At 35.8% G+C, this 144,179-nt stretch overlaps 5 protein-coding genes across 9 annotated transcripts in view; 4 read left to right on the top strand and 1 right to left on the bottom strand.

Moving 5' to 3' along the window:
* Positions 1-768, top strand: part of LOC123540995 (uncharacterized) — a 4,107-nt gene extending 3,339 nt beyond the window's left edge. The window contains exon 4 of the mRNA XM_045326336.2: positions 260-768. Coding sequence (XP_045182271.2) covers positions 260-618 — 359 coding nt within the window. The 3' untranslated portion in view covers positions 619-768. The remainder of the gene's footprint in view (positions 1-259) is intronic.
* A 15,632-nt stretch (positions 769-16,400) lies between these two features.
* LOC123541151 (zinc finger protein 658B-like) lies at positions 16,401-28,282 on the top strand. Its single transcript, XM_045326552.2, has 3 exons — positions 16,401-16,452; positions 19,902-26,042; positions 26,859-28,282. Exon 2 carries the CDS (start codon positions 20,477-20,479, stop codon positions 21,971-21,973), a length of 1,497 nt encoding a protein of 498 aa, XP_045182487.1. The 5' UTR covers positions 16,401-16,452; positions 19,902-20,476; the 3' UTR covers positions 21,974-26,042; positions 26,859-28,282.
* Positions 28,283-74,318: 46,036 nt separating this feature from the next.
* On the bottom strand, positions 74,319-77,939 carry LOC123565315 (52 kDa repressor of the inhibitor of the protein kinase-like). The gene is made up of 3 exons (XM_053525973.1): positions 77,503-77,939; positions 75,615-77,220; positions 74,319-74,429 (listed from the first exon to the last, which is right to left on the bottom strand). The coding sequence occupies exons 1-3, from the start codon at positions 77,937-77,939 to the stop codon at positions 74,319-74,321; spliced, it is 2,154 nt and encodes a 717-aa protein (XP_053381948.1).
* Positions 77,940-84,501: 6,562 nt separating this feature from the next.
* LOC123539834 (kynureninase-like) lies at positions 84,502-121,506 on the top strand. Of its 5 annotated transcripts, none has more exons than XM_053527209.1 (13): positions 84,502-84,657; positions 89,621-89,850; positions 93,746-93,866; positions 95,154-95,236; positions 97,449-97,510; positions 101,128-101,199; positions 102,381-102,455; positions 105,336-105,482; positions 105,991-106,089; positions 111,827-111,953; positions 112,616-112,701; positions 117,175-117,468; positions 120,193-121,506. In XM_053527209.1, exons 2-13 carry the CDS (start codon positions 89,685-89,687, stop codon positions 120,316-120,318), a joined length of 1,458 nt encoding a protein of 485 aa, XP_053383184.1. In that variant the 5' UTR covers positions 84,502-84,657; positions 89,621-89,684; the 3' UTR covers positions 120,319-121,506. The 5 variants fall into 5 exon arrangements, with proteins under 5 accessions (XP_053383184.1, XP_053383183.1, XP_053383182.1 ...); XM_053527208.1 differs by lacking the exon at positions 84,502-84,657 and adding an exon at positions 86,313-86,432; XM_053527207.1 differs by lacking the exon at positions 84,502-84,657 and adding an exon at positions 86,343-86,392.
* A 15,437-nt stretch (positions 121,507-136,943) lies between these two features.
* On the top strand, positions 136,944-143,796 carry LOC128549748 (galectin-4-like). The gene is made up of 4 exons (XM_053527214.1): positions 136,944-137,531; positions 141,002-141,061; positions 142,104-142,189; positions 143,012-143,796. The coding sequence occupies exons 1-4, from the start codon at positions 137,529-137,531 to the stop codon at positions 143,223-143,225; spliced, it is 363 nt and encodes a 120-aa protein (XP_053383189.1). The 5' UTR covers positions 136,944-137,528; the 3' UTR covers positions 143,226-143,796.
* Positions 143,797-144,179: the final 383 nt, after the last annotated feature.

The following is a 144,179-nucleotide window of genomic DNA, read 5'->3' as shown; positions in this document are numbered from 1 at the left end:
ACTTTTTATAAATGTACAGAACTGATGTTTAGACTATTTATTCCGACTTTTAAATCAATTTTAGCACATGTGCAGCTTTCAGCTACACGCAAGCAAGTACATCTGCTTGCGGCGAACACCTAATCACGCGACCTCACGCGACCGGCGTAGTCATCGAAGCACGATGTTACCCTGCAGTTTTAACATGAAAACAGTTTCATGTTTATGAATACACGAAAAGACTTTAGCATATTAATGTAAATGTGCAATATAATTCCAGGTACGAGATGGGTATACTCAGTGTATCAGACAGTATGGGTTGATGGTTCTGTCCCTTGTACAGCTGATAATAAGCCGGCAGGATGTACTGATGGGAAATGCGATGAAATCTTTGTCAAAATTGCATGCGCTTTCATCTCCATAGACTGGATTTGTCTCGTGTTCTGCTGTGTGTACTTGCTATATGTTGTATGTAAAAGGTGTAATATAGTTTGCACCGTTTCAACTGAGGCAAATGAAGACGTGCAAGTGGTCGGCGTTTCTACAGGGGCAATACAACAAACGTGTGTGCAGGTTGGAGAGGAGATCGTGAAAGATGCTGGGGCGTTTGTAGGTGAAGTTCTTGAAGGAAAAAAATAGATGAAGATGATGAAATGTGAAATAACACGGTGTAAAATAAAGCTGATTTTTATATATACCCTGTCGGATCCACCTTTTATATTATAAAATTGAATTAGAATAATTAGATATATTCAAAACCTAAGGAAAATAAAACATCTTATTTCATAACATTATTGTCATTAATTTGAATATATTAAAATTTGATATATCTCTGAACCTTGTGGTGTGCGGTGCATATAATCCATTGACGTTTCTTCAATGTCAATGTCAGGTAAAGTTCATGAAGAATAAACTGAGCATAAGTTTGTTATTTTTAGTGCGATTTTATTTTTTTTCAAAATTTCAACACCATAGTGAGCAAGGTACTGATTGTGTGTTTCTTATTTCATGATCATAGTCATGGTGGGTCAGAAAGGGTCATAAATACTGCACGTTTTTTTGTTTTGCCGCTTATTTGTCCTAGCGGCATATGTCACTTTTCTGTTAGAAAGTTTTCATTTTTTATGTCTCTATCAATATTTATAGTTATAAATATTTCTCATATACAATTTGGCCCATATCTTATGAGTTTGAAAGCTTTTACATTGTTTTACCCTCACATGTTGTTTTGTCCAATGAATTTAGCAAGCAGCGATAAATGCGTTAATTTACTCTGGGTAAAAGGAAACTTCAGCAAATGTACCAAGGACTCTAATTTAATAAATTCTTTAAGAAGAACCGAACGCAACCAAACAAAATAAGTAGTAGACTCGATTTACTTTAAACACAAAATCAGTCTCAATACTCTAGTTCATGATGTACGTGCAGTTAATAGGTAAAACTTGACACCTACAATATAAAAAATAGATACATTATGTCTTTTGATCAAAATGTCCAATCGTGACAACCAGTCCGTAACAAGTAGGGTACAGTCCCCCTTATTTTTCATGACAATTTTTTTTCTTAAAATAAACTAACAGTACTTTATAAAAGTAATTGTCCTATTATTCTACGAAGGATATACTTATGTGTAAAAATATAATGTTACAAATGTCAAGTACCTCCTGTTATTGACCGATAGAAACAATATAGAAAAACTTTGACACTCGCTATATTGTTTTGAAAGGGACTGAAACTAAAAAATAAAACGTGATTTAGTTTGGTTTAATTAAAAAAAGAAAGATATTAGTTTCAAAGTAAAGAAAAACGTGACATGCTGTCAAAAATGTCCATTAACTACGAGCGATTTATTTGTATATTTGGCTCCATAAAAGCGCCATGAAATAGAGTTTTCCTGTTTTGTCTACTGCACATAGGAATCAAATAATATACAGCAGAACCATTTTTTGAGAGTTCTCAACAATACTAAGGTATTATACGCCGCGGAATAATTTCACTTTTTTATTAAGATATAAAACGATTAAGTGCAAACTATAAAATTTGTCTGAGAGTAGGCCCTAAAATCGCAACAATAAAATGTTTCAGATTGAAATTGAATACTTAGTTCGCGCATAAAACTCGGAAGACTCTGGTAGCAATACATATGAACGTAAGTCAATTCTATTGAATATCGAATAAATCACTTGCAATTTCATCACATAAAGTTTAAAAGTTTGATTTTTTAATAAAAATTTTAATGCAAAAACTGTAAAATCAAAACTGTTATAGAACTTATATGTGTAATACTCTGTCAAAAGTGTTATCAGTAAAACACGACAATATAGTATATTCATTAACTAGTCTATCTTTCATCTTACTATCAGAGAGGCCTAAGAATGAAGGCGGTGCAATAATATAAATGGCAGATTGATAAACAGAACAATATGTGATTTTCAAGTCTCTTGAAAATTGTAAAAGCAGATTTCCAGACAAGACTTTCATACGTTTTGTGTTATATAAAAAATTAAGGGCCAAAACTCCTTAACTGGATGGTACACGGTTTACATAGATGCCCTGACAACAGTTGCAGATTACTTCATATCAATACATTTCATCAAGTTTAAACCAAATGCCGTGAACACTGTATGAAGTATTAAACGGACTATGAGATTAGTACAAGAAATATGTGCATAAAAAGTACGAATTGTGCACCTTCTGTGAAAAGCATGAAACTTGGCATTTTAGTAGATAATTATAATGGGCTTCGTTTTAGCCTGGGAAGCGGTTTGTGGAAATCCGAGATGGCCGCTATAATTCACAGTTTTATATATAGATAAGAAATGGCAAAACAAGCGTACATGCCTTGCAAAAAGCTTTAACATTGGATTAATAGAGGAATGTCCCAAAAACATGATACATCTTTGAGCTTGTTTAACTTTATTGTTAAACAATATATAATACTAAGAAGAGAATTTATCACAGAATTTATCACAATACTTTGGATGTAGATCTATATATCTCCGAGTCACAATGTTTTTCACATAAGATGTTCTATATATGTCCCCCTTTTTGCGATTTTACCACAGGAATTCTGGTTCTGAAATTAGCGATTACCGCCTTGTAGGTGTCAACACTGATTTTACTGATCTCTCGTCTAATGACCCTCTTCAGACTACTCAGACGTGTCGGTTTGGGAGAGTATACCTTGCTTTTAAGATGTCCCCAAAGATAAAAATCTAGGGGGTTCAAGTCTGGAGAGTGAGGCGGCCAGATTGTGTACGTTTTCCATGAAATGACTCTACAGTATCTCCGTCATCCAGGTAGCGAATGTTAGCTTGGCAGTGACATCACCTGATTTCAAATGTTGCATCTTTTGAACATTGTAAGGATTCTTTTTTAAATCATATCGTAGAATTCTTTGAATACTGGACTTACTAAAGTTAAGATTGTTCTCACTTTTTAATCTGCGTGTTGATTTTGAAGGTGTTTCTTCAACCAATGCGTTCATCGAGTCAATATTTTCTGACAATCTGACTGATGATGGTCTCCCGGAAAGTCCCTTTCGTCTGTCACTAACAGATCCATGCTTCTCAAATTTCCTGACCAATCTGTTGATCTGTAGTCTGGGTAATGGCTTCATGCCAGGGTACTGTTAATTAATGTTTTGTTAACTAATGTAGGCGATTTCAACTCATAATATAATTTTATGACTTCTGCCTCGGCGGCCATCTTGGATTTTGATGGAGTTTGGTTACATCATCAATGACGTCATATGTGACGTCATGACGTCACATGGAACACATCAATGATTATTAATTGAAATTTAGTTAATTATGCTAATTATTGGAACAATAATCATTGATATACCATGTCATTTGAATATGAGATGTCGTTTGAAAGATGTAACATGTTTTTTGGGACACCCTGTACTACATCTCATCCAAGATGGCCGCCAAAAGTCTTTTATTTGAAAATGGCGAAACAATGTTTTACATCTCGTAAAAGGGATGTAAATTGGAACAGTAATATATACAAGAGCTGTCTGATGACAGCGCGCTCGACTATTCGAAGAATTGATTGAAGAATGGGGTCAAAATATTTCCACGGATATTCAGACAAAAGGAATAAATAGATTAGACAAACAATGTTCCTGTATTACTTTGATTTCGATAAGTCTTGCACTAAATGGCAATATATGAGCCAATTTCAAAGTCCAAAAAGGGCCATAATTCAGTCAAAATAGTTATGTACTCTTGCCTACAGATGGAAATCATAATGATAAACAAGTGTTCAAAGTTTAAAGGCCATATGTCAAATAGTTTTGACAAAACATGGACTTGTATGAAAACAGAACCAATTTCAAAATCCAAAAAGGACCATAATTCAGCCAAAATAGATGACAGAGTTATGTTCTCTTTCCTACAGATAGAGACTATTATACTAAACAAGTGATAAAAGTTTCAAAGCCATATGTCAAACACTTTATAAAAAATATGAACTGGTACGAAAAACTTAACAAAGATTTCTAAGTCAAAATGGGCCATAATTCAGCCAAAATCCTTGATGGAGTTATGTACTCTTGCCTATAACTGGACATGGTGATGGTAAACAGGTGTTGAAAGTTTCAAAGCTTTATCTCAAAAGACTTTGTCAAAATATGAACTGGTACGAAATATCAACCCAGATTTCTAAGTCAAAAAGGGCCATAATTCAGCCAAAATCCTTGATGGAGTTATGTACTCTTGCCTATAACTGGACATGGTGATGGTAAACAATTATTGAAAGTTTCAAAGCTTTATCTCAAAAGACTTTGTCAAAAAATGAACTGGTACGAAAAACTTAACCATGATTTCTAAGACAAAAGGGGCCATAATTCAGCCAAAATCCTTGATGAAGTTATGTACTCTTGCCTATAACTGGACATGGTGATGGTAAACAGGTGTTGAAAGTTTCAAAGCTTTATCTCAAAAGACTGTCAAAATATGAACTGGTACGAAATATTAACCCAGATTTCTAAGTCAAAAAGGGCCATAATTCAGCCCAAATCCTTGATGGAGTTATGTGCTCTTACCTACAACTGGAAATGGTGATGGTAAACAAATATTGAAAGTTTCAAAGCTTTATCTCAAAAGACTTTGTCAAAATATGAACTGGTACGAAAAACTTAACCATGATTTCTAAGTCAAAAGGGGCCATAATTCAGCCAAAATCCTTAACTGAGTTATGTGCTCTTGCCTATAACTGGCCATGATGATGGTAAACAAGTGTTGAAAGTTTCAAAGCTTTATCTCAAAAGACTTTGTCAAAATATTGACTGGTACGAAAAACTTAACCCAAGGTGTGACGCCGACGCCGACGCCGACGCCGACGCCGTGGTGAGTAGGATAGCTCTACTTATTCTTCGAATAGTCGAGCTAAAAATGTGTACTCTTATTTAACGAAGCAATATCCATTATGGTTACCATATTCCAAGTTGGCCAGCATTATAAATCAATTTATGGATTCACTTGATTGTTTTTACTGAAGTATATAGGCCATTTTGTATAATATTGTCTGGACTGAAAATATACATTATCTTATCTAATCTTACTTGTATTCTTTGATACTTAACAGTTATGTACAAATGTTGTTTCCTTCTGTTTACAATGAATGTTGCCCCCCCCCCCCCCCCCCCACCCCCACACACATTGATTAAATGCAGCCATAAATTAAATACAGTATCTAAATTGTCAACGGTGAAACTCAGAAACTGATTTCCAGAACCTTTCAAATTAGCAAAATATTATTTTACCAACTTATTTCATGAGAAATTTTTGTTAGTATAAATAAATGATTTTTAGAAATAATTGTTTTACCTGATACTGCAACAAAGGTAACAATTGTCTGAGACAGGTTTAGAGCAAATGTTTCTCAGATCAATAATACAAATGTTAGTGTACAGTGCATAAAGGGAAATGAAAAACTGTTGTTTTTTTATTGTGATATTACTTTGTTATCAAAACTAAGACAAGAAGTGTAAAATAGCTTTGCAACACGGACACATATATATCTTATAGATCATTTACTGACAAAAATAGAATACAAATACATTTTTTTATTTCAAATACATGTATCAAAGGTACATCAACTAGTGCACTACACACATTTTAATATCCAAACCACATCATTTACATAGTAACATACAGTTTGTAAATGTATGAACCAAGTATTTAATTTGAGCTATTGTTCATTTAATGTTCTGTTTATAATCAATCCTTAAGTTGTACTACTTACATACCGGTAACAGAAGCACTGTCCCTAACAAATCTATACTGAGCAAAACTTCCAACTAGACCATTGAAGAATGCATATATATTTTTTTATTTAAAAAGGCAAGCTAATGAATTTTAAACATCGTTTCATTGACCTGAATGCCTACACAAATATCGGTAAAATATGTTTTACTTTTGCGAACGTCCCGTGCTTGGCTGTTCACGTGCAAATCGTTATTTTGTCATTTGTATTCTTAAAGTTTGGTTGAATTTAATTTTTGTTTTATGTCTCAAGAAGCCTGACGTTTTATGTAAGCTAAAACCAGAAAACATCTTAAATAAACTGAATATACCTCGCATGCGACTCGATGAAAGGGCGCGTGCTGTAATAATGATGAAAGCAGGAACTTCACGACTTCAGGTAAGCATTGTGATTCATGTTACAATTGTCATTGTTTTTTGTAAGAAAGTTCTCTAATATCATTACACAAGAAAACAATTATTAGGAAGTGACATTCAGTACGTTTTCTGCTTTATTCCAAGTGGACAGAATCATAAATAGGCATGTGTCAACCATTCCTGCTTCCAACATTCCTATAGTATGCTATCTTTCATCGAGTCGCATCCGAGCATATTCAGTTTATTTCAGATGTTTTCTGCTTTTTGCTTACAAAAAAAACCCCCAAGTATCTCGAGACACACAACAAAATTAAATTTAACCAATTTATAAGAATATAAATGATAAAATCACAATTCGCTCGTGCACAGCCAAGCACGGGTTTTTTCGCAAAATCCGATATTTATGTAGGCATTCAGGTCAATAAAACAATGTCTAAAATTCATTAGCTTACCTTTTAAAATAAAAAAGATATATATATTCTTCAAGGGTCTAGTTGGAAGTTTTGCTCAGTTTAGATGGAATGCCGTCCAAGCCTGTTGCCTTGTTAGCACTTAAAATATTTAAATACTTCAGAATTTTATTTTCAGAGACAATACTGAAAGAAAAACTATTAGGAACAACTCCTTTAGAAGCATAAAAATTACTTACAAAATTCTTACCAAAAATGTTAGAACAATTGGGTAACTTTTCTACAAGTTTAGAAGTAATATTAGTATAAAAGGAGTTAAATTTCTCAGCAACATTTATCATATGTAAGATCTCCATCAATTTTGAGACCAATGTTACAAGCAGACACACAGCCTTTCTTAGAAGGCAGACTTAACTCTTTTAAAGTTTTCCATAGGAATTTTAAATGTTTTTTGTATTTTTCAAGTTTCTCCTTATAATACCTTAGCTTAGCATTAAACACAAGATACTGAGTTCTGTTTCTACATTGTTTAAAAAGATTTAAGTTTAAGGATTTGTTCTTCTTGTAAATACGGAACATTTTATCTCTCTCTTTGATACTCGACAGAACGTCAGATGTTATCCAAGGTTCTGTTCGCTGTTTAATTCGACACTCTTTTACATGTGCAATGTTGTTAATAACAGACATAAATATAACTTTAACAAAACATTATCAGAAAACATTACACTGCTCCAGTCAGTTGATAAAAGAGATTGCTGGATGTCTTCTTTATTGTAGCTTTTCATAGATCTAAGTTTAACAGTGTTGTGTTTCCCAATAGAAGATTTTGTTACTTCACCCGTACAAAAGATCAATGAATGATCACTGATGGAAGAGTCAATCACACCACTCTGAGTAATTCTGTCCCTTTCTGAAACGAGTATCAGATCAATACATGCACATGTAGAATTACAAATTCTTGTAGTTTCCTGAATACGTTTACTGTAATTAAATAAATTTGCAAAATTAGACAAATTTTCACAAAGAGAACACTTTTTAAGCACATCAACGTTAAAATCACCAAGAACTATGGTTTCGGAAGTTACTTGAATTAAAGAATACACTATTTCAAACACTTGAAAAAAGTTAAGCTGTTTCGGTGGACGATAAATAACTCCACAGAGTATGGGTTTGGTCTAAGCCAGAAGAATATCAATCAAAATTGCTTCCAAATCAGAATTGTTCAAGTCATCTCTAGGATTAAATGCTAAGTCTTGTCTAACGTAGACACAGACTCCTCCGCCGTGTCGATTTTGGTCACGCCTACTAATCACATAGCTGTGGATTGTAATCTCGTTGTCTTCTACCGACTCGTCCAACCAAGTCTCTGAGAGACATGCTATTTTCAGTATGAAATAATGTTAACAATATGGCAAGCTTTTGGTAGTAGTTTACTACTGTATATGTGCTTGCAATGACATTTACTTTTGGAGAAAATACATCTGTATAATCAGCATGTCATAAGTTTGTTTGTTTGTTTTGGGTTTAACGCCGTTTTTCAACAGTATTTCAGTCATGTAACGGTGGGCAGTTAACCTAACCAGTGTTCCTGGATTCTGTACCAGTATCCGCAAGTAACTTCCAACTTCCCCACATGAATCAGAGGTGGAGGACTAATGATTTTAGACACAATGTCGTTTATCAAATAGTCACGGAGAACATACGCCCAGCCCGAGGATCGAACTCACGACCCCGCGATCCGTAGATCAACGCTCTACCTACTGAGCTAAGCGGACGCATGTCATATGTAAGCTCACAGTGGATGTTTGGTTGTTTCTGGGCATATTAGACAAAGCTTAATTCTAGTAACCCCCTTATCTAACGGTGAGCATAGTAACCCCCTTATCTAACGGTGAGCATGTCATATGTAAGCTCACCGTTAGATAAGGGGGTTACTAGAATTAAGCTTTGTCTAGTATGCCAAAAAACAACCAAACATCCACTGCAATGTCCTGCAAATCTGAATCCTGGAATTGTAGACATTACAAGGGCGTTACACCATTCATAAGCATTATCAAGGCAGCTATCTACCACCAAAATCTCAACTAGACTGCATTTACGGTATGGAACCAGCCTCTATATGCAACTGCCAAAACAGAAGCTGCCAGCAGTGGAATAGGCCACTGACATATGGCGAGAATAAGGTTTTCATCGCACTTAGCGGATTGCATATAAAGATGGCCCCATGGAAGCATATTTGTGACCTGCTAGACAATAGTGGATGTTGTGATCAAAGTGTTTATGGAGTATTCAACATAGGTACTTCAATCATAATGTAAAGGCTCTTCCCAGAACGCTGTGAAAAAGGGAACAAATCTGCACTTCCTTGAAAAACAACGTTGGGGCTTATAGCACAGAACAATGCAACAGAATCATTGTGTCAATTCTACTTTTTCTTTGTCATCTTGGAATTTGGTGGCCATTTTGAATGTTTACAACCTGCTTCCTAGGCTTAAATGAAGCATAATGCATTCATCTACAATCCTGCCAAATTTCATACTTTTCACACGGAGAGCACAATTGTTTCACCAATTTCTTGCACTAATTCGGAAGAGCGTGAACAATAATAAACAAATAATTGAACTTAGAATATCTGACATTTTCGGTCTTGATGGCCTATTGGTAGAGCGTCCGCTTCGAGTGCGGGAGGTCATGGGTTCGATCCCCGGCCGCTTCATAACAAAGACGTGAAAAATGGTACCAGTCGTTCCCTTGCTTGGCGCTTAGCATTAAAAGGGAAACTGGCCTCTTCTCTCATACCTTCGTTGCGATGGATTCCATCAGGAATGAGGTGTCGAGAGTGATTAACATAAGCTGTAGTATTTGCTTCGCAATCGACCTAAAATGAATTAGTATAAACTTATAACTCTTTCCTTACGTTGAATGAGCAACTGAATCGTAACATTTCAACAGAGCAAGTTCCGTCAACCAACTACGAATATTAGAGTTGACTTTCGATATACATTTGTAGTGAATGGAGAGCAAGCTTCTAGTTGCACAATCATTTAATACGTCCATTCAGACAGAAAACTACCGCGGGAGAAGTATTAAAAAATGAAAAAGTTAACCGTATAGCCCACTAATAAACGGATGTGTTTCCACATTTCTAGAAGAAAGTAAGTGTTTGGCAGAAGAACAAAATGGATTTAGAAAAAAAAGAGATCGTTTGAAAATCATGTGTACACATTAAATACAATTGTTAGAAACAATGACAAAGTCCTTTGAAAACTTTTATGTTCATGAATAGAAGACAAAATGTACAATACATTCAGTTCTATGTATGATAAACACAGTCCTGTATCAGAATTAATGAAAACTATGTAAACACAATGATTCGATTGCTAAACGGGCGTCGTCCAGGGAAATATAGTATTGCCGACGCTTTTTGCAGTGCTCATTACTGTTCTCAGGCCAATAATGATAAGGATGATCTTCAGGCAATATTAAATTTATTACAAGAAATGGATCTAGTGCTGATTAGTACTACAAAGTCTAAATAATTATGTCTATATTCGGAAAGGTAGACGGACAAGATCAGTTGTTTTTTTCTTCACCAAACTGGCAATATTGTAGAAACTTTAAGTGAATACAATAACTCGATGTGATCAGAAAACTCATACTTTAACTTACTCATACATTTATGATATGCATGTATCATTTATTTGATATTTTTCAAAATTAACTGCTGTACAGATAAAGTAGGTCATTTTCTATATTCATGCAGTCATTTATAAGGGGTTATCATACGCCATTCTTCAGGTCGTTGATTTAGGATTCTAATTAATAATGAATCTGTTTATCTTTTTCGCACTTTCAGCAGTAAGAAAAACTGTTTAGTCGAAGTTCTCTCTTAATTATTCAAAAAAAAAAAAAAAAAAGATTAGAAGCAAGCTAAAAAATTTATATGTTGCTTTATTATAGACATTTAAAGGTAACAACAAAAAGCTTTTGTATATAAGATGCACTTTTCTGCATAACTAGTCCATTGCTGAAATTGTTCAAACATTATCCTGTTAAATTTAGTTTAATTTAAACTTAGTTAAAAACAGTGACTTAAAACACCATGGGGCTGTGAGTTTTTAATTGTTGTATATGTTTATAAAATATAACACAAGTCACTTTAATAAAAAGAAAAGTACTTGATATGTTGTTGACAATTGTATTGAAAACTATCCGGTAAGTATTTGTGAAAAAGGAAAGATGAATCTTAAATATATACGCTAAGGTATTGTAGGAATAGGTTCAGTAATTAGTCCAAAAACATGCGTCCGTTGTGTAGGTATTGTTGAAAGAAGTCAAAAGTAAATAGATCATATTTTTTCCACTTCATGTGTATTTTCTCAGTAATAATATGATCTATTTAATACTGTCTATTTTCGCCACTGTTTTCGTGCATAACGGATGATTCAATCACATTTGTCACTATTAGAATGTACTGAGAAGGTTGCCACGCAAATATACAAACGATGGCAAATTTTGCAGGATTTATAAGCAGACCACCACTGACTGACATTTCATTAGGAACCATTCATCCACCAATTTTCATTTTATGTTTTCGTAAATTCCTGATGAAACTTCCATGAAAATAACGTGAATGAAAAAATAATGTTCAGTCCTATAAAGATACGTTAATCAAAACTGGCACAAAAGGGAACCATTAGTGACCTTTAAGCTGTAAGAGCAGAAATAATACTTTTTTCGGAGCAGATAACAGAACTAGTCTTTTTAAAATAGTCATAAATCGGTCGTATATTATATGAAATGGCGTTTTCAATGCAAACTAATCATGGAGTTTGAACAGTTTTGAAATTTTGACTATATCTTTACGCCTATATTATTTCCGCTATTTCTTGGCCAAAATGTCAATTTTTATGTTTGCAATGTCAGAAATTGTGCAAAATGCATCCATTTCGCTCTAATTCATGACAAAGTTGAGTCATATTTCAGAATCTACGATGAAATAACAAAAAAAAAAACTTTTACCAAAACTTGCAGGGTCTAAATGTCTATCTTTTTAAATACTTAAAATTTCTCTATATGGAATGTTTGGTACTGTATCTTTCTTTAACATTAATGTGAGCAAGTTTTGAAATTTTATAGAAAATATTTCTTGTATTGACATTCTTCATATTTTAAAGACATTTTTGCAAGTATTGGCAGATTTGTATTTTTCAAATTAAGAAAATGCAATAAAATTGCAAACCCGGCGGCCTATACTTTTATCGATTATTTGAAAATACTTGTCGAGGTCTAATCAAAAAAATCACGAAAAAAAAAAAAAAAAAAACTACAAATGTGTAAGACTTTGAAAACCTTAATTTATCAAGACATAGGTATGAATTTTGTATATTATTATAATTGATTCGTGTAACTATTTAACGAAAAAGGGTCAAACGTTTTTGGATTTGTACTGTTATACAAATAATCCATTTTAAGTGAATTGGAGACAATAATATTTAGGAAACAAAAAGGATAACCCAGCATGTATTTTTAATAAAATCTGGGACATAGCATAGCCTTAACTGGAAACTTTGGTATCTGCTATCAACATTGTTCATTGCTTTATATTTTTATTTCAAGAGTCTAAATTTAAATGATTTCTTCGACAAATTACAGGTTTCAAGTGACTTCTGGGCGGCCTGCCTCATAAATCTGGTAGGCTTTCCCCGTCACTCCTAGCTGGTACAGTTGAACTCTCTCTCTCTCTCTTTCTCTCTCTCTCTCTCTCTTGTTCTCTCTCACTCCCCCACCCGCCCCCCGCACACACACACACACACACACACACTTAAGGAAATAAAGGCTAAAAAACCGGAATAATAAATTTAACAGTTTCTCGTAAATCAATCACGCAAATTGGTAAAAGTAAAATCAATAATTAAAATAATCAAAGTTTTGTTACTGTAGAAATTTATAATATTTCAAATGCTATCAAATGATTGTTATTACTTTCAAGAAACAAGAATATTTAAATAAAAGAAATAAAAAAATGCATATGTATAATTTCGAATTCAAGACGGAATGGAGAATTTTTCAAAGAAAGCCAAATAGGATGTGTTGCATGAATTCTGATGTCGGATAGCACAAATGAAAAAGAGCAGCCATTACATATTATCACACGGCATAGAAACAACAGTCTATTTATATATCCGTATATCAAGGCGGCCTCAGCAGTATCAACGTATTTCTCATTGGATACTGCTGGGGTCGCCCGATTGTGTAACCAATGAGAACTACGGTGATACTGCTGAGGTCTCCTCACAGCAGTATCACCGTAGTTCTCATTGGTTACACAATCGGGCGACCCCAGCAGTATCTACATATTTCTCATTGGTAACACATAGGGTACTTCAGCAGTATCAACGTTTTTCTCATTTGTTACACATAGGAGACCTCAGCAGTATCGCCGTATTTCTCATTGGTAACACAGTGGCGACCATTGGTAATACAGTGGCGACCCCAGCAGTATCAACGTATTTCTGATATTTCAATATTATGAAATTTGAATTCTATTTTCTGCTGATGAGTGTGTCTTTTTTGCCAAGGGCTATTGCATGAAACTTCTCTGGATTTGCTTTTATTTGATTTTTGAGAACAACTCTATAAGTGTTGAACTGTCATTTTCCAGAGGATTAGTTAAAAATCTGTCAGGCAGGACCTTGAATAAGAAAGAGTGTTGTCTTCAGTATAGTTGTATAACTGCCTTCGGTCAATAAAGTAAAAGATATCATTAAAAATATGTTAAACGGAATAGGACCGAGTATGCAGCCCTGCGGAACACCTTAAACAATATTCTGATTTTCACTACATATAATTATTTCCAATTGTCACACACTGCTTTTTATCAGAAGGTAACTTTCAATAGGTAAATTCATTTTCAATAGCAACAGATCATGAGGTAAGCAGGCCTCTTTTTTTAGACATGCGCTATTAATCTGTTAACACAACGATCTCTTTGTTATAGCCAAAGATTTGAAACTCTTCCGGGTCAGATTTAAACCCCATTTACCCTGTAAACATGAAGTCAGTGGGCCAACGACGGAAAATCGTCAAAGAATAATCGTTGTTGGGCTACTGCTGGCCCAACAATGATTAATAAGTATTGTAAATACAACTGTTGGGCCAACGTTGAACCAACTTTGAATTTCAGTCACAAATATCTCTGCATTGGCCCAATATTGATTTTCAGAGAAAGACTTATACAGAGAAAACATCGTTGGCCCAACGTTGGCCCATTAGAAGTAATAATATAATAATTATATATTTTACAGGTGACTGTTTTATCACAAGCCCCATACAGGTATACACGTTGTGTATGTGTAACATGCAATATTTAATTAATAATTAAATACTTTTCTGCACCAATTTGTAATTAGTTAAATTTGGGCTAATTAAACTTAAAACTTATCTGCAGCCGTAATGACATTTTGAACTATTTCAAATCTACTACCTTGAAAAAAAATTGTGAACAAAATATTGAAAAAAAAACAACAACAAAAACTTCTAACTCTATAACAAATATCTAATTTTATGCAATCATAGAATGTTTACAAAAGATCTGTTGAATATTCCAAAACATGAACTCTCGTTAACCCGAGTTATGTAAGAAATCCCAGAAAATGTGGTTAATTTTACTCTCTAGGCCCGATTTCTAGCTGCATATATGTAAAGTAAAGGAAACTATTATACATGTGATAGATCTAGATTTAACAAAATCCCGGCCTACCAGCTATAAACTGTAAGTAGAAGTTTTTGAATATTTTTGGATAAAGCTGTGGAATCTTATAGAGAATTTCTTATTTTTATCCTGTATGCAAGTAATATCCATGTGACTTGAACATATGTTAAATACTTTTATCTAAAGCTGGCGGATGGCACTTGTGTTGAGTATTAAATTCTTTAAATAAATAACTCATATTCTCATTAATTCTAACATATTTTTCTCGGTTAAATACAGACAAAAATAAATTTCAAACATTTTACGCAAGTTTATGTTCAGGGGTTTATGTGCCTTTCTTTAGTTATTGTTATTAATTTGACGTAGATGGTTTAATCAACATTATATATATTCTTTTTTACAGGGTGCTGTTCAAGAGAATAATAATGGAGTGCCTAGCACTGTAGTGCACAAGAAAAAACAAGAAAAAAAAGAAAGCAGCAACTTCAATGAGAAAAGAAAACAATTAAACAGAACTTGGATACATAATGAGTTAATATACAGACAGTAATTCACTTTAGTAGGATTTAATCAGTGACTGAAAAAAAAAATTAGATTTATAAAAGGCTGGAATCAATATTTGACATGTTGTAGTGATAAAATATTTTGCTATATTTCTTCAGGAAAATTGCAAACAAACTTTAACTAAATATTAATTTTCTTTTTGTTAAACTTTAACAAAATCACAACTATTTGAAAATAAAATACGTACTAAATATGCTAGTTTTAGTTTTTTTTCAGTTTCTTAATCGTTGGGATAACGTTGGCTCAATGCTGGACCAACCATGATAGACGAAAAATGCTGTTGGCCCAATGGGGGGCCAACGATAAGTGCAGGATACCAGTTGTTGGCCCAATGGGGGGCCAACGATAAGTGCAGGGTACCAGTTGTTGACCTAATGGAGGGCCAACGATAAGTGTAGGATACCAGTCGTTGGGCCAACGGTGTACCAACCGTTGGGCCAACATTGCGCCAATAAGCAAAATGGCGTTGGGCCAATGTTGGAAATCTTCGTTGGGCCAACGAAGAGTCTGCCGTTGGCCCAACGTTGGGCCGACACATGTCTGCTATCTACTTTCAAAATGCTCTTTTATTATGTACAGTTTTAACAATATGTATTAAATCGTGTTTGAGTCATGTGCTATGAGTACATCAGATAAAGGGAAGTGATTTAAAAGTAGAAAATACATAGTGCACTTTCTCTTTTTGCACACTTTCAGTGTGTGAAGTTGTAACAAAATTTTGAAATAATGCTCCTGAAATAAGTGTTATGAGTAAATCAAAGAAAGGCAGACAGGAATTATTCCTAACGAAAACCCCGACTTTTGGCGTTAGAATAAAAATATGATTTTAGATAAAGTGATCCGATAATGTTGCTTTTAGTCTCATGCTACCTGTTCTAAACTATAAATGGTGGATAAAAACTCCATTCATTTCGTTTAGAAACTTCACAAGCACGCAAGTGATACTATGGCAATTTTTGCAAAAGGTTTGATATTAATATGGGCAATAAGATAACTTCAGTGAATATGAAAACCATGCCAGAAGTCTTTCAGCCGACGACTAAGGTTTGGTTACCATTTACACGGAATACGGTACGGAATGGCAAGTAATTTAAGTTACTTCCCTTTTTTTCCAAAACGCCATTTGTAACTTTGCAAGCTCTGCAAATTAAGCGAGGTTTGTATTATTTTTATCTAATTTCATGTCATAATGATTTTTTAAATCACTATAAAATTTTCCTTTTCCTATATTTGGCCCAGTGTTCTTTTATTTTCTACATCTTTTTGGCTTGACGGGCTCGAAAGTATCTAAAGACTACGTCCCTGTACCACCACTTTTTTGTTGGTTTTGATTACAAGATGAAAATTATGTTTTTGGACGCTCGTACGTATGAAAGACAAACCAGTTGTGTTTTTGAACATAACATTTACTGATAAGTTTTATTGGCTGTAAAAAGTCATGTCCTAGATTTTGACACATAAATTTTTGGAAGTGTCTAGCGGTCTGGTAACCGGACGACTAGCCTGCGTTCTAGACGTCCAGTTACCAGATGGCTAGCAAATCCTCAGGGCATTTTCTAGCCGTCCATTATAGATTTCCTTATGAATAAGTAATGATACATGTTATTTACTGAAGATATCGATACTTATTAATAGTGTTGTATCCAGGATGTATGAAGGGTATGGGGCAGTGAAAAGGGGCATGGGGCTAAGGGGAAAATTTTGAAATCATGTGCGTCATTTTGCACAATTTGGAGGCATTCTGTATGTATTTGTGTGATGATGTACCATTGTATTTTAGTCAAAATACATGTGTTATAAGACAATGAACATATTACCGAAAAAAGTATAAAAATAGCTCTATTTCATAATCAACAATGTGTAATTATTTTGACTAGAGGTAACAAAAGCAATTGAATTTAAACAGTTAAAGTAGTTGTAAAAATTGAAAATAGCACGTTACTAGTGCATCACAAACTAAAATTCCTTCTGCACTGCTATCAGACGCGAGTCACTGATGCACGTGTATACGTGAACGAGTACATTAATTTTCTCAAAATGTATTTTCAGAAACGCATATCACTTCATAAGCATGAGTAAACAAGTAAAATATAGATTTATTTACCTTTTAAAGAACGAAGGTAAACTCCTGTTTGTTTGTGCAATTTTAGCACGCTCATTTTGGAGTTGAATTTTCTTCCGTTTTTCAGAAGGCATATGATTTACTTTTACACTGGTAATGTCAAAGTTTCTAGAAAGACTGACAACCTACATAACACTTTCTTGGCCAAAAAACTCTGTACAATAAGATAATTATAGTATATTACCTTTTAATTACCGTTTAAATTAATTCTGTTAATCCTCAGATGCTTGCCAACGTGACAAAAACAATCCTTAATTAAAATACTTTCCAACATTTCTTACAATCGGTCGCTTTTTTCTGCGAAAAACAACAATTATCCAAATCAGTTTCGATGACAAACACACGCCGCATATACATTTATGTAATTGACTCAATAAACTTGCATCCTGTTTAATGTACACAGATCAATACACACAGACACATGCGACCTTGATTACATGACATAACTAGCGATAGCGAGAATCAGCCGATTGATGCTTTGATTGCTTGTCAATCAGTCGCAGTTTTGGCGCGTGATTAGTGGAATAAGGCGGGACTTCACAAAGGACAATTAGAGTGGTGCAGATACACATCGAATGGCGCTAAATACGGGCAGGAGGGCGCAAGAAAGAATAGGCGGGGCGCTCCGCCCTTCTAAATCTCTCTGGATACAACACTATTACATGCAAACAAAATTTTGTGTGAATATATACTAAAGATTTACTTTTAATTGTCTCGAATGAATCGCAGCATTATTAAGCCATTAGAACAAAAGTTTGCCGAAATCAGTAATGGCGAGATCGCCGTGACGTCATTCATAAATATTTTTTTTTATATATATTTGTGTTAAAACATGAACATTCGGTGATCAATGTTTTATCATGTCGTAAAATTGAATGTCAAAGAACTCATTTGTTTTGTCAGCTGAAAAATCAGTAATCTATTCGAGACAATGAAAAATATACTTTGGTATGTATTCACACATTTTTTTTACAGATAAGTGTAGATATCTTAAGTAAATAACAGTTAAAACTATAGAAAATCATTACTTATTCATTAATTAATCAATTACCGCCCTGCCCTTATTTAGCAGCCCCCTTCCTAATTATGCCCGTTTGCCTTTCTCATACATGTGATAAGTTCAGAATCCCAAAACTGGAGGTTTGCTATTTTTCAGCTGGAGTTGGGGTCTCAAAACTGGAGGTTTTTATCAACACAAATTAAGCACGCGAAGGCAAAACTTAGAGACAAAATCCAAAATTTGATGTTATTTTCTATTCTATGTACATTTAACCTCAAAACCTAACATATATTTATTTTAACAACTTTTATCAAGTAGCACATTAATTTTCAAGTTTTACTGGTAGATATTCAAATGAATTACAAAATCAAGGTATCCCCTAGTGAAATTTAGAGAATTTATTTTTCAAGATTTTCTTTCTAGGTGGCTGATTCTTAATAAAGCTTTCTTCAGCACCCTTTTGCCCTTTCAGCACTGCTGCTTTAACCCTTCAGCAGCTATCTTTGTCTGGTCAAAGTTCAAGGATACAAAAATATTTGTAGTAGAGCAACTAGGAGGGTCCAGGGGTATGCTCCCTCGGAAAAGTTTGAAAACAATGAATTCATCTGGTGCATTCTGGGCGTTCTAAGGTACTTTATTTGGTATTGAAAAAGGACAGGTTTTGTGACAAAATCAACACAGTGTGAGAAAATATGCATATTTTGTATTTTTCACTCAGAACAAAAGACAAATTATGTATTTGAGCGTAGTGAGCGAGAAAAAAATGCAGTTTTCATCCGGAATAAAAAGTCTAAAGCTAAGATATAAATAAATTAACAGAAAGAAAATTATTCTTCATATATGGTATTATTATGGATAGGGCTGACTGAATTATGAATATAAGACTCTCGGTATTAATTAGTACACCCAGAATGAAATTATATCATGACAGATTTCTGGCATGATTTCTGGTTATGTTTCAGTACAGGGTTCATTTCAGCTCAGAGATCCCAAACAGCATATAACATCTCTAATGCTAAATATTTTTAGCAATAACCAAAGGAAAGATATCTCTTGCAAACCCTTGGTTTAAAGATTGTCCAAAAAAAATTGAGATGCTCGCAGTCACTTTTCATAATCAGCTTTATATGTTGCATAGAGTATTTCTAAATACTGGATGATTTTAATACATAAAATGTAGCAGATTGAAACTAAACTATACTACACTTGTTTTCCGAAGTGAAAGTAGATCTGCCATAATGGAGCCAAAATTTCATTTGTAATGCTTTCTTGAAATGCTCCATAATCTGTCTTAAAACTTATTAAGAGCTGTTTCAAAATTAGAGCCCTTTTATCATAACAGTGAACATTAGCTGTATATAGCTATTTAACAACACAGATTTTCAAACATCTAGCTTAAGTTTGAAACCTAATAAAAGCTATTTACCTGTCAGTTGGCCTAAATTGAAAAGTCTTATAAATGCTATTTTATTTTGTGTTTTAGGAATCATATAGAATCATCATTTACGTTACCAGATCAGTATGATGAAAAGGCCAGTGTTTGATGCTAAAATCAGTAGACATTGATACGAAGTTGATGCTTTCATCTAAGGAGAAGCAGTTGTTAAGACATGTAATATATTAACAGATTGGTGTGATGTAAAGGCCAGTGAATGTTGATTTGAAGTTGATGAGTATGTTTTAAAAAGTAAGGGAAGAAGCTGTATAACATGTAAAGCTGTGAGTGACATTGACATAGACACTAAACATACTGTGCTCCTGTGTTTGGTGAAAAGTTGATTACTCTTCAGGTTGTTAAAAACAAGACTTGCAGACTGATGATTGGTTTGAGAAATATTGCATTAACTAATTATGTTCACAGTTTCTAGGATTTTGGTTGCTTGGAGAATATTAAGAAGACATTTGAATGTAGATAAGAGGCATTTTAAAATGATATAATGAAATAAATGCAAGAAAATAAATTTGTGAAGATGGTATAGTTGATATACAAGGAAAGGAACCAGACATATGTCAGTCCAATGAATTCATATCTAAATTTCTGCACATAGAGATGTTGAGATGGAACCAGAACGAGAATCTCACATGGACAGCCATTCTGAAGAAAGACCATTTAAATGCACTGTTTGCCACAAAACATTTACAATGAATCATTATTTAAAGTTACATATGCAGGTTCATAATAAAGAGCGACCATTTGAATGCATTAAATGCAAGAAAACATTCAAAATGTCTCGTCGTTTAAAGGTTCATGTGTGCATCCGCCCAAAAAGTCGACCATTTGAATGTTACATATGCAAGAAATCATTTAAGTCATCCTACACTCTGAAGACACATATGCATGTACACACCAATGAGCGCCCATACAAATGTACCGTGTGTAAAACAGCATTTACGTGGCCTGATGGTTTGAAGGTTCACATGCGAATCCACACAAAAGAAATTCCATACAGGTGTACAATCTGCAGCCGAGCATTTTCTCAATGTGGAACACTGAGCAAACACATGCTTATACATACTGGAGACCGTCCTCATACTTGTGTTATTTGTGGAAAAGAATTTTCTCAACTGAATAGTTTAAAGTTACATATGAGTATACATATAGGTGACCAATATGAATGTGAGATATGTAAGAAGTCGTTCGGACAATTACGAGCCTTAAAAAGACACATGTATGTCCACACAGAAGTGCAACCTCATGAATGCACTGTTTGCAAAAAAAGGTTCTCTCGTATAGACCAGTTAAAGATACACAAAAATATACACACCCGAGAACGTGTTTATGAATGTGAAATTTGTAAAAAGACATTATTTCATTCTTCATCTTTTAAATATCACATGCTGAAGCATTCAGGAGAATATCCAGAGAGTCTTAGATGTAAAGTATGTTATAAAGGTATGCCTAATTTTTATAGTTTGAAGAAGCATATGAAAATTCATACTGAAGAACGTCCTTATCAGTGTGATATTTGCTTGAAAAAATTCCGCCAACGAGAATCACTTAAGACGCACATGAACATCCATTTAGAGGATTGTCCATACAAGTGCAAGATTTGTACGAGAAATTGTGGTAGTTCTGGTAGTCTAAAATGTCATATGTTAACTCATACACGTGAGAAAAATTATGAATGTAAAATATGTAACAAAAAGGTTGCAAGGAAATTTGACTTAAAGACTCACAACGCTAGGCACCATGTGGCTAAGGGCCAATATGAATGTGATATTTGCAAGAAAACATTTCACCAGTCTGAAGGATTAAAAACACACATGTTATTTCATACAAAAGAACGTCCATATGAATGTGATATATGTAAGAAAACATACATTACACTTAGTAATCTGAAGCTTCACATGCGCATTCACACTGGGGAAGCTCATTTTGCATGTGGTAAGTGCGGAAAGGTGCTAAGAAGTTCAGCGAGTCTAAAAAAACACCTGCAGATTCATGAAAAGGAGCCCTTTGTATGCAACATATGTGGAAAAACTGTTGTCTATAAGGAAAATGTAGAGTTGCATATGACACTTTTCCATTCTGATAACCAATGTCCTAATGTTTGAGGTTTAAATGTTTTGCACAGTTATACTAAAAATGTTTAAGGTACATGAGAATTCATATAGTAAATATAATGATAGCCAGATCTATGCTGGGTATTGAAAGGGTAGTTTGAAGATGCTGCCAGAAAATGAATTTAGGTCTGTGACAAACAATCAGTAATTAAATCAAATACATCATTTTCCATTCTTATGCTGTTCTTCATTTTAAATCATTCTGTTTCTGTGAAAAGGGAGTTCATTTATTAACATTAATTGTAATTAAGGATTGCAAGAATAGACAAGATCAGATAAACAGCTTAGAGTTACTTCGGCAATCTTGTTTATGAATAGATCTGTAGTATATTTATAATTTAGAAATATTAATATATCCCAAACAATGATTTATTGTTGAATAAAATCACTGTTTGGAGTTCTGATGCAAAGGAATTATATCCTGAGGGAAAAGCCCCAGTGACATAATAATGTGCATATTGTTGACAAACGATGATTTTATTAGCTCGATCAACTATTCACAAAATAGTCGAGCTTTTGGACTTGCCCATGCATCCGCGTCCGTGTCCCGATTTGGTTAAGGTTTTGTATGTAAGCTGCTACCTCAGTATCCACTTGTGGGAATGGATTGAAACTTCACAAACTTATTCACTGTGATAAACTGACTTACAGTGCACAGGTTCAATAACTCTATTTTTTGCTTTGTACAAAATTATGCCCCTTTTTCGACTTAGAAATTTTTGGTTAATAAGGTTTTGTATGTGAGCTGGTATCTCAGTACTCACTAATGGGAATGGATTGAAACTTCACACACTTGTTCACTGTCATGATCTGACATGCACTAAGCAGGTCGCATAACGGATTAACTCTACTTTGTTTTTTTGCACTTTATAAGCACTGTGCAGGTTCCATAACTTTTGTATTTATTCAATTGACAAGGCTGTTGAATAGTTGAGCCATGCTGTCCTCCTACAGCTCTTGTTAAAGCTACAGTCACACATACGGATATATATGTCCATGCGTTGAGGTACGGTGCGAATAGGATTAGTCTGTGGGTGTATAACTACGGAGCAGTACGTCTTAGTACGGGAAAAATGGTGAGAAACAGGAAACAAGCAAAACAATACAGGACGCAAATAAGTACGGATAGGTACGAGGTACTACGTGGAATTTTACTGCGCCTTGCAGCTTGCCCAGCGCATGGACGGGTCTGCGGTAAACTATGCTTAAGTACGAGCAGCCACGGATGGCTACGTTCAGCTACGGCGAGGTACGTAACAGCACGGATAGCTACGTTTAAGAACGTTTAACTACGGATGAATAAGTTTCAGCCAAGTTGGACTAAAGTCACGCTCAAATGGCTACGGTTTGCTCAAACTTTTGTGCATGTTCAAAAGTTGGAGAAACTTGCAAGAATGGAATAAGTTTTGAATACGTTTTGACCACGTCTTGGTACAGGTTAATACGAATGACTACTCTGAGGTACGGCTCAGGTACGGATCGATACGGATTACTACGTTTCTGTCCGTAGCTAGACGTAGCTTTCCGCGCTGTATGTGTGACTGGGGTATAAAGAACAAATCACTGTTTTGAGATATTTATTTTGTTTAACTTTGCTGACATCCACCAGATATTTGCCTAATTTATGAGTGTTTCTTTTTAACTGTGATGTTTTAGTTGTGACATGCAGAAGGTGAATTGTTGCATAACTAAACTGGCTCCCATCCCTATGTTTGTTCTGTCATATCTCATATATAAATTTCCTCAAGGACACGTCACGGCTTAGATAGTTTAGCATTATTGCAATACACAATCGGTATTAAAATTGTGTTTCCAATACATATGCTCATTAGATAAATCCTCAATATCTATGTGAAAACAAGGGATGTGTTTTGTATGATTGCAAAACTGTGAGTTGCTCTAATTAGTGACAAATGACTGAAACAATAGGAATTCGTACGTGACTTAGATAGACAAAACGACAGTGAGGTAACAATATATTCTTTTATTGTTTTAATTTATGAGTTGTAAGCTACAATATAGAATACCATTTTTATGAAAATCAAACTGGAAGTTAGAAATAACAGAAAAAAAATTTGGTCATGAGTCATCATATAACTGTCAAAATTTGTCACGAGAGGTCAACATTATTTTTATCTCTCTATTCTGCAAATGCATTGTTTTTGTAAGTATCTTGATCGGATACTGTAGTGTGTAACTTACTTTACATTCTACATTAATATTTGTGCTTGAAATTGCTTTGTTGAGCTCACCGAAGTCATGTATGAATTTCTATTGTTTTAGTTTATTTATCTCCCCGCCAAAGGCGAAGGGGGATATTAGAAATGCTCTGCGTCCGTCCGTCCACAACAATCTTTATTCGGAGCATAACTCCAAAAGTACTGGAGGGATTTTCTTCAAACTTCATACACTGATAGAACACATTGGGAGCAAGTGCAGTGTGCAAGAACAATAACTCTTCCTTGCCTATTTTTTGAGTTATTCCCCTTTATCTTATTTTCTTAAAAAAAATTGTCCAGAGCATAAATCCAAAAGTACTGGAGGGATTCTCTTCAAACTTTATACACTGATAGAACACATTGGGAGGAAATGCAGTGTGCAAGAACAATAACTCTACCTTGCTATTTTTTTGAGTTATTCCCCTTTATCTTATTTTCTTAAAACATTTTGTCTGGAGCATAACTCCAAAAGTACTGGAGGGATTTTCTTCAAACTTCATACACTGATAGAACACATTGGGAGGAAGTGCAGTGTGCAAGAACAATAACTCTACCTTGCCTATTTTTTGAGTTATTCCCCTTTATCATATTTTCTTAAAAAAATTTGTCCGGAACATATCTTTTTCATGCATGGAGGGATTTTGATATATGTTGGCAAAAATGTTCACCACCACGAGGCGGAGTGTCTTGCGCAAGAACCAGGTCCCTAGGTCTAAGGTCAAGGTCACACTTAGAGGTCAAAGGATACAAGAATGAAAACCTTGTCCTGAGCATTTCTTCTTCATGCATAGAGGGATTTTGATATAACTTGGCACAAATGTTCACCACTACGAGACAGTGTCATGCGCATGATCCAGGTCCCTAGGTCTAAGGTCAAGGTCACACTTAGAGGCCAAAGGTTAGATACAAGAATGACTTTGTCCGAAGCATTTCTTCTTCATGCATGGAGGGATTTTGATGTAACTTGGCACAATTATACACCATCATGAGACGAAGTGTCATGCACAGTTCCTTTCTTTAGAATTACCTCCCTTTGTTGTTACTTTAAATAGCTTTTATTGTAACTTTTTCATTACTAGTCGTAGGGAAAAATCGAGACCACTTTTCTGTAGTACAACATGCATGCTACATCCAATTTTGAGGTGTATTTTGACCAATCTCTACCTGGTAAAGATTTTTGTGTGGACTTACAATTTTTTTTTTTTTTTTTTTTTTTTTTTTTTAAAAGATTAACTTCCCTTAGTTGTTACTATAAATAACTTATATTGTAACATTTTTATAATATTGACCATAGGCAAAAACCAAGACCACTTTTCTGTGGTACAACATGGATGTTACTTTCCAATTTTAGGTGTATTTTAAGATATCTCTACCTGGTAAGGAGTTTTTTTGTGGACTTAGAAAAACAAAAGACTTACAATGATTACTAAACAACCACAAAATTAAAATTCCATTTGCAAATACAGCTGCTAGAGTAAACAAATTTGCTCTGACGGGCATATATTGTGACATTCTGGCACTCGCATTCCCTGTTAGCTTTCCATTCCTTCTTTTTACAGTAGCCATATAGAAAAACATCATAGCTTTCCTGTTCATGAAAATTAATAAAATTTAGCAGTAAACCACCTCACCACTGACTTATTCTTTCTTCCACATCTTTAAAACCCCTGATGCGGACCACAACTAAATGGTTCTTCAAAGCTTTCCCCAAAATTAATATTTTCAGACCCTAACTTGCTAGGAACTTTAGCCTTCAATTATAATATGCCCGGCGGGGGGATTGGCCATGTCTAACATGGCTCTTGTTGTCTGTTATAAAGGTACCAAATCTCAATATTAAGGTTACGAAGAAGTCCTAGAGAAACAAAAATCAAACAGCACCAAGTCATAGAAAGAAAGATTTGTTTGACATGAAAATTGAACAGCATGTAAAAGATGTTTATTACTTTACGAAACAAGTGTCAGTATACTGATATAAACATTGAATTCCAGAAAATGACTGCCTGTAGGGGCCCCACTTCCGGACAGTCAAACCCCTTTAAAAACTCACCATTTTCAAGCAACTGTTACACATGTTCGTTTTTATGCATTTTCAATGGCGTGCGAGTGGTGAAATTTCACATAACAAGGTGAAACACAGTTTCCAGCAATTGTTTATCTTTATTTCTTTACAAATGACATTGATTTTCAAAGGGAAACAACTTTTTCTCGACGATTACTTAAAATAATCGGAAAAAGTTGTTTCGCCTCCGAAAATGAATGCCATTTGTACCTGAAGTATTCCGAAAAAGTTGTCTCCCTTTGAAAATGAATACCATTTGTAAAGAAATAAAGATAAACAATTGCTGAAAACTGTGTTCCACCTTGTTATGCGAAATTTCACCACTCGCACGCTATTGCAAATGCATCAAAACGAACATGTGCAACTATTCTTTAAAAATGGTGAGTTTTTAAAGGCGTTTAACTGTCCGGAAGTGGAGCCCCTTTAGGTGGTCCTTTTCCGGAATTCAATGTCTTTATCAGTATACTGACACTAGCTTCGTAAAATAATATACATGTTTTACATGCTGTTCAATTTTCATGTCAAACAACTCTTTCTTTCTATGATTCGGTGTTGTTTGAGTTTTGTTTCTCAATGCCTGATTCTCATCCTTAAGATATAAGAATTGTTCCTTTCTGGTAGACAACGGAAACTATTTGGTTGAATCATAACATAAAGGTTTTTGGAAAGAACTGAATATTCTTTTGTTTTTTGTTATTCACCGGAAATTAAAAACATGACATCACCTTAATTAAGAGTGGAAGTAACTCCAGCAGGTTGTTTTTGTATTGAAAATTTTTATTGCCCCTTGTCATGAAATCACGAGTATTATTTTCATTAACGAATTGATTATTTTCTAAAGTATTATTTGTTTTGATATTTAAAGTAAAGCAATTCCTCATGAAATTAATGTAGGTCATACATGTCTTCTTAGGAGCTGATACTGTGAAATCATTTATATTTGTGGGGAACTAATTTTCGTGGTTGAGTCAATCCACGAAATTCAACCCCAACGAACAAGTAAAATTCCCATTAATTTTATGTTCAAAAATAAAAATCCACAAATTAATATCCCCACGAAATTGCAGTTCTGACCAAAACCACGAAATTTCATGCCCACAAAATTAAATGATTTTAAAGTATTATTTTGCTCCTACATATTGTTGTATGCTCCTAATATTGTATTATGTAAGATCTGTGAGGATTAGTGATGTGCATTTCATGTTGTATTATATAATTTTGACTTCAAGAAGAAAAAGTGCTATAAAACTCTAGAAGTTAGAATTTTGTAGGTCATTACAATGGATTAGTGGTGAAAGAAAGATAAATTTGGATTTAAATGGATTTACAAATAAAAAGGAATATACTGAATTTATAATGATTAAATTTTATTGCTTTATCATTTATGGCTTTGCGACCAGCATGGATCCAGACAAGCCTGCACGTATATGAGAAGCCTGGCTGGTCTGGATCCATGCTGGTTGCAAAGCCACTATGTTGGTTTTCTCGTGGCGCAGCTCATACGGTTTAGCCATCAGATAAAATGTGTTATTTTAGAGGCTTAAAATTTACTTGTAAGAGCTGTGCAGTCTTTAAAAAAGTAACCAGGGAGCCAGGCATTATAATAACACATAATTGTCAGTGTTCTATGTTTACTAGGAAAACAATGCATGAGCCGTGCCATGAGAAAACCAACATAGTGGCTTTGCGATCCACAAGATCGATCCAGACCAGCCTGCGCATCCACACAGTCTGGTCAGGATCCATGCTGTTCACTAACAGTTTCTCTAACTGCAATAGGTTTTGAAAGCAAACAGCATGGATCCTGACCAGACTGCTCGGATGCGTAGGCTGGTCGCAAAGCTACTATGTTGGTTTACTCACGGCGTGGCTCAATTATTATATTTTAATAATAAATATGAAAAGTTAGCAATTATTATATTCTAATAATAAATATGAAAAGTTAGCAATTATTATATTTTAATAATAAATATGAAAAGTTATCAATTTTTATATTTTAATAATAAATATGAAAAGTTATTCCCCAACTTTGTTCAAAGCCCTATACTGTATATTCATTGTAACAGTGGACCTATACTTTATGTAAGACTTCACTGTAATACGGTATAATAATATTTAAGCAATTTCTTAATGGCCCTGTTACTGGACTTTGGACAGTCATATTGCTGCAATATAAATATCATCAAACTATTTGAATTTTTAGCTCGACTTTTCGAAGAAAAAGTAGAGCTATTGTACTCGCCCCAGCGTCGGCTTCGCCGTTGGTTAAAGTTTTTGATAAAGTCAAATATCTCTGTTACTATCAAAGCTATTGACTTGAAACTTAAAATAGTTATTTACTATCAAAGTCTACACTAGGAGAAACAATCCCCATAACTCTGATTTGAATTTTGACAGAATTATGCCCCTTTTTAACTTAGAATATTTGGTTAAAGTTTTTGATAAAGTCAAATATCTCTGTTACTATCAAAGCTATTGACTTGAAACTTAAAATACTTGTTTACCATCAAAGTCTACACCAGGAGAAACAATCCCCATAACTCTGAATTGAATTTTGACAGAATTATGTCCCTTTTTAACTTAGATTTTTTTTTGTTAAATTGTTTTGATAAAGTCGAACATCTCTGTTACTATTAAAGCTTTTGACTTGAAACTCAAAGTAGTTACTTACTATCAAAGTCTACACCAGCAGACACAATTCCCCTAACTCCGATTTGAATTTTGACAGAGTTATGTCCCTTTTTAACTTGGATTGAGCTATTGTGACCGCTTGATGTCCGTCTTGCGTCGTCTGCCGTCCGTCAACAATTTCTAAAAAAATCTTCTTCTTGAAAACCACTGGGCAGAATTACACCAAACTTCACAGGAATGATCCTTGGGTGGTCCCCTTTCAAACTTGTTCAAAGAATTCAAAAAACTTTAAAAATCTTCTTGTCCAAAACCACAAGGCCTAGGGCTTTGATATCTGGTGTGTAGCATCATCTAGTGGTCCTCTACCAAAATTTTTCAAACTATCCCCCTAGGGTCAAATATGGCCCCGCCCAGGGGGTCACTTGGTTTATATAGACTTATATAGGGAAAACTTTGAAAATCTTCTTGTACAAAACCACATGGCCTAGGGCTTTGATATTTGGTATGTAGCATCATCTAGTGGTCCTCTACCAAGAGTGTTCAAATTATCCCCCTAGGGTCAAATGTGGCCCCGCCCGGGGGTCCCAAGGTTTACATAGATTTATATAGGAAGAAAAGTTTAAAAATCTTCTTGTCTGAAACCACAACACTTAGACCTTTGATATTTGGTTTGTAGCATTGTCTTATGGTCCTCAACCAAAATTGTTCAAATTGTACCCCTTGGGTGAAAAGAGGCCCTGCCCAGGGAGTCCTAAGTTTTATATAGACTTATATAGGAAAAAGCTTTAAAAATCTTCTTGTCTGAAACCATACAACCTAGGCTTTTGATATTTGGTATGATGCATTGTCTAGTAGTCCTCTACCAAAATTGTTTAAATTATGCCCCTGGGGTTAAAAGAGGCCCTGCCCTGGGGTCACTTAGTTATTATGTGAGTTATATAGGAAAAATCCTTAAAAAATAATCTGATCCTATTTCCAAGACAGTTTAATTATAATTACCTGATGACCCCAAGTAATATGATGTCACTTGACTGTGACCTTGACCTACTGACCTACTTTCTTGTTTTGTAAGATAAGCCTTGAAATTTTGATGACATACACAGTTTTGCACACAAATCATAAAACTGAATTTCATTGACCTACTGACTTTCTTAATATTTTATCATCATTTTGACATTTGAAACATGTAGCCCATATTACTCAGGTGAGCGATCCACGGTCATCATGACCCTCTTGTTTTTTTACTGGCAAAGCTCTAATTCAGAGTCAAGCACTGAGAAAAGTCGAGCGCGCTGTCTTACAGACAGCTCTTGTTAAAGTATACATTCCATGGTAGTAGAGAGTGTAGAGCTTGCTGACAACTTCATGCTGCAATAATCTTGCCTCATACTGAGGATTTCATTTTTAGCCCACCATCATCAGATGGTGGGCTATTCAAATCACTCTGCGTCCGTGGTCCGTCGTCCGTCCGTCAGTCCGTCCGTTAACAATTTCTCGTTATCGCATCTCCTCAGAAACTACAGGGTGGATTTTGACCAAACTTTGTCAGAATGATGTATTGATACCCTAGTTGTGTCCCCCTGAAAATCAGACTGGTTTAACAATTTTTTAGTGAGTTATGGCCCTTTGTTTATTTCTATAATTTACATAGATTTATATAGGGAAAAACTTTGAAAATCTTCTTGTCCCAAACCACAGAGCCTAGGGCTTTGATATTTGGTATGAAGCATCATCTAGTGGTCCTCTACCAAGATTATTCAAATTATTTCCTTGGGGTCTAATATGGCCCCGCCACGGGGGTCACATGGTTTATATAGACTTATATAGGGAAAAACTTTGAAAAACCTCTTGTTCAAAACCACAGGGCCTAGGGCTTTGATATTTTGTATATGACATCATCTAGTGGTTTCTACTAAGATTGTTCAAATTATCCTCCTAGGGTCAAATATGGCCCCGCCCCAGGGGTCACAGGGTTTACATAGACTTATATAGGGAAAATCTTTGAAAATCTTCTTTTCCAAACCACAAAGCCTAGGGCTTTGGCATTTGTAATGTAGCATCATCAAGTGGTTCTCTACCAAGTTTGTTCAAATTATCCCCCTAGGGTCAAATATGGCCCCGCCCTGGGGGACACATGGTGCATATAGACTTAAATAGGGAAAATATTTTAAAATCTTCTTGTCAATAACCTACAACATTCAAATTTGGACCACATGTATGGTTTTGAGTGGCAAGATGAACCTTGACATGAGTTGACCTTGATTTTGACCTAGTGACCTACTTTCACATTTCTGTAGCTACAGCCTTCAAATTTGGACCTCATGCATAGTTTTGTGCACTGAAAAGAACTTTGACCTTGACATTGACCTAGTGACCTACTTTCACATTTTTGAAGGTACAGGCTTCAAATTTGGACCACATGCATAGTTTCATGTTCCGAAATGGAACTTGACCTTGATTTTTACCTACTGACCTACTTTCACATTTCTCAAGCTACAGCCTTCAAATTTGGACCACATGCATAGTTTTGTGTACCGAAACAAACTTTGACCATTACATTGACCTAGTGCCCTACTTTCACATTTTTGAAGGTACAGGCTTCAAATTTGGAACACATGCATAGTTCTGTGTTCCGAAATAAAGTTTGACCTTGATTTTGACCTAGTGACCTACTTTCACATTTCTCGAGCTACAGCCTTCAAATTTGGACCACTTGCATAGTTTTGTGTACCGAAATGAACTTTGACCTTAAGATTGACCTAGTGAACTACTTTCACATTTCTGTAGCTACAGGCTTCAAATTTAGACCACATGCATAGGATTGTGTACCAAAACAAACTTTGACCTTGACATTGACCTAGTGACCTACTTTCACATTTTTGAAAGTACAGGCTTTAAATTTGGACCACATGCATAAATTTGTGTTCTGAAGTGTAATTTGACCTTGATTTTGACCTAGTGACCTACTTTCACATTTCGTCCTTGAAATTGATCTAGTGACCTACTTTCACATTTCTCAAGCTACAGCTTTCGAATTTGGACCACATGCACAGTGTTGTGTACGAAATGAAATTTGACCTTGAGCTAGTCAGTAAGTCTTGAAATTTGGAACACTCAAAAATGGCACATTGGTGGGCGCCAAGATCACTCTGTGATCTCTTGTTTCTGTTGGGTAATTAACTGGGTTTTTTTGTATCCTAGAAACTTATACCTGGTATGTAAAATATCAAGAAACAGCAATCAGAATATATTAAAAATGCTAACTTGTTGCCAAGGAAACCAGATATACAATGCATGGTCAGATGTTTTTGTTCTTTTTGAGAAGAGGAGGGTGATATGATATTTTGATGTAACTTTTCTTCAGAAAAAAAGATAAATGTAATTGTTGGAACAGTAAATTTGCATTGACAGAAACTTTGTTTTCTGTACTCATTGTTGTATTTGATATTTGCTGAATGGTTGCCATGATGATTTATTTTTTTCTGATGTTGCTGAAATTTACAATGTTGTAATGTTTGTTATTCATGCTGACATCTGTACCCAGAATTGTTCTGTGTTACACCTGTATTTATAGGTCACATGAGAGGTACACATTCGATCAATAAAAATATTAAGTTGCAGTTATGGTTTTTCCTTACTTTACACGACCTTATTTTCAAGAAACATCTACTTACTTTCATGAACCACTAGTATGAGGACCCAAAACCAGTAGGGTAACATGTTTTTAGCCTCATTCTGTGAAGTATATGGATTCCATATTATGGAATGCTGTCTTACTTACCATGATGTTGACATCCATGTCATATTCTCCAGATATAAAGTATATGGTGGCTGTATTGGATTCAAGCATGTCCATTAATTGGTCTGTTCATCCATCCGTCCCGTCTGCTCTATAATCTTCTTAACCAATGGGAATATTTTCATAAAATTTGCATCAAATATTAACTTTATCAAGACAACGCGCAGAGTACAATGCCCACAAAGCAGGTAAATAGGTCCATGGTCAAATAGCTTAACTTCATGTCTGCTCAAACTAACATCAAGTACAAAGTGCTCAACCCAGATTCTCGGGTCAAGGTCATAGAGGTCAGACAGCTAAACTGTGTCAGCTCCATATGTTTCAAACTGCTAATTTCATAAAACTAACATCACATATTTTCCTCATCAAGACGACATGCAGAGCACACAACCTATATTAGTAGATCAAAGGTAAAGATCACACTTGGAGGTCAAACGGATCAGATTACTTAAATTTGTTCGAAATTTCTTTAACCACTGAAACAATTTTCGTAAAACAAGCATCAGTTGGTAATCTTAACAAAACGACATGCACTATCACAACCCAGGTCACACTTAAAGGTCAATGATCACATAGTTCAAATTTGTGCCAGCTACATATTTTTTAGTACCAGTTGAACACCGGAGAGAACTACAGTAATGCCCTCCCTCCGTCCGTCCAAGCCCACATTTGCATACTTAGGTGGCTATAGGAACAATAGGTAACTGTACTTTTTCTTTGATGTCATTCATTCCGTAAGCTTTTCTGTGGCTATTGTTCTTTTACGTGGCTAAGAGTAGCCACGTAAATACCCATATGTAGGAACTTCCATCCGTCTGTTCATTTGTAAAGCTTGATCCTGCGATAACTCCAATCTGACTAAAGTACTTGATCTTCTAAACGAAGATCTGAGAACGACCCATTCACATTCGTCTTCTGTATATTTTGGATTTCCAAGATTGCTATTTTTATTTTCGCAAATCTATTTTTGTTTGAACCAATCAGACAACTTGTTCGAAAGTCAGAGAGTAAGAAAAATTGAGATGTACTTTAGTCAGATTGCGATAACTCAAAAAGTATTCAAGCTAGTTTCATAAAACTTGGTATGTGGATAGAGGGTAATATGCAGATTATGCACGTACATGACTTATGCTTGTATTCTAATTGCATTGAAGGATTTTTGTACCACACAGAAATGTTCCCTATGATTAGATTATGGGCACGAGATTTTGTCGGTCAAATGTCATGGTCACTATTGAAGGTCAAGTAAAATTGTTTTTCACCAGTTGGGGACATCTGTATTGTCACTGCAATACTCGATCACTTGTTAACTTAACCACTGAAGTGAATTAGCACCGATTGTTAACCACATCAAGAAAAAATGCAACGTACACAACCCAGATAACTAAGTGCAAGGTCAATGTTGAACTTAGAGAGTTCAAATTCGTGTCCGTTCAATATGTTCTTAAGGCCTATGCTATTTTGACAATGCAAAATTCCTATGTAAAACTGAGATTGTTGTAACAACGCGAGAAATGCACGGGGATAAAAAAGAAACTAATAATAATACAAAAATGTATCTCCGAATAACTTATAAAGTATCAATGACACTCAAAAACATGTCCCAACAGTGCACTAGAAGAAAATACATAGAAATATTCGGGGTAAGTATTTGGTACCGTAAATCTCTCATATATATACAATATATATATTATTCAATTAAGGATATGTCAGTGTAAATGAGCTGAGCGTTAGTTTTCTAAGAAAACTTTAAACTGTGTTACACGAATCACACGTGCACCGCTCTTTTACAAAAATATGTCCACCACGTTTTCTTCAGTGAACGAAATAAAAGGGGTATTTTACCTTAGACTTCCTTATTGTAGAGTACGATTGACTTTCTAATGTAAATAAAGCATCACTTTTTCATAACATCCCACTGTCCGATCTTTCTGATCACTTAACGATCACTCACAATTACAAAATAAAACCAACGTGTCCTCAAAATTATCACTTTACACGGCTTCGTGGACATCACGGCCTACTTACAGTAAATTTGTAATCATGCGCCAACCAAACAAATGATGAAAGATCGAGACTTTTTCAAAGATATGTTTTATTTCCTGTAATTTTCTGATATTCTAACCTTTAAACAACCGGATTGTATGCACAGAAATAACGAAAGATTTATGCAATATAGCTTTTAGTTTAAATTTTGGACCTATCTTTTTCAAGCCCAACAACAGACATGTATATCCTTAGGACGGCCAGCACATATTTATGCAATCTCGCCAGCCACATGTATGTTTTTGACAACACAGAAAATGACGTCACTCGACCTTCAGCTATTTCCGGAAGTAAATAAAATGAAAGTAGAAATGCTAAACTTGAAAACGAAAGCCGCATTTTGATTCGTAGATAGTCAGGGGTCACGCGCAGGGGTCACCCCGTCTAAATGTATGCGTGTGGACTTCTTTTTTTTTTTTTTTTTTTTGCTATTGGGGAGCCAATTTTCAGCACTTAAATTTATTACGAATTGAAATTACCTGGGCTTTAGTACAGCATGTCAGCTTTTAATCTATGAAAACATATTTGAGCTCTGTATAAACATAAATCCCACAGGGGTCCGGACGAAGGGTACATCGATAATTTTGGAACTTCATCAAATCGCTCAAAATGTCATTTTTGATGTTGTCTGAGAGTGTCAGTATATGCCTCAGATGTAAGATATAATCGTACTTGAGAGCTGCAGACCTAGACATTTCAGAAATATTTTCAAAATAAGTTTCGTGTAATAAATGTTGTTTCTACGGAAGCGTGAAAGGGCCATCAGACGCTAATACGTTTTAGTACGTTAAGGCTGCGGAAAGGATATGTCACCAACCCGGCCTGTACCTCGAAATCAGTGTCAAAAGTTACTAGAACATAAATACAATAAATAAACAACCGCTTACTATGTTCTTGTAAGTCCTGTAAGATGAAACGGCTCGTGTGTTACTCTCAATCAAACAAAATAAACATTGTTCCCGTTTTTGTTTGTTTGTTTGTTTATATTTGTATATAAATGAATATGCAAAATGGGTTTGTTTGTTTCTGTGTAACGTCAAAATATAATATTACAATTATAGATCAACAGTGAACGCCACATGCATTATATTTTCACGAGCGTTAAATGCTTTTAAAATCTCACATGTAAAACAAACATATTCCTCATGTATAAAAGGTAAAGGTAAATATATATGTATATGTTTGTGTACTCGTGGAATTAAATGTTAAGTGTAAAAAGTATATATTCACAGTGCAAATCATCCATGCTAAATAATACGTACGATATGTTTGCTTTCTCACTGTCTAATATGTCCGAAATGATCTATTCGATTTTTATAACAGAGTTCTAGTTTATTACTCACCTTAAATTAAAGCAATTTTAAACTTAAACTTTGAAACTAGTAGGCTGTAGCATTCTCTGGGTCAAGGGTATTTTATTGCCTTCTGTAGTCAGTCATTATCTATTGAAAAAAAATCTTTTTTAACCAAACTGGAAAATTTCAGGTACTTGAAAATGCAGCTTTCTAAAAGGTCAGTTAGAATTCTCGATGTCATTTGTCAGACATACCTTGTAAATAAATAATATTATTGCAAAATTAATAATGCTATTTCTTTGGTTGCACTTTGCGGACTTATGATAAAGTTATTATCTGAGCAGTGGACTCCCTGTAAATGAGCACCACGTAAGCGCTCAGGCCCTTCTCGCACACCATACCTATAGTTCGGACTTCTTTCATGTGTCAAGGCATGTGCACCAAAAATGACAAATTTTGCCAACACCTGGTAAACTGTAATGTGTTTTTTAGAAAGGTAATAAACGGAAATAGAAAAATAGCTCTCAGCTCATTTACACGGACAGTTTAGCTTTATTATGTATGTATGTTATAGTTTTTCGAAGTTATGCACGATGACATAGAATACTTACCCCGAAAATTGTGACACGAACATACTGATAACTTTTCCCACTTTATTTTTTTAATTAAAGTAAGAGTTCAGCACTTCGTGGTTTTGATGTATTGTCACATTGGAATAAGTTTGTTTTACAGTAACTTCGAAATTCCTCAGAAATAATATCATGTACCCCACCCACCTATTTCATAATTTCAAAATAGCATAGGCCTTAACTGGCATCCATTATTAACCTCCTCGGGGACGAGATGCACAGCGCACAATCCAGGTCACTAGATCTAAAGTCAAGATCATACTTTGATACCAAAGATCAGATATCTCAAATCTGTGACCACCATATCTTTTTAGCCAGTGCTTTAGCAATTGGCTATAGCTCTAAATCAACTAACAAGTTTCAACCTCGCGACGTTTGAGTTTTCTGACCGCATCACACAAATATTCTGGACGTGTAAAAAATAGTCCCATATCTTGGTTGCATTGTTTATTAGAAAAAATACCCTCGATAACTTAACTGTTTCGTAGAAATTTATGCCATAGTCAGGCTGATCATGCATTGTGTATGTGACTTATATTTGTTTGTATAATATTTGTTTATATGTCATTTGTTTATGCCACGTCTTTGCCATATTGTTTGCTATATTGTAAATGGCCAAAGGCAATTATTTGTCGATTTTGCCAATAAACTTGAAACTTGAAACTTGGTATTGTGTGAGTGTGTGAGCAACTGAGGATTAGAGTGTTATAAACAACAAAAACAAGCAGCAACGGATTCTAGAATAATTACGAACTTTATATTCACATTCGATATTTTTTTTTATGTTCTTTTTCACCAAATGTAGTACATGTTAATGCAATTGAATTGCATCTTTTTTTGTACTTTTACATCTTTTTGTACACTGACTAGTCACAAATATGTTTGTCTGTATAAGTCACATGTACTCGTTTCTCCTTTTTAAAGTTTGTTTTTTTTTCTCCCAAATATAGTACATGTTAATGCAAATTAATTGCATCATTTTTACTCTTACATACTGTAAAATCATTTAATTTCGTGGGCATGAAATTTCGTGGTTTTGGTCAAAACGGCAATATCGTGGGCATATGAATTCGTGGATTTCAACTTTTCATCATAAAATGAATGGGAATTTTGCATGTTCGTTGGGATTAAATTTCGTGGATTGACTCAACAACGAAATCCACGAAAATGAGTCCCCCACGAATATTCATGATTTCACAGTATATCTATACATTGCCACTAGTCACAAATGTGATTGCTTTTATAAGTACATGTACTTGTACCTCATACTTATGTCAACTCTTTTCTTTTTCTTTCCTTTTTTTTGTAGCTATTATATTGTAAATTTATTATTTACCACACATGTATCTGATTAGTTGTCATTGTTGTAAATTAAATATTTAAATATTTGCATTAGGGAAGACCCATTACTAATGTTGCGAGAACTTGTTGGTCGACCCTTTTGCCTATTATATGTACAATTGACGTAGTTATCTGTTTATATATGTATATATTGGCAATAAAATATGTTTAAACATATTCGGAATCACTCCGCTCTAGGGTTAGGGTTGAAACTGGCCCCAACCTGGGGCAAACTTAGTTTTACATAGAGTTGTAAAGGGAAAACCTTTAAAAATCTTCTTTTCTAGAACCACAATGCACAGAGCTTAGATAGTTAGGATGTTGCATTGTCCAGCGGACCTCTACCAACATTGTTCAAATCATGACTGAAATGTTGATTCTTCAGGTGTATCGGTTGAAATATCACTCGATAAGCTTTGGCTATCGGTCCTTTCAGGGCTTTGATTTTTAACTGGAAAGGTTTTGATAAAACTAAAATCAGTTGTTGAACATCATAAAAACGACATGCTAACTAATTCTCATATACATTGTTGCAAAATTTCATAAACGGGTCAGCTCTTGCGCTGAATAAATGATAAAAATTGTGGTTAAGCAACGATGAAGTGGATTTGTTAAGTGTCGATGCTCAGTGTGTATCTAAACGAAAGTTGTATAGGCCGCCCTGCTCCTACAGAGTTAATTTTAAAACAGACATGTGCACACAGTCCGAGGAAATTAAGAACCAATCGTGTTCCTGTAAAGTGGAATATGTCAATTAATTAATATTTTCAAAATTTTCTGACTGCCATCTTCTGTCAAATGACAAATTTTTGCGACTATTTGCGAAGAAGTGTGACTACGTAATTCAAATGATTGTAGCTTGTATTCTTCCTTTGTGTATCTAGAGACAACTGTTATAGCTATTGTTCACATGGCATCACTTTGCCAAATCGCCTACAATAAAAATGTCATCTTGCAACAGAGTTTCATCTTTCGTACTATCATTCGCAGAGTAAAGTTTCTTGTCGTCAACGTCAACATATACCTTAATTGCACAGTTCATAGCTTAAGGAAAATCATTGATATGGATTAGAAATAATACCGGCACACTGCCTTGTGACACATTAATACTACTAGGTTCCAGGGAGAACTTTAACCATTGAGTCTTTGTTGTCAGATCACACAAGAAATTTTCGATCTATATGTAAATTTTACCTCTTGTACCACAGCTCCAAACTTTAAAGGGAAACTGCATGGAACGTTGCTTTTGAAATCGTGATAATTATATTATATTACATTCTGCTTTTTAGCTCACCTGAGCAATGCTCAGGTGAGTTTTTCTGATCACTCGATGTCCGTCGTCTGTCTGTCTGTCTGTCCGTCAACATTTAGTTTGTGTATGCAATAGAGGCTGTATTTTTCAATTAATCTTCATGAATTTTGGTCAGAATGATTACCTTGATGAAATCTAGGCCGAGTTTGAAAATGAGTCATCTGGGGTCAAAAACTAGGTCACTAGGTCAAATCAAAGAAAAACATTGTGTATGCGATAAAGGCTGTATTTTTCAATTAATCTTCATGAATTTTGGTCAGAATGATAAACTTGATAAAATCTAGGCCAAGTTTGAAAATGGGTCATCTGGGGTCAAAAACTAGGTCACTAGTTCAAATCAAAGAAAAGCCTTGTGTATGCGATAGAGGCTGTATTTTTCAATTAATCTTCATGAATTTAGGTCAGAACGATTGCCTTGATGAAACCTAGGTCAAGTTCAAATGTGGGTCAACTGGGGTCAGAAAGTAGGTCATTAAGTCAAATCAAAGAAAAACATTGTGTATGCGATAGAGGCTATATTTTTCAATTGATCTTCATGAAATTAAGTCAGAATGATTGCCTTGATGAAATCTAGGTCAAGTTTGAATATGGGTCATCTTGGGTCAAAAATTAGGTCAATAGGTCAAATCAAAGAAAAACATTGTGTATGCGATAGTGGCTGTCATCTGTGGTCAAAAAGTAGGTCACTAGGTTAAATCAAAGAAAAATCTCGTGTATGTGATAGAGGCTGTATTTTTCAACTGATCTTCATGAAATTTTGTCTGAATGATAGCCTTGATAAAATTCGAATATGATGCGCACAGACCGCATCAAGGAATTCCTCCGCGGCGCCTGAACTAGTACAAAACGCGCTACGGTCCGACTGATGGAGTTCCACCGCGGCGCCCGAACTAGTACAAAACACGCTATGGTCCGAGTGGTGGAACATTCCATCGCGGCGCCCGAACTAGTACAAAACGCGCTACGGTCCGAGTGGTGGAACATTCCATCGCGGCGCCCGAACTAGTACAAAACGCGCTACGGTCCGAGTGGTGGAACATTCCATCGCGGCGCCCGAACTAGTACAAAACGCGCTACGGTCCGAGTGGAGGAATAGCCCTTGCCGCACCGTGATGCGCACAGACCGCATCAAGGACTTCCTCCGCGGCGCCCGAACTAGTACAAAACGCGCTACGGTCTGACTAATGGAGTTCCACCGCGGTGCCCGAACTAGTACAAAACGCGCTACGGTCCGAGTAGTGGAACATTCCATCGCGGCGCCCAAACTAGTACAAAACGCGCTACGATCCGAGTGGAAGAATAGCCCTTGCCGCACCGTGATGCGCACAGACCGCATGAAGGGCTTCCTCCGCGGCGCCCGAACTAGTACAAAACGCGCTACGGTCCGAGTGGAGGTGTTCCTTGCCGCACCGAAATGGAAGGAATTCTGAAGTCATACCTATCATAAATATTGCTCACCTACACCTTAAAGGTACCACTTCACTGTAAAAGAATAGCTATTAATTTAATACATGTTATAACAGCAGTAATTGTTCACTTACAAAATTGCCAAGGGTTCCTTTCCCTTGTTAATATATTTCAAGCCTAAGTTTACTAACTTCAGTTGAATTCCTAGTAAGAACTAGCCTACACCTTAAAGGTACCACTTCATGTAAAAGAATATTTTTTGATTTAAAGATACAAGGACAATTTGGCTTATTGATTAATACATAAGAAGCCTAAGTTACAGTTAAAAGGGCTTCAGTGAATTCCCCCCGCACCGAGTGCGCTATACACAATTCAACATTCGCATGAAGAAACACCTCCGCGGCGCCCGAACTAGTACAAAACGCGCTACGGTCCGAGTGGTGGAACATTCCATCGCGGCGCCCGAACTAGTACAAAACGCGCTACGGTCCGAGTGGAGGAACAGCCCTTGCCGCACCGTGATGCGCACAGACCGCATCAAGGGCTTCCTCCGCGGCGCCCGAACTAGTACAAAACGCGCTACGGTCCGACTGATGGAGTTCCACCGCGGCGCCCGAACTAGTACAAAACGCGCTACGGTCCGAGTGGAGGTGTTCCTTGCCGCACCGAAATGGAAGGAATTCTGAAGTCATACCTATCATAAATATTGCTCACCTACGGTCCGAGTGGAGGAACAGCCCTTGCCGCACCGTGATGCGCACAGACCGCATCAAGGGCTTCCTCCGCGGCGCCCGAACTAGTACAAAACGCGCTACGGTCCGACTGATGGAGTTCCACCGCGGCGCGCGAACTAGTACAAAACGCGCTACGGACTAGTACAAAACGCACCGCGGCCCCCGAACTAGTACAAAACGCGCACGGTCGAGGGAGGTGTTCCTTGCCGCACGAAAAGGAAGGAATCTGAAGTATACCCATCAAATATTGCTCACCCACGGTCCGTGGAGGAAGCCTTGCCGCAAACCGTGATTCGAACAGACCGCATCAAGGGCTTCCTCCCCGGCGCCCGAAAACTTGTACAAAAAGCGCTACGGTCCGGACTGATGGAGTTTCCCCGCGGCGCCCGAACTAGTACAAAACGCGCTACGGTCGAGGGAGGTGTCTGCCGCACCGAATGGAAGGATTTTGAAGTCTATATATAAATATTGCTCACCAAACCCTTTAAGGTACCACTTTACTGTAAAAGATAGCTATTAAATTTAATAAATGTTATAACAGCAGTAATGTTCATTACAAAAATTTCCAAGGGTTCCTTTCCCTTTTTAATATATTTCAAGCCTAAGTTTACCCAATTCATTTGAATTCCCAGTAAGAACTGCACACCTTTAAAGGTTTCCCCTTCACTGAAAAGAAATATTTATTGATTTAACAGATGCAAGGATCAATTTTTCTTATTGATTTAATACATAAGAACCTAAGTTTCAGTTAACTGAATTCACTGAATTTCTCCCGCACGAGTGGCATTAAAACAATTCAACATCCGCAGAAGAAACACCTCGCGGCGCCCCGAACTAGTACAAAACGCGCTACGGTCCGAGTGGTGGAACATTCCATCGCGGCGCCCGAACTAGTACAAAACGCGCTACGGTCCGAGTGGAGGAATAGCCCTTGCCGCACCGTGATGCGCACAGACCGCATCAAGGGCTTCCTCCGCGGCGCCCGAACTAGTACAAAACGCGCTACGGTCCGACTGATGGAGTTCCACCGCGGCGCCCGAACTAGTACAAAACGCGCACGGTCCGAGTGGAGGTGTTTTCCCTTTCCGCACCGAAATGGAAGGAATTCTGAAGTCTACTATCATAAATATTTCTCCCTACACCTTAAAGGTACCACTTTTACTGTAAAAGAATAGCTATTAATTTAATTTCATGTTATAACAGCAGTAATTGTTCACTTACAAAATTGCCAAGGGTTCCTTTCCCTTGTTAATATATTTCAAGCCTAAGTTTACTAACTTCAGTTGAATTCCTAGTAAGAACTAGCCTACACCTTAAAGGTACCACTTCACTGTAAAAGAATATTTATTGATTTAACAGATACAAGGATCAATTTGTCTTATTGATTAATACATAAGAAGCCTAAGTTACAGTTAACTGACTTCAGTTGAATTCCTCCCCGCACCGAGTGCGCATATACACAATTCAACATCCGCATGAAGAAACACCTCCGCGGCGCCCGAACTAGTACAAAACGCGCTACGGTCCGAGTGGTGGAACATTCCATCGCGGCGCCCGAACTAGTACAAAACGCGCTACGGTCCGAGTGGAGGAATAGCCCTTGCCGCACCGTGATGCGCACAGACCGCATCAAGGGCTTCCTCCGCGGCGCCCGAACTAGTACAAAACGCGCTACGGTCCGACTGATGGAGTTCCACCGCGGCGCCCGAACTAGTACAAAACGCGCTACGGTCCGAGTGGAGGTGTTCCTTGCCGCACCGAAATGGAAGGAATTCTGAAGTCATACCTATCATAAATATTGCTCACCTACACCTTAAAGGTACCACTTCACTGTAAAAGAATAGCTATTAATTTAATACATGTTATAACAGCAGTAATTGTTCACTTACAAAATTGCCAAGGGTTCCTTTCCCTTGTTAATATATTTCAAGCCTAAGTTTACTAACTTCAGTTGAATTCCTAGTAAGAACTAGCCTACACCTTAAAGGTACCACTTCACTGTAAAAGAATATTTATTGATTTAACAGATACAAGGATCAATTTGTCTTATTGATTAATACATAAGAAGCCTAAGTTACAGTTAACTGACTTCAGTTGAATTCCTCCCCGCACCGAGTGCGCATATACACAATTCAACATCCGCATGAAGAAACACCTCCGCGGCGCCCGAACTAGTACAAAACGCGCTACGGTCCGAGTGGTGGAACATTCCATCGCGGCGCCCGAACTAGTACAAAACGCGCTACGGTCCGAGTGGAGGAACAGCCCTTGCCGCACCGTGATGCGCACAGACCGCATCAAGGGCTTCCTCCGCGGCGCCCGAACTAGTACAAAACGCGCTACGGTCCGACTGATGGAGTTCCACCGCGGCGCCCGAACTAGTACAAAACGCGCTACGGTCCGAGTGGAGGTGTTCCTTGCCGCACCGAAATGGAAGGAATTCTGAAGTCATACCTATCATAAATATTGCTCACCTACACCTTAAAGGTACCACTTCACTGTAAAAGAATAGCTATTAATTTAATACATGTTATAACAGCAGTAATTGTTCACTTACAAAATTGCCAAGGGTTCCTTTCCCTTGTTAATATATTTCAAGCCTAAGTTTACTAACTTCAGTTGAATTCCTAGTAAGAACTAGCCTACACCTTAAAGGTACCACTTCACTGTAAAAGAATATTTATTGATTTAACAGATACAAGGATCAATTTGTCTTATTGATTAATACATAAGAAGCCTAAGTTACAGTTAACTGACTTCAGTTGAATTCCTCCCCGCACCGAGTGCGCATATACACAATTCAACATCCGCATGAAGAAACACCTCCGCGGCGCCCGAACTAGTACAAAACGCGCTACGGTCCGAGTGGTGGAACATTCCATCGCGGCGCCCGAACTAGTACAAAACGCGCTACGGTCCGAGTGGAGGAATAGCCCTTGCCGCACCGTGATGCGCACAGACCGCATCAAGGGCTTCCTCCGCGGCGCCCGAACTAGTACAAAACGCGCTACGGTCCGACTGATGGAGTTCCACCGCGGCGCCCGAACTAGTACAAAACGCGCTACGGTCCGAGTGGAGGTGTTCCTTGCCGCACCGAAATGGAAGGAATTCTGAAGTCATACCTATCATAAATATTGCTCACCTACACCTTAAAGGTACCACTTCACTGTAAAAGAATAGCTATTAATTTAATACATGTTATAACAGCAGTAATTGTTCACTTACAAAATTGCCAAGGGTTCCTTTCCCTTGTTAATATATTTCAAGCCTAAGTTTACTAACTTCAGTTGAATTCCTAGTAAGAAACTAGCCACACCTTAAAGGTACCACTTCACTGTTTAAAAGAATATTTATTTATTTAACGATACAAGGATCAATTTGTCTTATTGATTAATACATAAGAAGCCTAAGTTACAGTTAACTGACTTCAGCTGAATTCCTCCCCGCACCGAGTGCGCATATACACAATTCAACATCCGCATGAAGAAACACCTCCGCGGCGCCCGAACTAGTACAAAACGCGCTACGGTCCGAGTGGTGGAACATTCCATCGCGGCGCCCGAACTAGTACAAAACGCGCTACGGTCCGAGTGGAGGAACAGCCCGTGCCGCACCGTGATGCGCACAGACCGCATCAAGGGCTTCCTCCGCGGCGCCCGAACTAGTACAAAACGCGCTACGGTCCGACTGATGGAGTTCCACCGCGGCGCCCGAACTAGTACAAAACGCGCTACGGTCCGAGTGGAGGTGTTCCTTGCCGCACCGAAATGGAAGGAATTCTGAAGTCATACCTATCAAAATATTGCTCACCTACACCTTAAAGGTACCCCTTCACTGTAAAAGAATAGCTATTAATTTAATAATGTTATAACAGCAGTAATTGTTCACTTACAATTGCCCAAGGGTTCCTTTCCTTGTTAATATTTTCAAGCCTAAGTTTACTAACTTCAGTTGAATTCCTAGTAAGAACTAGCCTACACCTTAAAAGGGACCACTTCACTGAAAAGAATATTTATTGATTTAACAGATGCAAGGATCAATTTGTCTTATTGATTAATACATAAGAAGCCTAAGTTACAGTTAACTGACTTCAGCTGAATTCCTCCCCGCACCGAGTGCGCATATACACAATTCAACATCCGCATGAAGAAACACCTCCGCGGCGCCCGAACTAGTACAAAACGCGCTACGGTCCGAGTGGTGGAACATTCCATCGCGGCGCCCGAACTAGTACAAAACGCGCTACGGTCCGAGTGGAGGAACAGCCCTTGCCGCACCGTGATGCGCACAGACCGCATCAAGGGCTTCCTCCGCGGCGCCCGAACTAGTACAAAACGCGCTACGGTCCGACTGATGGAGTTCCACCGCGGCGCCCGAACTAGTACAAAACGCGCTACGGTCCGAGTGGAGGTGTTCCTTGCCGCACCGAAATGGAAGGAATTCTGAAATCATACCTATCATAAATATTGCTCACCCACACCCTTTAAAAGGGACCACTTCACTGTAAAAGAATAGCTATTAATTTAATACATGTTATAACAGCAGTAATTGTTCATTACAAAATTGCCCAAAGGGTTTCCTTTCCCTTGTTAATATATTTCAAGCCCAAGTTTACTAACTTCAGTTGAATTCTAGTAAGAACTAGCCTACACCCTTTAAAAGGTACCACTTCACTGTAAAAGAATATTTATTGATTTATAGGTACAAGGATTCATTTGTCTTATTAATACATCACAAGCCTAAGTTAATGTTAACTGACTTCAGTTGAATTCCTCCCCGCACCGAGTGCGCATAAACACAATGAACGTCCGCATGAAGAAACACCTCCGCGGCGCCCGAACTAGTACAAAACGCGCTACGGTCCGAGTGGTGGAACATTCCATCGCAGCGCCGAACTAGTTACAAAACGGCTTCGGTCCGAGTGGAGGAACACCCCTTTCCGCACCGTGATGCGCACAGACCCCATCAAGGGGTTCCTCCGCGGCGCCCGAATGTACAAACGCGCTCGGTTTCCGGGCTGATGGAGTTCCACCGCGGCGCCCGAACTAGTACAAAACGCGCTACGGTCCGAGTGGAGGTGTTCCTTGCCGCACCGAAATGGAAGGGGAAATTTTGAAAATATACCTATCATAAATATTCTCACCTACACCTTAAAGGTACCACTTCACTGTAAAAGGAATAGCTATTAATTAATACATGTTATAAAAGCAGTAATTGGGTTTATTACAAAATTGCCAAGGGTTCCTTTCCCTTGTTATATATTTCAAGCCTAGTTTACTAACTTCAGTTGAATTCCTAGTAAGAACTAGCCTACACCTTAAAGGTACCACTTCACTGTAAAAGAATATTTATTGATTTAACAGATGCAAGGATCAATTTGTCTTATTGATTAATACATAAGAAGCCTAAGTTACAGTTAACTGACTTCAGCTGAATTCCTCCCCGCACCGAGTGCGCATATACACAATTCAAAAATCCGCATGAAAAAAGCACCTCCGCGGCGCCCGAACTAGTACAAAAGCGCTACGGTCCGAGTGGTGGAACATTCCATCGCGGCGCCCGAACTAGTACAAAACGCGCTACGGTCCGAGTGGAGGAACAGCCCTTGCCGCACCGTGATGCGCACAGACCGCATCAAGGGCTTCCTCCGCGGCGCCCGAACTAGTACAAAACGCGCTACGGTCCGACTGATGGAGTTCCACCGCGGCGCCCAAACTAGTACAAAACGCGCTACGGTCCGAGTGGAGGTTTTCCTTGCCGCACCGAAATGGAAGGAATTCTGAAGTCATACCTATCATAAATATTGCTCACCTACACCTTAAAGGTACCATTAGTATTAGAATTACCGAAGCGAACTCAATTCTGACCCTCCTGACCCCCGTCCCCATTCTATAAATGGACTTTAACCTACCCCAAACTTAAAATACTAAAATTAGTACCCTTAATACCCCAAAAAAACTTTTAAATCTTTAGTTTAAACCGAATGAAACCTTTGGTTTAACCTCATTTGACCTTTTGACCCTCGGTCCAGACTGACCAATGCTGGACAATTAAAAAAAGAAAAAAAAGATTTTAACAAATTATTGTTAAAAAAACCCATAGTAAAATAAAAATAAACTATTTTTAGTAACGTTTCAATGTAAATGCCTATTTTTAGTAACGTTTACAATGTAAACGCCTATTTTTAGTAACATCTATTTTTTAGTAACGTTTACAATGTAAACGCCCATTTTTATAACATCTAATTTTAGTAAAGGTTTACAAATGTAAACGCCTTTTTTAGTTAAAATTTACAATGTAAACGCTTATCTTTATATTTTGAAATACCATGCACCCAAAGTTTGTGTTTATTTTTTAGTAAAAGTTTTACAATGTAAACGCATTTTGGTTCCGTTCAAGTTTATTTTTAACATTAATGGAATTTCTTTATGTTCTATACTTTTATTTATAGTAACGTTTACAATGTAAACGCATGTCACTTTCATATATTGTTAACCATACATCGTCGAATGGTTTCAGTTGTTTATACAACATATTTGATCTTATTTTCAATATGCATGTTCATTCGATACAGGTTATACATGTTCATCCGATACAGATTCATCCGATACAGTATTCGATGTAGGTTCATCCGATATGTATAATCTGATGTAACTAACCGGCAAAAGCGTAAATTGTTACTTCTGTTAGATTCTGGATCGTTATAAGGATGTATATCAAACATTGTTATCCTTGGGTTAGATAAACTTTATTTCTTTTCTTTTAATTTATGATATAACCGATCCAGTGTCAAAGTCCTCAGCTTCTATATTTATTATAGTACTGCCATACGATACCAAGAATTAGATCATCATCATCATACCACCGCCTATATATTAAAACTGCGATATTGGGCTTTTAATCGGTGTATCCGGTCACCTATGGGCCTGCCCCGTTAATATAAATTTAATATCTATTATTTTCTTTCCAGTTTTTCTGGCCGACAAACACACCATTCAAAAAAACCCCCTTTTGTACAGCTACCATTATATTGGTGGTTTATGTGTATAATATCTTTATAATCTACGAAATTTCCAAATCTTATATCCTTTACTTTTAAATATGTTCAGATCATCCATTCCTTCATATGTTGAATGTATCCAAGCACCAAGACGGTTTTATTAGGTAAATAAGACCTTTTTCATTTTTATCATTATGTATAAAAAAACTGTTTATTCAATTGAAACAACTTCATGTCCCACTTCCTCTAGCATGTTTTTCTATTTTTTGTGTCTTTTTTTTTAAGGTTTAAGAATTATTTTTCAGCTAAATCATCAAGGCGTTTTGTTCAGTTGTGGCAACTTCAGAAGCAGATATGATTGTCAACTGTAGTCTTTGTTCTAGCTTATTGTTAGGTTTTCTTGTTTTAAGTAAAGCATCGTTTGACTTCTATATTTTTTGCCTATTTATGTAGAAATTTTTTCATCGTTAGTTCAAATTCTTCGACATTAGCGGTTATTGCTTTAGTTTTTTGCAGTAATTACTGGGTAATTAGCAGTTGTGATTGATTTCTCCTTGGTTAGCTGATATTTTAACTGCAGAGGTAAGATCATTTATTATTTTTTTAATCTTTATCATTTAAATTCATTAATATCTTCTTGGAACAAACCTTTATGTTTACTTAACTCTTTGTACTGCTATTGTGACGTGCATCAACATTATTAATCAGATCTACAAGTTGTTTCTTCAAATTTTCTAGCTGATTATTAACTGTGTTAATTGCTTCAGTATTAGCAGTAATTGCTTCAGTATTAGCAGTAATTAACTCTCCTTGTTTAACTGATTTTTCAACTACAAAGTCCAGTTCATTTTTATGTTCTTCAACTTTAGCATTAAGCTGCGTCATATCTTCTTGTAATTTTTTTGTAATATTACTTAAGTCTGCATACTTTAAATTATGACGGTTGTCAACAATACTAATCCAATTTCGAATTTGTTTTTTAAAGTCATCTATTTTAGAATTAATTTCTTTTTTAAAATCCTCTAATGCTGTATCATGATCATCACCTCTTTGTGAAGCTGCCTTTTCCAATTCAGATTTATATTCTGCAAGTTTATTTGAAATTAATTCTAATAAATCTTTATGCTTATTTTCAGTTTCAGTATTTAGTTTATTTATTTCTGTTCTGATTTCTAACTGATACATATTTTGTAACTTTTTCTCAGCTTCAATAATCTTGTCTTTTAGTTCTTCATGTTTAATCATACTATCTTTTAATTCTTGAATTTGGGTGAATAAAATGTTTAAATTAACTCGAAATACTTCTTTTATGTTATCATCTGTCAAATCTGATTTCTCTTCAAGTTCTTTAATAGAATCAACCATAGCTTTCATTTCTTCTTCAATTTTACCTTGTAATTCAACTATTAATAATGAATTCTTTTTAAAATCTTTTGTTAATTCTTCAATATTCTTTACTTCTGCTTCTAGTGTTTGTTTTATACTTTTAATATCTTCAAGATTATAGTCATCTATTACACTTTGAACTTTTTTATACACAAACCGTCTTGAAACTACATCGGTGGATTTATCTGGATTTCCTAGGTTAATTATTTTATTACCTCCCATATCTAATGCTCTGTTCATTGTGTTATCAAGTTCCTTATTTCTGTGAAGAAATGATTCCATGTCTTTCTAAGCTTTTTATATTGTTTTTAGTAGCATAATCACTTAAATCAATATCAAATTTAACTTTACTTACACTTTCAGGTTCACTTATTTGTTCTATATTATTAAAAACACCCATTATATATTACCAGTAAAGTTTTTTCTTAAAAACTTCCTTGGTTTGTCAATATATAAGAAATCATATTTTTGATTTGTTGCATTAGCAAAAGTATCACGATCTATATTTTGTTCATTACAAATCATATCATTTTCTCGTTTACCGGACTTTCAAATAAAATATAATGTGAACAGTTAATTCGAAATCTTTGGTGTTTTATAGTAAGACTGACTTAAATAAATAACACAACAGTTTTTGTGACGTCCTTGAATAAAGTATTTTGTTATTTCATTTTGAACTTTTTTATCTTCACATACAAAATCATCAAATATTACTACTTTTTGTTTTTCTGATTCAAGATTCTCACAAGTTCAATTTGGTTGGGATCACTGAATATTCAAGTATTTCATTTGGATCTACTTTAATTTTTTTGCAATTTGGCTTAATGGTTTAATTAAAAACTTAATTTAGATTGTTTTTAAAAGGAATTCTGAAGTCATACCTATCATAAATATTGCTCACCTACACCTTAAAGGTACCACTTCACTGTAAAAGAATACTAGTAGCTATTCATTTAATAGCTAATATTAATTTAATAGTAATTGTTCACTTACAAAATTGTAATTAGTAAGAATTGCCTACCTACCTACCTACCTACCTACCTACACCTTAAAGGTACCACTTCACTGTAACTGTACGCCTTTAATGTGATAACACAGGAAATAATACAAACGTGACTGAAGAAAAAATTACTTACAGATTGTACAGTGGCATGTTAAACAAACGTAACAAACTTCCAACGCAGCTGAAGAGAATTGACAAACCATCTTTTTTATATACTTTTGTGGGTTCATTTCGTCATCATTAACTTCCACAGACTGATATCATCTCTGTCCGAAACTCTTCGTCACCACTTCACTGTAAAAGAATATTTATTAATTTAACTGATACATCTTCTGTAAACAAGATAATTGACACATGTTATACTGGAAGTGATTATAATTGTTCCCTTACAAAATTGTCAAGGATTCATTTCTCTTATTAATGTATTTCAAGCCTATATAAACTAGCTTCAGTTGAATTCCTCCCCGCACTAAGTGTGCACGAACACCTCACTGTCCGCATCTGAACTAGTTAGACACTTGTGCACTGACATTACAATTTTGAAAAAGAGTACAGTAACCAAAGACATAGAGTAAGTAACCCTAGTAACCAAAGGTATACAGTGAGTTACAAATGGACACATTTGTGCAGAGGTGCACATTTTGGGCCATATATGGAACTAGTACTAAACGTGCTACGGTCCGAGTGGTGGAATTCCATCCTCACATCCGAACTAGTACAAAACGCTATACAGTCCATATGGAGGAATCTCTTGCCACACTGACACATACAAAAGCATTCGCACCTGAACTAGTACAAAACGCGCTATGGTCCGAATGATGGAATTCCACGCTAGGTCGTAATTTTATAATGGAAGTCTATGGGAATAAAATTGGTGGTCTCTAACTTAGGTTTTTGGTTAATCTGATTTGATACCAGTGCGAAAAAAAAAACAAGAGCTGTCCGTGCTCGACTATACGAATCGTTGTCACAGAAGCAGGAATATTAATCTAATGTTGAAATATCAACAGAGTTTCAACCAAAACGCTCACCAGAAGTTTTCCAAGTCCAAAAGGGGACATAATTGCCCAAAATACAAGTCAGAGTTATGAGACTTGATGCAATCAACTAGTTTTATAACCCCGAAGAAGTTTCATTTTAATATCTGCATTTGTTGTGCAGACGCAAAACTTTAACCAGAATTTTCTAAGCCCAAATGGGGGCATAATTTGCCCAAAACACATGTCAGAGTTATGGGACATGACCCAGTGAGGTTGGTAATTGATCTAGAAAAAAAGAAAAAATAAGTTTCAAAGCTATGCCTTTAAGTAATAGCTGTATGTACTTGCACGCAAAACTTTAACCAGGATTTTCAAGTCCAAAAGGGTGCTGCATAATTTGGCCAAATGCATATCAGAATTATGGGACTTGATCCTATCAACTAGTTTTATAACCCAGAAGACAAATGTGAAGTTTCAATTCAATATCTGTATGTAAAACTTTAACCAGAATTTTCTAAGTCCAAAAGGGGGCATATTTATCCAAAATACATGTTAGAGTTATGGGACTTGACCCAGTGGGGATATTGGTGGTAAGAAAAGTGTCTCATAACCGTTCACTTTTTTCGCAAATTTGAGTGTAATCTAGACGGATGGATGGATGGCCATTTCCGATTCGTCCGACTTCTGTTACCTCGGGTAAGATTTTAGATCCGACCGACTGCACGGAGCTAGGAAAATCGGACGATTCAAGCACTTTATTTTACACAGTAACTACTCGTCCGCAGGAATCATTAGTTCTATGAACATCATAAATAACCAGTTGAATATAAATGCCTTTAATATATATCTATCTATTTTATTTAAAAAACGTACCCGGGCCAAATGCGAAACTGTCCCCTGCCACTAATTATGGGAATCTGAGTTGATACCAGTGCAAAGAAATCATTAAAAAAAATCCAATTTTAAGAAATGCCAGGAAAGCGTAAAGTGAATATATTGCGTATACTTAGCACTTTATCCTGTGACATTTCAAGCCTGCCGATTCCATTGTTTCTATGATAAAAACGAGTAAAACTCCAGTTTTAGGCCACTGAATTTTGAGTAGCAACAACCGCCACTTTTTTGTTGTTTTTGATTTCAAGATGAAAATTATGTTTTTGGACTCTTATATGTGTATAAAAGACAAATTAATTCTGTTTTTGAAGTTTTATTTGGTGTTAAAAGTCATGTCCAAGATTTTGACACGTAACCAATTTTTCAGTTTTCGTAGCAGAAGTGACCGTACCTAATTGAATATTTTGTCCTATATGTAATTAATTTATTTTAATATGACTTATTTATGTATTACAAAGGAAGATTTCCCCAATTTCTTTAGATAGTTAATGCAGCCATTCAGTAAAAAAATGAAAATGAAATTTTAGCCCCATTCAAACACACATGGTACTTTCACTTTCGAAAACAGTGTATAATTTCCAATCTCCATACTTTCCCGTTTTAAAACTCATACAGTATTTCTGATACCTTCAACAAAATAAGCTAGGTTTAAAAAGCGTTTTCAAGCGTTTAAATTTTTTCGGGGGTCACATTTGTTTGAAATCAGGTGTTTGCAAGAGATATCTTTCTTGTGGGTTGTTGCTATTTTGAGGCGAAAACTTTCCATGGACAGCTTTCCAGAGTGATTCGTAACTTTATCATGACATCAGGGCTTCTAACTGGCCAATCAGAGAGCTGCATTTTCGAGTACCTGCCAGTCTCCACTTTGGTAAAACTAAGTATTTTTACAATAAACATATAGTGACTTTAGAAATAAATATCATACTATTTCAGAAATCAAATTAAGATTTTTCACTGCACATGCTCAAGATGATGCTACAAACAACAAAACTTCAAAGTTTTATTGAAATACTAGTATTACATGAATTTAATACTTTGATTTTACTTTAAAGTTTCAGATTTTACACAGATAGTCTATGATAAAGTCAGAGTAAAATATAAGCATTATCCAAGTGAAATTAGTATCATTCTGCAATGTTTCGGACATGTTAAAATTATGAATTTCATGGACGTCCATCAACAGTTTCCAAGAGTTATTCCATGGTCGTCCAAGGACAGTTTTCTGCGGTTGTCCAGGAAGTTCTGCTGACAGTATTATTCAATACAAAGAGATATAAAAATATTTATACTTCTTTGTTCAATAGCACTACATGTGATTTATGAGACTTTTTGTGGTTCCTGTATAGTGAGCAATAATACTTACAAGCAATATAGCTTTATTGCATGTGATGACTTTGCAGTTTCAAACACTATATGATGTGTATGAACATTTGAAATACACTTTTGCCAATTAAAAATGGCTGATTAGAAAACTTTTTAAACATATACACTTGTGAACAAAGATCAATTACACGAAAAACAATGATGAATCATTCAAACAAAAATATCTAAAGTCATCTGTTTTAAATGTCATATTAATATGCATATTATTTATAAAAAAATTCCCTTACGAAATAATCAAAAAGATGCGAACATGCCACGAACATACCTATTCGCAGAAAGTATTCGCGAAATATTCACTGCTACCCGCGACTGATTTGATACTAGTTCGTAGTATATTCGCAGGAAGACCAATGATCGCGACATGATCACAAGAAGAACTTAGAACATTGTTTTAGTCTTTGATAAGAGCAGGTAACTATAGATCAATTAATTTGTAACATTATCTGTAAGGTCACAGTATGAGTCTTATTAGTTAATTACAACCAGATATTTTGGACATGTCTAGAGGGAAATAGGTATACATTACAGACATTTTCCATATGTTTAAATGGAGCTTCTTATATATTCTTATTTGTGGCAAGTCAGAAAATTTATGTTTGATATCTATACTCATATGTCTGAATAAACATAAGGAATTTTGAAAATGAAATAGATGCTTAAACTTTTGCAGAGCTGAATCAGAATATCTAAAAGGAAATATAACAGTGACTTTCAGCTTCATAAGTTTTATAAGTAAGATGTACAACAAGGCAGTCTGAAAGACAGCTATATCCCCACCACTGTTATGGATAATGGAAGGGTTGATGGTATTGTGTGGAGCTATTAAGCTGACAGAGGTGAATTTTGAATTCAGCACATTGCCTTGATAAGGGGAATATTACAGTCAAGTCGTATAATAAGATTTTCAAGGGGTTTAGGAGATAAAGAGCAGACATAAAATGCACGGATCAAACATTTTACGCTGAGGTCTGACCTTGACCTTTAGCAAACATAGCCGACTCGTTAGTTGTGCACATTATCTTGATGAGGTGATCAATTGCTCTAAGTTTCATGAAAATCCTTCACAGGGTTTAGGAGATACAGAGCGAACACAAAATGGAAGGCTCAAACATTTGACCCAGTTCTGTGACCTTGACCTTAAGCCGACATGGCTGACTCGTAAGTTCTCACGTTCTCACATCGTTTTGATGAGGTGATCATTTGACCCAAGTTTCTTGAAATAACTTCAAGGGGTTTAGGAGATACATATCTCAAATATTTTTCCTTGAGTTGTGCCCTTGACCTTGAGCTGACATGGCTGACTCATGAGTTCTTGATGAGGTGATCATTTGACCTTTGTTTGATGAAAATCCTTCAAGGGGTTTAGGAGATACAGAGCGGACACAAAACTGAAGGCTAAAACATTTGAACCTAAGTTGTGACCTTGACCTTGAGCAGGCATGGCTGACTCATGAGTTCTGTACATCGTCTTGGTGAGGTGATCATTTGAACCAGGTTTCATAAGAATCCTTCAAGGGGATTAGGAGATACAGAGCGGACACAAATGGAAGGCTCAAACCTTTGACCCTGGGTTGTGACCTTGACCTTAAGTTATAAGTTCTGCACATTTTCTTGATGAGGTGATTATTTGACCAAAGTTTCATGAAAATCCTTTAAGGGGTTTAGGAGATACAGAGCAGACACAAAATGGAAGGCTCAAACATTTGACCCTAAGTTGTGACCTTGACCTTGAGCAGGCATGGCTGACTCATGAGTTCTGCACATAGTCTTAACGGGGTGATCATTTGACCCATGTTTCATGAAAATCCTTCAAGGGGTTAGGAGATATGGAACGATACGAAAGTGTTACGGACGGACGGAGGCCATTCCTATACCCCCCCCACCCCCCCCCCTCCACACACACACACAGCACCACCACCACTCATTGCGGGGGATTGATAAATTTAATCCCTGATACCTGTTAATTTATTTGTTTTCGAACTTTTTCTGTGCATGCTATTTTGGTAGTCATAGTTTTCAGCTAGTTCATGGCATGTTCGCAGCAACTAGTTCTTGGGATGATCGCTTTCAACTTTTCTCAGTGCTTGTCTCTGAATCAGAGCCTTGCCAGTAAAAACTTTTTAAAACTTTAACCAAAAAAATCTAAGTTAAAAAGATGCATAACTCAGTCAAAATTCAAATCAGAGTTATGGGGATTGTTTCTCCTGGTGTATAATTTGATAGTAAATAACTATTTTAGGTTTCAAGTTAATATTAATAGCTTTGATAGTAACAGAAAAATTTGACTTCACTAAAAACTAACCAAAAATTCAAAGTTAAAAAGGGGCATAACTCTGTCATAATTCAAATCAGAGTTATTGGGATTGTTTCTCCTAGTGTAGACTTTTATAGTAAATAACTATTTAAGTTTCAAGTCAAAAGCTTTGATAGTTAAAGAGATATTTGACTTTATCAATAAACTTTAACCAAAAAGTTCTAAGTTAAAAAGATGCATAACTCTGTCAAAATTCAAGTCAGAGTTATGGAGATTGTTTCTCCTGGTGTATAATTTAATAGCAAATAACTGTTTTAGGTTCCAAGTTGATATTAAAAGTTTTGATAGTAACAGAGATATTTGACTTAATCAAAAACTTTAACCGAAAATCCAAAGTTAAAAAGGGGCACAACTCTGTCATAATTCAAATAAGAGTTATTGGGATTGCTTCTCCTAGTGTAGACTTTTATAGTAAATAACTATTTAAGTTTCAAGTCGGAAGCTTTGATAGTTAAAGAGATATTTGACTTTATCAAAAACCTTTAATCAAAAAAAGTTAAAAGGGGCATAATTCAGTCAAAATTCAATCAGAGTTATGGGCATTGTTTTTCCTGGTGTTGTAGACTTTGATAGTAAATAACTATTTTAAGTTTCAAGTTATTATTAAGTAAGTTTCAAGTTAATATTAATAGCTTTGATAGTAACAGAGATATTTGACTTAATCAAAAACTTTAACCAAAAATTCTAAGTTAAAAAAGCTAGGGCATAATTCAGTCAAAATTCAAATCAGAGTTATGGGAATTGTTTCTCCTGGTGTAGACTTTGATAGTAAATAACTATTTTAAGTTTAAAGTTAATATTAATAAGGAATCGATCCCTCTATAGTAACATGCGATATATAGCGAATGAGATATACTATCAAACTAACAAGAGCTGTCGGAGGACAGCAACGCTCAACTATTCAACAGTCTTGTCGATTGAATGAATACGGAAGTCGAAAAAGGGACATAATTTAGTAAAAAGGCAAAATAGGGTTATGGAACCTGCATAGTGCTTATCAGCTCATGACAGTGGACAAGTGTGTGAAATTTCAATCCATTCCCATTAGTGGGTATTAAGATACCAGCTTACATAATAGGAATTTAACCAAAAACTCCTAAGTCGAAAAAGGGGCATAATTTTGTAAAATGCGAAGTTGAGTTATTGACCCTTTTCATTGCATGTCATATCATGACAGTGAACAAGTGTGTGCAATTTCAATTCTTTCCTATTAGTGAATACTGAGATACCAGCTTACATACAAAAACTTAACGAAAAATTTCTATGTTGGAAAAGGGGCATAATTTTGAAAAAAAAGCAAAATAAAGTTATGGGACCTGCTTTGTGCATGTCAGATCATGACAGTGAACAAGTGTGTGAAGTTTCAATCCATTCCAATTAGTGAGTACTGAGATACCAGCTTAAATACAAAACCATAACCAAAAAATTCTAAGTCGAAAAAGGGGCATAATTTTGTAAAAAAGCAAAATAGAGTTACGGAACCTGTGCAATGTAAGTCAGTTTATCACAGTAAATAATTGTGTGAAGTTTCAATCCATTCCGACAAGTGGTTACTGAGATACCAGCTTACATACAAAACCTTAACCAAAAATTTCTAAGTCGAAAAAGGGGCATAATTTTGTAAAAAAGCATAATAGAGTTATAGAGTTATGGAACCTGTGCAATGTAGGTCAGTTTATCACAGTGAATAAGTGTGTGAAGTTTCAATCCATTCCCACAAGTGGTTGCTGAGATACCAGCTTACATACAAAAACTTAACCAAATCGGGACGCGGACGCGGACGCCGACGCCGACGCATGGGTGAGTCCAATAGCTCTACTATTCTATGAATAGTCGAGCTAAAAATGTGGTCTTCCGGCACGTGCACAGAGCGTCTGACTTCTGATTTTTTGGAAGAATACGCTTTTTCCTTGTGCGTAATAAACGTCCACATAACTTATCCGAACCACAACGTGTTGCACATCAGTACAAATATGAACAGTATTGTTTTTTTTCCAAACTCTACCTTTAAATTGATAAAAATGAATATTTCTGGGCAAGTTGATGGACTGTAACGATTCCTGATTGAGGCATATTGCTTTATTTCATTTTAGCTTTGATAGTAACAGAGATATTTGACTTAATCAAAAACTTTAACCAAACATTCTAAGTTAAACAAGAGCACCGCCTTGCGGGTGCTGACGCTCATCTGATTTTTTTTGTATAATAGAAATATTGTCCTACCCATGATTTTCTAAGTCTAAAAAGGGCCATCACTCTTGCAAAAAGCAGGATAGAGTTATGTTTCTTGATGTACAGTGTCCACTTATGATGGTGAAAAACTGTTGCAAGTTTTAAAGCAATAGCTTTGATAGTTTATGAGAAAAGTTGACTTAAACATAATATTCAACCAAGAAAATGATTTTTCTAAGTCCAAAAGGGGCAATAATTATTGCAAAAAGCAAGATGGAGTTATGTTGCTTGCTGTACAGGGTCAGCTTATGATGGTGAACAAGAGTTGCAAGTTTTAAAGCAATAGCTTTGATAGTTTGTTGTGCAGTGAAAAATCAGAAAAATCGATAGAAAATCAGATAGCACAAAAATGTATATCTTTTAACATAGAAAGCACAATAAGGATAAATTATTCATTAAGTTTATGTTGCTAAAATTTTAAATAACGAAAATTCTTTTTATGTTTTCATGACACTTGTCAAAACTTTATTGTTGTCTCAACTTTGACACATTTATGCACTTTAATCTTTGATAGTCCAGAATGTGCTAAAAGGCTTCTAAATCTATTTGTGATAGGGTCATTGTGACTGACTTGATAATTTAAATGTTAAAACTTCCTGACTGATAAGGTGTTGATTGCTGTCAAAACTTCTTAATATTTCAAATACTTGTAATTTTATTACCATGTATGCTTTCTTGAATTCGATTGGTTTATACTGTTAATTGCACTTACACTAAGGATCATTTCAATTGGTCAGTTATGATATGCTGAGAAAACATATATTTTGAAGATAGCAAGTTTGAGAGAATAGATTTGGATTTCCAAGTAGAAACATCGTGGTTTTCCACTAGAACGCTAGAATTGTTAATACTTAAATCTTTTTTCTAATTGTTATATTCTACGGATAACTGTGTGAAAACTGTTCATTGTTGACTGTTGATGTGTGGTTTTCCACAGAAGAAAAATAAAGAAGATAATCTGGAACTGTGTTTTATCATTTGAACATAACAAGTAGTGCCAGTAACATCATAATACCTTTAACATTACAACATATTTACGGCATTACACTTGGCGGTGAACAGTGGTCTTTCCCAACCTCTCAATTAGCAAGCGAGATACGAAATTCCCCAGGGAAAATGACAATAAAAATGTGCAGTGGATTACCACTAAGAAATTCATGTCAACAATGTGGACTTAAACACGATCAAAAATGTTATGCTGAGACAGCAACATGCAACAGATGCAACAAAATTGGACATTACGCGAGAGTTTGTAAATCTAAAGCAAATGGACACACTTACAAATCGGAAAATTCAAAACAACGAGACAGAGAACGCATGACAGCCTTTATTAACAGGAAAACAGCAGAAACATCATTGCCATTTTACAACGCAGACATTGACTTTATCTTAAGCAGCCAGACAAATTCCTCCATGCCAACAACTTCAGACAACTCGAAGCAAAATAATCTGAGAACTCTAAACATTAAACTGGTAAAAGAAGTTTGTGACTTGCGAAATCACAACGAAACGTTACAGAAGATCGTCAAAGAAACCATCAATGCAGTCAATATATTTAAAACTGAAAACAAGAGGCTCGAGAATCGTTTTAAGGAAGGTCAGACGGTTATGCAGCAAATGGTTATTTCTATGGCAGCAACAAAGTCAGCCCTTCAAGTCGAAAAAGAGGAAAATCAGAAGCTGCATATCAGAATTCATGAACTCAAGGAACAAATGGAAGGCAGTGCAAATACAAGAAATAAACAGGACTTATTTGAAAGACACAAGTAAATGTAAATTCTTTGTGCAATATAACTCTTATGTTATAGCAGATTGTGCGGCTACTTGTATGCATGTTTGTTTGTCTTTGATACTTATATACATTAAGTATAATTTGGTATTTATATAAGAACTTACGGTGCATCTTACGTGGCTTGAGCAGTTTAGTTATTATTTATTCATTATATTGCATTTTGAATTTCCCATCCTCAAAGACTAGAGTGACATTATTTTAAAAAGGGAGGTAGTGTTGTGTTGTTAAAATTCATTTTTTTTTTTAAAAATCAATTCCATAAAATTTCATGTAAAATAATGAATGAATTCTTTGTGCAATGCGTATTTATAAATTTCTGATGCCACATTTATGCAGAGATATTCGTCTTTGTTGATACTTATATACTTAAAGTATAATCTGGTATTTATACGAACTGTGTATTTTTGGTTGATGTATTACTTATGCATTGTACTTTGATTTTTTTTCTTTTCACAGGAGTGAAATATTTTTTAGGGGGGAGGTAGTGTTGTGCAGTGAAAAATCAGAAAAATCGATAGAAAATCAGATAGCACAAAAATGTATATCTTTTAACATAGAAAGCACAATAAGGATAAATTATTCATTAAGTTTATGTTGCTAAAATTTTAAATAACGAAAATTCTTTTTATGTTTTCATGACACTTGTCAAAACTTTATTGTTGTCTCAACTTTGACACATTTATGCACTTTAATCTTTGATAGTCCAGAATGTGCTAAAAGGCTTCTAAATCTATTTGTGATAGGGTCATTGTGACTGACTTGATAATTTAAATGTTAAAACTTCCTGACTGATAAGGTGTTGATTGCTGTCAAAACTTCTTAATATTTCAAATACTTGTAATTTTATTACCCTGTATGCTTTCTTGAATTTGATTGGTTTATACTGTTAATTGCACTTACACTAAGGATCATTTCAATTGGTCAGTTATGATATGCTGAGAAAACATATATTTTGAAGATAGCAAGTTTGAGAGAATAGATTTGGATTTCCAAGTAGAAACATCGTGGTTTTCCACTAGAACGCTAGAATTGTTAATACTTAAATCTTTTTTCTAATTGTTATATTCTACGGATAACTGTGTGAAAACTGTTCATTGTTGACTGTTGATGTGTGGTTTTCCACAGAAGAAAAATAAAGAAGATAATCTGGAACTGTGTTTTATCATTTGAACATAACAAGTAGTGCCAGTAACATCATAATACCTTTAACATTACAACATATTTACGGCATTACATAGTTTAAGAGAAAAAGTTGACCTAAACATAAAACTTAACCAAGAAATCTGATATTTTCTAAGTCCAAAAGGGGCCATAAATCTTGCAAAAAGCAAGATGGAGTTATGTTTCTTGCTGTACAGGGTCAGCTTATGATGGTGAACAAGTGTTGCAAGTTTTAAAGGAATAGCTTTGATAGTTTAGGATAAAAGCTGACCTAAACATAAAACTTAACCAAGAAAACTGATTTTCTAAGTCCAAAAGGGGCAATAATTCTTGCAAAAAGCAAGATGGAGTTATGTTTCTTGATGTACAGGGTCTGCTTATGATGGTGAACAAGTATTCCAAGTTTCAAAGCAAAAGCTTTGATAGTTTAGGAGAAAAGTTGACCTAAACATAAAACTTAACCAAGAAATCTGATATTTTCTAAGTACAAAAGGGGCCATATAAATCTTGCAAAAAGCAAGATGGAGTTATGTTTCTTGCTATACAGGGTCAGCTTATGATGGTGAACAAGTATTCCAAGTTTCAAAGCAATAGCTTTGATAGTTTAGGAGAAAAGCTGTCCTAAACATAAAACTTAACCAGGCAACGCCGACGCAGACGCCGACGCCGACAACCGCTCAAGTGATGACAATAACTCATCATTTTTTTTTCAAAAAATCAGATGAGCTAAAAAGGGCATAACTCTGTCAAAATTCAAATCAGAGTTATGGGGATTGTTTTTCCTGGTGTGGACTTTGATAGTAAATAACTGCTTTAAGTTTCAAGTTAATAGCTATGATATTTGACTTGATCAAAAACTTTAACCAAAAATTCTATGTTAAAAAGGGGCATACCTCTGTCAAAATTAAAACAGAGTTATGAGGATTATTTCTCCTGGTGTAGACTATGATAGTAAATAACTACTTTAAGTTTCAATGGCTTTGATAGTAACAGAGATGTTTGACTTTATCAAAAACTTTAACCAACTGCGATGCCGACGCTGGGGCAAGTGCAATAGCTTTACTTTTTCTTTGAAAAGTCGAGCTAAAAATCACAGTTTGGGCCAGGCAAAAAAAATGGGTACATTTTGACTTTCACAAGTGGGTAGTATACATTTTGACTTCATGTAGGTACATTTTTACTTTTTTTTTTTTTTACGTTTTGACCTACATCCGGCCAAACATAATAGGTAGGTCGGGATACCAGAAACAATATTTTTATGCCTTAAATTACCTCTCATAGCAAAGTTTCACTAATTTCTACGCAACATGTTAACATCAGACTTCAAGTTACACATTTTGAAAATTCCTATAATCTATTTGTAAGATCAGTTGATCTTATTTGACTTGATCAAAAACTTTAACCAAAAATCTATTTGCTGAGCTTCATCACAAAGTATTACAAGTCTGAAGCTTACTGTTTTCTAAAATTCCTCAGGAAATGCCAGAGTTATTTTGCAGAGTTAAACAACCAGAAATTTTTCAAGTGCTACATTTTCACAATGTCTGTGAACATTCCATGAACATTTTGAAACATGTCCGGAGTGATTTCCAGAGATGTCCATGGTAATTCTTCGCAAACACTCTGGACATGTTATATAACAGGTAACTTTTCATTGGAAATACCTACTTTCAATTGAAGTTTTGCATTTGTCCGCAGTTTTTCCATAGTTACTCTGTAATATCTACAGCCATGAAAACAATCAAAATTTAAATAAAAGATAAGTTTTCAGAGTGAGTTGGTTATTATCCCATAGTTCTAGTTTGAGAACAGAATTTGGTATTCTTAAAAACACAATTTTTTACCCTACAATCCCCAGATTCAAATTTGGCCTAATTCTTAACAATTTAAATTTCATGAAGATAGGGTCATAAATATGGCCTGTACAGTGTTAACAAGCTTTTCCTTTGATTTGACTGGGATATTATTATTTTTGACCCCACATGACCCAGTTTCGGATTTGACCTAGGGATCATCAATACAAACATTCTGACCAGGTTTCATGAAAATAGAGTCATAAATGAGACCTCTAGTGTTAACGAGCTTTTCCTTTTATTTAAACGGTTGACCTAGTTTTTGTCCTCCGCATGACCCAGTTTAAAACTTGGCCTAGCAATTATTAAGATAAACATTCTGACCAGATTTCATGAAGATAGAGCCATAAATGAGGCCTCTAGAATGTTAACAAACTTTTTCCTTTGATTTGAACGGGTGACCTAGTTTTTGACTCCGTATGACCCAGTTTCTAACTTCCCCTAGCAATCCAATTCATACCCCACCCTGCTCTTATGCCTTTGCATTGTAATAGATTTTGTTTTTCTTCTTCATCAAAGTTCTTCATCAAAGCTCTTCTTTTATAGTAATGGCAAATGCTCAATATGATACATTATGGCCATGCGTTGGGACCACGGTGGGGGTTAGAGAAAGTAAAAGACTGTCAGGTGCTTCCTTACAGTCAGTAAGATAAAAAGAAGGTGCAAAAACCTAACAATGGTCTTGAAGTTTTTCAGAATTGCACTTCTAAATTGTTTGATGAAAATCATGTATACCGGTAATTCCCTGATTCCCTATTCAGCCTGTATTTTCAAGTGAAATTATCCTAAGGTGAACAATGTGGGCCTATGTGGTCTCTATTATTAATTCTTAAATTCATAAAGGTAAACAATACCCTGAATTTCCCATAAAACATATTTCTTTCATACCTAGATTTTGACCATATTTCATCCCTAAATTCTATAGCCAGTAAAATCTGGTAAAGCCATTGGGAGGCAAAAGTAAAATATAATTGTAACACATACCTTTATTTCCTATTAGACTGATGCAACAATCTCAAATGTAATCAAGTCAATTTTTATTAATTTACCAAAAAATACTAAATCAAAAATTATAAACCATCTATGCACAGCAAGTAGTAATGTTTGTGTACACTGTAAGTCATGAATAAGTCATGAAAATTTTAACACATAACTGTTCATTTATTGGTCATCCATGCAAGTGGTACAAAGTATGTCCAGAGGGTACATAATAGCAGCTAGACTGAATGAATAATAACTATTATAAATATAATATGAGAGCCCTACCACTACAAATGTGAAACCAAAATTTGTAGTCCTGTTTGGCGCCAACCTATACTGTGTTGGTGCGCCTTAAAACCCAAATAAATAAATAAACTACACCTACAAAACAAGGTTTTGGGAGTATATTGAAATCACTTTATAGTTCGTCTATTAATATGTCACAAATTACCAGTAAGAGGTCATCCATTTGGAGGGAGTTCTATGGGAATAGTGATTTTTATAGAAAAAAGTCCAGCTTGATTTGCTTGAAGTTAGTCTTGCTTTTATATAATTGAATTTCAAAATAAAAAATTGGCATTTAAATCTATGTTAGCATATTTCTGCCAGCGAGGTAGCTATTGTGATTCTTAAAAAAGCTATCTTGATAAAGCGAAGTTTCTGAAAAGATGATTTATCTCAATAGCTGAAAGTTTCCTGGAAATATTGTTGGAAAATTTACATTTATCTCAATATCAGTAAGACGTCAGCTATCTAAACACTTTGAGCAATTATCTTGATTTTTCTAACTTTTCTGAATACTATCTCAATAGCCTAAAGTTTCCTGGAAATAAAAAGCATATCTTGAAAACAGTAATTTATTGCATAAAGTTTTCAGAAAAATGCACAGTTTTTCTAGAATATGTTTAAGAATGTTATCATAATAGTTACCAAGCATCTTGTGGCAGTTTCAAGCACTAACATGAAATTTTGTGCTAAAAATTAATTAATATTTTCAGGAAACAAATGAAATATCTATAAAATATTATGTTTTGCTGAAATGTTTTCAGAAAAATGCTCAAGCTTCACGGGAAGTTTACAATATTATCCTCATAGCTATCTGTGAAAGAAATAAGTATGCCCCCAAACAAATCAAAGAAAAGACAAGATGCTGATCACAGGACACTGGAGCCCCAACTTCCCATCATTTAAAGGTTGACCATATTTTACTTGCTGTCAATGCAAGACTGTAAACCATTTAGGAAAATATTGCTGTTGAACAAATAAATACAAACCCATTTAATATCTATAATTGATACCAATGAACACAGTAAATAACATGTTAATAATTTCCAGATGAGTAAATGGTTTATTCATAATAACCCTTACCGTGCTAAATTTCTATAACGAACTTATCCATCTTTCAATTTGGACTACCATTAATTGTTAGAAGGGGTGGACACCAAAAAAGATACTAACTGAAAGGCGACAATGCAGATCTTGATCAGTCTGCACATCTTGATCAGCCTGCACATTCATTCATTCATTCATTCATTCACTCACTCCCTCACTCACTCACTCCCTCCCTCCCTCCCTCCCTCCCTCACTCACTCACTCATTCATTCATTCATTCATTCATTCATTCATTCATTCATTCATTTAATTGAAAAACCGATATCAGCCAGTGCAATATTAGGTAGAAGTCTGCAATATTGCCCTTGAATCCGTGACCCCTTGCTTATATACGGCAATGCCTTACTGGCCGAACATACTGGCTGCCTGACATATTTATTACCTTATTGTGACTCAGTTGGTGAAACATGTCTGAACATAGACTGAACCCTGTCTGAACCATTTTTAGCAGTCTGAATCTTTCTGAACAGGGAGTTTATGTTGTGGACATTTCTGAGTGTTCCTGAACTTGTACTGAACTGTATCCGAAAGATTTAGAGACAAATTCGGAAAGTTTCAAAAGATGATTTTTCTGAGCTTTTACTGAAATAGTCCTGAAAGATTAAAAAGTAATTAAATTAAGGATATTCCGTTTGACAATTTTTTCTAAAATACCACTGAAATGCACATATCAGAAATAAGTTAAAATGTTTCTTGTTATGAATTTCTAAATTCACAATTTCAAAAATATTTTTATACACAAAAGATACCTATGCATATATTTTTTCATTAATTCATTACATTATTTTACAAGAGAAAAAAATTAGTATGTCCATGATCATTATCATTTCAACTCTACTGGAAATTTTATTTTGTAATTAAAGGCCACCGGCCCACAATACATAAACATACAAGTAGTAAGACAAGTGGTGAGTAAGTAATGCATGTTTGGATAAGTGTGTATTCTCCCTTTAACATTCACATAAATAATCTATGTATTCAGTAAATGTTAAACAATCACTGCTATATTCCATTAAAAAGATTTTTAATTTTTTTTCCAGAAAGAAAAATTTGGTACAGCCTTTCAAAACCAAGACCTTTTTAAGACCCTTCACTGTCTTTTTCTCACATGTATATAGACTTCAACAATATTACAATTAATCAACAAAATGATATATTCATTTTTCCTTAATGCACTTGGCGTTCATAGCAAAACTGTGGCTGCCACATTATAAACCAGGCATTGGGAAACTGCTCTCGGAAATTGTCTAAATTAATTGGGAAAATCTGCAAAATACAAAAATCTATCGGGCATGTTAAAGAACTGGACAGTCCATTCGCAAAAAGCTAGGTTGTTAGCCAGACAGGCCTGTATCAAATGTTATAATTTCTCTTTGTTCATGGACCTCTCTGTGTCCCGTTGTTTAGATCATTCTTTGTTAGTACTGGTTGAATGGTACCCTGTGTGACTGCCCTTTTATGTAAAATGTTTATCATGAAAAGGGCGCTATAATATAGTAATAATGTACTTTAAACGTAATCCTTACCTAAATACTGACTGAACATACAAGTCTGTATTATTGTTACATTTAAATACTCCTAAAAGTTTCTCCTGAATTATTCTATTCTGGTGCTGGACTATTAAAACAGAAAACATTTTTATTCAATTCTGAACAAAAAATAACTTGATGTAAGTGTATTGATTATTTACAGATCAAGGTTTTAAAATAAAAGTCAAATGCAGAAAGTGTTAATGAAAAGCATAATTATGTTAAGAAAAGTTTCAGAAATACTCAGAAGTTTTTCACAAATATAGTTTTCAGATTTTCTAAATGGCTGAATATTTCTGTATTGATGCCTGAGATTTTCTAAATGTGATTGAACTGATTTATAAAAATGTCTGAATCATGTCTGAATAATTCTGAATTATATTTGAACATTTCTGAAGTGATCTGAATATTTCTGAACTAATGTCTGAACATTTCTGCATTGATGTTTGAACATTTCTGATTTTTTTTCTGAATTTTGCCAATTGAAGCAAGTATTCAGAAATAAGCAGAGAAGGGATTTTCAGACAAATTCAGAAATGTTCAGCAATTATTCAGATTACAATTCCCAAATATTCAGGGTTTTTTCAATGAGGGAAGGTTACACCAGTCAATTTTTTTAAATGAATAAATACATGCAGTATGACTACAAAATGTTATATTTTTTTCACACAGAAACATTTGATATGTGTTCTTTTGTGATTTGATTATTTCAGTCACATTTTATCCAATATCTTCAGACAGCTGCTAAAAGGAAACTTAGGTATCACAATTACCCAATGAATGAGTCCTGAACAAGGCCTTATTATTACATTTTCTTGAAGAAAAAGTGCATTAGCTATGACCACTTGATTAAATACATGCAAACATTTTTTCAACAAAGCCATCTTAATGACTTGCCAATGGTATAGATATGGCAATGTAGATATGGCAATAACATTGTTAGACCTTAGTAACCTTGTAGGGAATTAATCGCCAAATCTACTTCCCTTTTTAGCTCACCTGTCACATAGTGATGGGGTGAGCTTTGTGATCGCCCTTCGTCCGTCCGTCCGTCCGTCCGTCCACAATTTCTTGTCAACAAGATAGAGACCACATTTTGCAAGCAATTTTAATCAAACTTTTACAAAACTTGTATTGGCATGATATCTCATTTCCTTTTGAAAACTGGCAAGATCCCACCATGGATTCTAGAGTTATTGCCCCTTAAAGGGCCAGAATTTGCTATTTTTGTGCCTCAACAATTTCTTGTCTGCACGATAGTGGTTTTATTTATGATTTTATTTTAACCAAACTTGCACACAACTTGTATCACCATAAGATCTTGGTTCCTTTCTTGAACTGACCAGATCCCATTATGGGTTCCAGGGTTATGACCCCTGAAGGGCCAAAATTAGCTATTTTGACCTTGTCTGCACAATAGCAGCTTTATTTATGATTTGATTTTTACCAAACTTGCACACTATTTGTATCACCATAGGATCTTGGTTCCTCTCTTGAACTGGTCAGATTCCTTTATGGGTTCCAGAGTTATGGCCCCTGAAAGGGCCAAAATTAGCTATTTTGACCTTGTCTGCACAAAAGCACCTTCATTTATGATTTGAATTTAACCAAACTAGCACACAACTTATATCACCATAAGATCTTGGTTCCTTTCTTGAACTGGCCAGATTCCTCATAGGTTCCAGAGTTATGGCCCCTGATAGGGCCAGAATTAGCTATTTTGACTTTGTCTGCACAATAGCAGCTTCATTTATGTTTGAATTTAATCAAACTTGCACAAAACTTGTGTCACAATAAGATCTTGGTTCCTTTCTTGTACTGGCCAGATCCCGTAATGGGTTCTAGAGTTATGGCCCCTGAAAGAGCCAAAATTAGCTTTTTTGACCTTGTCTGCACAATAGCAGCTTCATTGATGATTTGATTTTAACCAAACTTGCACACAACTTGTATCACCACAAGATCTTGGTTCCTTTCTTCAACTGGCCAGATTCCTTTATAGGTTCCAGAGTTATGGCCCCTGATAGGGCCAGAATTAGTTATTTTGACCTTGTCTGCACAATAGCAGCTTCATTTATGATTTGAATTTAATCAAACTTGCACAAAACTTGTGGCACAATAAGATCTTGGTTCCTTTCTTGAACTTGAACTGGCCAGATCCCATAATGGGTTCTAGAGTTATGGCCCCAAACTTGCACACAACTTGTATCACCATCTCGATTCCTTTTTATACGCCAAAGGGACATATTATGTTATCGCCTCGGTGTCTGTCTGTCTGTATGTCTGTTGGTTAGCAATGTCCCTTCCGCTCTGTAACTCTTGAACCCCAAGAAGGATTTCAAAGAAACCTGACACAAATGTTCACCTCATCGAAATGATGTGCAGAGCGCATGTTTCGGATGGCTCACTTCAAGGTCAAGGTCACACTTAGGGGTCAAAGGTTATATCACTTTGTTTAGTGTGTATATTGCTCTGCACTTGTGTCGATTGCAGTTCTCTTGTTTTTATTTGGCAGATCCTTCTTTTGTTCACTTACAATAATTTTTTTTAATTACTTCCCTTTTATGTAACTATAAATAGCTTATTTAGTAACTTTTTTATTATTGGCTGTAGGGAAAAACCGAGACCACTTTTCTGTGGTACAACATGGCTGGTACCTCCAATTTTTAGGTGTATTTTGACATATCTGTACCTTGTAAGATTTTTTTTTCTTTTTGGTTAAATTCTTCCCTTTTTGTTCCTGTCCTTTGGGCTTCATCAGTCAAAATTTTGCTCCTTACCTCCTCTGATGTAATCCTTCAGGCATGAAACTACTGGCCTGATTTGAAAATAATTCTATTTGAAGTAACTTTAAGAAAATTTCAACTATATTTTCTCATAGTTCTTTTGATTGATCTTGATTATGATTTTTGGTTGCGGGTTTACCTGCTACCAAATTCAAAGTGTATTTCTGACAATCATAGCATCTTTATTTCAATTTTCGAATCACATCCAAATGATGTTCATGTGCTACACAAAATAGTCCCATTCATGAACAATGCGGATGAATTATCAATGAACAAGCAGTTCTTATTCAACCTGTATCCACTCACACTGACCTTTTAGATTATATAAGATCTATCAATGATAAGGTATTCCAGCCCACGGTTACACCACAAGCTGGGTCAGGCAGAGTTCATCTTAGATATGAGGCACGTTAAATTTGTATTTGTTTCTCATTCATGTATATTCATAGACTGGCATTTAAACAGAAAATAAATCTACCAAAAACCCGCAACCATCAGACATTTCAAGGCTTTGATTTCACCTTCTTGTCCTTAAGTGCAACGATAACAGGTGAGCGATATAGGGCCATTTTGGCCCTCTTGTTTCAGATTAACCTTCCTTAGTTATTACTATAAATAACTTATGCATGTAACCTTTCTCATGTTGGCATCCGTGTCTGTGACACATTTCTAGTTTCTTTTTTTAGCTAAATTACCAAATTCACTGGGTCAAGTCCTATAACTCTGACATGCATTTTTGCCAAATAATGCCTCCTTTTGGACTTAGAAAAATCCTGGTTAAAATTTTGCATGCAAGTTACTATCTACAGATCAAATGCAGATATTGAATTGAAACTTTACATGTGTCTTCAGGGTTATAAAACTAGGTTATAGCATCAAATCCCATAACTCTGACATGCATTTTGGCCAAATTATATCCCCTGTGAACTTAAAACTTCTGGTTAAAGTTTTGCATGCAAGTTACTCCAAAACTGATGCAGATACTGGATTGAAACTCAATAAATATTCTAACATTTAGGGTAATATTCCTGCTTCTTAGACAACAATTCGAATAGTTAAGCATTTGCTGTCTTATGGACAGCTCTTGTTTAAATTTCGCAATTATATTTCACAAATAATGAAGTAATGAGCTCATTTAGGATAAGGAAACCACCAATTTCTTCTCCTGTTACAGAAATCTTTATAGAAGGAAAAAAGTGTCAGTTTTCTTAAAAAGAGCAATTATCATGTATGAATTTTCCAATTTAAAAGACCAAATGTCCTGATGAAACGCCCAGTCTGTTGTGAAGTTAAAAGGAATTCATGCTCAATCTTTATTCTGTAAGATTCTTAATTTGTATGTCTGATTTTAATAGGAATTTTTGACATATGAATGATGCATAATTTACATAATAATACCTGCTTGTTAATTATACCCCCACAAAACGAAGTTTGAGTGGGGTCGGGGGGGTATATAGGAGTGAGCTTGGCGGGCGGTCGGTCCGTCCGTTGGTTTTCATGGTTTCCGGATGATAACTCATGAAAGGCTTGACCGATTTAAATAATTCATGGTACACAGGTGAAACATCTGAAAATACAGGTCAAGTTCGACTTTGGGGTCAGCAGGTTAAAGGTTAAGGTCACAGTGACCCTGAACAGTTAAATAGTTTCCGGATGATAACTTGAGAACGATTGGGTCTAGGATCATAAATTTTTGTACACAGGTGCAGGCACTACCTTAGCCTGGAAAATTAAGGAGAAGTAACTTCTCCAGGAGAAATAGGGAGAAGTTTTGAAATTTAGGGAGAAGTTTTGCAAATGCGGGACAGGACATTACTTGCATGCATTAAATAACAATGACATTGTTTATTCAGTTTCATTTGTAGTATCATATAAATAAAAACAGTGCAATGTTTCAACAATACAGTACAAAACAGTGCAATGTTTCAACAATACAGTACATATTTGCACTGTTTTTACTGTAAAATGTTTGACAACTTGACACAACACCTCTTTTCTCATACAACCAGTACTTACTATTTGTTGGATTTCTTCCTTCTCAGGCCCAGCTTTTTTAATGGACCTATTCAATGTGGCATTGTTAACGTATGTGAGCATTTAGAGTTTAAAAATTATATATGTACTTCCTTTAATTTGACAAACTACAGAGTTTAAAAAAACTATCGAACTTTCAATGAAATGTTATTTGTATTGATCAGTAGATAAAGAATAAAAAATCTGGGGCAATGTATCATAAAAAATCTAATAACTGGTTAAATGTATTACCTCCCTTTTATACATATCAAAATGAACTAAAAGAGTCGTCTGCTATTTCTATCAAACAACAAATTTAATAGTTTGTCAAGGACATTATATTTAACTTATATGTTTTTTAATGAAAGAAATACAGACTCAGAAATAAAGATAAAAAATGTTTAGCAAGCAGATCCCGATGGAGAAATAAACGTCGGGAGTAACGGGTAGATATGATGCTTGGGGGCGATAGTGTCCCAGATTTGAAAATGACAAAGATGTTGGCTGTCTTTAAAGTGGTAGTTTCAGACCGAGTACCAATAGGTCCCTTAGCATTTGTTGTATTAACTTCATTTATGACTTCTAGCAACCTATTTAGTTATGTGTTGTTGTTTTTTTATGTTTTCAATGGTCAAGGTATTAGACACTTACGAAATTGTTATTCATTTCACATCTATATGATATTTCTTGGTCATCTGATGGTAAGTGTATTTTGATACGTAACGCATATATAACATAACGCGTTTTCTTTACATTAAATATATGTTGTTTTTACAGACTCGGTTCATATTTTTCATCCATTTTTTCTCTTATTTTTATTGCATTCTGCACTACACATGTCTACAAATGAGTTGTAATGTTTTGGGTATGGAATATGTTTTATCAGTTATTTGGGATAGGTTCTTCCCAGAATCTCAGCTTCTGTGTTAATGGATGCAGTCCAATTAATACTCTAGGTCTTCCTGCATGGCAATTAATTACCTTTTCTGTTACTTGTATCTGGGTGTAACTTTTCATTTTAGTTTGAAAAAATAATGCAAAGTTAAAGGACAGGAGTCGTGATCAGTTTTCCCAAGACCCGAGTAATTTCTTCGTTCGTGAACGAGATCCAGTGGCGCATCTGTATGTTGTTGGTCGTTTAAGTTGTTTTAACAGAAACAAATCCTTGATGCCCCTAAGGCTGATACTGCCTAAGTGGTCATCACTAATTCACAAGGCTTCCTCCACGTAGCGTTTCATTCAGAAATGTCAACAGTTTATGTGCATTTTCTTCTTTGCTGTTCGGACTTTGTATATACAACAAAAATGCAGTCTATCGTCTTTCAATAATTTCATGTCACACCACAACAATTCTTTCATTGGTTGGGGTGGGGGGGGGGGGGGGGACATTGCGTGCCCGGGGAAATTGCTGAAGCACCTTTGTTTAAGCCGAACTATTTCTAAGTAACATATAATAATAAAAGATACCATTTTCATAATTATCTTGAAGGTTATATATTAAGTGTGTTGTTAATTATTGTCCCATTTGAAAGTGATTCTGATATATATCCCAGATGTCCCTTCGTGCATATTATTTCAGACACAAGATGGCACCTGAGTAGTACTAAATGGCTGAACGGCTTCCTCATATGAAGAATTCTACTCCCCCTAGCGAGGTTTCGAATCCATATCGGTGAGGGGCAAGTGAATCAAAGTCGGCGACCTTTAGCATCCGGTCACGGAGGCCCTAATGAAGAAATGAAATTAATTCTAGTGGATGCGGCCATGTCTGGATCTGAGGCGCGTTGTAAATACAGAAATCAGTTTGCATGCACATATACATGTAGATGATTTGCATGTTCTTGATTAGGAGGCATGCGTGTAAAATTTAATTATTTGAAACAGCTGGCGTATTGTATTGCCTGTTGAACCTAAATAAGACCTGCATATTCCTGCGCATATTCATTTAACATGACACCAATACTGAATACAGATTTAGCAGAATGATAAACAATATTCCCAGCATTTTTAAAATAGTGCAAAATTTGTAAATTGATAATGCATAGATTATTACAAAAGAATCCAGACGGGAAATCAGTTGTGTGCTACTTGTGCCTACGGGTACGGATCCGTACCGCCAGAATCTGATCCTAAAATACACATCCGCAGCTCTAGACATGACCTGGCTACCGCTTGAGGCCAATGTCGAGTCCCTGAGATGGTTCTAGATATGAAGGTGGCCGGATATTGCTGGATACTTTAACCATACCAGAAAGGTTTTTGACCTGGTCCGAGTCCTACAACAAGAAAATATACCTATAATACTATACATGGGCATACAACTACAAAGTTTAAACATGAGAAGTTCTAGATACCAGCTAAAATAGTTAACAAGTTAAAGCATAGCAAAAGTTCCTTCTAGGGCACATCTATATAAATATATAATGATCATCTTGTAAACTTTTGGTTGCAATGACTGTTTTATACTGCCAAAAAATGTCAAGTAGGTATTTATGCTAGTTATTATTTAACATAAATTGTTAAATCCAACAACAAATTAAATCTGTTACCACTTTCAGTTGAGTAAATACGGCAATAAGACATTGACCCGGTCAATCCTTTATGATTCGATGCCTGAATTTGTTGCACATAACAGGGGCGTAGCCAGGATTTTGGAAAATGTACGCAGTACGAGGCACGAAGTGCCGAGTGGGGAGAGTGTGGGAGGGGGCCTCCCCCGGGAAAATTTTGAAAAAAAGAACATGAAAAGACGCATTCTGGTGCATTTTAAGAAACGCATATAGCGAGATATAATGTTGTCAAAAAAGGAAATGATTAAAGTACAATAGGAGAGATCGCCCTGATGTCACGCATCAACATATGTATATCTGGCGGTGGGCAAAACAAAATGTTTTTACATCGTTTGTGTATGGGACCGGAATTTTCAATTTAATATATAAAAGTTATCAATAAATTGCTTGTTTTATATTCTTTCCACTGATCAAAAAATATGTTGATATCGTTTGTGTTAAGAAAGTTTAAGTTGTTAGAAACTAACATCACTTTTAACAAAAAAAAACATGGACGCTCGGCGTCTGCCCACCGATCTTTGTCTTATCAGTTCTAAAAACAGAATATACAACGGATTTGTATACAAACACGATCTCTCCTATTGTAGGAAAAAATACGTTTCGACCTCTCCAATAGGTCTCATCAGGCGGTGATGAGTACATAATTTGATCTCATAGATGTCCCCGCGACGTTTTTTTTTTATTGTTTTTTCTTAGTGTTTTTTTTTTTTTGTTTTTTTTTTTTGTGTGTATTTTTATTAGTTTTGTATTTTTATTCAATTTTATATGGTTTTATGTAGACAGAAGTATTTTTCTTTGCTTTCTCTGCATGCTTCTGATTTTGTTATTGCCTCAATTATCAAAAACCAGTGCGATTCGTCGATGCCCAGACACATCGAAATCACGTATAACCTGGTCGATATCGATCTGGTGATTGCGATGGATATGCATCAGAGCGAGTCCAGTCAGCCGTTCCTCGGTCATCGTATTTCTTAGATAAGTTTTAAGGCGGCGAAGGCTACTAAATGATCTTTCAGCAGAGGCCGTGGACACTGGCATTGTCAGGAGGATCTTCAGCACAACATGTATGTTTGGGTATAGTTGATATGTTTCATCAACTGCCTCTGCCAAGCCTTGTATGGGCGAATCCGCTGCAACTCTCTTCCAGACGTCAAGTTCAGTATCTATAGCCTGGCAGTCTATGAACGGAGAATACTCCTGCTTGATATCGGCCCACATTTCGGGCGAAAGTTGCCGAAGTTTTGTTGGCAATAGATACTGAGCGTTCAGTCTTGTAGTCGAGAGGCACAGTCTGTCGTGCAGTTGGGACAAAAGGTGATCCATGAATGGTACAAACATATTCAACCTCCAATATTCCTTTGGGGTTTCTGCGGCTATGTTATTCCTGTGTTGTTGCCTTGCAGCAACTCGAGGCTGACAGACATTGATGTCATGCGCAGTTGCCAAGGCGACAGCCTTTTCCCAAAGTCCTCCAAAATACCCAATGTCATTGCGTCTCTCGGCCAGCAACCCATGAAGAACTTTAGCATGCTGTGCTGCTTTGACCAAGTCACATTGAGGGTCTTGCATTGAATCCGTCAAAGGATTCAATGTATCTAAGGGACCGCTGACGCAACACAAAGCGACAACAAAGTCAAAAGACAGGACAGCCTTTTGAAGGCTTGACGCTGTGGACATAGTTTTGGTGTCCATGCCAACTTGAAGGTCAGTAAGTGTTTCTACAATTGACTTGAAGTGGGTATAGAAAGCAGTGATGCTTTCCGAGTGCTGAGACCACCGTGTTGGGCAGAACTTCTTTAAGGCTTCTCCGTCATCGTTATGAGAGCTATAAACTCCGAGACGTTTCGGAGAACTTGTGATAAAAAACAATACATCCCCAACAACGGTAAACATCGACTGCACAAACGCTACCCTGCAAGCATGACATATTGCTAAGTTTAGACGGTGGTTGCGACAGTGAATATACTTTGCGTTTGGAAATTCTGCAGAAAATCTTGCCTGCACTCCACGGTGACAACCGGACATGTTCCCAGCACCGTCGTAACCTTGTCCAACGATAAAGTTTGGGTTCAGGTTGTGTTTGTGTATTTCATCTAGTAGCAACTGGTGTAGTGTTTCACCTGTTGTTTCTGTTGTCTGAACAAATGAAAGAAAGTCCTCGTGGAGCACATGCTTCCCGGAACTCTGACGTTCAATATAACGCAGACAAAAAGCAAACTGTTCTGTATTGCTGACATCAGCAGATTCATCTGCAAGAATAGAAAAGTACCTCGCATCTTGGCAACGGTGCACGATAGAGTCCGAAATCTGATTGCCGCATATATGTATGAATTCGTTTTGAATAGAGGGGCTTAAATACTGTGCATGTTTGGGAGAATTTGCTAGATGGTCGTGCAAATCACTGTCTACTTCAGCGCGATAATTTATCAAAGCTCTGAAGTTACTTTTTTCTTCTGTTTTGCCACGAAAGGCTATGTTTTGTTTTTTCCCAGCAAAACTATTGTTTTAACAATAGATGTCAAGGCTTTCTTATTTTTCTCGACTTTGTTTCTGTAAGCGTTCGAGCCAAACTCAACAACACTTTTTCTTGATTTTGACATATTTTCATGAATTTGTCAGCTTAATCATTGCATTACTGTGATCAGGTGATTTTTTATGCATCCCTATAATCCTAGAAACATTGCTCCAGTCTACAAGGGGCTTAGCAACGAGAGTGTTTTCAGATGAATTAAAGACGAAACAAGGTGCACAAAAAACACCATTGACTGAAGGACTATACCTTAAATACGGGTAGTTTACAGTATCAAACACTAGGTCAGGTACACGCCTAGCTGCCCCGCTTTTGCCGTGAGTGCTTTTAGGCTTTACCCAACTCCGCGAAGGCTCAAACCTTGATATTAAAGTCGACATTTTCATGGAATCAGACATTCGGAGTCTTCTTGTGACATCAATGGTTCCAATGTCTAGAAACCGCGCACCCAGGGAGCAACCCGCTGAGTACCCATCATTCTGGCAGTGATCTGCCTGAAATTGTTTTGGGGAAGATGTGGACTCTTTGGGAGAAGATTTTGTGTTGTCACCCGAAAATGACTGAGAATTATCAGCAGGAACAGTTGATGAACTTTCACTGTCATCTGGAGTAGAATTTGGGGTTTTAAAACACTGAAAAATGGACTTTTGTCCAGGAAGAGGTCGAGGAGGTTTTCTGGAGCTCATCTCTATTAAATATAAAGAGAGATCTATATAGAGCTCAAAAATGCCTTTGTAATATATATATATAGATATATATTTATCACATATATAATCTGTAATTTTTACAGAAATTACAAAGTATGAAAAAAAATTCAGTTAGATATTTGCGTACTCGTACGTGTATTATATTAATATAATGCTGTACTCTAAATAGTGACCAGAACCGAATCGCTACACATACATGTAAACGATAAGTTAGTGCTACGTAGGAGTGACGTCATCGGTATAGACGGAGTTAAATGTGACATTTTGGCAGGTGTCAAAACTGACCTAGATTATTGATTTAGGTTGCTTTCAGTACCCAGTACTCTTGCACTAAGTTCAAACTCGTTTACACCATATCATGTTTATAAATTATACGTGTAGTAAATGAAATACATTGGATATGAACTTGATTTTTTTAAAAAAAAAAAACATGCTCTTCAATATTTCATATTTCAAAAAGTCAAGTCAGCCAAAAAAGTATTACGCAGTTGCGTAAACTGCGTAATGGGCGCTACGCCCTTGCATAATTAGAGGGTCGCAATGGGGTTTGTTTTCACATATCGTGCATTCATGTACTCACTCAACACCCGTACATATATTATGTACTTACTCGGTCACTTACTCAACATCTGTACACTCCTGTTCCCACTCGGTCACTTACTCAATTGTCATACATTCATGTACTTAATCGGTCATTTACTCAACTTCGTGCATTCATGTACACACTCAACATCAGTACATGTATTATGTACTCACTCAGTCAGTTGCACCACATTCATACATTCATGTACTCTCTTAACTTACTCATTTGATTTGCAACTCTCAGCTTCTAGCTAGTTAATCGCGGCCGATGAGGCCGCGATCATTTTGAATAGGACAAGTATATACGCACTGGGGAAAATATTTCATGATGGACCTGTGAATTCTTTATAAATACTTATGGGTGAAACAGGTCTCATAAGCGTAAATACGACTAGCTTCTACTGATTATAAAACATACCGTACGATTTGTTGTGAATTAACTGTTGTTGTACTTTTAGTAGTTCAACCGCCACCCTTGTTTAAGAGCAACATTTAAAAAAACAGAGTTTTTTTTCATCCTCAAATAATAAGTAAGTACACCGCCCAGTTTAATCAATCTAGACGCACAATCTATTTTTATACATAGAGCGCGTACTTCACCCGATTTACATTCGGAACATTTTCACGCGTTTCGGGCTTTATCGTATGTTTAACATGGGATTTTTGAACCGTCCAAAGATGATTGAAATGTTTGTCTCATTGTTTATTTTTTTAATAAAACTGTTACTGCTTTCATTGTCTACCACTTTTTTTCCACCCTTGCCTGAAAAAACAGTAATGAGTTTGTACACTGTTCAGACAATTGTGCTCTGTTGAAATTTAACCAAACACAAGTTTACCTGCATAAACAGAAAGCATGATATATCACCATGCGCGGATCCAGAAGCGGGGGGGGGGGGGGGGGGGGGCGGGTGTCCGGACACCCTCTGGAAAATCTTTAAAAAAGGAAAGAAGACAAGAAGGAAAGAAAATGTTTTTCGAAAAAGGCAACATTAGGACTGCATGTAAAGTGTATGCGGCTACTGCTACATACGACCCCGACATAATTCATATTATTTATCTAAAAGAAACTAAGAATTTTACCTTCAAGAAAGCTTGATTTTATCATTTTCCCAAAGGTAACAGGTTAGTCCATAAAAATGTCCCAGAATGCAAAAAATGCAGTGCTAAATTTCAAACTTTCCAGTGGGGGGGGGGGGGGGGGGGGGGCAGGGGATCGGAGCCCCTCTGAGAAAATTGGCTGTGTCCGTGCATGGTCACTATACCTGTCCAGTACTGGACATTATGGTAAACGCTTCTTTCCTGCACAAATGACAATTTCGCAACTTCTGTCCGGTTTCTACAAATTTTGGCCGCGATAAAGCATTTGACTTGTTTCACCTTGAACAGAGATTTTATTCATACTGGTTTTATAAAAGCACATTTGAATATGTATATTGTCTCTTGTAGTTCTAGTTAGAACGGTCATTTACAATACAATTGTTTTATGTGTATGTAAATCTAAATGTTTGTAAATGAATGAGACGTAAATAAACTATAGAACTATTTACCATGCATTTGAAGATAACCATAATATTTAGTTGTTTACATGTTTGTACATATGTTATGTTCTTGAAGAATGGAGGAAATAAAAGAATCAGTCATAGTAATATGTAATCCATGGACGCGTTCAGTCAGAGAGCCGCCTCAATTAGGAAAGAATAGTTTTAACGTCAGAGGTTATTTCTAAGGTCACGGAGTTTGACTGGCCAGCTTGTAATGACAACAGCTTTCGATATCAGTAGCTCAGTCAAGTGTGACTTACCAAACTATAATATTCCTTCTACATCTACATCTACATCTACATCGTTACAACCAACAATCGATTTCCGATTATGACTGGTCGGCGCTGTCAGAGAAACAGTTGTTAAAGAAATTTAGTATATTACAGTATTAAAAGTAAAAGATAAAAGGACAGTATGCTACAGTTAAAATAGGACAGAATGGAAGAATTACATAGTGACCGCCGCCAGCCTCTCTGTAAAGATACTGAGGCTGGGGCTAGCTTTGACTGATGTGGGGAGGGAGTTCCAGAGACGGATGGTTCTAGGGAAATAAGAGTTAGCAAAGTATTGAGTGCTGGAATAAGGGATCAAGTAGTTCAGGTTTCTAATGGGGGACAAGTAACCTTGGTCAATAGCAACGGTCAGGGTCCTTACTTTGTAAAACAAAAGTAATGAACAGTTTAACCTACGGTACTGGAGAGTTTTCCATTCTAAGGATTTCAACATTTCAGTTACACTGCTTGTATAGTTGTAATCATTCATAACATACCTAGCTGCTGACCTTTGGACTCGTTCAAGTTTATGGGTGAGGGTTTTCTGCCAGGGATGCCACACAGTTGAACAGTATTCTAGCTGTGGGCGGACATAGGTGGTGTATGCAGCTTCTTTGACCTTTATGTTATCTGTCTTGACATTTCTCTGAATAAATCGAAGGGAAGAGGTTGCCTTAGAAGTTATGTTTTCTATGTGTTGTGACCAGTTCAAGTCATTGGAGATAGTTACTCCTAGGTATTTAGCTGATGAGGTGGACTTCAACTCTGTATTATGTAACCTGTAGGGATATATAACGGGATTTCTCTTCCTCCTTACTCTAAGGACTTCACATTTGTCGGGGTTAAATTCCATTTGCCAGACTCTTTCCCATGTTTCTAATTTATGGAGATCTTTTTGAAGGGCTATGCTATCATTATTTGATTTGACAGTGAGGTAAACGATGGTGTCATCTGCAAACATATGGGTTTTACATTTGACTGAGTCAGGCAGGTCGTTAATGTATACAAGGAAAAGGCAAGGCCCAAGGACAGACCCCTGTGGAACTCCAGACAGGACTGGAAGTTCGTTGGACAGGTGACCTTCAACTGCGACCTTCTGGGTACGATTAGAGAGGAAGGATTTGACCCAATTAGTTATTTGGGGACTAACACCTAGGGATTGTAACTTGTAAATTAGCCTCAAATGGTCAACTTTGTCAAATGCCTTAGAAAAATCCATTACGATGACGTCAGTTTGTTGGCCTTGTTCTAAATTACTATAAAGTTCCTGGGTAAAATTAATAAGCTGAGTTTCGCAACTATGACCCGACCTGAAACCATGCTGGAACTGGCTGATAATATTGTGTTTGTCAAAGAAGGACATAAGATTTGAAACCACGATGTGCTCAAGGAGTTTGGACGCAATACAGGTCAGAGAGATTGGTCGATAGTTGCTGGGTTTTGATTTGAGACCTTTTTTAAAGACTGGTGCAACTGTTGCCTTTTTCCAGTCTTGAGGGACAATGCCTGTATTTAGGGATAAATTGAAGATGTGGCAAAGGACGGGGGCGATTTCTTGATGAAGTTCCTTGAGAACACGGGGGATAATTCGTCTGGCCCCGACGCTTTATGTGGGATAGGCCAAGAAGGAGTTTGTCAACACCCTCTGGAGTCACATTTATTTGGTCCATTAGGGAGGAAGGGGATGTTAACAGTTTGGAGCACAAATGTTTAAGGCTTAGGGGCTTAGGTGGGGGAGAAAACTGATTCAAATTGCTTATTAAGGATGTTTGCTTTAGTGACAGGATCAGTATGGGTGAAACCATCTGATTTGAGTGGGGCTATGCCGACATTTTTTTTTTGTTATGTTTGATGTAGCTATAGAATTTCTTATTTCTACCAGGTTGGGAATCATGGCTAAAGATGACGTTTTCCATGTATGACCAGTAGGAGGCTCTTATTTGCCTTTGTATGTAGGATTTTAGGGACTTCAGTTTCTGGTTCTTAGCTTGATTTGGGGATTTGTTGAGTTTGTGATAGAGTTTATCACGCTTGTGGATAAGCCTGATAATTCTGGGAGTTAACCAAGGCAAGTCGGCACGGGATTTGGGTATTTTAGTAGGGATATGCTTGATACAAGATTCATTTAAGCTGTCCTTAAATGAGTTCCAAGCCTCATCAGGGTTTGTATAGGCCTTACTAATAAAACTACTACTAAATGAGCGCATGTCAGATCTGATCGCCTCCCAGTTAGTTTTCCGATATTGTTTTATTAGTCTCTTTGGCTGGATGGGTCGCCCTCTGTTTATTTTGACCTCATGAAATACTATATCATGGTCAGAGGTTGCAAGGCCGGGAAGTGTCTTGACGAGGTGGACATGGGATGGGTGGGAGGTAAGGAAGAGGTCAAGGGTATTGGACAACCTGGTTGGGACTTTTACCATCTGTTCCAAATTTAGGTGGGACAGTTTTTCCATAAAATCTTCATAGAGACTTCTATTTTTACAATTTGGTTTGAGTGTTTCATTGACCCAGTTGATATCAGGCATGTTGAAGTCTCCGAGGAGCCATATTATGCTATTCTTCGGGATTTTACTTAAGGATGACCACAGTTCAGACAATGACAGTTCGTCAAGTTCATGTGGTTTATAGTATGCTCCAACATAAATGTTTTTTATACCAGTTAAAGTTATTTTTGACCATGTTATATTACAGTTCAGTTTAAGTCAGGTTGTTCTGACTGAGTAACGCTTTAGGATGGCAATCATCACTCCCCGCCCTGTCACACACCTATCATCCTACAGAACTCATAGTTAGGGTATCTGGAAAATTCAGAAGAACTGACGTCAGGTAACAGTTGTTAGTGGAAAATAATATCAGTTGACTGCTACATTGATCAAGTAAGGTATTTTATTCTTTACGGACCTACAATTGATGTTGAGAATAGTGAGGCGCTCGGAGTTATTGAGTTTGACTTTAGGTGGCCTTGACTTACTTTTGGGGTTGGGGGTGGATGTTGCTTTTGGGGTTGAAGGAGCGTCTTGAAGAAAAGAGGAGTGGTCTACATTTGTACTGATATTATCATGATCATTAGTGAGGGGTGCATAATATGAAGTATCACTAAGACTATTAAGGGAGTCAGTCAACGAAACTGAATAATTAGGAGAACCACATTGACAACAATACCAGCTAAACTTAGAGTCCGATAACCTGTTGTAAAGAGAAGGAACAATGAATTGATGTATAAAAGAGTAATTTTGAGTAGCTGTTGCATTTTGCGGACAGTAACTGTTGTTTGAGTCACTACATGTTGGGTACCTACATTTTAAAAAAAAGATGTGCCACATACGTATGTGTCGGTAGCTGTTTTTGCTATTTAAGATTCAGTAAAATATCTTCCAAATTCCGCTCAGAAGTTTAGGGGAGGTAGTCCGAACAAATTTATTCATTGACATTTGACAGACGGACGTTTTTATTTTGAGGATAAAAAGGCAACATTAAGTTGTAATTTTGAGTCGGTAAGTCAAATCTTTGATTTGTGTTTGTGTGTTGGGGTGGAGGGCGGGGGTATTCATATATTCAGATACACCCGCACGGTTTAGCGCAGACGACTTTTGCAGCTGTTGATGGTGTAGGAAGACCTCACGTGCACCTTCAGGCATTGTTTCAGACATGATCGTGATTTTGAGATTTTTAGCAACAAAATTGCACTTAATAAAATTTGTTTTATTTAGTGAATAATTTGATTTTAGTCAAAACAGAAGTAATGAAATAAATAAATAAATTCACATGTCAGTTTTATACCAGCGTAAAAATTAGGTGAGACAGATTTTCGTACAACGAACATAATTAAGTGCGTAATTTGGTACAAATGTCAACACGGGTCTGTTTGGTTTGAGGACCAGGTTTCTTAAGCAGGCATTCTAAAAAAAACCCAAAAAAACTTAAGTATGTTTGCAATATAGCAGCAGTTAAAGATAGATCTATCTGATGTATTCTACTCTAAACACGTTTTGTTTGTAATGAATGATAATAAACTATTTGAATTGTCTCACAAATTTAAACCGTGAGATTTAAGCAAAGATAAAACAATAATATTCAGCACTTTATAAACAAATAAATGTATATACTAATGGTATATATATTGTCCACGAAAACAAAGTTTGTATACATATGATAAATTGTGTAAATGCCAGATAAGGATTAAAGTTTGACCTAATGACTTTTTGTGCTTAACTTAAAAGTTCTACACAGTGTTGTGCATGTAATATACTATATAGAGGAAATACTTCTCATTTAGCAGTGGAATTTATTATCTACGTGAGTATTAAACATATCTTCAATCATATTTTATAAAGTTGTTAGAAAAATGTAGAACGTTCCATTGTCTTGAAGGACATTTTTTCTAACCGTGAGTTTTTGTCAGTAGAAATGATCCACACTACCCGGCCAGTTTGTAAACTAGGAACTTGAAATTGTTTTGATTTTATTGCCAGAATATATTTTTCATGGGAAATCCTTACTGCACATGAACAATTCTGAAAATGTCGAAAAATTGTATCTTTGGTAGATCTAACTGTATCATACCATTCGCATTTATGCTTATCTGTCAGAGTCTAAATATCATATTTACTCCTAGTCAATGGGTAGGACGTGAAGTGGTTGCACACTTACTTCAAGCGAGCGAATGGTTGCAAACGGACAAAATGGCGAATATTTGCTAAAATTATCGCACGTTCGCTAGTACTCACTATATCTTTCAACAATCTGCATGACTAAATCAACTATCAAATACAATATATAAGTGGCCAGTCACTTTTAAGTAACATTCTATAACATTTTTCACACGTTAGAGATTTATTTAAGGGACAAAAATACCCGTCACATATAACAGGGTCACTCAAGATCGTTTTGAAAGACCCTGGCCGGCCCTGTTGGGTCCCAGTTTCAAATCATGACTGTGTATTTTATTGATCGTTATCAAATTTTGTTATCAAGCCACTGTGATATGAAAATTCTGTTAAAAACTGAGTATTTCTTTTTATTTCAATACAGTTTCTATATATGGGTGCCCAAATTTTCAATGGAAGCTCCCACTCTATCTCGCATCCTTTATCCTGTCAAATTACTTTCATTTCGCATAACAAATTTAGTATACAAAACTGTTCAGAACTGAACACAACCGTTACCAACCGTTTGAATTCTGTGATGTACGAAGATCTATCACAAAACCATTTCAAGTATATATACCTGTACTGAAGAGCGCACGCAGTGGTCCAGTGACTACGAAACTAGGGGTCGTGAGTTAGAGCCCCTGTTCTTCTAACTAAAAATTACTATGGGTGTTATACACCTGGCACGTTAAAGAACCAGGGAAGCTTCTGGAATTGGAGCATTTTCTGTGTCTTGCACTATCCTCAGATTAACATTACTGACAGTCTTCTGGAGGAGTCGCCAATATGGGTTACCGGTGGTGGCTATAAATTTATTTATAAGCTTATATACAAACAAACAAATTTCGCCTTAATTAGAACAGACATATTAAAAGGACGAAACAAATACAATGACATTCTGATATACACTTTACATGTTTGCCCCTTGTGTAATTTTTCATATGAAAATTAATATCCTGTACTGACTAAATTGGTGTGCATTTATAAAACATCGATGAATGAAAAGTATTTGATGTAAATTTAAAAAGCTGGATATATCATTGAAAAGAGCGGCGATGAAAGAAAAAAACATGCATTTTTATTAAAAGCTGGGTGTTTTGGAAAGAATTGACACTTTCCTTCTGAAATACAGGAAAATCTACTAAATACATTTTCTTTGAATTGGAAAGCATCGAAAGCATGTCTAGACTACGCATACCCTAAAGCATTGAGGGAACACGAGATAATTTGTGACCCATTGCCAGGGCCTCACTTTTCGGATACCTTTGATAATTTACCCTATAATGTTTGTCCGAGATAACTATTTCTGCCTGATGGAAAGGTCATGGCCTGGATATGAAAGGTCATGCTGCCAACAATAACAGAAGGCACACCGATATCGTGTAATTTTATTTCAAAGAAATAAGCCGTCATTATGAGCAAGCAAGTGCTAATCGTCTTTTTGTCTACGTATTTCAGTTCTGTCATTAATTATCTGACTTCAGCATGTGTCTAGAGCAGTAAGCCGGGAACGAATTTAGCAACAACCACAGGAGAGATAATTCTTGCAAACACCTGATTTCCAAAAAATGTGACCACAAAAATTTTTAACTTTTGAAAACGCCTTTTAAACCTAGCGTATTGTGTTGCATAGAAGGTATCCTAAATACTGTATGATTTTTTAAGATGGGAAAATATGGAGATTGGAAATTATACACTATTTTCCAAAGTGAAAGTACCATGTGTGTTTGTCAGAATAGGGCTAAAATTTCATTTTCATTTTCTTACTGAATGGCTGCATAAACACTCTAAAGAAATCTTCCTTTGTAACAGATAAATAAGTCTTGTTAAAATAAATCAATTACATATATAGGACAAATGCAATTAGCTGCGGTCACTTCTGCTAGTATTGTAACTAGTAACAAAAACTGAAAAATTTGTTATGTGTCAAATTCTAGGGCATGACATTGAACACCCAATAAAACTTTATCAGTAAATTGTATATTAAAAAAACAATAGATTTGTCTTTCATACACATACAAGAGTCCAAAAACATAATTTTCATCTTGTAATCAAAGCCAACAAAAAAGTGGTGGTTGCATGTTGCTGAACGAGTTGAGAATGAGAGCACTTTTCGGACAGCTTAACCCACAGGTGGATGTAACGTATCTAGGATACAGTATCAGTATGGGCCCATGGGCCATATACACTAAAATATATAACAACAGGCTCGGATGCAGGGCCGGCCCGAGAGGGTCCATGCCTCCTCCCCCCCCAGTTGGCTGAGAAGTGACATATATACTCATCAAAGTTGCACCCAATTATTTATTATTTATATGATTAAATTTAAACCCCAAAATGCACCTGAGGCCACTATTTAATACTTATATTTCACAATTTTCCAGGGAAAGAGCCCCCTGACCCATCTAAAATTAGGGGGATATCCCCTCCTATATTTCAAAATTACGACAAAAAAATTTACCAGAGGCCACCATTTCATATCTATAGTTCAAAATTTTACAGGGGTTACCCCCTCCAGTACCTCAAAACCCCACCCCACCCCACCCCACCCCATAAAACGCACAGAGCCCCCCTCCAGTATCTACCCATCGCGGGCCATGCACTTCAGCGATGACGCCTTCGTTCTAAACGGGTACACCCCCATTTCCCCAATCAAGTATTCCTGGATCCGGGCCTGTTACAATGTAATGTTTTCTGAAAAAAACATTGCCAATAAGTCATTAAGATGAATGGTTTCAGACACTATATTTTATCAGATCGTCATGAGGAACAAACGCCATGTCCAAGGATTGAACTCATGACCCTTCCATCTGTATATCTGCACTCTCCCTGTTGAGCTCAGCTGGTAAGTTAAAAGAGAGAATGAGAGCACAAAACTAGGAGGAGCAAGTCTCCCGTGCATGTGCACTGTGGCATAATTAAATTAGGGGAATCTGGGAACATGCTACCAAGGATGTAAATATCTATGGCACCAGGAAGACAAAAAGTATACACTTGTGTAACTGCAACTACATGAGCACCAAGAAGACAAAACATGTACTAGTGTAGCCACACTTTTAAACACCAGGATGACAAAGGTGCACAGATGTACATCCACCAAGACACCAGGAAGACAAAAACTTAAAAGTGCATTGGTGTAGCCCAAATAAGGCACAAGGAAGACACAAAATGCACTGGTAAAGACCCCTAAAGCACCAGCTAGGTAGGGCTGTCATTGATTGGGTCTTAGGCATATCGACGATACCGATATATCAGAAGACAAATATCGACGATACATCGATATATCGATTATTAAGTTAGATTAACAATCTATTTGTTCGTATGCATACTATATACCTTTCTGTAAATGCTATTTTTAGTTTTATTGCCTATTTTTCATATTACTGTTTGATTGTGTTGTATTTGTATTTATGAAATTAAAGAAAATAATAAAAATTAATAAAATCTTTCATTTTTATTTTGCCTCCACTTCTCTTTTGCATTTATCCAAATTTACAACTTTGTGAACTTAATAGTTTTTGAGGGTCTGAGTGTTTATCTGGATAGTTTTTTCTCTCTGTAAAATATCGATTTTTGAAAATGGGAATCGATAATCGATCGACAAAAAAATATCGTTGATACATCGATATCGTTTCTATCGATGACAGCCGTACAGCTAGGAAGACAAAAAGTGCACTGATTTAGGCACAAAGTGCACTTATATAACCCAAAAGGCACCAGAAAGACAAAAAGTGTGCTGGTGTAGCCCCACTAAGGCACCAGGAAGACAAAAGCTCACTGGAGAAGATCTACTTTGGCACTGTAGTCCTTGAATTACACAGAATTTTCAGAATTGGTGTTTTCAAGATAAAATTTTTGATACTAGAAAGCCCAAAAGCATAAAAAATGGGGACAAACCATGTCCCTGTACCACCTTGCTGGTCAGGCCTTAACATGTGCAGTCAAACTTCATTCGCTGAAGCTTGACAGGACGGGCAAACCCTGTTCCAGATCAGTACTTCAAGCCATCAAACAAAATATACATTATATAGGGATTTTCCCTGGACCTGACGATGAGTTTGAGCAAAGGGCATTGTTCAAATTATCTGAGTTCGAGCGAATAAAGTTTGACTGAATCTTGGTCTAGCTATGCCCCTGAAATATGTTGTAAAAAGGTTTTCCTCTAAAGGGAACACTAAAATAATGCTTAATTAGAAAGAAAGTACAAATATTATACATGTACATTTCTTTATAGAGAGCCCCATGTGGTTCTGGGACGATCTGTGTATGAAAAGAATTGGAACCACTGCCTTACCCTTGCATGATCATAAAAGGCGACTAATAGGGTCTTAACACTTGGTTTTGCAGTAACTCTGTGATTCCAGCAGGTTTGCAAATTTTGATCCATACCTCATGTTTTTATTTCGATGTAAATGAGATGTGGAACCAAAATTTGTAGACCTGTTTAGCGCCATATAACCTAAACTGTGTTGATGCGCCGTAAAACCCAAATAAATAAATTCTTTGTAGAGAGGTGCTCATCAAAAGTGTTCTTAATAAAAGGTGATGACTCAAGAGGCATATATATACTTTCCATCACAATGTTGACATCATTCTTGTTTATTATTCAGATTGGCTAAGCACTCTAGAGTGTCTGTAGCTGAGTCCTACGACACCCTGATAAAGAAGGCCAAAATGTCATCAGAAAGACCACACCCTGTCCAGGAGTTACAAGCTATATCTCAACAGATAGGTCATGACCTTGACACAGTTGAGTTTGCTCGACACATGGACTCAGTAGATCCATTGAGACAGCTTAGGCAAGAGTTTTGTTATCCCAAAATGAAGACTCTTGGATCAGGTAAGATATCATATATACCTATAACAGGATTAGGTAAAGTATCTTGTTAAATGGTACAAGGATAGGGGCCAGTTGTTGATAATATTTTTGCCTATTAAACGCTTATGAATATATCTTCTATGTGGGGTAGAAGGCCCTACTCCTGACCTGGCGAGTGCTGAACTTGACTGCAGTCTCCACTCTTTACCAAGCATAGGTCAAAGAAACAGTTACGGAGTGTGGTTTACTTATGTGGAGAGACTGTCTATAAAATGAATAGGTTTTTTCAAAGTTTCAGAGAGTGTCAAACGTCTCGCAAGCTCAAACTCAGGGATCAGTTTTATAAAACTAAAAATTGAAAATTTGTATCTTTCATCACTGTTGCTTTTAGCTTGACTATACAAAGTATATGGAGAGCAATCCTACTCTCCCTGGCATCGGCTTTTGCGTTCTTCCGCATCCACACCTTGGTTAAAGTTTTGATGCAGCAGCAGTCTCCCCCAGCGTCGGCGTTGCCGTTGGTTAAAGTTTTTGATAAAGTCAGATATCTCTGTTACTATCAAAGCTATTGACTTGAAACTTAATATATTATTTACTATTAAAATCTACATCAGAAGAAGCAATCCCCGTAACTCTGATTTGAAATTTAACAGAGTTATGCCCCTTTGTGATGTAGAATCTTTTATTAAAGTTTTTGATAAAGTACAATATCTTTGTTACTATCAAAGCTTTTGACTTGAAACTTAAATTAATTATTTACTATCAAAGTCTACACCAGGAGAAACAATCATCATAACTCTGATTTTAATGTTGACAGAGTTATGCCCCTTTTTAACTTAGAATTTTTGGGTTAAAGTTTTTGATAAAGTCAAATATCTCTGTTACTATCAAAGCTTTTGACTTGAAACTTAAATTAGTTATTTACTATCAAAGTCTACACCAGGAGAAACAATCGTCATAGCTCTGATTTTAATGTTGACAGAGTTATGCCCCTTTTTAATATAGCATTTTTATTAAAGTTTTTGGTAAAGTACAATATCTTTGTTACTGTCAAAGCTTTTGACTTGAAACTTAAAATATTTATTTACTGTCAAAGTCTACACCAGGAGAAACAATCCCATAACTTTGATTTGAATTTTGACAGAGTAATGTCCCTTTTTAACTTAGAATTTTTTGGTTTAAAGTTTTATAAAGTTTTACTGGCATAGCTTTAATTCAGAGTCAAGTACTGAGAAAAGTTGAGCGTGCTCTCTTATGGAAAGCTCTTGTTTCTCTTTATTTCTGTAATCACTTCATGGATTTGCTTCAAACTTAACATAGTTATTCCTCATCATCACCCTCATCATCTGGCTCAAGGGCCATAACTCTCACACCAATATTTTATAAATTATCCCCCCTTTTTCCTTAGAATTTCAGTTTAAAGTTTTGAAGCACTTTCACAGTTTCACTCTATCTCAGTTATTACGAATGGATTTGATTCAAACTTAAAATTTTTGTTCCACATTATCACCCAAATCATATGACACAAGGTTCATAACTCTGGCACCATTTTTTTAATCCCCCACCATGGCGGAGGGATTATAGGAATGGTCTGCGTCCGTCCGTCCTTCCGTCCGTAACAAAATCGTGTCCGGTCCATATCTCCTAAATCCCTAGAGGGATTTTCATGAAACTTGGGTCAAATGATCACCTCATCAAGACGATGTGCAGAACCCATGAGTCAGCCTTGTCGGTTCAAGGTCAAGGTCACAACTCAAAGTCAAAGGTTTGAGCCTGCCATTTTGTGTCCGCTCTATATCTCATAAACCCCTTGAAGGAATTTTATAAAACTTGGGTCAAATGATCACCTCATCAAGATGATGTGCAGAACCCATGAGTCAGCCATGCCGGCTCAAGGCCAAGGTCACAACTTAGGGTGAAAGGTTTTGAGCCTTCCATTTTGTGTCCGCTCTATATCTTCTAAACTCCTTGAAGGATTTTCATGAAACTTGGGTAAAATGATCACCTCATCAAGACGATGTGCAGAATCCATGGGTCAGCCTTGTCGGCTCAGGTCAAGGTCACAACTCAAGGTCAAAGGTTTGAGCTTTCCATTTTGTGTCCGCTCTATATCTCCTAAACCCCTTGAAGGAATTTTTTCAAACTTGGGTCAGATGATCACCTCATCTAGACGATGTGCAGAACCCATGAGTCAGTCATGCCGGCTCAAGGTCAAGGTCACAACTTAGAGTCAAAGGTTTGAGCCTTCCATTTCGTGTCCACTCTCTCTTAAACCCCTTTTTACTTAGAAATTTAGGGTAATTTGATGCATTTTCTCCATATCTCTGTTATTACTGAAGGGATTTGATGCAAACTTGAAACAATTGTTCATCATCATCACTCACATCATATGACACAAGGGTCATAACTCTGGCACCAATATTTCATGAATTATGCCCCCTTTTTGCATAAAATTTCACGTTAAAGTTTTGATGCACTTTCATTCTATATCAATATATTAAAATAGTTGTAGCACATCATCACCCACATCATATGACACAGGGGTCATAACTCTGGCACCAATACTTCATGAAGTATGCCCCTTTTTACTTAAAATTTAAGGTTAATGTTGTTGCACTTTCATTTTATCTTTGTTATTACTTAATGAATTTTATTCAAACTTGAAATAGTTCTTCCACATCATAGCCACATCATACAACATAAGGTCCGTAATTCTGGCACAAATATTTAGTGACTTATCCTTTTAGGTTTTTGAGGTTAAAAGTAGAATAGAAAATAACATAATATTTTGGATTTTGTCTCTAAGTTTTGCGTTCGCACGCTTAATTTATGTAGTTGAAAAACCTCCAATTTTGAGACCCCAACTCCAGCTGAAAAATAGCAAACCTCCAGTTTTGGGATTCTGAACTTACCACATGTATGGACTTATGTCCCCATTTTTAGTTGGAATTTCAGTTTAATTTTGATGCTTTTTCACTATATCTCTGTTGTTATTAAATGGATTTTATTCAAACTTAAAACAGTTGTTCCACATGATCACCCACATCATATGACACAATGTTCATGATGCTGGCACAAAAATGCTATGAGTTATTCCCCCTTTTTACTAGAATCTCAGGTTCAAGTTAATGATGTACTTCCGCTCTATCTCACTTATTTGATTAAAACTTCAAATAGTTGCTCCACATTATTAGCTACATGATATGACACAATGTCATGATGCATTACTTTTGCAGAAATTTTCCATGAATTATGTCCCTTTTATACTTATTTAATGTTTTGATACACTTTTCTATCCCTGTTAGACACAGACTGTTACATTTGACATAACTATTGTCTGATATCTTCATCCACATTGGAGTAATTAAACACTCCAGTGACAGCTCCAGCTTCCTCAGATGTGCCCAATTTCACTATCCAACATCGAAATAGTTGAGCGCGCTGAATCCTGTGACAGCTCTTGTTTCTTATTACTTCCTGCAGTAAGTTCTAAAGTGTTGAGACACTCAGACTTTTTTTCTAAAGTTTAGAAGTACCTAATATTAGTGGATAATGTGTTTGGATAAAATATACCCACAGCAGTTACCAATATAATATATGGGAAACCTTTCCAGGAAAATGCCAGTCATTTTAGGGTTTGGAGGGTTACTGAGCTCAAGGTACAGCAGATACTCCAATGTTAGAAGTGCCTGTGTTTGCTGTTTTTGCATGCCAGGTGTACACCACCCTTACACAGGATTCTTGTCCAAAAGATTAGAAACTGGTAGTTTTAGATGGAGATTACAGAAGCAGGGCATGAACTAACAACCCGTAGCTGGCTGAACTCCAAATCCCTGTTTTCATAGTCAAGTGTCACACAGCATCTAATAATAACATAGTATGATCTCACAGTATCTTTCACTTCGATTGATTGTAGTTGACCAAAGCTTGGTGGACCCAGAAGAGGACTGTGTGTATTTCTGTGGAAACTCATTAGGTATATGCCCAAAGAAGACAAGAGAATATGTGACAGTTGAAGTTGATAAATGGGAGAAAACGTGAGTTCACTCAACAGTTACGTAAACATTTGCCAAAAACAATTCCTAATAAGTTTGATGATATTTTTAACATTCAAACTAATCAGTATGTTGATTTTGCTTTTATGTAGTATATGCTACGTTTTTAAGCCTGGCATTTTTAGCATGACTATTCGAAGAATAAGGAGAGCTATCTTACTCAGCACGGCGTCGGTGTTACACCTTGGTTAAGTTTTTCGTACCAGTCCACGTTTTGGCAAAACCTTTTGACATATGGCTTTGAAACTTTCAACACTTGTGTACCATCACCATGTCCAGTTTTAGGCAAGAGTATAACTCCATCAAGCATTTTGAGTTATAGTCCCTTTTAACTTACAAATCTTGGTTAAGTTTTTCATACCAGTTCATATTTTGTGTAAACTGTTTGACATATGGCTTTGAAACTTTTATCACTTGTTTATTATAACAGTTGCTACCTGTAAGCAAGAGTGCATAACTCTGTCAAGTATTTTGGCTGAGTGATGGCCCTTTTTGGACTTGGAAATGGGTTCAGTTTTCGTAAATGTTGACGTTTTGTCAAAACTATTTGATATGTGGCTTCCAAACTTAATGAACACTTGTTTATTGTAACAGTCTTTATCTGTAGGCAAGAATACATAACTCTATCAAGTATTTTTGCTGAATTATGGCCCTTTTCGGTCTTGGAAATTGGTTTAGTTTCCGTACAAGTCAACATTTTGTCAAAACTATTTGACATGTGGCTTTGAAACTTTGAATAGTTGTCCATTGTCATGATCTCCATCTGTAATCTAGAGTATGTAACTATGTCAAAGATATTTGGCTGAATTATGGCACTTTTTGGACATGGAAATTGGTTCAGTTTTCGCACAAGTCCATATTTTGTCTAAACTGTTCGACATATGGCTTTGAAACTTGACCACTTATTTACCATCATAGTCTCCATATGTAGGCAAGACTACATAACTAAGACAAGGATATTGGCTCAGTTGTGGCCCGTTTTTGACATAGAAATTAGTTAATAATAATAATAAGTTACACATTGCCATGTAGTGCAAGACTTATGCAGTACTACAAAATAATACAGGTTCATTGTTTGTCTTTTTTATTTTCCTTCTTTTCTCTGAAAATCTCTGGTTATATTTTGACCCCATACTTACATCAATTCTTCAAATAGTCGAGCGCCCTGTCAACAGAAACTATGGTTTGACTAACTGAGATTCTCTCTTCATCTATATAGAAGTGATTGTATAGGGTAGAGAGACATTAAAATTATGTTTACAACTTTAGGGCTTTAGAAGGGCATACAAATGGAGATTTACCATGGGCGTGGTGTGATGAAGGGCTGGATGACCAGATGGCAACTATTGTTGGTAAATTATTATCCCCCGACGAAAGTCGGAGGGATATAGTTTTGGCGTTGTCCGTCCGTCTTTCCGTCCGTCCGAGCTCACATTTGCATACTTAGGTGGCTAAAGGAACAATAGGTAACTGTACTTTTTCTTTGATGTCATTCATTCCGTAAGGCTTTTATGTGGCTATTTTTCTCTTACGTGGCTAAAAGAACAATAGAGAGAACAAAAGAGTAGCCACATAAGTATCCATATGTAGGAACGTCCGTCTTTCCATCCGTCCGTCCGGAGCCATATCTAGGAAATGGTTGGGAATATTTATGTATTACTTCATACACATGTTAACCATTATGAGTTTTTGCAGCCCGCCAAGTTTCAGTCAGATTGCCCTAGTAACACCAGAGTTATGGCCCTTAGAAGTTTCTAGTGTTAACTATATAGGGTACTATAAATATGGCAATTTCTGCATCAAAACTTTTGATATATTTGACCTAGAACTATGAAACTTAAACAGACTTTAGATCACCATAATGTGGTTGTGTACACACAATTTCGTTCAGATTTATTTTGTAAATTAAGAGTTATTGCCCTTTAATTGTATAAAAATCTACATATTTGTACATAACAAACTTACCATTTGATAGAATTTCATTAAATTTCTTTCATTCTTTTCCATGAACATTTATTGTAAACATGTGAAGTTGTGTACCCACACCTGGTCACCCCCTTACCTTGATCACACCCCCCCCCCCCCCCCCCCCCCCCCCCCCCCCCAAAAAAAAATTATTCCTTATTTTAGACTTTTTTCAAACAAACGTCATGTACATGTTCACCACTATGAGGTTATGGGGCCCATCAAGTTTCAGTCAGATTGCCCAAGTAACACCAGAGTTATGGCCCTTAGAAGTTTCTAGTGTTAACTATATAGGGCACTATAAATATGGCAATTTCTGCATCATAACTTTTGATATATTTGACCTAGAACTATGAAACTTAAACAGAATTTAGAGCACTATAATGTGGTTGTGCACACACAGTTCCGTAGGGATTTCTTTTGTAACTTTAGAGTTATTGCCCTTTAATTGTCTAAAAATCCACATATTTGTACATAACAAACTTACCGTTTGGCAGAATTTCATTAAATATCTTTTATTTCTTTTCCCTGAACATTTATTATTAACATGTGAAGTTGTTCACCCACATCTGGTCACCATTCAAAATAAATTCTTTAGTCAGGATCAAAGTATCATACATTTATTATGTACTCTTTAATTAAACATTTGTTTTCTGTTAAATTGATTTTGACTAATGAAATTACTTGCTTCTTCTTAACATCCTTAACTTTTTGCCGGATATATTTTTTTGCCATTCCTCACCACAGACCCTTTCGGCGGGGGATACCAATTCATCGAATTTGCTTGTTGTTACGTGTTTTGATCTGTGCTTTAAACCGGAGGAAAGAGTTCATTTGATAGTTTAATGACAATAACTTCAGTTATGTCACACTGTTTGACGCTGGTGTTTACACATAGAGTGACTTGATCATTAGAATCAGAATGTATTAGGAGTTTCTTGTTTGTCTTTAACCTTTACCCTGCTAAATTTCTTAAATGAACTGGTCCACCATCAATTTGGGCAGTACCATTTATCAATGGAAGGGGTGTTCACTAAAAAATGCTGACTGAACAGTACAGACCATGATCAGCCTGCACAGATGTGCAGGCTGATCTTAGTCTGCACTGGTCACAAACACAAAACTTCATGGGTGGCTGGCTTTGCAGTTTTAGGCTTTGGTTGCATTTGAGGTACTCAAGTCTTCATGGGAGTCTGCTGTTTTTTAAAAGTATTTTTAATGTTTTAAGAGAGTAATTTAGTTCTACATTTGAGCCGCACCACGAGAAAACCAACATTGTGCATTTGCGACCAGCATGGATCCAGACCAGCCTGCGCATCTGCGCAGTCTAGTCAGGATCCATGCTGTTAGCTAACAGTTTCTCTAATTGCAATAGGCTTTGAAAGCGAAGAGCATGGACCCTGATCAGACTGAGCAGAAGCGCAGGCTGGTCTGGATCCATGCTGGTCACAAATGCATTATGTTGGTTTTCTCGTGGTGTGGCTCATTTTACACTCAACAAGAGGAGTTTTAACATCTGATACACAAGTTCTGTTTGTATTTCCTTCAATGTAATGAAACTGTTCTCTATATATCTGCAATATAATTGTCTCGTTTTAGGTGCCAAGCCAGGGGAAGTGAGCATAATGAATGGATTGACTGTCAATTTGCATTTACTACTGGTGAGAGTTTATTTATTATTGAAAGAAACCACTGTTCTGATTAAAAGTTTATCAGTAAATCAGTAACAAACACATCTAGAGATAAGAATCATTTGACAGTGGCAAAACTATGTAACATGTTTGTCGACACCTGGTAAATCAAATACTGGGAAATTTCCATCTATGTCACGACATTTAGGAAAATGTTGAAAGTGTGTAATGTGTTTAGGTTTGTTATTGATCTGTCAAATTTGTTGACTGCATCCACAAATCTTTCAAATAAATACATGGTTTACATTATTACCAGTGTAAAAGCCAGGAAAAGATACAATTTTGCATTTCAGTTTTATTTTTTATTTTTTTGTCATTTTTCATTCATAATACAAGCAAAATATGTAATATTCAACTACTGAGATGTAAATATTGCTAAAAAAAAATCGAATAAAATTCTACCCAATTTATACACAGTAGCAGTGTCCACTATATACATAAAGGGAAGTAACTCTAATTTGGAGTTTGATGAAATGATTGAAACATTCTAGTTGTCTATCAGCAGTTCAAGGACAAACATGTCTTATCAGTTTGAGAGAGAGTTGTACCTCTGGACTTTAAACACACTCCTATGCTCAACATAATAAAATAATAAATTAAATTAAATAATAATAATTAATCAATATTTATTCTATCTGACCACATTTCCTATAACATAAATGTTTATATTTTGTTGTCAGTCATATATTTTTCCTAAAAGCAGTATAATATTTTCTCACAGGGTTGATAGCTTAACATTTGACAATGTTTTTTCAAGCTTTCTGCTATATTTCACTGACATTATGAAATGTAAATACCCTATATTTTATGTTTAACTCAAGGTGTACATTGTATCCTGCCGCTGTAAGTATACTCACACACAACAGCACATTTGTGAACTTTTAAAACTATTTAAGGTAGCTCTGCACCTTTGATAAACTTTAAATATGGCGTGACGTCATTGTAGGGATAATACACGTTTTTTTGTGTATTAACGTCTGCAGAAGCCTGCGGGATTGTTTGTGACCGAGACCGAAGGTCGAGGTCACAAACATATCCCAAGGGCTTCTGCAGGCGTTAATACACAAAACAAACGTGTATTGTCGCTATTCTTGCATAAAAAAAACATTACACGACGACTAAATGCATTGTTTTCATATGTGATGACTTGACGATTCCGGTACATTTTTTATTTACCATTCCTGTTGTTCTTGGAAACGGTAAACACATTTTAAATATCCGTAACCGGGGCACACATAACAACAACATTACTAAAAGCGTGATTTGAAGGTTTTTGAGCATCTTACTTTTATGCCCCCGAAGGGAGGCATATAGTTTTTGAACCGTCTGTCCGTCTGTCCGTCTGTCAGTCTGTCGGTCTGTCAGTCTGTCCGCAATTTTCGTGTCCGGTCCATATCTTTGTCATCGATGGATGGATTTTCAAATAACTTGGCATGAATGTGTACCACAGTAAGACGATGTGTCGCGCCCAAGACCTAGGTCCGTAGCTCAAAGGTCAAGGTCACACTTAGACATTAAAGGATAGTGCATTGATTGGCGTGTCCGTTCCATATCTTTGTCATCGATGGATGGATTTTCAAATAACTTGGCATGAATGTGTACCACAGTAAGACGACATGTCGCGCGCAAGACCCAGGTCCGTAGCTCAAAGGTCAAAGTCACACTTAGACATTAAAGGATAGTGCATTGATGGGCGTGTCCGGTCCATATCTTTGTCATTGATGGATGGATTTTCAAATAACTTGGCATGAATGTGTACCACAGTAAGACGATGTGTCGCGCGCAAGACCCAGGTCCGTAGCTCAAAGGTCAAGGTCACACTTAGACTTTAAAGGATAGTGCATTGATGGGCGTGTCCGGTCCATATCTTTGTCAACCATGGATGGATTTTCAAATAACTTGGCATGAATGTGTACCACAGTAAGACGACGTGTCGCGCGCAAGACCCAGGTCCGTAGCTCAAAGGTCAAGGTCACACTTAGACGTTAAAGGTCATTTTTCATGATAGTGCATTGATGGGCGTGTCCGGTCCATATCTTTGTCATTCATGCATGGATTTTAAAATAACTACGCATTAATGTGTGACACAGTAAGACGACGTGACGTGCGTAAGACCCAGCTCCGTAGGTCAAAGGTCCTAAACTCTAACATCGGCCATAACTACTCATTCAAAGTGCCATCGGGGGCATATGTCATCCTATGGAGACAGCTCTTGTTATTTTTAGTTATTACAAACGTGACATTACACATGATTTTGCATATAACTTAAAAATTTGATAAACAGGAACACAACTGTTTTAAGAGTAACAACTTTACATTCGAATTATTTTGAGTATGAACAAACAAGAGTACGGATGAGTACGAAGCTAGTGACTAGCTTTCGAGGTTTATTATATGAATTCTGCGAACAATCAGGTAAAAACAAACCGACTGATACTAACAAAAAACATTAATATAATACCTAAAAACGGGCAATAGCACAAGTTACACGCGATACTTATTTATTCACAGTTATTTACAATAACTGAACAGACGCTTTGTAAAGGGAGTAAACTCTTAGAGAAGCTAGAGCGTACATTGATGGGGGCAGTACGTTTGGGGATGGAAACTGATACAGCTAAACATACTATGGATTGCATTGTATCTATAATGCTACAAGAAGAGGTTATTATGGAAGAAACAAGATGCAGATGCCAAATATCAGTCTGCACAGAAATACATACATACATCCCTGACAAAGCATTTAAAAAATAAAAATCATGTATTACCAGCACGTGAATTGCCTTGTTTGCACAAGATTTTTCTCCCGTTTATACATGGGCGGATCTAGTGAAAAAAGTAGTTTTTATGCAAGAATTGTCTGAACAAGATAGACTAAAGCCCGCACTGGATATACAGAACTGAAAATCATTATTATGAATAAATTATTAAAACAGCCACGTTACTATTGTTCTCAAGATAAAATATGATAGTAAATCTCTTTAATCATGGTCAAATATCTCAAAAAACAAACACAAGAACATATACATTTTATTTCACCATATTAAAGATCATATTTTTGTTTACAACTGTGAGAAGTTTCATTGAAATATACATTGTAGAAAAATTTCTTTGCACAGAAATGCTATTAGTAGAATTATGATTTTCCCATAGACACCCATTATGAAAACTTGTGTGACGTCGAAATTTTTCAGATCAGTTTTAAATTAGCAAAAAATGTAGCTCACAACCCTATCTTTCATTTTCCGAATTTTCTAAATGTATACTGAAGTTTTGAAAAATCAGGGTTTAGAAAAAAAAAATATCCAAAGGTGCAGAACTACTTTAAGATAGATGAGTTGTGCAATTTACAAACACTGGTAAAAGGAGCAGGAATCCAGCACTGTGTTGGGGTTAGATTTTATGGATTTACACTACCATGATATCTAAAAAGTTAATCACCTTCAAATAATAATGATTTGACGGTTTACAGAATAATTGCAACAGTTGTGGATTATTTTTTTAAATTTGAAAACTTTTAAAATATTATTTTTATTGAAACAAGTTCTTATATTATTTTGAGGAATGTATTTAATTGAATGTTACAGGTGTCATTTTACAGACCAACCCAAACACGTTATAAGGTGTTAATGGAAGGCCATGCTTTCCCTTCAGATCATGTAAGATTTATATATCTGTTGTTATTGTCATTACTGATTATTGGTACTTGAGGACTTTTATTATACTTTTTTTATTAAAAAGCATCTAAGGTGTCAAGATTGACCTGCTATAAACATGCATGTTTATGAATACAGTCAAACTTTGTTATCCCGATTTTGACGGAAGCGGCAAAATTTGATCGAGTTATCAGTAGTTCCAACCATCGCACAATATAGATTATATAGGGATTTGGCCGGGACCTAATGATGAGTTCGACAAAAGGTGCTATTTGAATGATCTGAATTGAAGCGAACAAAGTTTGACCAACTTATAAAAAGTCACTTTGGTGTTCAAAACGATGCACCTTTAAGGGTAGCAAGTCACTCAATTTATTTATGAAACAGTATATTGGATGCATTTTGTTCATTAACACATACAATGTATTTTGCACAGCAGGATTAGCACAAGAATGATGTTTGTTGATGTCAGTTGATATTTTGACTATGTATTACTAGTATTGCAAACTATTTCATCAGTTTTTGTAGTAGAAAAACAAGTAAACCAAAATTACAGAAATACCCTGTATGTGCCAGTGAATAAAACCATTTTGTATCAGAATAAAAAGCATTTAAGGATAACATGGTGTAATAGCCATATTTCATATCTTGTAACTGGATGGTAATATTTTAATGAAATTTGGTCACTTTAAAGACAAACAAAATTAAAAACTTTTCACTGAGAGATTTTTCAAATTTTATCATTTTTGGGGGAGATAATCGGTATTGAAGTTAACATTGATGCCTTTTGGGGAAAATATAATTTCTTTGATTATGAGAATCTGAACTTGTGTTTCGAGAAAATTTTGCAGTAGAAAGCTGCATAATATGATTCTGATACAAATATCAAAAAGAAATCTAAAATTCCCCGTAGGGAAAAGGAGAAAATCATTTTTTTTTTCTAGTTTCCAAGGGAGATAACTCATGAAAAAACAAAATTATCAGGGGTTGTAATCTAAAGGAAATTTTTTAGAACCTCTGTTACTATATAACTTGTCAATATGCATCTTATTTCTATTGTTTGACATTTTTAAAGCTTAAATTATCAAGTTGTATGTACACTTTTGGTGAAATTGAGGCCTGTTACACCATGTTATCCTTAATCTGCCTACTGAGTGTAACCAAATCTTTTATTTGTATTTCAGTATGCTGTAGAAAGTCAAATAAAGTTAAAGGGCTATAACCCAGAAACTGCCATGATTTTAATGGAACCAAGGGAGGTAAGCAGTTCTCACAGAAATATAGCAACTTGAGCTGTATGTTAATTATATAGACTGATCAAAATTCATATTGCTGGTGTGTCTGGAATACATTTTATGATATATCTCATAGCTTTATGACTGTCATTTAATTTGCAGCAATATTTTCATTTTGATAAAAGTCTACAGTAGCAGATATGTGGGAAGGGAGATAATTTAGTTTTAAATATATTCTAAAAAAAACCCAACTTATCACTATATTTTCAATGACAAGGCCTATGTTCTTCGTGACGACTGACAGAAAACAGTATATAATTATGGTCATTTGTCTACCACTTCCGATTCTTGTGGAGAAGTTGTAAGACACTTTTAGAGAAATAGATGAGACGCACCATGAGAAAACCAACATAGTGGCTTTGCGACCAGCATGGATCCAGACCAGCCCGTGCATCCGTGCAGTCTGGTTAGAATCCATGCTCTTCGCTTTCAAAGCCTATTGCAATTAGAGAAACTGTTAGCGAACAGCATGGATCCTGACCAGACTGCGAGGATGCGCAGGCTAGTCTGGATCCATGCTGGTCGCAAAGCCACTATGTTTTTTAGCTCACCTGTCACATAGTGACAAGGTGAGCTTTTGTGATCACGCAGCGTCCGTCGTCCGTCGTCCGTCCGTCCGTGCGTTAGTCCGTCCGTCCGTAAACTTTTGCTTGTGACCACTCTAGAGGTCACATTTTTTGTGGGATCTTTATGAAAGTTGGTCAGAATGTTCATCTTGATGATATCTAGGTCAAGTTCGAAAGTGGGTCACTTGCCATCAAAAACTAGGTCAGTAGGTCTAAAAATAGAAAAACCTTGTGACCTCTCTAGAGGCCATATATTTCATAAAATCTTCATGAAAATTGGTCAGAAAGTTCATCTTGATGATATCTAGGTCAAGTTCGAAACTGGGTCACATGCCATCAAAAACTAGGTCAATAGGTCTAAAAATAGAAAAACCTTGTGACCTCTCTAGAGGCCATATATTACAAAGATCTTCATGAAAATTGGTCAGAAGGTTCACCTTGATGATATCTAGATCAAGTTCGAAACTGGGTCATGTGCCTTCAAAAACTAGGTCAGTAGAGCTAAAAATAGAAAAACCTTGTGACCTCTCTAGAGGCCATATATTTCATGAAATCTTCATGAAAATTGGTCAGAATGTTCACCTTGATGATATTAAGGTCAAGTTTGAAAGTGGGTCACGTGCCATCAAAAACTAGGTCAGTAGGTCAAATAATAGAAAAACAGTGTGACCTCTCTAGAGGCTATATTTTTCATGGGATCTGTATGAAAATTGGTCAGAATGTTCATCTTGATGATATCTAGGTCAAGTTCGAAAGTGGGTCACGTGCCATCAAAAACTAGGTCAGTAGGTCAAATAATAGAAAAACCTTGTGACCTCTCTAAAGGCCATATTTTTCATGGGATCTGTATGAAAGTTGGTCTGAATGTTCATCTTGATGATATCTAGGTCAAGTTCGAAACAGGGTCATGTGCGGTCAAAAACTAGGTCAGTAGGTCTAAAAATAGAAAAACCTTGTGACCTCTCTAGAGGCCATACTTATGAATGGATCTCCATAAAAATTGGTCAGAATGTTCATCTTGATGATATCTAGGTCAAGTTCGAAAGTGGGTCACGTGCCTTCAAAAAGTAGGTCAGTAGGTCAAATAATGAAAAAACGTTGTGACCTCTCTAGAGGCCATATTTTTCATGGGATCTGTATGAAAGTTGGTCTGAATGTTAATCTTGATGATGTATAGGTCAAGTTTGAAACTGGGTCAACTGCGATTAAAAACTAGGTCAGTAGGTCTTGAAATAGAAAAACCTTGTGACCTCTCTAGAGGCCATACCCTGGAATGGATCTTCATGAAAATTGGTCAGAGTGTTCACCTTGATGATATCTAGGTCAAGTTTGAAACTGGGTCACGTGCCTTAAAAAACTAGGTCAGTAGGTCAAATAATAAAAAAACCTTGTGACCTCTCTAGAGGCCATACTTTTCATGGGATCTGTATGAAAGTTGATCTGAATGTTCATCTTGATGATATCTTGGTCAAGTTTGAAACTGGGTCAACTGCGGTCAAAAACTAGGTCAGTAGGTCTAAAATTATTAAAATATTTTGACCTCTCTAGAGGCCATATTTTTCAATGGATCTTCATTGAAAATTGATCTGAATGTTCACCTTGATGATATCTAGGTCAGTTTCAAAACTTGGTCACGTGCGATCAAAAACTAGGCCAGTAGATATAAAAATAGAAAAACCTTGTGACCTCTCTAAAGGCCATATTTTTCACGAGATCTTCATGAAAATTTGTGAGAATGTTCACCTTGATGATATCTAGGTAAGGGTCAAAACAGGGTCACGTATCTTCGAAAACTAGGTCAATAGGTCAAATAATAGAAAAACCTTGTGACCTCTCTAGAGACCATATTTTTCAATGGATCTTCATGAAAATTGGTCAGAATTTTTATCTTGATAATATCTAGGTCAAGTTCAAAACTGGGTCACATGAGCTCAAAAACTAGGTCACTATGTCAAATAATAGAAAAAACGACGTCATACTCAAAACTGGGTCATGTGGGAAGAGGTGAGCGATTCAGGACCATCGTGGTCCTCTTGTTTTCCATGGCTTGGCTCATAATGTTAGTAAGACATCCAGGAACCCTGGTTAGGTTGTCTATTGTATATAACTGAATTTCTGTTTGAAAAAGTAAAAATGAATTAAACACAACAATAAAAAAAAATGATGACTAATTTGACGTAGACTTCAATCTCTTTACTGATTTTAAGGTCTAGATTGTTAATACACATAAATTCAGAAGAATTTGTAGTATACAATATTATACTGTTATATTTTACAGGGAGAACACACCCTAAGAAAGGAGGATATTTTACAGACAATAGAAGATCAAGGAGATTCTATAGCTCTTGTATGTTTCAGCGGGGTACAGTATTATACTGGACAAAAATTTGATATGGAAGCTATAACACTGGCTGGTCAGAAAAAGGTAATTGTTTTCTCTTAATGTAGACCCAGCCTTTCAGCTTGTGTCCTGTATTAACCATTGTGCCATCTGTTTGTTCCAGTTCTTATGAAGGAGGACATGGGAATCTTGTTTTTGTTAGTTGTAACATGTATTCAATTCCATTTGAAAAAAAAATAAAGAAATGAGGCCTTTAATTTAAGTAGTCAACCTGTAATGGCAGTTAGTAATTTTCGTGCTGTTAAGTTTTTCTGGTACCTTAAGTCTTTGGTTATTAATGTATTAAAGTAGTTCAGACTGGTTCATACCTTCCTGTATCAGCTAGAGCGTACTGAATCCACAGTCAGATAATACATTATACAGTTTCTAAGAAGTTGGCATTTTTCATTACAGATTGGCCACCTTAATTATACAGTTTTGAAATTTGGAGTAATTGTAGGAACAAACACTTACATTTTACATTATTTTTAGCATTATAGAATTCATTAAAATATAAGACCATTTTAGAGTTACATATGTTTTTGCATTTTAGGGATGTGTTGTAGGCTGGGATCTGGCACATGCTGCAGGCAATGTAGAAGTAAAGCTTCATGATTGGGGAGTAGATTTTGCATGCTGGTGTACTTATAAGGTACAGTTGCACATACCTATCATAGAAAATATGCAAAATAACAACTGTTGGAAGTTTCTTTAAAATCTACATTGTAGGATTTTTAATGTACATGAAAATCTAATGGAGATTGTTATTTTCCATAGATTTGAATTATGAAAACATGCTTGAGATCCATTTTGTTTTGAAATCAATTCAGCAGAATGTCAGGCACACATTCCTATTATTTTTTAGCTCACCTGTCACAAAGTGACAAGGTGAGCTTTTGTGATCGCGCGGTGTCCGTCGTCCGTTGTCCGTCCGTCCGTAAACTTTTGCTTGTGACCACTCTAGAGGTCACATTTTTCATGGGATCTTTATGAAAGTTGGTCAGAATGTTCATCTTGATGATATCTAGGTCAAGTTCGAAACTGGGTCACGTGCCTTCAAAAACTAGGTCAGTAGGTCTAAAAATAGAAAAACCTTATGACCTCTCTAGAGGCCATATATTTCACAAGATCTTCATGAAAATTGGTCAGAATGTTCACCTTGATGATATCTAGGTCAAGTTCGAAACTGGGTCACGTGCCGTCAAAAACTAGGTCAGTAGTTCTAAAAATAGAAAAACCTTGTGACCTCTCTAGAAGCCATATATTTCAAAAGATCTTCATGAAAATTGGTCAGAATGTTCACCTTGATGATATCTAGGTCAAGTTTGAAACTGGGTCACGTGCCGTCAAAAACTAGGTCAGTAGGTCAAATAATAGCAAAACCTTGTGACCTCTCTACAGGCCATATATTTCATGAGATCTTCATGAAAATTGGTCAGAATGTTCACCTTGATGATATCTAGGTCAAGTTCGAAAGTGGGTCACGTGCCATCAAAAACTAGGTCAGTAGGTCAAATAATAGAAAAACCTTTTGACCTCTCTAGAGGCCATATTTTTTATGGGATCTGTATGAAAGTTGGTCTGAATGTTCATCTTGATGATATCTAGGTCAAGTTCGAAAGTGGGTCACGTGCCGACGAAAACTAGGCCAGTAGGTCAAAAAATAGAAAAACCTTGTGACCTCTCTAAAGGCCACATTTTTCATGGGATCTGTATGAAAATTGGTCTGAATGTTCATCTTGATGATATCTAGGTCATGTTCGAAACAGGGTCATGTGCGGTCAAAAACTAGGTCAGTAGGTCTAAAAATAGAAAAACCTTGTGACCTCTCTAGAGGCCATACTTGTGAATGGATCTCCATAAAAATTGGTCAGAATGTTCACCTTGATGATATCTAGGTCAAGTTTGAAACTGGATCACGTGCCTTTAAAAACTAGGTCAGTAGGTCAAATAATAAAAAAAACCTTGTGACATCTCTAGAGGCCATACTTTTCATGAGATCTGTATGAAAGTTGGTCGGAATGTTCATCTTGATGATATCTAGGTCAAGTTTGAAACTGGGTCAACTGCGGTCAAAAACTAGGTCAGTAGGTCTAAAATTATAGATAAACCTTGTGACCTCTCTAAAGGCCATATTTTTCAATGGATCTTCATGAAAATTGATCTGAATGTTCACCTTGATGATATCTAGCTCATTTTCGAAACTGGGTCACGTGCAGTCAAAAACTAGGCCAGTAGGTATGAAAATAGAAAAACCTTGTGACCTCTCTAGAGGCCATATTTTTCATGAGATCTTCATGAAAATTAGTGAGAATGTTCACCTTGATGATATCTAGGTAAAGTTCAAAACAGGGTCACATACCTTCGAAAACTAGGTCAATAGGTCAAATAATAGAAAAACCTTGTGACCTCTCTAGAGACCATATTTTTCAATGGATCTTCATGAAAATTGGTCAGAATTTTTATCTTAATAATATCTAGGTCAAGTTCAAAACTGGGTCACATCAGCTCAAAAACTAGGTCACTATGTCAAATAATAGAAAAAACGACGTCATACTCAAAACTGGGTCATGTGGGAAGAGGTGAGCGATTCAGGACCATCATGGTCCTCTTGTATTTGCTGACTTTTACCCTTGTCTGTTAATCCATCTGGATGTCCACCCATTCATCTGTCCAAATTTATGTTGTGCATATTTGACCGAGAGCGTAGCCAGAGATTATTGGCTATAAGTACTTATATTGAACAAATCAAGAAGGCAACAGTTGTAAGAATTTTAAATCCAATAACTTGAAACTAATAGAGAAAGAAGTAGTCCAATCCAAACTTTTCAGCATTTGGTAATTTTTATGCCCCCGGCATCTATTGATGCGGGAGGCATATAGTGATTGTCCTGTCTGTCCGTCCGTTCATTCGTTCGTCCGTCCGTACGAGGTTAACCAAATGTGACCGTTTCGTCTAGCATCATCTAGCATTCGTCTACCTCTAACTAGAATGACTTCATACTAATGCAGAAGTAACCTGTGACCATTCCTCATCTTCAGACATCACCTGACCTCAGTTTGACCTTGACCTTGACCCTCGTTTTGGACTTAGGTTGCTTTGTATCAACAAGGCATCAAGTGTTTATTGAATGCAGCTCCTTGTTTCCTTTTTTTTTTAGGATGCCACTTTGTTAAACACCAAAAACATGTTCCGGGCTGTGCCCACCAGTCAGCATGAATTTTTATCATTTATCATGACATTGTATCTGTGTTTAGGCTAATGAAAAGGACTGCAAAGATTTGATAATCTTATTATTATGTCTCCCACCACACAGTGGTGTGGGTGGCATATTGATTTACTCCAGTCTGTCTGTGTGTCAGTCACAAAGCTTGTCCGCACTCTAAGTCGAACATTTCTCATCCAATTTTCACCAAACTTGAACAAAATGTGTTTGACCATAAGAGCTCGGCCAAGTTCGATAACTAGCCAAATCGGTCCAGGCGTCTTGGAGTTATGGCCCTTGAATTACCAAAAATCGGCCTTTTTACTCTTGTCCGCACTCTTATTCAAACATTTCTCATCCGATCTTCACCAAACTTGAACAAAATGTGTTTGACCATGAGACCTCGTCCAAATTTGATAACTAGCCAAATCGGTCCAGGCATTATGGAGTTACGGCCCTTGAATTATCGAAAAATTGGCAGTTTTACTCTTGTCCGCACTCTAAGTCGAACATTTCTCATCCGATCTTCACCAAACTTGAACAAAATGTGTTTGACCATGAGACCTCGGCCAAGTTCGATAACTAGCCAAATCAGTCCAGGCATTTTGGAGTTACGGCCCTTGAATTATCGAAAAATTGGCAGGTTTACTCTTGTCCGCACTCTAAGTCGAACATTTCTCATCCGATCTTCACCAAACTTGAACAAAATGTGTTTGACCATGAGACCTCGGCCAGGTTTGATAACTAGCCAAATCGGTCTAGGCATTTTGGAGTTACGGCCCTTGAATTACTGAAAAATCTGCCTTTTTACTCTTGTCCGCTCTCTAAATCCAACATTTCTCATCCGATCTTCACTAAACTTGGACAAAATGCATTTGGCCATAAGACCTTAGCCAAGTTCGATAACTAGCCAAATCCACCCAAGCACTTTTGATTTATGGCCCTTCAATTACTGATTAGATCCACTCATCCAGACCATATAATTGGATCCACTCATCTAAACCATCTAAAGAAACTAGACATTTTACATAGGGGCAGTTGTGGGAGACATGCGCTTTTCTCAAAAGCATCTCTAGTTATTTTACGCTTTTGAAGATTATTATCTGGTATGACTGTTGGGGAAACTTGTTTGTATTTACTGTTGGGGTAACTGGTTTGTATGTACTGTTGCTAAGTGGTTTGTATGTACTGTTGGGGTAACTGGTTTGTATGTACTGTTGGGGTAACTGGTTTGTATGTACTGTTGCTAACTGGTTTGTATGTACTGTTGGGGTAACTGGTTTGTATGTACTGTTGCTAACTGGTTTGTATGCACTGTTGGGGTAACTTGTTTGTATGCACTGTTGGGGAAACTTGTTTGTATGCACTGTTTGGGTAACTTGTTTGTATGCACTGTTTGGGAAACTTGTTTGTATGCACTGTTGGGGTAACTTGTTTGTATGCACTGTTGGGGAAACTTGTTTGTATGCACCGTTGGGGTAACTGGTTTGTATGCACTGTTGGGGAAACTTGTTTGTATGTACTGTTGGGGAAACCTGTTTGTATGCACTGTTGGGGTAACTTGTTTGTATTCACTGTTGGGGAAACCTGTTTGTATGTACTGTTGGGGAAACTTGTTTGTATGTACTGTTGGGGTAACTGGTTTGTATGCACTGTTGGGGTAACTTGTTTGTATGCACTGTTGGGGTAACTGGTTTGTATGCACCGTTGGGGTATCTGGGTTTGTATGCACTGTTGGGGTAACTGGTTTGTATGTACTGTTGGGGTAACTGGTTTGTATGCACTGTTAGGGTAACCGGTTTGTATGTACTGTTGGGTTAACCGGTTTGTATGTACTGTTAGGGAAACTTGTTTGTATGCACTGTTAGGGTAACCAGTTTGTATGTACTGTTGGGTTAACCGGTTTGTATGTACTGTTGGGGTTACTGGTTTGTATGCACTGTTAGGGTAACCGGTTTGTATGCACTGTTGGGTTAACCGGTTTGTATGCACTGTTGGGTTAACTGGTTTGTATGTACTGTTGGGGTAACTGGTTTGTATGTACTGTTGGGGTAACCGGTTTGTTTGCACTGTTAGGGTAACTGGTTTGTATGTACTGTTGGGTTAACCGTATTGTATGTACTGTTGGGGTAACTGGTTTGTATGTACTGTTGGGGTAACTTGATTGTATATACTGTTGGGGAAACTTGTTTGTATGTACTGTTGGGGTAACCTGTTTGTATGCACTGTTGGGGTAACCTGTTTGTATGCACTGTTGGGGTAACCGGTTTGTATGTACTGTTGGGGTAACCGGTTTGTATGCACTGTTGGGGTAACTTGTTTGTATGCACTGTTGGGGTAACTTGTTTGTATGTACTGTTTGGGAAACTTGTTTGTATGTACTGTTGGGGTAACTGGTTTGCATGCACTGTTGGGGTAACTTGTTTGTATGCACTGTTCGGGTAACTGGTTTGTATGTACTGTTGGGGTAACTGGTTTTTATGCACTGTTTGTATGCACTGTTGGGGTAACTTGTTTGTATGTACTGTTGGGGTAACTGGTTTGTATGCACTGTTGGGGTAACTTGTTTGTATGCCCTGTTGGGGTAACTTGTTTCTATGTACTGTTGGGGAAACTTGTTTGTATGCACTGTTGGGGTAACTGGTTTGTATGCACTGTTGGGGTAACTGGTTTGTATGCACTGTTGGGGTAACTGGTTTGTATGCACTGTTGGGGTAACTGGTTTGTATGCACTGTTGGGGTAACTGGTTTGTATGCACTGTTGGGGTAACCGGTTTGTATGCACTGTTGGGTTAACCGGTTTGTATGTACTGTTGGGGTAACCGGTTTGTATGTACTGTTGGGGTAACCGGTTTGTATGTACTGTTGGGTTAACCGGTTTGTATGTACTGTTAGGGTAACTGGTTTGTATGTACTGTTGGGTTAACCGGTTTGTATGTACTGTTGGGGTAACTGGTTTGTATGCACTGTTGGGGTAACTGGTTTGTATGCACCGTTGGGGTAACTGGTTTGTATGCACTGTTGGGTTAACTGGTTTGTATGCACTGTTGGGGTAACTTGTTTGTATGCACTGTTGGGGTAACTTGTTTGTATGTACTGTTGGGGTAACCGGTTTGTATGTACTGTTGGGTTAACCGGTTTGTATGTACTGTTGGGGTAACTTGTTTGTATGTACTGTTTCAGTATATGAACTGTGGTGCAGGATGTCTGTCAGGACTGTTTATACATGAAAAACATTACAACAATGACTACCCTCGTCTCACTGGTTGGTGGGGACATCAACTCTCCACAAGATTTGAGATGGACAACAGTATGTTTTCCTTGTTATTATCTGAATCTTGTAATGAGTTACCTGCATGCAGAATGAAGATTATGAAATTTTGAAATTAAGACATTGTCACTGTTAACAAAACGTCAGTCATGACATAGCAGTAAAAAAAATTTAAAAAACGTGTTCACACTACAGAAAATTGATTTATTAGTGGAATAGTGTCAAAATCTCATACAGTATTTTCTGGACATGATTTGCATGAACTTTGATATTGACACCTTAACAATTACAAAATTTTCTTTAATATGAAAGTGCCGCCCACTTAGTAAGGGAGAGCGTTGGTCTACGGATCGCTTGGTCGCAAGTTTGATCCCCGGGCGGGGCGTATGTTCTCTTTGATGATTTGATAAAAGAAATTGTGTCTGAAATAATTCGTCCTCCACCTGTGATAATTAATGTGGGGAAGTTGGCAGTTCCTTGTGGAGAACAGGTTTGTACTGGTACAGAATCCAGGAACACTGGTTAGGTCAACTGCCAGTCGTTACATGACTGAAATACTGTTGAAAAATGGTGTTAAACCCAAAACAAACAAATTAATATGAAAGTAATATGCATTTCATATTATGTAATTAAATTACATTTGTAAAAGATTTTTTAATGAAAGTTGTAGTATTTCTTGATATTGTTGATGTATATTTCAGAATTCCATCCTTATCCTGGGGCTAGGGGTTATAGGTTGAGTAATACGCCTGGTTTTCTCTGTCCACCTATCAAAGCCAGCTTGGAGGTGAGTTTTGCAATAAGAATACATCCTTTCTAGCTTGACTATTCGCTGTCGGCATCGCACCTTGGTTAAATTTTGCATGCAAGTATGTATAACTATCGTTTAAAGGCATATACAATGTAGCTTGTAAACTTATTTTTTATGCCCCCGAAAGGAGGCATATAGTTTTTGAACCGTCTGTCGGTCTGTCCGCAATTTTCGTGTCCGGTCCATATCTTTGTCATCGATGGATGGATTTTCAAATAACTTGGCATGAATGTGTACCACAGTAAGACGACATGTCGCACGAAAGACCCAGGTCCGTAGCTCAAAGGTCAAGGTCACAGACGTTAACGGTCATTTTTCATGATGTGCATTCGTGTCCGGTCCATATCTTTGTCATTGATGGATGGATTTTCAAATAACTTGGCATGAATGTGTACCACAGTAAGACAACATGTCGCGCGAAAGACCCAGGTCCGTAGCTCAAAGGTCAAGGTCACACTTAGACGTTAAAGGTCATTTTTCATGATGTGCATTCATGTCCGGTCCATATCTTTGGCATCGATGGATGGATTTTCAAATAACTTGGCATGAATGTGTACCACAGTAAGACGACGTGTCGCTTGCAAGACCCAGGTCCGTAGCTCAAAGGTCAAAGGTCATATTTCATGATAGTGCATTGATGGGCATGTCCGGTCCATATCTTTGTCATTCATGCATGGATTTTAAAATTATTGGGCATGAATGTGTACCACAGTAAGACGACGTGTCGCGCGCAAGACCCAGGTCCGTAGGTCAAAGGTCCTAAACTCTGGCGATAACTGTTTATTCAAAGTGCCATCGGGGGCATGTGTCATCCTATGAAGACAGCTCTTGTTCTTTTTCTAGGTCAATTACCAACCTCACTGGATCAGGTCCCATAACTCTATTACATGTATTTTAGCCAAATTATGCACCCTTTTGGACTTAATTAAAAATTACTGGTTGAAGTTTTGCATGCAAGTTACTGTCACCAAAACTAATGCAGATATTGAAATGAAACTTCACATGTGTCTTTGGGGTTATAAAACTAGGTGATAGCATCAAGTCGCACAACTCTGGTGTGAATTTTGGCAAAATTATGCCCCCTTTTGGACTTAATTAAAAATTCCTGGTTAAAATTTTGCATGCAAGTTACTATCTTCAAAACTAATGCAGATATTGAAAGGAAACTTCACACGTGTCTTTGGGGTTATAAAACTAGGTGATAGCATCAAGTCGCATAACTCTGATACGCATTTTGGCCAAATTATGCCCAACCAAGATAGCGTTAATTTAGCATAAGTATAAATTCAATAAACACATTTTGTCTAAGGAATATTATGAGTATAAGTACTACTGTATTAGCGTTGTCAAGATTTGCATTGACCAGAACATATTTTGTCAAAATTCATTGGAAATGCAAGTTTATACAATTTTTATTACCTCCCTTTGTCTGTCTTGGTTGCGCAGCCAAGATAGATTTAAAATAAATTAATTCCGAAGCTACACGTTGTTTCAAAACTTGACTTTTGTTGAAATATTCCAATATATATCAATTACAAATGTAAAACTAGAAATTATAATAAAGTTAAAAGAAATAACTCACTTTTTAAACACGTTTGTATTAAAGGGAGATAATTACAAAATTTTATAAAAAGTAATAAATCATGCATTTCCAGGAATCTAACTCTGTAATGGGTCTTTTTGTTCCTTAGAGGGAAATGCAACGTTGTTCTTATGTTAATTTCGTCAGCTGGGATTTCTTTAAAACATTTAAAGAAGTGAAAGAATTATCAAAATCGGCCTAAAAATGAGAAAGTTATGAGCATTTAAATATTTGGTCAAATTGATGGCCATTTTGTTTCCATGGCAACAACAAACAAAATGGCGGATTTATTAAATTTTTAGATACACATTTGAACTGTATTTACTTATTTCAGTAAAATAATTTCTCTACTTTTTCCAGCTATAATGAAAGAAATTATCATGTTTTACACCTTCACGGCTACTAAACGCTAGCGCCACCACCAAATTGTGGTGATAACGAAAAGAGCTATCGACATTTCCGTGGTGCAGCTATCGCCCGTTTCTACTTGTAAACACGTGAGTAAAATTTATATTTTATCTTATATTTTCATTGATAGAACGTTTTTCGAAAATCGGAGAATGTAGTTCCGTGTAACAACACTTTTACAACAGGTTGGCTGTAATTTCATTAAAATATTATGCAAATTGTGGTGCCAGGAGCTTTTCTCCCGAATTTGACAGTGGCATATTTTCATATCGGCCAGTATTCGAACACCATTCCGATGATTAGACACACTGTAAGAACATACCTGCGCATGCAAATGGTGTAGAAATGAATTACACTTATTCCCATACACAAAAGAATTACGAAACACAGTAAAATATTAAAACACGACTATTTTTGAAAGTGGTGGCGCTATCATTCAAGTGGTGGCGCTATACAGTAGTGGTGGTGCTGTTATATATGATTAGTGGCTGATATATTCAATTTTAATACATGAAAATGTCTGTCTGCAAGCCACGGAAATTTCTACAATAATGGATGTTATCAACCTATCCCACACTACACCCAAATTACGTTACTCAACAAAATACATGTAGTAACCTCTACATGATCGCAAAATAATCTACATGTATATGGATTTGACAGATTGTACATCTAAGCTCTATTGATTAATCATATTCAATCGATTGGAACTGAAAATGCACTGTACTCACTTTTCAGAAAGAATTGTGACAGTAAGGTCTTTTGTTTACAATGACATGCAAACGACGTATAAAAACAAAGGGAAGTAACATTCAGAATCTTAATATAACAAATAAATTCTACACTATCTTCAGATTATTTCCTGGACACAAATCTTTGTTTGAAATAAAAGTATTGCTGCTATTTTTCTTGACCTGAATTTAAAGTACACTTAGGTTTGTATTTAAGTAGAATATTTAAAGGTTAGAAATAATTCTACATTTAGTAACGTTTTAAACACTTTGACTACAAGAGTCCCAAGGGTCTGTGAGTATTTTGTTCTTTTTTTTTTTCTTAGATAGAGAATGTTTCATCAAGGTAAATAAACTATGATCGTGTTTTTCTTTCTTTAATAACATAATTCCTTGCAGGAAAATTATCAGTTAGAGAATGTTGGTGTTTGTTTTGTTCCGGATGCGTTAGCAGTTCGTATTATTGTATGCCGTAACAGCACCACCACTACTGTATAGCGCCATCACTAGAGTTATAGCGCCACCACTTTTAAAAATCCTGGTATATTTCTTCTAACCTGAGATTCTATTATTCATGGTGTGTGCTTATATAGTTATTTATCATTTCTACACCATTTGCATGCGCAGGTATGTTCTTACAGTGTGTCTATACATCAGAATGGTGTTCGAATACTGGCCGATATGAAAATTTGCCACTGTCAGATTCAGAAGAAAAGCTCCTGACACCACAATTTGCATATTATTTTAATGAAATCACAGCCAACCTGTAGTAAAAGTGTTGTTACACGGAACTACATTCTCTGATTTTCGAAAAAAGTTCTATCAATGAAAATAGAAGATAAAATATAAATTTTACTCACGTGTTTACAAGTAGAAACGGGCGATAGCTGCACCACGGAAATGTCGATAGCTCTTTTCGTTATCACCACAATTTGGTGGTGGCGCTAGCGTTTAGTAGCCGTGACCTTACACTCAAAACATGTTATAGAAGGCTTGAAGATGGCTTTCATATAAAATTAACTTATGGTCAGGCTTTCCTTACCCTTTAAATAAATCTCTAACAGAATATATGAAAACTGAAAAATGTCAGAAAATGTTGCTCAGATGTGATTGACCACCTTTAAAGTTTTGCATGCAAGTACATGTAGCTATTATTTAAAGGCATAATTTCAATGCAGATATTGAATTGAAACTTCACACGTTTCTTTGGTTTTATAAAACTAGGTAGTAGCATCTTGTCTCATAACTCTGACATGTATTTGCAAAATTATGTCCCCTTTTGAACTTAAAAACCTTTGGTTTAAGTTTTGCATTCAAGATACTATATCCAAAACTGATGCAGACACTGGATTGAAACTGTATGGATATTTTAACATTTAGGGTAATATTCCTGCTTCTGGGACAGTTCGAATAGTCGAGCATTGGCTGTCTTACAGACCGCTCTTGTTTTAAATAAAAATTTGTATTGTGTATTAAGTAACCTGATATGATATCATGTCAGCATGTGGCGATTGTTGACCAGTAGAAATAATAGAAAGTTGAGGCAAGCAAGCTAAGTAATTCATGTCAGTTTCATAGTGTAGTTATCTGCTCTTACCAGGAAGAACTTTGTAACTTTTTTCTCCTGAATATCTGTGCCAAAAGGAGAGTTTTGTTTATTTTATGAATAATGTTGACAATTCTTACATTTCTTCATAAGGATACTTTACTTTGTTTTTGTATGTTCAGATATTCCAGAAAACCTCCATGTCGGAATTAACAGAGAAATGCCGTCTGCTGACAGGGTATTTAGAAGCTAGAATTATTCGCCAATATGGCTACCCTGATAAAAACATTCAGAATGGAAACATTGAAAATGGAACAGAAAGTATAAATGGCGATAGTAGTCAAGGACCAGCTAAGCATGTTTATGTAGAAATTCTCACGCCATCTGATCTGTCTCAGCGAGGAGCTCAACTCTCCTTGTCCTTCTCAGTCAACATTACGCAGGTGTTTAAAGAACTCATGAAACGTGGAGTAGTGGTATGTATAATTGAACACTGGAAAATAATTTAACTTCTTGAGTATGAAAATCTGTGGCTTTTTTGCCAAAACAGTTTTGCTGAGGGAAATAGATTCAAGGGTTTCAATCTTTGAAGATACCATTAAAATGAATGAGAATTTCGTTTATTTGTTTGTTTGTTTGGATTTACTCAACTTGAAATCCAAGAAATTTAGTCCCTTACAAATATGCATAACTTCCTAGTACTTCATTAATGTTGCCCTTGTCTGTCTTTCTGGCTGTCTCTCCATCCAAATTGATGCATATCTCCATGTTTGACCCCTAGTCATCAAACCTCACAGGATTGTTAATCAGCATGGGAAGTTTTGCACCTTAAGTTTAAATTTGGATCTCACACAGTCAGACCAGAGTTATGGCCCTTGACTTGGTCAAAAACATGCATATTAAGGGCCTAAGTTTGTGTCACATGTATCTCAAAAAGTATTTGACCTAGGATTATGAAACATTACAGGAATATTATTCAGTGTGTGAAGTTGTGCACCAGGGGTTTTGTTAGAGATACTGCTCAGCCAGACTGTCTTTCCATCCATATGTCCAGATTTGTGTCATGGGTATCTCTAAAGTGTTCGACCCAGAGTCATCAAACCTCACAGGATTGTTCAGCATGGGAAGTGGTGCACCCGATGTTTGAATTTGGATCTAACACAGCCAGACCAGAGTTATGACCATTGACTTAGTCAAAAATGTGTATAAAACCGCATAAAAGTCTGTGTCGCACATATTCCAAGAACTATTTGCCTAGGGTCATGAAACATCATAGGAATATTATTCCGCACGTGGAGTTGTGCACTTGGGATTTTGTTCCGGATTCCTGCCAGTCAGACCAGAGTTATTGCTGTTGGCTGTCAATAATATTCATGAAGGGCATACATGTTTGTTTCACATGTATCTCTAAAAGTGTTTGACTTAAGAGTCTTGAAACATTAGGGGATTGTTATATAGCATGTGAAGTTGCCCACCTGGTGTTCTGTTTGGTATTTTAAAATTTTACACAACCAGACAAGAGTTATGGTCCTTGACTTAGAGAAAAATACACATAATGTGCTTAAAAGTCTGCGTTGCATTAAACCATGTAGGAATATTATTCAGCTTGTGAATTTGTGCACCTGAGTTTTTTTATTTCACTTTGCAATACCAGAGTTATAGCCCTGACTATCAAAAATAAAGTTTGTGTCCCAGTGTCCCAAAATGATTGTACTTGAACTAGTGTCATAAAACAGAGGATTAATACATAGTTGTGCACCAGGTGTTCTCTTTGGAATTTCACTTAGCTAGAGTTACGGTCCTACACTTAGTGAAAAATACACATAAAGTGCTTAAAAGTTTGTGTTGCTTTACATAGAGTCATGAAACCATATTCATTGACAGGACTGGTGGTGGGGGGAGGGGCACCTGTGTCATATTGACACATTTAGTTATAACTTTAAAATCTGTATAATCCTGAACAACTAATTTCTGTTGATGTTGTGGTTAGGTCATTCCAGGAATTCAAATTCCGATGATTAAATGAAACTAAATTTTATACCCCCTCAGAAGTTTTTGAGTTAAGCACAAAGATAAAATTAAAATCCTTGTCTGTAGATCTATCAATGCAGATGTTTGTCCACTTGTCACATGCATATCTCTAAAAGTATTTGACCCGGGGTCATGGAACCTTATAGGAATATCTTTCAGCATGTGAAATTTTGCACCTTTGGATTTGTTTTGAATTTCTCTTAGCCAGACCAGAGTTATGACCATTTAATCAAAAGTGTGCATGAAAGTAGAAGTTTGTGTTACACACACACATTTCAATAAGTATTTGACTTAGAGACATGGAATATTATAGTATAGTAAAAATATGCATAAAGGACCTAAAAGTTTGTAGGAATATTATTCATTATGTCAAGTTGTGTTTTGCTCTGGATTTCTCTCTGCAAGACCAGTGTTATGACCCTTGTCTAAGTCAAATATATGCATTAAGGGCCTAAAAATTGTGTTGCATGTGTCTCAAAAAGTATCTGAACCTTTGAACTGTTTTAAAATCCATATATTTCTTTCTTTGTATTGATCAGAATGCTTTTGGCCTTAAAGTTTCTATTTAATATACATATGTAGTAAATATTCTGGGTCAGATTTTAATCAGATTGAAACATTGCAAACTCCAACACAGTGTTACTTCCCCTTATCAGTACAGTAGGCACTGCCATTACATATAAATTGGGCTGAATTTCAGCCAAGTTATAATTTTCTTTCTTTTTTAAAATTTTGTTGTACAAAGTTTGTATCTCAATAAATAAATAAATGAATGAGCAAAAACTAAAAAGGAATGCAGTAATACTGAAATTACGTCTTTTTTTTCTGGTATTATGATGCACACCCGCTAAAAACATAAACAGTGAAATTATTTGACAGTATTTTCAGTACAGTCAGGGAATTTGAAGAATCGCATACTGTAAAATATAGATCCATTGATTACTTTCATTATGTTCTTAAAGGTTGTGACATAAATGTCAATAATTTGCCTGTAGATTATGGCAAGCATTTGATATACCAAGTGTAGCTAAGTATGTCGCCATTTTAGGGTCACATGATTTTATCATTGTTATATGAATTGTTTGAAGGCAGGGATGATTGTTTGACATATATTCCTGTGCAGAGGTTTGAAACGTTGTAAAAAAGTGAAAGATGTTATTTTTTTTCAGTGTGACGAGAGGAAACCGAAAGTGATTCGTATAGCTCCAGCACCATTGTACTGTTCGTTTGAGGATGTTCACAGGTTTATGAAGTATCTAGACGAGGCCCTTCATGCAGCGCATGCTCTGGAATAATGCAGACTTTATATGTTACAATTTACACAGATTTTACATTACACAGTTTATACAGACTTTACATTACACAGTTACACAGACTTCACACAATTATACAGACTACATTACACCATGATGCAGATGTTACATTACACAATAACACAGACTTTACATTACACAGTTTATGCAATTTTTACATTACACAATTATACAGACTTTACATTACACCATGATGCAGACATTACATTACACACTGATACAGACTGTACATTACATTACACTATGATACAGACTTTATATTACACAGTGATACAAACTTTACATTACACACTGATACAGACTGTACAATGTACATTACACTATGATACAGACTTTACATTACACACTGTTCATTACACATTGATACAGACTGTACAATGTACATTACACCATGATAAAGACTACATTACAAAGTGATGAAGACTGTACATTACACCGTGATACAGACTGTACATTACACCATGATACAGACTTTACGTTACACAGTGATACAGACTTACATTACACAATGATACAGACCTACATTACACTATGATACAGACAACATACATGTGCTAGTTACTGAATGTCTTTCATAAAAATCTGTGATAAAAAATCACAGTAATGTATAGTTTTAAGTTTAATTAACTCTTGGTATATGTAGTGACTTCTGCTGTAGAAAGCTAAGCTTTAAACTTGCTTCCAAATCTTTTTATGTTTGTTGGTGGAACACAAGACTTCCTACAAGGAGGCTGTAGATATGAATCTCTGGTAAAATGTAGTATTTCTATGATGATAACTTGAAGACATCTTTGATCTCACATTTATGGGAAGAACAACTTATATACTGGTAAGAAATCCTGAAATTGCAGTGAAATGTTTTCTTTTGTAGATGCTCACTGCTTAGGTTTGACTATGGAAGAATTCTTTTTAAATGAAATGTGATAGCACATTATGCATTAAGTGAATTTTTTATATATATTTATTTACAAACACTTGAATAGTGTATGGGCAATGGTTAAATATTGTTTGTGCTTGTATTTTTGATTTTTTCTACCAGTGCATTTATGCTCTAGTTAAAGTGTTTTTTGTTTTCTGCTAGATACTAATGCTTAATTTAATGTACGTACAGTTATTAAGTAAGAAATGTTATTGATATCAATTTGACAATAAAGGAATGGTCAAAGATGACATTTGTTGTGTATTTCTGCAAAAGACTGCGATACAATAGTGTAATTTACACATCAATATACACTGAGAAAAATTCCTCACTTTTTTTGGATTGTCTAATTGGGATGTTGTTACTGGATGTTGAAAACACCTATCGGTTTGGAACTTTAAACACTTTTTTCATAAATCAGCTAGAGCTGGTTGCCTTTATGCCAGCTTCCTATACCAAATAAAAACCTGTTCTATAGCTGTAGAACATCTGTGTATAACCCGGGTGTTTTTTTTTTAATTACAAGACTTTGTAAAAGGTTTATGGGGCTATAATTAATTCAGTCTATTCATCAGATAAGGTTCACTGAACAGACAACCAAGTTGTAACCAGGCCATAACTTCCCAAAACATTGGTGGATTGTGATTGAAATGGAACTTGCCCTGTACCTCATAATCATATACCTGTGTACCAAAAGCAATTTCAGTCCATTCATCTTTTTGAAAGTTTTAGAGCAGACATTGGCATTTTGCAGAACTTTTAAGGTAGAAAAGGTCCATTATTTTGTCAAATATTTATGGACTACAGGTATAACTTAAAATAAATTTAGCTTGTGTTTTACTATCACGTACCTGTGTACTCAATTGAATTAAATTCATTTATCCCCTAAAAGTGATACAGCACAGAAACCAAACTTTAGGTCATTAAATGGCCATAGCTATGCCAAATGTTGGTGGATTGTTACCAAAATCGAACTTGGCCTTACTTCAAACAGTTAAACATCCTGCATGTGAAGATGGTATGTAGAGGACAGCACAGTATAAGTGGATGTTTCCATGTCCTAAGGACACAAACCTAGTTAAAATAATAGGAAAGCTTTAGCCTTGAAATGTACAGACATCATTACTTGAGCAGGTAAGGTAACTACACAACATACAGCTGAATACATGTACTTTGTCACAATATCTTTTCACGTGGGCTTTTACAGCAGTAAGGCATGATGTTAGTAACCTGGAAATATTTGTGGTGGTACAAGAGCTTGAATTAACGATAAAACGAGCTTTAAATGGTTGTTTATGTAATTTTGGAATCCAGTACATTGTAGGAAGTTTAATCTGCTGGTCATATATACGAACTTTCAAATTGAAAACTTCAGTGATATGTTGTTCAACAGAAGTACTCAGTGTATAAGCTTTAGTACTATTTAGTTCGTTTCGTAAAACATTTATATAATGTAGGCGTCAAATGATGATAATATTGTTAGCCGCCTTGTCCGCTGGAACTAAAACGTATTTAGAATGAAATTCTTGGATTTCTTTTTTCAGATGTCTTAAAGTGAACTTGGGCTTAGGTGAAAGTAGGTGCTCAGTTGTTTTTATAAAGTTAAATAAGGGAATCGACAATAGAGAATTTGAGATTTCAACCTTCGCCTTCCCCTTCAACGTCTTTTGCGAAGTTAACGTATGAAGTTGAAGTTCGATAAAAATTCTTTGAGATTTCAATTTTTAGCATGAACCTTACTTTATTTAAGGGGACGCATATTGCTACATTCACAGTTCATACAGAAATGCGGAAGGGGTGCATATTCAAGAAATCAATGGTGGGAAAATAAAAAACATATTCCTAAACTGATATAATACTGATGGACACCTGTAATATTCAGTATTTTGTGGATAAGGATGTGGTACTATGAATGTAATAGGAAAACAGAGGTCTTTGTGAAAGTACATTCAACACAATATATTAAGCTTTTGTATAAGGAAAAAACAGGTTTTTTACAATAACAGTGTTCCAAATAATGTTGAAGGGATGAGATTTTCTTTCTAACATACCAGGTTTGCTTAAACATGTAAAAATTTAACGCCACGTCATTTCAGCTCGGGATGGACGCCATATTTCTCATTGATAAAAATGTAAACAAAAAATATCGGAGTGGGATTAGCATTGCAAGGGCATAACATGACATTCTACACAATGCACGGCTACTAAACGCTAGCGCCACCACCAAATTGTGGTGATAACGAAAAGAGCTATCGACATTTCCGTGGTGCAGCTATCGCCCGTTTCTACTTGTAAACACGTGAGTAAAATTTATATTTTATCTTATATTTTCATTGATAGAACGTTTTTCGAAAATCGGAGAATGTAGTTCCGTGTAACAACACTTTTACAACAGGTTGGCTGTAATTTCATTAAAATATTATGCAAATTGTGGTGCCAGGAGCTTTTCTCCCGAATTTGACAGTGGCATATTTTCATATCGGCCAGTATTCGAACACCATTCCGATGATTAGACACACTGTAAGAACATACCTGCGCATGCAAATGGTGTAGAAATGAATTACACTTATTCCCATACACAAAAGAATTACGAAACATACAGTAAAATATTAAAACACGACTATTTGTGAAAGTGGTGGCGCTATCATTCAAGTGGTGGCGCTATACAGTAGTGGTGGCGCTGTTATATATGATTAGTGGCTGATATATTCAATTTTAATACATGAAAATGTCTGTCTGCAAGCCACGGAAATTTCTACAATAATGGATGTTATCAACCTATCCCACACTACACCCAAATTACGTTACTCAACAAAATACATGTAGTAACCTCTACATGATCGCAAAATAATCTACATGTATATGGATTTGACAGATTGTACATCTAAGCTCTATTGATTAATCATATTCAATCGATTGGAACTGAAAATGCACTGTACTCACTTTTCAGAAAGAATTGTGACAGTAAGGTCTTTTGTTTACAATGACATGCAAACGACGTATAAAAACAAAGGGAAGTAACATTCAGAATCTTAATATAACAAATAAATTCTACACTATCTTCAGATTATTTCCTGGACACAAATCTTTGTTTGAAATAAAAGTATTGCTGCTATTTTTCTTGACCTGAATTTAAAGTACACTTAGGTTTGTATTTAAGTAGAATATTTAAAGGTTAGAAATAATTCTACATTTAGTAACGTTTTAAACACTTTGACTACAAGAGTCCCAAGGGTCTGTGAGTATTTTGTTCTTTTTTTTTTCTTAGATAGAGAATGTTTCATCAAGGTAAATAAACTATGATCGTGTTTTTCTTTCTTTAATAACATAATTCCTTGCAGGAAAATTATCAGTTAGAGAATGTTGGTGTTTGTTTTGTTCCGGATGCGTTAGCAGTTCGTATTATTGTATGCCGTAACAGCGCCACCACTACTGTATAGCGCCATCACTAGAGTTATAGCGCCACCACTTTTAAAAATCCTGGTATATTTCTTCTAACCTGAGATTCTATTATTCATGGTGTGTGCTTATATAGTTATTTATCATTTCTACACCATTTGCATGCGCAGGTATGTTCTTACAGTGTGTCTATACATCAGAATGGTGTTCGAATACTGGCCGATATGAAAATTTGCCACTGTCAGATTCGGAAGAAAAGCTCCTGACACCACAATTTGCATATTATTTTAATGAAATCACAGCCAACCTGTAGTAAAAGTGTTGTTACACGGAACTACATTCTCTGATTTTCGAAAAAAGTTCTATCAATAAAAATAGAAGATAAAATATAAATTTTACTCACGTGTTTACAAGTAGAAACGGGCGATAGCTGCACCACGGAAATGTCGATAGCTCTTTTCGTTATCACCACAATTTGGTGGTGGCGCTAGCGTTTAGTAGCCGTGCAATGAATACCTTAGAACAGATATCTAAGATGCTACACAGGTCAGGCGGGTTAAATGCATAATGGCGATCACTTGAAATTCATCTTGAAAAGTTGGTTAATTTTAGTTTATTTACATGGTTTTTAATTTTCCCACGACTTCTCGGCGATTCACTGTAAATGTATTACTGCGCCGGACGAAAGGTAACTCTAATAAACAACGGGAGACAACTTAGGTGTCAGCACGTGTACGATTTCTAAAAAAAACATGTCGATGATTATAATTTCTTATCAAATAATGAATCCTATTCAGATATTCGTCTTTAATATTAGAAAATTATTAATTTCTGTGGACATTTGTCAAAAAATATTACTTACATTGGACTACTTTGCGCATCAAACTGGTTTCCGCTTCAGTTGTGAGGCACTTCCGTTATACTTTTTAACAACAATAACAAAACACAAAATGAATCAATAAAGTCACTTGATAAACCGACTGCTACTTAAATCAGTGTAAGTAAAGTTGTTGTTACAACATTATACATGTTCGTTACGTTATGAGATAAAGTTTATCTTGAACTGCATAATCCATTAATTACGTTTAGATGATATTGCATTTGCAACTTATTTGACCCCATTTTTTACGTGAATGACAGCATTCTCGTGCAACTCGTGCAAACAGAGTTATGAAAAGTATGGTGGAGAATTCAAGGACAAATTATGAATGACATTAAAGTGAGGATAACTGTATATTCGTCCAGTTTTTATCATTGACATGCCTGCTGTGTATTAGTAACTTTTGTGAACAAGATTAGAATGTTACTTTTGCACATATACACATTGATTGGACCTCTCAACCAAATTTCATACCTTATTTTAGGGATTTTTAAGACAATACATTTTCAAAAGTTTGTTGAATGTGTTTTGATATTTAAGTGCATTGTAGTTCATGAATACCAAGTTAAAAATTAATAATGGCAACATTTCTAGGCCCTTATTATAAGCTAGACTTCTGTAAGGATAAATGTTTAATGTATTAAGGGGAATATACTCTTTTAGTTTTGGAATGTGGCATTCCTTGACCACCGTATCTTTTCTTATGCACTACTTTGTAAACAAACTAAATAATGTGTTTTAGCTTACATATGCAAAATGAAAAGCAAGACAGTGACCATATTTCACATTCTTTCTTTAAATTAGAATCTGTAGGACATTGATAAATGTTTGGACACGGTGAAGCACTATTATTTTCGCACCAAAAAGTCTTAATTGTTGACTTTGAATGTACACAAGAAGTCTTATGTAATTCAACAATAACTTTCTTGTTTCAGTTTTCTCATTTTTATTTTAGTGAGCAATCTTTTATGTACTTATAACAGTTGAAACAGTATCCATTTCATGTACCAAAACCTTGTACTTTTTTGCATGTAAATTTTATCATACCCCACCCACTTTTTTCTAATTTCAAAGTATGCGTCCCCTTAATCCGCCTAGTCAATTTATCCGTAATTATGATCGTTTCTTTCGTGCATTTTGATATAAATTGTCCTAAAGGCAGGGATTTTACAAGAGGTTTTAAAAATGAAAATTAAATAAAAACATTTCTATTAATATAATTATCGCATGGATATCAGTGCGATTACGATAAAAAGCGAAATAATGTGATGACAGTATACAATTAATATTTTTTCAAACAAAACATGCAACGCCAACTATTACAAATGCATAAACGATGTACCTGATAAACATCTAACATATGTTGATAACATGAGCTAATATACATATGTATATGACTCTGTATAATGCCAAACTCCCTTACAGCACAATAAAATCTTGCTAAGTCACCATGTGTCTAGCGAAACAATCAAGAAATGTTAGGCGGAGGCGGAAATTGTCGCACAAAAAACATGTGGGCATATACATGTATTTGTTTGAATATACTATTTTTATAAGTAAAGCATGTGCAGATCGAGGAATTTCGGACACCAACTTTAAACAAGAGGTCACCCATTTTGGTGTGGGTGGGGTGTCACATCGAGTTTCAAGACCGATTTTCTTTGTAAAATGTAAGAATCAAAGGGGGGATTAACCCACAATGGCCCTCTGCCAGGCTCTGGGTCCGGGATATTATAGATTTGAAATTGTCAGATACCTCAAAAGAATTTTCCGTCTTACTAGTACCATTTTATGTTTATACTTAAAAACGCAACTGTCGTATAAAATGTCAGGCAGAAACGGATTGTTTTTATCTGGTAGTGAAAATAAATGTTCCACCAAATGATAATCGCGCATTATTATTTATTTTTCAATTTAAATGACTGTCATGCCATGTACCTCCATCCAGATTTCAGTCTTTGATGCTGAATATGTGGACAGAGTACTTAAAAAAAGACTGAAGTTTTTACTTTCGTGATATCACATCTCCGGACGTTCAAAACTTCACTTCATACGACAAAAAGGCCAATCTAGTATAATCGATACCGCCTGGGGACACAAATATGCCGTAGAAGTTAAAGTTTGAACAAAATCTCAATTTTTCTCAAAATCAGTTGATAACTTCATACTTTCAGGTTCAAATCAATGTATTTAGTTAAAATTATTAGCAATACAAAACTTCATTATTCTTATACTTATTGACAGTGTTCCGCATCAAATTTAGTCTAATTATACATATGGATAATCGAATAACTTAATAAGCAGAAATTCTGAAGCAAAAGTTTTTATTTCACATAGTTATAAAGGGAAGTCTTAGGTTTACTTGATATAACATGAAAAACTTTAGTAGCAACGTCGAATATAGATAAAATAGACGCATAACGGTGACGTTTAACCCAAAATATATATGAGAGACGTTGAAGGGGAAGGCGAAGGTTGGAATCTCAAACTCTCTAATATTAAAGATGTTACGTTTCCAAGACGATAATGCATTTGGATCAGCATTTTCACGTCGGCACCATTTAACACAAAAAGTTTTGATGGATTCTGCAATCTGACCACGACATGCATCAAAGTCAATATTTAAGGAATTCTGTATTAAGGCCCTTTAAAAATAAATGAGCCGTGCCATGGGAAAACCAACATAGTGGGTATGCGACCAGCATGGATCCAGACCAGCCTGCGCATCCGCGCAGTCTGGTCAGGATCCATGCTGTTCGCTAACAGTTTCTCCAATTCCAATAGGCTTTAAAAGCGAACATGGAGCCTGACCAGACTGCGCAGATGCGCAGGCTTGTCTGGATCCATGCTGGTCGCATACCCACTATGTTGGTTTTCTCATGGCACGGCTCAAATTACGAATAAGTTCAAAATTACCAGTAATGACATGGCCTGCATCTGCATAGCAAAATTTAGAGTGTTTACATTCACAGAACGTTGGAGAATTTGTACATACATCTAGGTCTGAAACAATTTTATTCTAACTGAATTTAATATTTCTTACGGGTGTTTTATATTTATAACAGATAATCGGAACTTCAAAGTTTCTGAAATATTTCGGTACAGAAAACCTGTTTCACAAAAAACTAGCTTTGCATTTTTTTTTGCATTAAAACTTTATTGAAACCAAACCAACGGTGGCCATCTAACTCTAATGAACAGTCATTAAAAAAGATGGTTTCAGCAATTATATCAAAGTTAAAATCGAGTACGCTAGATAACCGGAGGTGATATTTGTCAAAGTTAATGTTATTATACAAGCGCGCTCATTCTAAAACCTTGCGCTCACCTAATATTGACGCTGGCCTTTGTATATGCCCTGCCCATCCGTTACTCTGTCCAGTTCCGCGTCCATTACGCTCTCTGAACAATTTCGGTACCGATGACATTTCATTTGTTTTGGTAGCCATTACAACCGTTTTATCTCCACGATAATAATGTTGATCATAACGACGTGGGAACGGTAACTATTATTCACAGTCTCGAAAACTAGAGTCAGCATTATCTCGGCCTTTTCAAACAAGATAAAACACTTCTTGCATACGAGACTGGGATTTCTAGTATTTGTCCGGTGCTGGAAAGATCCATCTCACACCTTGGTGTGTAAAATGACTCTCGTGCAGTAAATGACGTATTACGAACTACATATATGTAGAAGATTTATGTAGTAATTTATATTTCATTTAAAAGAACGAAATTAAAATCTAATACCTTGACAGTCCTTCTTTGGTCCCAATAATATATTTCTAGAATCAAAAACGTTATCTTATTAAAAATTCATAATGTTACGCTGCAATTGATAAAACTAAACCGTAACTAGACATTATTATTTGTCTTTGAAACGTCATGACGTCTTTCCTGTTTACGGACGTTCGTTTCCCGCGCATTGTTTCAATACATTGCTAACAGAAATAGTTCTAAAAAGAAAGCCGTTAGACCGATTTTATTCTTATTATGTTTGATTACGGTATCGATAAAAAATTCGTTCAATGGTTGTAGGTGTAGATGGGAATATCCGGCTCGCGGTAGTGCCTCTTTACCGCATAAACAGTTACTCTCGAGGCAGGAAATTCCCATCTGCACCTACAATCAGTGAAATAACCTTTAATGTACCTCTAAAATCCAGGCCATGTTGTTTCAATGCGGCAGGTATATAAGTGCTAAAGTAACACGACATCATCCGATCTTCTGGAAATCGGTCGTTACTAATAAAAAAAGCTTATTGGCAAAAAAAACGTGCTACTATAACACCAGACGGCTTGCTATCGTTTTTCCAGCTTGTACGGTTTGCACTGACACATGTAATATTTCTAAATTTCAAGTTATCTTTTATCAAGGACTTCACTTTGTTCAATGTATTCACAAATGACAGCATTCATAGTTATATACTTACTTACGTTAGGTCGATCACTTGATTTAGAAATAAAGTTGTCCACTTTCGAATTCGAGTCATTGAGCTACGTGGTAGCAGCAGCGCGGGTAGACTCACGAAAGGACTCAAGATGACCATCAACATCGGAGTTCAGTATTTACCCGTTGTCAAGATTTTGGGACATCTTTGAAGCAAATCGTCGCTCTAATCCAGTCTCTAATTTATGCATGCATTCTTTAAGGGAGAATCAATAGCAGGCGCATGTCGTCCTGAAGTTTGGTTGTAAGATCTTCAGCGGAAGGATTTGCCATCTACATAAACATCCGCACTTGTAACAACAACGTCACTGGTTAAAATAAACTGTATAAGTTTTGTCTTGCAACATTTGTAACTTTTGGTTTCTTGGTTGCCGGAAGCATTATATTACTACACGGCTACTAAACGCTAGCGCCACCACCAAATTGTGGTGATAACGAAAAGAGCTATCGACATTTCCGTGGTGCAGCTATCGCCCGTTTCTACTTGTAAACACGTGAGTAAAATTTATATTTTATCTTATATTTTCATTGATAGAACGTTTTTCGAAAATCGGAGAATGTAGTTCCGTGTAACAACACTTTTACAACAGGTTGGCTGTAATTTCATTAAAATATTATGCAAATTGTGGTGCCAGGAGCTTTTCTCCCGAATTTGACAGTGGCATATTTTCATATCGGCCAGTATTCGAACACCATTCCGATGATTAGACACACTGTAAGAACATACCTGCGCATGCAAATGGTGTAGAAATGAATTACACTTATTCCCATACACAAAAGAATTACGAAACATACAGTAAAATATTAAAACACGACTATTTTTGAAAGTGGTGGCGCTATCATTCAAGTGGTGGCGCTATACAGTAGTGGTGGCGCTGTTATATATGATTAGTGGCTGATATATTCAATTTTAATACATGAAAATGTCTGTCTGCAAGCCACGGAAATTTCTACAATAATGGATGTTATCAACCTATCCCACACTACACCCAAATTACGTTACTCAACAAAATACATGTAGTAACCTCTACATGATCGCAAAATAATCTACATGTATATGGATTTGACAGATTGTACATCTAAGCTCTATTGATTAATCATATTCAATCGATTGGAACTGAAAATGCACTGTACTCACTTTTCAGAAAGAATTGTGACAGTAAGGTCTTTTGTTTACAATGACATGCAAACGACGTATAAAAACAAAGGGAAGTAACATTCAGAATCTTAATATAACAAATAAATTCTACACTATCTTCAGATTATTTCCTGGACACAAATCTTTGTTTGAAATAAAAGTATTGCTGCTATTTTTCTTGACCTGAATTTAAAGTACACTTAGGTTTGTATTTAAGTAGAATATTTAAAGGTTAGAAATAATTCTACATTTAGTAACGTTTTAAAACACTTTGACTACAAGAGTCCCAAGGGTCTGTGAGTATTTTGTTCTTTTTTTTTTTCTTAGATAGAGAATGTTTCATCAAGGTAAATAAACTATGATCGTGTTTTTCTTTCTTTAATAACATAATTCCTTGCAGGAAAATTATCAGTTAGAGAATGTTGGTGTTTGTTTTGTTCCGGATGCGTTAGCAGTTCGTATTATTGTATGCCGTAACAGCGCCACCACTACTGTATAGCGCCATCACTAGAGTTATAGCGCCACCACTTTTAAAAATCCTGGTATATTTCTTCTAACCTGAGATTCTATTATTCATGGTGTGTGCTTATATAGTTATTTATCATTTCTACACCATTTGCATGCGCAGGTATGTTCTTACAGTGTGTCTATACATCAGAATGGTGTTCGAATACTGGCCGATATGAAAATTTGCCACTGTCAGATTCGGAAGAAAAGCTCCTGACACCACAATTTGCATATTATTTTAATGAAATCACAGCCAACCTGTAGTAAAAGTGTTGTTACACGGAACTACATTCTCTGATTTTCGAAAAAAGTTCTATCAATAAAAATAGAAGATAAAATATAAATTTTACTCACGTGTTTACAAGTAGAAACGGGCGATAGCTGCACCACGGAAATGTCGATAGCTCTTTTCGTTATCACCACAATTTGGTGGTGGCGCTAGCGTTTAGTAGCCGTGTACTATAAGATCTGCTTCTTTTAGGACCTCAGGATATAGGAGTATCAACCGTATAAGACAAGTCCAGGAACAATGACATATTCCATAAAATCTGCAACGGTACGACACTCGAAATTTAATTTCGACGCATAGATTTCAGTAGCAGAGCGAATAGCATTTACAACTTTTGTGTCACAAGCGCGCTTCAGTCAAGTACCGTAATGTTCTATACAAATACATTTTAACCGTTCCATCTGCCGGGGACTCTAAATAGTGTCAACCTAAGCTGATCCTGTAGGATGCAATTAACTAGCAACCCTGAAGTTCACTTAAGTTTCACGCAGCATGAACCTTTTCCACTCATGCTATAACTACCCTAGGTCCGTACACTGGGTATATCGGTTTACTCTCAAGTTATATCAACTGAAGACCAAACTGAATAACGGTTTTTAAATTTATTTACAAAGCCTTTAACAATAGTAAACATTGAAGCTATAATACGAGAATATCATCATAAAATATGACAAGAAGTAAAACCATGAATACTGTAGTCAATTGAATAAATTTAAAGACAAGTTTCCACTATTGAACCCACGGGTTGTGACGGAAGAGGGCCGTCTGTAACCCATTTTGTACCAGGGCCTACTTTAGGGTTTTGACAGAATGTGTCAGTCTGCTCCCCTTTAGATATAGAAAACTAAGTATTTAATAACAGGGATCCACTTGGAAACCTCCCTTAGGGTTATGCCTGAAACCCCGATTTGTGACAAACAAACATACTAGACGTAGGGTCAGAGTTGCTGAGCAGATTTAAATATGATATAAGTATTTATCTAAACTTTCAATAACAGTCGAACTGGTCTAAAATTAGCATATTAACCTATTTATAAACAATAAATGTTTCTTTCATATCCATAATTACAAATCACTTTCATTTTAAAGATATATTTAATTGCTCTAAGAATTAGTGTGTAATTTAAAAAAAACTTTTGCTGTGAAAAAGTGTACACCGGCTCACATAACTGAGTCTCTCTGGATGTTTTCGTTTTAGACTTAAGATTGCCTTTGTTTCCTGTTTGTGTCCTAGAACATTTTTTCCATGCGGTCAAAGTGTTTCATTTTTGAAAGCGCTTGCTGCAGGGTCCGCCTTTTAAAATGATTAAATGAAAAAGATACGTGCTCGTTAGAATTTTTTTTTTTTTTTTTTTTTTTTTTTTTGCTAAAAATCTTTAAAAATCGTAGTTAAATGCCGAAAAGAACGACGTGTTAGACTGTAGAAACCGTGACGTTACAGTGCTAATTACGTGTAATAGAATAACTTTCCTACATCACGGCAGTGTTCTTATAATGATTCTAAACGGTGTGACAGAAAACTGATTTATTTTATCAGCAGGACATGAATATAAGAAGCGACAGACTCGCCCACACTCTGAGAGACATGTTGTTTTAACCATGACGAGAACTGGCCTAGATTTAAACGATATATTAGTAAGAGCAGCATGTCGCTTCTGACTATTGACAATAAATAACAAATACTGATTGAATGGGATAATTTTTTTTGTTTTTGTTGGATTTAAGGTCGCACCGACACATGATAGGTCATATGGCGACTTTCCAGCTTTAATGGAGGAGGAAGACCCCAGGTGCCCCTCCGTGCATTATTTCATCACGAGCGGGCACCTGGGTAGAACCACCGACCTTCCGTAAGCCAGCTGGATGGCTTCCTCACATGAAGAATTCAACGCCCCGAGTGAGGCTCGAACCGACATCGATGAGGGGCAAGTGATTTGAATGGGATAAGGCCGTGACTTTTATTATTATAATATTATTACAGAAATTAATGAAATATCATGGCATATTGTATGAGATGGAAGTATCATAAAAAATTGAAATAGCATGAAATGATAGATTTCTAGCCAAAATGATAGAAACAAAATAGGCAACGCTATGATGATGAAGCTCTATATATGATAAGGGCACATATACTAGACAATGGAGGGGAAAGAATGCGAATTGTGCTAGCAAATGCAGCTACCGAAAATCCGAGGCCAAGATGTTCAACGAATTCTCAACGTCATGACAATGGATTTTGCTCTGATTGCCTAAAGTATGCTGATAGACGGGTATACAATATGCCATACCGAAATGCACAAAGTGTGTTGAGGGCCACCAAATATTTTATGAAATAAAATTTGCCCACTAAGGGGTACATTGAATAATGTATTTAATTACTGAACAGCCACGTGCAAACATTCATTTCTTCAATAATATCAGATCTTCTGGATTATTTACTTTCAAAGATGGCATTATAAGCTATAATCAACTCTATTTGATAATATTTCTCTTGATTTTACCTAATCAACACTATACAGCAGTTACTTTTTCCTCGCAAATTTGTTGGATCTAATCCGAAATATATCAGACACGTACTTTTTAATTCAGCTATTATTCAAGTATGTAATTACGTATATTTGAATAGATCAATACTTTTACTTAATAGTTGTTTTTGCTTACCCTACTAGCAAAGTTTCCATTTGTTTTCACCAGTCCAAGGCGAAAGAACTCTACCGAGGTCATGCCACCCTGCCACTCCCAGTGTATATTTAGATTTAGCAAAGTCTCTAATTCAGTCCGCCAAATGGTTCGACAGTGCTCTCATGCTGCCCTTCTATTCTTAGTGTACTGTTTCAAATGACAAGAGGATGTAGAAGCTGCATGCACAAGGAACTAAATAAAAGTAAATATAATATCAAAATTATTTTTTTTTGTATTTTAATGGGTTTAATGTCGTCAATTCAAATCTTTAAATAACAGAAATACCATACGTGTTTTTTTGTTTCTTTTTTTTCTTTTTTTTTTTTTTTTTTAATTATTGATGAATGATTCATTATAACGATAATGACACAATGCGTACAACCCTAGATTTGGCACTGTGAACGAAAATAATTAGTTAGATGGCGGCAGTAAGATATCATATTGACGCAATATTCAAGAATCGTTGTTATTGCAATTTCTTACGACTAAGCCATTGGCAGTATAATACGAAATATTTTCATACGTAATACATACATGCACAAAAAGCATCTAGCACCAAATAAGCAAAGTCGCATTTCAAAAGCAAAATTTGTGTGACATATGCCGTTCAAATCACTTCGATCAATTTAACCTCCATAGACAACCTGTTTTACAAAAGCCGCAGGAAAACAGTTTAATAACAAGCATTAGCATAGATATTACGGGCACAAACCTATGTATAGTATGTATCACATACGGTAGAACAACGTTTCAATAACATCGAAATTTATCCTCTGCTTCTATAACAACCACATCAAAACAGTTTTTAATAACAAGCGTTTAAATAGATAATTTGGTCACTAACCGATTTAGATGGCAGAGCAAAACAGACCAAAGACGACGGTTTAATAACATATACCTTTTACCTGAGTACTTACCTTCAGGTGTTGCTACCAAGAACATATTTTAACAACTTTACCAAATAACAGCATAAATTTCTATTGTCTACCTGTATGTTTTCTTTACCCATCACCCTAAAGAAATTTCCTTTCAATACCTGCTTAGAAATAAAACAAAGCAAAAGATTGTACTGATGAATATACTTAATGCATGATTAATTTTTTTTAACCATTTCCAGTTTCGGAAGGTCAATATTGTACTGCCGTAATTATCGCCTAATATACAGTAAAATGCATAGCCTAATAATCATCATCATAAACACCACTACCATCACCATCACCATCATCGTATTTTACTTTTGTGTTTAAAGGTATGATTAATAGCACAACGTCGCCATCAACATCCTCACCATGAGGATACCATCAAAATTGTATTAATAGAACAAAAGTAAATATCCACGATATTATATTTCTTAAACTAGAGATGCTTTTGAGAAAAGCGCATGTCTCCCACAACTGTCTTATCAGATTTTCAGTGCTTTGATTATAACTGACTGCCTTATCAGACTTTCAGTGCTTTGGTTATAAAAAACAAGTTTCAAGGGCCAAAATTCCAAAGTGCATGGGCCGATTCGGCAGGTTATCGAACTTTGCCGAGGACTTATGGTCGAACACATTTTATTTAAGTTTGGTGAAGACTGTTACGCTTTCAAAGTATTCAACTGCTATTGGCAACAACCAAAGAAAGATGCGTTCATTCATTCCCATATTGGCAATCATATATATATATATATATTGGCAATCATATATATATATATATATATATATCATAAATAACCGATGTTTTTTGGACATTAATAAATAACACATGGAAATATTTAGAATTACATTGTATTCAAGAGCTTTAGTGGCCAATTATTGTAACTTTTCATTCATCTTTAAGGTAACTTGACATGAACAACCAAGATGGCGTCGCGAAATTAGGGTTGGTCACATTATTTACCCCTATAGACAATATGCTGCTATAGAAGTCTAAAGATGCATTTTAATCATTTAACACACACATAAACAATTGTAAAAATGCATTTAATTGATAAAATTATAAAATCAAATGTTCTGAAACTCACCATGAAAACTAGTCAATTTTTGTGTGCATTTTGCGGAAAAGTTATGTATCCAAACTGAAAATAATTTATATCATCATATGTTTGAATATGTCCTTCAGGTGCTCCACCTATGAACAAAAGAATTTATCCTCTGAGTTTTATGCTATTTGCTCTGGAATTTCATCAGTAAATTATAAATTTCAATATTTTGTTGCAAATAAATTCAGTAACAAGGGGCTATGCAATTCCAAAAATATGTTTATTGTAAAACTCACCCAGTCCTGTGAATGGAAAATGAACCTAAACATAGCTGATTTTGGGTATATTACATTATGTTTTATGACCTTTCATGTTCAAATGAAGAAATCCTTATCTAAACTGTCTCTATATTTTTTGGGAGGCAACAGAAAATCAAGAAAATGTACTTTATCAATTACATTAAACATACATTAATTTAGTATGGCCTAAGATCCATGCTTTGCATGAGATTTCCATGCAAGTCAGTAAAGTTTTGACATTGAGGGTTATTCAAACAGTAGCAAACACATTTGAACTAGGACACAGATTGAAAAGATTGTAAATGTTTTATAAAATTTAAATACAAACAATGTAGAATAACTAAGAAATGAACACATCACTCAAAACTCTTAATATGTGAAGATGTAAAGTCTCAGAAATAAGGACAAAGTAAACTTACATGTACTTTGAATTTTTTTAACGACCCTCATACTGCAGGCAGGTTTCAACATTTTAGGGTGTAAAATATAGAAATTTATAATTTACTGATGAAATTCCGGAGCAAATAGCATAAAACTCAGTGGATAAGTTTTTTTGTTCATAGGTGGAGCACCTGAAGGACACATTCAAAGATATGAGGATATAAATTATTTTCAGTTTGGATACATAACTTTTCCGCAAAATGCGCACAAAAATTGACTAGATTTCATGGTGAGTTTTAGAACATTTGGTTATATATTTTTATAAATTAAATGCATTTTTACAAGTGTTTATGTGTGTGTTAAATGATTAAAATGCATCTTTAGACCTCTGTAGCAGCATATTGTCTATAATAGTAAATAATGTGACCAACCCTAATTTCGTGACGCCATCTTGGTTTTCCCTGTCAAGTTACCTTAATTTAATGAAATACGTTATAAATAAAAAATGCAATTTGTTCAAAAACTTATCTTCATTTTCTTGCATCCTCCTCTTTGTGGCAACTTTACTGGAAAACGCCAGCTCTTCAAACATGTGATGAAGGTATTTTTGTACACGAACTATCGACTTGTCTGCTTAATTATTTGTGAAGAGAAAAAACCGGTTTGAATATAAAATGATAAAATTGACCACACCCGTGACCTTCTCGTGCGTGAAATTGATTAATCGAGGCATGTCATATTGTATGGACTGGATTAGAGTAATAGAAGCAGAAATCATGGCTCTTGTGTACCTACTGAAAATAACATTAGATTTATTTCTCAAGAGAACATAAATTCCTTTGGTATATTTTACTTAAAGTAGCCACACAGTTTATTAAAATGAGAAGCTTCGCATCTATGTGTAACAATGCACCCTAAACAGTAGCACACGGAAGAACTGGAAGAAAAGAATTTGTGATTTGCAGGAACAATATTCCGGAGAACGACAGTTATTTCAGACGCTCCTGTTTAACAAACCATCATTTTTACTTAAAGAAAAGGGGTCTTTAGAAGACGAAAATGTCTGCCTGGCTCTGGAATGTTATTCAGTGGCTTCTGGCAGTAGATATTTATATTTTATATCAAAGTCGTCACATAGTTTAGTTTATGAGTTTATGAATTATGTTAAGAAGCAGCTTAGTATGTTTTAAATATTTTTGGCTAAGTTAAACCGGTTGCTAATTAATTATAATTGAGCCGCACCATAAGAAAACCAACGTAGTGTATCTGCGACCAGCATTGATCCAGACCAGCCTGCATATCCGCGCAGTCCGGTCAGGATCCATACTGTTCGCTTTCAAACCCTATTGCCATTAGAGAAACTGTTATCGAACGGTATGGGTCCTGACCAGACTGCGCGGATGCGCAGGCTGGTCTGGATTCATGCTGGTCGCAAATGCACTATGTTTGTTATCTCATGGTGCGGCTCATATTTCATCGAGACCTGAATACTTGTATCAATAATGGAAGCTGAATCTCCTCACAGAGATGGTGTCATGATCAAGATGAGCTTTACTCAGTATTTGACCGCACATCTCCCCTACCTCCGACAAAGTTGTGGGACGGTTATTTAGGAGTCAGTTTGACGGTTGGTATCTTGGCTTTGCTGATTTACGGCCCCTCATAGCAAAATAGTGTGTGGTAAACTACATAAACAATGGACTTGCACATTTTCTTGGAGAAAGGATCTGAAACTTTGTGAGCATGATTGCCAGCAACGGTACACATTCTGTTGTACATCCACTCGCGACAGTTATGGCCAGCAAGGGTAGAAGTGTGTAATATTTCATAATACACAATTATGGTGTGCATCCCATGCGACGTTGCGGCTAAGACATTTTTTATAACAAAATATAATTTACGTCTTTGTATCTGTTTTTTTTTTCATGGTAAAAAGTTGTAAAACATTCACTAATTTGCTTAATCTCTTACATACTGTGCCGCGTGTTAAAGTACATTGTCCATTTACATGTATTTCCTTGTGCATTTAATATGTGGAAGTTAATATACATTAAAGACAGCACTGTAAACTGAAAACTGTAATTATGTCCTTAATTAAAAACTGCAAGATGAAAATAACTTGTTATGAATAATCTTCCCTCAAACGTGCGGTTAGCTATGGCATGTAGGTGTGTACATGACTGAAGCAAGTGTCGAATAGAATGGAAACCTGTTATACTGGTATTCTGTATGTGTATGATGTCAGGCAGAAGCCCTGTACGTCTATTCATTCATACCAGTCCGTCAGTCCCTTTATCCGGCTTTTCGTCTGTTCATTCAAACTATTTGTTCGGTTGTCCATCCTTCTATTTCTCCATCAATCCATATACCACTCAAAGTCTGCCTTAGATTAATAATATATGTCATGTGTTTACGCATCGGATAGAAATATCCGTCCCGAGCGCACCTGCGCTTTTGCCGGTAACGAGGATTGCCGACTTACTGCCCATGCGATGGTGGCCGAAGGAAGGATATTTCTATCCGATTCATAAATACATGACTGATATTTTTCTTTCATATCGTATAGATCTACGTATAAGCTTTTTATTCTGACAGAATATTTTTCTTTCATATAATAGAATAAAAAAGCAAATAGAAATACTTTCTTTGTAGCACTCTTTCTATAGTAGAGTATGTACACAAAGAGCGGGAAATTAGCGTCTGTAAGCAGAAATGCTGTCATAACATTTCAGTGACGCACAATAACAAAGTTCCACTTTTAATTAGTTTTATCGTTTATAGTGTAACGGAATGTTCTTACCGTAAAATAACGTATTCTGAATCAAAGAAAGGCTAGAAACTATCACTATATTTGATTTTTTTTGTATTTTACAAAAACAATATATATAATGAGTGCATGAACCGTTAGTGGTGATTAACAGCAATAGAGTCATCTGACATGGGGGTGAGGGTGGAGGGGGGGGGGGGAGCAGATGGGTTTTGCCGGCATGGGTAAAATCAACGGAAACGTCAGTCCAGTGTGCAGGAAATTATATTTCTTACTGGGTGATTCAATTTTGTGTTCTAGGATTAATTGTTTAAAGATATAATGTACATGTCTAAAGTTTAAATGTTTATGTACAGTGCATTTCTGAATGTCAATGTTATTATTTGTATGCAGATTCTTTTTAAATAACCATTATTTTAATATGTTTAATGTGTGAATTTTCATTCTATTTTAAAATGAAATAAAAGAATAAACTCTAAGAAACTGCCGAAATGTTAGATGTTTTAAACAAATAAATTTTGATATACTTAGTTATAAATTGTTGTTTTAATACAGCCATGCTACCCGTTTGTATGTATAACGATTATATCTCATGTCTAAAATGTGCCTGCATAATAATTAATTGAAAATTAAGCTTTATCACATTAGTCTTAATGAATTTTTAAATGATTTATTAGTCATAATATTAAAGGTAAAACGGTGGTTTAAATTTTCAGCCGGAAAGAAATTGCCCAAAAGCAAAGGCAGTGAATAAAAAAAAGACTGGTGTTCAGTTAAGAACATATATAATCATATATAAGTCGAACAAGTTTATCTAAAGCAGTAGTTTTAACGTGTACGCAAAAGCGTCAGATAAAAAAAATACATATATTCTGAAAATACAGAGTTTGATCTATAACTGAGCCAAATGTCACACTTTTCCGTTAAACTTCTATATTCCGGTCCTAAGGTGTGGATCGACCTTAAAGTATATATTTTTACATTCTTTATAGAATCAACTATCAAAAGCGTCTGGTGGTCAACACTTTGATAGCACAGCAATTTATAATCCTGTAAGTCTTATATATTCTATTATACATGGGCTGGGCATTATAATCTATTTTTTTCCGATGGGAAAATTAAATGTCCTTTTTCATCATTATAAGTTTATAAATAAGTATGTTAAGTTATCAGATGTCCATTACTTTTCAGTTTTATAATTTTTGTAAAAATGCTAATAAAACTACAGTTAGGCAATGGAGGACAGTCTTAGATCGAAATATTTTTCACCAAAATTGGATTTAAGAAATAATAAATCTGTTTCTATATTTTATCAGTTAATAAAATATGGGCAGGAGTTAGGATGCGTAATAATTAAATCACGAGTGCTTAGCACGAGTGATATAATTTTCCGCATACGAACGACATATTTTATTAACTGATAAAATCATTGGAACATGTTCTGTTTCGATTCTAACAACGCAAATAATTTGCATTTACAGTACTACATTTTCAGCGTAATACGTCATTCGTGTCATATGGTGTTACAATTTACCCCTATGGTTAAAAAGTGTTGCATAGCCAACGGAACCTTTAGAAATGTTTTTTTTTATCAAAATTTTCAGAAGTATTTAAAAATAAGTAATCTTACAGCTCACAAACTAGATCTATTCAATAACAGAATCATAAACTTTTGTCCGTGTTTGAGCTTAACTTTTCTTATTATGACGTCATATTTTATTTCATACTTTTATGATGTCACGCTGAATCATAACTGAGCTAATTCTCTCCTAGAGATCAAAACATGTTTTACTTCCTTTCAGATAAATCAGTACGACTTTCTATCATAATTACGTTTTTGAAATGTTGTTTACAACCATTTGGCACTGGAATAATATTCGTACGTAATGGAACAGAAGTAGAATCTCTCATGTTACAATCGTTGGGGGTAAAATGTATCAGCCAGCCATATTGTATCGAAGATTCATATAGGCTGTTTGCTATATCTTTATATAGCAATTAATGCGTGTCGTGTTAGAATGATTGTTTATTTATATTTATTGTTCGTTGTACATTGACTGTTTATTGTATATTGATTGTTATTGTACATTGTAGGAACTACCTTTCGTACATAAGTTATCGTCTGTTGAAACAGGAAACATGTTTTATATCAGCGGAATACCTTCTAAGAATGCGGGACGGTAATTGTCATGTTCATTCTACAACATTGATCTAACATTGTCAAGTGATTAATAAGAAAATGTCGTACTGACTCATAGGTGGAGCCAAACATTACGTATTGACGTCAATTCAATGTGAGGTCGTATCTATTGCAAAAAAATGACCAACCGCTGCAAATTTTCGCATTTGATTTCTCTGCATCAAATTATCCTTCAAAGTACTGTATTAATGAATAAAACAAGTGTTGCCTATTATCAAGGTCAATATAAGGATTTATTGATCTAAAAAAGGTGATATCAAGCTAAGCTAAGACTACGCCCTCGGTCGATATCACTCTTTACTGGTTGATAAATCCTCATATCAACCACACTAAAAGGCAAAATTGTACACTACTGTATTATCTCATTTTTCAAGGAGTTTTGATAGTTGTAAGAACCATATTCTTTTAAAGTTTCATTGAAATATGCTTTATGTTATATCTATATATCGTGAATATCTATGCTAGTACTGTACCCATGGCTCCGACGACAGCAATGTTCCATTTGCTTTGCATTCATATATAGTATACTTCAATTATATATCACAAGTTAGTGTTATTATTTTAGTTCACCCTCTATAAGCACATGTATTCATTTCACTATCTGATACTATATAAGCTATGTAACGAGAAACATTGTATTGTTTAAGTTACTGGTAATAAAGAATATGTTCTGTTATCATAAAACTAATACAGAAAATTCAAGAATTAAAATTTTGATCAAGGTATGAATTTTATTCATTCATCCAACTTCAATGAATACGACAACAGTGTTTACCGTAGCTGCGTTTTGCTATCTTTACAGATTTAGCATCAATTTTGAGGGTCGACAAGGCGCCACAATTTTTCATATTGGCGTCAGGCAGGACCAGGGTGTAACTGTAAGGAACACATTCTGTAACGGTAGTTGGAATAAAGAGGAAAGGGCACTGAATGGAAAGTTTCCTTTTCAAGCAGATGCATTCTTTGATATGAACATTCTTGTTCAGTCGTCCGGCTTTAAGGTAACTATTTACTAAACTAACTGAGACCAAGACACAAAGCTAGTAATAAGTCCTCCATCAAAAGAATTAAATATAAAGTGTACTCAACGACATTTCAACACGAGTTTCCTATAAATTAGACACCAGAATCTGATGCAAGAAGGATATAACAATTTTGAAACGTGTCTCAATGCTTTTGCGATGATAGACCTTTATTGAATTTGTTTGTTTGTTTTTTTTACTACAGAAAAAGAACAAAAAAGTTTCCTGCACAATGAATCTACAGAAACCTGTATAACAAAACCATGAAAATGAATTTGAATTAAACTTCTTCTTTCCTTTCTTAAGTTTCGATTTCCTGTGACATAAACACGTAATGCTTCGATCTCAAAATTCGAAAGATCGACGCTTAAATTTTCTGTTTGCAGGTAGCAATTAACAATGAACCTTTGTTCGACTTTACGCACAGAATACCTTTACTTATCAATATGTATATTCATATTCTATTGCTTAAAGAAACAAATAGTCTAGCGTTTAATGTAGTAAATGTTTACTTTTATATTGTTACTTACATTTTAATGTAGAAAAAACTTATCTTTATTGCTGAAAATAGAGAGTACAATAAAAGTATTTTTGTATTTTCTTTGGGCAGGCACCTGAATAGAACCCCCGGCCTTCCGTAAGCCAGCTGGATGGCTTCCTCACAAGAAGAGATAAATGTAATTTAACGAATTATACCAGACCTGAAACAATAATCGTTACTACCTTGTACATCACAAAGAATGGCTATCAATTTATTTAATAAGTTTTTGAATTTGTTTACAAATGCTCCCAGACTTATTCTGTTCTAATCATTTACTTTATGTTAAGTATACAGGGTGTCGCCTGTCTACTAGTATATGTGTATGCATGTAGCCGGATTTGCCAGTGGAAAACACATTAATCTTATATAAAGAAACAAAAAACAGAAACGGAGGATTGATAAGTCCA

The sequence above is a fragment of the Mercenaria mercenaria genome, chromosome 16 (genome assembly GCF_021730395.1).
Source record: "Mercenaria mercenaria strain notata chromosome 16, MADL_Memer_1, whole genome shotgun sequence".
NCBI lineage: Eukaryota > Metazoa > Mollusca > Bivalvia > Venerida > Veneridae > Mercenaria > Mercenaria mercenaria.
The sequence above is the reverse complement of the archived record's forward strand: the minus strand, read 5'-3'. Positions and strand labels throughout refer to the sequence as shown.

Coding starts and splice junctions, on each gene's coding strand:
- LOC128549748 (XM_053527214.1), top strand. Junction 141,062..142,103: donor GCACAGCAATTTATAATCCT/GTAAGTCTTATA, acceptor TGTACATTGTAG/GAACTACCTTTCGTACATAA. Junction 142,190..143,011: donor CCTTCTAAGAATGCGGGACG/GTAATTGTCATG, acceptor CTATCTTTACAG/ATTTAGCATCAATTTTGAGG.
- LOC123539834 (XM_053527207.1), top strand. CDS start 86,346: ATGAAAGGTCATGCTGCCAACAATAACAGAAGGCACACCGATATCGT. Junction 106,090..111,826: donor CATGCTGGTGTACTTATAAG/GTACAGTTGCAC, acceptor GTACTGTTTCAG/TATATGAACTGTGGTGCAGG. Junction 111,954..112,615: donor AAGATTTGAGATGGACAACA/GTATGTTTTCCT, acceptor TGTATATTTCAG/AATTCCATCCTTATCCTGGG.
- LOC123541151 (XM_045326552.2), top strand. CDS start 20,477: ATGGAACCAGAACGAGAATCTCACATGGACAGCCATTCTGAAGAAAGA.
- LOC123565315 (XM_053525973.1), bottom strand. CDS start 77,939: ATGAGCTCCAGAAAACCTCCTCGACCTCTTCCTGGACAAAAGTCCATT. Junction 77,221..77,502: donor GTAAACTACCCGTATTTAAG/GTATAGTCCTTC, acceptor TTAAAACAATAG/TTTTGCTGGGAAAAAACAAA. Junction 74,430..75,614: donor ACCAGATCGATATCGACCAG/GTTATACGTGAT, acceptor TTCTTGTTGTAG/GACTCGGACCAGGTCAAAAA.